This window comes from Adiantum capillus-veneris, chromosome 28, assembly GCF_014529385.1.
Source record: "Adiantum capillus-veneris isolate H3 chromosome 28, ASM1452938v2, whole genome shotgun sequence".
NCBI classification, from domain to species: domain Eukaryota; kingdom Viridiplantae; phylum Streptophyta; class Polypodiopsida; order Polypodiales; family Pteridaceae; genus Adiantum; species Adiantum capillus-veneris.
Genome location: NC_140958.1, coordinates 25,798,268 through 25,942,446, shown reverse-complemented (window position 1 = coordinate 25,942,446; position 144,179 = coordinate 25,798,268).

Sequence of the window (144,179 nt, the reverse complement as noted above, 5' to 3'; positions counted from 1 at the left end):
ATTTACTATGGTTAGTAATTTTCAGAATCAGAATCCGATAAAAATTGAAAAAGTTACGGGCCCTGAAAGGTTACACTAGGAATTCAATTAGTTAATAAAAATTGGATGGTTTCAGTAATTATTATTAACAAAGACTTTCTTATCCTGAGGTTCTAGAATTAAATGATATTCCAATTTTCATCATTAAAAATCAGTAAAATGGAAGCTGAGGGGACAGTGTGGAGCTGTGGGGAATCTGCCAGAGACAGAAATAGCAGCAATTGGTGCTACCTTGAAGCTTGGGGCCTGCTTGAGGTGTCAAAACCTACTAAGAACAGCCCGGGGCCCAAAAAAACTATAAAAAGATCCCCTTTCCTTCATAAAAATTTAGACTCGGAGCCTTGACACATTCTCTCTCATCTAGAGAGACCGCTATGCAGAAATCACTAGAGATCAAGCTCTAGTTGGTTAAACTAAACGATAATTAGCCTAATACTTTTTAATTATCAAGCTAGGTTAACCTATTTTCTTAGTAAATTAAAGATTAATCATTTGTATACTCAAAAATCCTCTCTTAGTTAAATATTCTCTACTGATTGTTGTAATTCAGCTTAGGGATATTAAGCTAATTAATTATTATATCATATTAGGGTTGAAATTATCCATATTAACCATAAATTAATGAGAAATATATTTATTAAGTTTTTATTAAGTTGGGATAATTATCAAAGCTACATTAGACTGTCATTAGACAGAGTAATTTTCATAATTAATTAAGCAAAATTACACTATTTTCTAGAGAAAAATAAAGGGGGGAAAATCAAAAATTTTCAAAATTATTTGAGTTATTTATTAGAGGTTAATCACAAGTTAAGGAACGCGTGATAGTTATGTTAACCTCAGATAATTAATTTACCTAATTATCTTAGAAGAACTACACTGTTTTTAGGATAAATTAAAAGGGGGAAATTAGCAAATTGATTCAAAATTCTTTGAGTTATTTATCAGAGGTTAATTACATGTTAATGAACCCGTGATAATTATGTCAACCTCAGATAATTAATTTACCTAATTATCCCAGCACAATTACACTGCTTTTAGGATAAATAAGAAGGGGGAAATTATCAAATTCATTCAAAATGCTTTGAATTATTTATCAGAGGTGATTTACATGCTAGAAAACCCATGATAATTATGTCAATCTCAGATAATTAATTTACCTAATTATCTTAGAAAAATTACATTGTTTTTAGGACAAATTCAAAGGGGAAAATTAACAAATTGATTCAAAATGCTTTGAGTTATTTATCAGAGGTTAATTACATGTTCCAAAACCCGTGATAATTATGTTAATCTCAGATAATTAAGTTACCTAATTATCCTAACAGAATTACACTATTTTTAGGACAAATTAAAAAGGGGAAAGTAGCAAATTGATTCAAAAATGATTTGATTTATTTATCAAAGATTAATTACATGTTAGGGAACCTAATAATTATGTTAACCTTAGATAATTAATCTACCTAGTTATCTTAGCAGAATTACATTGTTTTTAGGATAAATTAAAATGGGGAATTAGAAAATTAATTCAAAATTCTTTGAGTTGTTTATCATAGGTTAATCACATGTTAGGGGACTCATGATAATTATTTCAATGTTAGATAATTAATTTACCTAATTATCATTAGAAGAATTACTCTATTTTTAGGACAAATTAAAAGAGGGAAATTAGCAAATTGATTCAAAATGCTTTGACTGATTTATTAGAGGTTAAACACATATTAGGGAATCCGTGATAATTTTTTTAACCTCAAAAAATTAGTTTACCTAATTATCTCAGTAAAATTACATTATTTTTAGAAACAAATAAAGCAAAAAATACTAAATTCATCCAAAAACCTTTGATATAAATATCAGAGGTAGAACACACCTTGAAGAATCCATGATAAATAACCCAACCTCATATAAATAGTTTAAATACTTATGTTCATTAAAAGTAACTGATTTTTCATATAAAATAGAGAAAGGAAATTAGTAAATGAATTTATCTAATTACCAAATAAATACCTGAGGTTCAAAATCACTATTCAAGGTTGGGAAAATTACCTCAGCATAAATGGTTAGTATAACAAATTACTATCAGCAAAATTTTGCCTAAATTAAACTATAAGTATCGGAGGGAAACGTTATAAATTAAATTTATGAAAATTCCTAAAGATAGAACATATCAAATTACAATTAGAGTGAGTAATCCATAAGTAGGAGTTATAATTTACTAAGGTTAAATATAAAATATTCATGGGATATAGACTAAGGAGAAACCTAGTTAAATAGCTTCCCTAATTAAATGGTAATTATGGGAAATTTCTTATAGTATAAGGAAGATATAGGAGGATTATCTCATCCAATTAGCTATCAAGGATACCTACTTACTCCAAAAATCCTTATTTTTGGGTAAAACGGAAGAAAAGAGATTATTCAATTAAACCTCTAACCGATTAAGTCTTTTTATAAGGCTGTCGATATAGCTCCAAAGAGAACCCGGGAAAATCCTCTTACCTAGGAAAAGGATATTAGCAACAAAAGAAATAAAGCCACTAATGACCATGAGGCTGGGCCTAGCCATAGGTCGACGGAGGAAAGTTTGCAGGCTCCAACGCAGCAACACATTGACAAGTAGTCCCAGGTAGATTTCTATTTTGTTCACTTAAAATCTTTTAAAGTTCATTTTTAAGTTAGCATTGCATATGTAAAGCTAGGAAGGATAAATTGGTTGTAAATGGAAGGTAACTTCCACAAAACCAATGACTGTAAATATGAAAGAAATGATTGGGTTATGACTGATTGACCTAGGAAAAAAATGTTTGACCATCCTTAAAACAACTTATCTCAAGAAACCTCTGATTCCTTGGAAATATTTTACTCTAGGTAATGAGTAATGATGGCAATACCACCATGGATGAGTCGGTTTCCTTAGCGCACGTGGAGTCTTTACCCCGTGCTTGTTTGTGTTTGTCGATATTACTTAAGATTTCAAGTTTATCCTAGAGGAACTGCCCGATTGTATGGGCAACTGGTTGGCGTATGGGCACCCGGACTTTGGGTGATGGCTTTTTCCACCCCAGGTTTTATAAATAAGGAATGGGTGCCGTTTTTTCACCCCTGTATAGTTGGTCTTGATACAAGCCAGTACTGGTCAGAGATACTTCACAATGGCAGTACCTTGTCTTAAGTCTAAAGATGTTTGGTTGCTGAAAGAATGTCCTCAATATTGTTTTCAAAGGTTTTCTTAATAAAATTCAGTTGTGAAAGATAAAATGAATCATTGTTTTAATTGTGAAAAGAATGTGGTAGTAATTTTTCAACACAGAAATAATGTGTGAGTGTGGGGTGGTAAGTGGGGATTGACTTGTTGAGATGTCGAGCTCTACACCTTGAGCTGGCATCCACTACAGGTCTTGACCGCTTACGGCATTTACTCACTGGCGCGTTAGGTGACCGACACGGAGGATCTCTGCCAGTGATTCTACTGCTGGACTACACTTATAGTGCCAGCCTAGTACATATGTGCTACTTTTCAGCTTTAGCACTTAGTCATTTTGTACTCTCTTTTCTGTGAAGAAGAAGAAGAAGCTTTCCATCTCTGTGTGCTTTGTGCTTGTCTTGTGTAGCTCTCTTGCATCCTCATTCTTTACATGGTATCAGAGCCTGGTGCAGGCAAGAGAGGCTAAGAGAGCAAGAGCATCACCATCCCTTCGTTCGCAATCCACGACCAGATGTCGAAGGCGCCTCGCACAGCGAAAAAAATTTTAGGGGTTTTTCGCACAAGTTTCTGAACAGGTCTCCAAAGTGCAGTATACAGAGATTTACTGTACAAGTACAGTGGTTGTGAAACGCTTGATTGTGGACACTCGTTGAGTGTAGAAAGCGTTATAGGAACCACGATAGCAGGTTCAGCAGATTTGCAGGTTTTTGCAGATTGCAGCTATTTGTCTTAGTGCTTCAAGATGTCTGACGGTTTCAGTCAGATTGTTACTGAGAAGCTTGAGAAAAATAACTACCCTGCATGGAAGTTCAGAATAACAAATTTCCTAAAAGGAAAAGGTTATTGGGACTATGTAGAAGGAGACAATGAAAAGGAACCAGAGATTCCCGAGGCAAATGCTACAACAGAACAAAGGAAAGCTTTGAGGGACTGGCAACAAGGCCAGAGCAAAGTGATGTATTGGCTGTCTATGAGCATCACAGATGGCATGATGGGCTATCTACAGGATGCTGAAACCCCCGCCATTGCATGGAGAAACTTAGGCAGAGTGTTCGAGGTGAACAGCAAGGCCAGGAAGCTTCAACTAAAGTCGGAGCTAAATCAGGTTAAGAGGAACAACCTCTCAATCAATGATTATGCCTTGAAGATCAAGAGTATCATTGAGGCTCTTGGATCTATTAAAGTCTCAGTGGAAGACGATGACATTGTCCGTGCATGCTTGGATGGTCTAGGAGATGAGTATGTACATTTTAGGTCTTCCATGAATACAAGAGACGACATCCCCGTGTTCCAAGATTTGATTTCTATGCTTATTCTTGAGGAGAAGAACCTTGACACATCTTCTTCTCATGGCAGAAATAATTCTGAACAGGCCTTCTATTCTAACTCCAACAGAGGTAGAGGTAGAGGTCGTGGTCGAGGCCCAAGGGGTTGCAGGGGACAATTTCTGGAAGGTCAATCAAATCAAAACAATACAGGTGGCAGGGGAAACCAGTCTCAAGGCAGGGGGAGTCAAAGAGGTCGTGGTGCAGGATCAAGCAGGCAGCAACATACTCCAGATAGTAGAGAATGTTGGACTTGTGGTGAAAGAGGTCACATGTCACGTGACTGTCCAAAGGGAAAAGCAAGTAGAAAGAGAGAACAGGGCAACTATGCATCTACTAGCAGAGATGCAGATGACAGCAAAAACGAGCGCATGTTTGTTATGCAGCATGTAATGAATACAATGACTGCAGAGAATTCCACCCAAGATGATGTTTGGTATGTGGATTCAGGTGCCTCTAATCACATGACGTCTCATGGAGAGTGGTTTAGAGATATGCGCAAACCAGATGTGTCAGGCTATGTGCAGACAGGAGATGACACAGCTCACCCCATTGCTCATGTAGGGGACATACCTCTAAATACGAAGAGTGGGAAATCAAAGTACTTAGCAGATGTACTTCATGTCCCAAACATTACAAAGAATCTTGTTTCTATTGGACAAATGGTTGAGCAGGGTTTGCAGGTTCGCTTCAATCCAAATGGTTGTTATGTAGAAGATTTCCAGAATGGCTGTAAGATGATCACAGAGGGCAAATGTGTGGGCAGAATGTTTACGCTGAATGTACACATGCCTGAGGTAAAAGCTGCATTATTTGCACAGGGCACAGGTGTTGTGGCTGATGTTGACATTTGGCACAAACGCATTGGCCATGTCAATGAGCAGAGATTGCGCAGCATGCAATCAAAACAGATTGTAAAAGGTTTGCCCAAATTCAAGGTGGATGGTATGCATAAAGTGTGTGCAGCATGCCAGTTTGGAAAACAGTCAAAGGGCTCATTTCCACATGAGCGCAATGTATGTAAAAGGCCACTTGAGGTGGTGCACACAGATGTTTGTGGTCCAACCGATACTGCAAGTATACATGGTTGCAGGTATTATGTCTCTTTCATTGATGACCATACAAGGAAAGTATGGGTCTACTTCATGTGTAACAAAAGTGAAGTGTTTGGTCACTTTCAAGACTTCAAAGTCATGATTGAGAAGGAGACAGATATGCAAATCAAGACATTGAGGTCAGATGGAGGGGGAGAGTACTTCTCCAATGATTTTTCAGATTTTCTGCGAATGCATGGTATACACAGGCAGTTTACATGCAGATATACTCCACAGCAGAATGGGGTCGCAGAAAGGAAAAACAGGCACATTGCAGAGGTTGCACGTGCATTGATGAATGAGAAGAACATGCCTCATCATTTCTGGGCTGAAGCTGTAAATACAGCTGTGTACATTATGAACAGGACACCTACAGCTGCGGTGCATGATGTAACACCTGAGGAAAAGTTTACAGGTACAAAGCCTGATTTGGCACACTTGAAAGTGTTTGGCTGCATAGCTTACGTGCATGTACCAGATGAGTTGCGTAGGAAATTGGATCCTAAAGCAGAGAAATGTATTCTTGTGGGATATTCCCTTGAACAAAAGGGGTACAGGTGCTACAATCCTACTACACAAGAATTACGAGTGAGCAGAGATGTAGTCTTTGATGAGATGAGCAGCTGGTACAGTAATGCACATGGCACTATTGGGGCTGATGTAAAAGATGATGTGGTTGTACAAAATGTGAGGCCACAGTCACAGGTTTTGAGTGGACCACAAGAGTCCTCTTCTCGTGGCTCTGTTGAGAAACCATGGAATGGTAGACTACGTACGCAGGTTACTCCACCAACAGGTACAGGGAATGTATCACGAAAAGGAAAGGAAAAGGTTGATGAACCTCACTTTATGGTTGATGCATCATCAGGTTTTTCACATGTAGACATGGATTTAGATGGTTCTGAACAAAGTCTTGATGAGGAATTTGGAATTCCGGCTGTCAGGACACCTGGTGTAAGGAAAGTACAAGAAGATGCTAGAGGGCAAAGGAGTGACCAAGGACCGCGCAGATCTAATAGAGTCAGAAATCCAGTTCAGAAATTGACTTATGGTGGGTATCTAGCGCATCACCAAGCCTACATGGCTAAGGTGATACAGGATGTGGAGCCCACATGTTTTGAGGATGCAGTTGGAAATGTGCATTGGGATGATGCAATGAATGAAGAGATGGCTGCATTGGAAGCAAATGACACATGGGAGTTGGTGCCATTGCCAAGTGGCAAGAAAGCTATTGGCTGTAAATGGGTGTATAAAACCAAGCATAAGGCTGATGGTAACATTGAGCGTCACAAGGCAAGGCTGGTCGCAAAGGGTTATGCACAGACGTATGGCATAGACTATGAGGAGACCTTTGCTCCAGTGGCAAAAATGACGACTGTGAGAGCTGTCATAGCAGTGGCTGCATCTAGAGGATGGATTATGCATCAAATGGATGTAAAGAATGCCTTCTTGAATGGTGAGTTGCAAGAGGAAGTGTATATGGATCAGCCACCTGGTTATGTCGATCCAGGTTACCCAAATTATGTATGCAGACTTCTCAAAGCTTTGTATGGTTTGAAGCAGGGCTCTAGAGCATGGTATGACAGGATTGCCAAGTATCTTGTCAGTATTGGTTTTAGGAGAGCTCATGCTGATCATTCACTCTATGTACGTGAGAGTGATCTGGGGATTGTGGTCATTACCATATATGTAGATGACCTTATTATTGTTGGTGACAATGTTATGGAGATTGACCATGTGAAGGGTCTTCTCAAACAGGAGTTTGAAATGAAAGATTTGGGCGAGTTGCGCTACTTTCTTGGCATTGAGGTGATCAGGACTCCAGAGGGTGTATGGCTGTCACAGAGACAATATGCTTTGGACATGTTGTCAAAGTATGGTATGGCTGATTGTAAGCCGATTTCCATTCCCTTGGATGTGAATGCAAAGCTGAGTGCAGAGAAGGGTGATGTTGTTGAGGATGTCAATATGTACAGGAAGATGGTGGGTAGTCTAATCTACTTGACTATCACAAGGCCAGACTTGAGCTACACAGTAGGCTTGGAGAGTCAGTTCATGCAGCTTCCGAGGAAGCCACATTTGGATGGAGTACGACGCACACTTAGGTATGTGCAAGGGACTCTTGACTACGCATTGTTCTATGCAGCAGATGCACCATTAGCATTGTATGGGTATACAGATGCAGATTGGGCAGGTAGCATTGTTGATAGGAGACCTACGAGTGGCTTCATGTTCTCTTTTGGGAGTGCTGTTGTTACTTGGAGTAGCAAAAAGCAGCCTACGGTTGCTTTATCGAGCACAGAGGCCGAGTACAGAGGTGCAGCAGTTGCGGCGTGCGAGGTAGCTTGGCTACGCACATTACTTGAGGACTTGGGAGTGCAAGTGGACCAGCAGATTTTCATTCATTGTGACAACCTCAGCAGCATGCAGTTGGCTAGGAACCCAGTGTTCCATGCTAGGACCAAACACATAGAGGTCCATTACCACTACGTTCGAGAGCGAGTGTTGGCGGGCGACATCGACTTGGTCTACGTCAGCACAGAGGAGCAGATAGCGGATATCTTTACCAAGGCCCTCGGAGCTGAGAAGCTTCGATGTTTCCGGACTATGCTTGGACTCTACGACATGCAGAGCTCGAGGGGGAGTGTTGAGATGTCGAGCTCTACACCTTGAGCTGGCATCCACTACGGGTCTTGGCCGCTTACGGCATTTACTCACTGGCGCGTTAGGTGACCGACACGGAGGATCTCTGCCAGTGATTCTACCGCTGGACTACACTTATAGTGCCAGCCTAGTACGCTTCTAGCGAGTTCACACTTAGTGACCGCATGTACATATGTGCTACTTTTCAGCTTTAGCACTTAGTCATTTTGTACTCTCTTTTCTGTGAAGAAGAAGAAGAAGCTTTCCATCTCTGTGTGCTTTGTGCTTGTCTTGTGTAGCTCTCTTGCATCCTCATTCTTTACATGACTATGGTTGTCAATCATGGACGGGTGGACTTGATTAGTCAAGTAACTATCCATTCCCATGCACTAAACGTTTAGAAACTTCAACTTCTTCACAAGGAGGAGGAATCCACCAACGGCTGTGCCCTCACATATGTTAGGGGGAAAAAATCGTTGGCTAAGGAAACCATAATCTCAATGATGAAGTTATAGGGCCAGAAAAAAAAAAATGGTCCCGTTTTCACTGCGAGACAGGACTAGGTCTCTTTAGTAGGCCTAGAGACCTGTCAATGGTCCCATCCCGTTTTTGGTGTCGGTGGGTTTGGGGATCTTACATTGAGGATGCTTTCCTTGCTGGCATCTCACTAAGCTCTTTGGGCATCATGGGCACATCTATTGTATTGCCTTGTGGATATTTGAATGTACCTTGATAAAATTTGATTCCTTTAGGTTCCAGTGTGACTTCATCTATCCAAGCTTTGGCTGGTTTTAGTGTTTCGTCAAAGAGAGTGTAAGGTTTTGCGGCTGCAATGATGTCTTTCAAAACAGTCTCTTCTTTTTAGCTGATGGTTTGCTAGCTTTCATTGATCCTGCGGGCACTCTAAGTGAAAAAGTTAGCTTGTTTACAAAATCTAGCATTTTTTCAATTTCCAGCTATCCAAATGACTTCAAATTTGAAAGAAACGCTAATTAGGGCCTAAGGGTGCTATGTATGTGGTCAAAAATGCATTTTGGGTGCAGATTTATGATGTGAGACGTCATACGCGTATGATGTCTAGGTGCTTAGAACTGAGTAATCTCCCATATATGCATAGCGCATAGCATGTACATCATGGATATATTCTTGGATTTCAATTTGGATGTTGTTTGGGACAAGTTGTGACCATTAGAACTCCTTTCAAGCTCTGAAGTTTGATTTTGGCTTAGTTTTAAGCAAATGAGGTTCAAATGGGGTTAAACTTGGTAGATGCTCTCATAATCATGTGGTAAAGGCTTAGAAGGGGTCAATTAGCTTCCACGTTCATCTTCAGGCTAGTGAGACATCATACGCATTTGATGTCTACTTTGTTCAAAATGGCTCAAATTTGTGTACTATAGTTGGGCTTTAGCATGGAATAACCTTCTGTGATACCATACTTGGATTTGTGTTTCTTCTCGTGTGTTTGAGCCAAAATTTAGGTGTAGAGCTTAGGATTCCAAAACTTGGGTTTAGATGGGTGTAAAGAGTCAAAACTTGATGAGACTTGGGTTGTGGGCTAAGATTAATGGGACGATGGAATTGGAAGTGATAAATCCCCCAGATTGATCATTTTGGCCTATGGAGACATCATACACGTATGATGTCTCTGTTGAGGTTTTTGGCCCAGACTTCATCTATAGGATCCTTAGGTGATGCAAAATCCTTTGATCATCTCAAAATTTTGATTTGGAGATGAGTCATGTGTTTGGGGGCATAGAATGTGTCTTTTTCCAGGATTTTTTGATTTTAGGCTCAACTGGTCACAACTTATCCAAATTAAATGCATGGCCTTTATACTATGAGGTGAACATGCTCATGATGAAAGTTGTGGAGTTTGACAATTGTATGAGAGAACATACATCATACACATAGATGTCTGTTGATGCAAAACAACATGAAACTCCTTGGGTAAGTTTGTGTATAGCATGTGCATGGTGTCCATGGTCTCAGATTTGAAATTGAGCTTGTGAATGGGTGTCGAAGGACTTGAAGGGGTTTGTGCATAAGATTTCCACTTTTTGGGTAAGTGGAGGTCAAAAGATATCCAAATGTGATGTAAACTTGATGGGGAGCTCAAAATGATGTGTATAAAGTGTAAGGGTTTTCAAAATCACAACAGCATGTCAATTCAAGGGGTCTAGACATCATATGCATATGATGTCTAGGTTGGCATTTTTTTGGCTCAAACTTGGTGCAAAGGTAGCTCCTGATGTGTGTATTTCTTTGATGTGTGCAATTATGAATTTGGACTAGTGCTCATGTTCCCAATTCCATAGAATGGGTTTAGAAAACTATGATTGGAAAAATGATGAGGGTGGTGATCAAGAGATGCCCAAAGATGCTCAAATTTGGTGTAGAGGCTATATGTACCATGATTTACAAATCTAGGTGACAGAATCCCTCTGTGAGATAGGTCTAGACATCATACACGTATGATGTCTCATTTTGCAAACTGGATATTTGAGCATTGGGACATGATATATAGGCTATGTGCTTGCTTTGTGTGAAATTTCACTTGATTTGGAGAACTTTTGGTAAGTCCAAAGCCAAATTATGGGATTAGGCCTTGAGTAGCCTAATCAGCTCCAAATTTTATGAAATCTTATGTGCTTCATGTTTAGGCCGTGTATGCACAATGAGTCTATGAAGTCAGGTTAGTGATATTTGTGCAAAAGCTCACTGTGAGACATCATATGTGTATGATGTCTGCCTCAATAAAAAGTGATTTTGATGACCTGGGGTGTTTTGTGCTTGTGCCCTAAGCCCTCCTAGCTAGTTTTCAACTTAAAAAGTCAATTGTTTAGCTTAGAAACTCCCTATTTGACATTTCGGTCTCTGAAATGGATTTCTTCATTTGGAGATGACTTCTTGCAATGATTCCACTTCAGATCCATCTCCCATGCTTGTGGATACAGAAGGGCACCTTTCTATGGCTTTGGTGTATCATTTGGCCTTACATATATCCTCTTTGATGATTTGTTGTACAAATAGCATCTTTTTATGGAGAAGATGGTTGGAGACCATTTTTCTTGTTTTCTGACCATATGTGTTGGTTGTTGGTGATATGTCGATGATGGCCAGGAATTTTGGTGGCAAAAAGATTCCTCATTCAACCATAAAATCCAAATGACGCTTTGTGGGTGTGAAGCATAGCTTGATGTTTTGACCAACTCCTGTTAGTTTGACTCTGGAGGTAATTACTTAGGCTTATAGGTACCCTTGAGGAACACCTATTCCTGAATTTCGGTAGCATTTTGATGACTTTCTTTTGGGTCGGCTTTTACAGGATCCAGGAAGTTAGGGTTTGTTTGACTAGTCTAAATCAGTATAGGAGGTCATAGAAGTGTTCCTCTAGTCTAGGGTTATCCCCTATCAAGTCTCATAGCTATTGGGTTTGTGGTTGTTGTGTTATGACCCCTTTTTGGTCTCTTCCCTGTGATGCCACATTGCTGTTTCCGTCAGTTTGTCACGATAAAGTAAGCATGAAACATGTAGGGCACGTGGTAAGAAGCCTACCTCTCATATCTAATTCCGACTATTGTCTCGTGTGCAGTGTATGAATCCGAAGAAAGTATGTGCACTGTAGTTCTTCCTAGTTCTCTCTAACTTGTGAATAGTAGAAATGAGAGAATAAGTGAGGTCAAAATATCTTATATTGGGGTTCCCCATACCACTTGCCATGAGATTTGACATGTGATTTTATCTTGTTGTGAAATGCACTATAGGCTCAAAAAATTTCCCGTTTGGGCTTTGTTTGACCCAACTGTGGATAATTTGCCCTTTTATCTAAAAACTGGCCAAATTGGTCTTCCATAACTGTGCCTAGGCTTCACCATATGATGTCCTTTGTTTGCTGAACATTCTTGTATTTTCTTTTTGTTGTTGCGACTCCATCTCATCTTCTTCTTCTATTTTTTCTTTATGTTTTCCAAGAACTTAGCAAAAATAGAATGAAGATGACTATTGTAACTCAGACAATACCAATAAATAAAAAACAACACAACGGACCGTTATGTACATTTATTCGTAATGTTGTTGGTTGAATTTCTTTGTTTTTTCACTTTTATGCATGAAAATTGCTATTTTTACATATATGCACACACCTACAAGCTCATTACTGACGTTTGTTCTCATGTCTCTGTTGAATCCTATTAGATAATGGCATATATACTTGGGTTCACCAATTTTTTGCAATCAAACGCAATCGAAATCCCAAATTCATAGAAAGCAGTGCCCTTTAGTACTCTTCTTGGGTTTGCATTGAGAATGCCTCCCCCCTCCTAGTTGGAGTCCTCCAAGACGATGGTGTATCGCCCTAGGGTATGTGGTGTGCATGTAGACATGTAGTAGTGTTAGTGTGTATACGCGCTTCACCAGGGGCACTTTTCTCCCACTGGGTTTTTCCCCTTGGACATCTGGTGTGAAAGGACACCTTATCTCTTAGGGTCTCATATAAGCTTTGTAGCTCTGAGTTTGTATATACACTAGTATATTAATACAGAGAGATAGACAATAGAGATCTTGTACGCAAGCTCTGTGTCTTCTCCTTCTCCATCTTCTTCCTACTCTGAGTTGCTATCTTCCTTTTGTTTCCTGTTTCATCATCTTCAACAATTGGTATCAGAGCAAGGTGATTTCCAGAGCCTCTACTTGTGTTTTCGCGTCCGCACGCGCAATCGTAGTTTTCAGGCAGTTTTCGGAAAATTTGCTCGTGGGAGCATCCTCGACGTTCCGGGAGTATTCTGAGGAGGTGACCTGAGATTTACCCCCCTTTTGAAGCCGTTCGAGCCCTTAGAATTTTGTTCTGAGCAGTGTAGCAGAAGTTACTTTTTGGAGGCGTTTAGATCAAGAGGGTGTGCTTTTTGACAGATTTTCTTCAGGTAAACAGTTCTTTTGGGAAGCAGCTTGTCTTAGCTTTGTGCTGAGATTTTGTGTAGTGTTTTGCTTGCATTGGAGAGGAGATTTGTGAATCTCTTAGAGGTTCTTTTTCTCTCTTGTGTGCATCCACAATATGGCTCAATCTACAGAGAAAGAGATTTTTGGTGCGTTTACATCCGAAGACAAATTGGATGGTACCAACTATTCTCTTTGGTCTTTTATGGCCAAAAATGTTTTGGTTGGTAAAGGATTGTGGGATTATGTATCTGGAGATGAAGTTCGTCCAGGTAGCATTGCACTTGCCATGCCTGGTCGTGGTGCAGCTGTTGGTGCAGGACCCTCACCAGTCACTCCAGAGCAAAAGAAATGGGATACTAAAGATGCACAAGCTTAGCATTGGGATACTAAAGAGCAATTTCTTAGCATTGATGAAGTGATTCCAGAGAAGGAATTGGTTTCCAAAACACTCAATCACTACCACCATCTTATTTGACTTTTCAGACTTCTTTGACTCTATCTTTGCGAGCTAATCCTGAGCCTCTTCATTTTGAAGAGTTAGTGGCTTTGCTATTGCAGGAGGATCAATCACGTAAGAACAAGTCTTTACAGGTGGATGGTATGGATCATGCTCTTGTTGTACAGAACAAAAACAAGGGTAAAGAGAGTGCTCATCACTCCAAGTCTGGTGCAGGACAGTCTTCAGAGAAGTCTAAAGGTGATTCCGACAAGTCCAAGAAGAAAGGTAAATGTCACTACTGCAAGAAACCTGGTCACTACATTAGTGAGTGTAAAAAGCAAATTGCTAAAGAAAAGAAGAAAGAGTCAAGTTTGGTTGTTTCAGCTTCTGGTGATTCTTCTACAACTAAAGAAGAGTCTACAAACTTTGTGCAAGATTCTTATGATTTCTTAGTATATTCAGATTTTTCTTCTTACAGTGTTGACGAGACACAAATGATTTGGTACTTTGATAGTGGTGCATCCAGGCATATTACTTCAAGGAAGGATTTGTTTTGTTCATTGGATGCAACTCCAGTAGGAAAGAAGGTGACATGTGCAAATAATGCTTCTTATCCAATCAAAGGCGTTGGTAATATTTTGATTACCATTTCAGATGGTTCAGATTTATGCTTGCCAGATGTCTTATATGTTCCAGGGATCAAGAAGAATTTTTTGTCTGTATCCTCTCTTGCAAAAATGGTCTTCGGGTCATTTTTGAGGATGAAAAATGTGTTGTACGAGATCGAGAGAATGGTTATTCTCTTATCACTACAGGTACGCTGGAAAATGGACTATTTGTGCTAGATCGTTATGAAAAGCAGATTCACGTATGTATTGCAGAAACAAAGACTCAGGCCATGCAGGATGCTGAGTTGTGGCATGCTAGATTTGGGCATGTTGGTTATGGCAGTTTGATGACTTTACAACGTCATAATATGGTGCATGATTTGTCTTTATTGGAGATGCCACCAAGACATGTATGTGAAGGTTGCGTTCTTGGAAAGATGCAAAGATTTTCATTTTCGCAGGATGGTTCAGTTAGAGGGACAAAAAAGTTGCAGCTTGTACACAGTGATGTATGTGGTCCTATGAGGACGCCATCTATAGGAAACGGCCTTTATTTTGTGACCTTCATTGATGACTTTTCCAGGTTTTTTTGGGTGTATCCACTCAAAGCAAAGTCAGATGTGTTTGCAGTTTTTCAATATTATGTCGCCATGGTTGAAAATGAAACAGGTTGCAAAGTACAGACTCTTCGTACCGATCGAGGAGGTGAATACATGTCAGGTGCATTTAAGGATTTTTTGGGAAAGAAATGCATTAAACACCAATGCACTATGCCATACACACCACAACAGAATGGTGTTGCAGAAAGGAAGAACAGGTCTTTAATGGAGACGGCTAGATGTATGCTCAAGGCTAAGAGTTTGCCTCATAAGCTATGGATGGAGGCAGTTGCTTGTGCAGCACATGTTTTGAACAGGTGTCTTACTCGTGCCTTGAAGACCATTACTCCATATGAAGCTTGGTATGACAGAAAACCTTCAGTCAGTTATCTTCGTGTTTTTGGTTGTCTTGCTTATGCTCACATCCCTCAGCAGTTACGTGGGAAGATTGATGATAAGGCAATCAAATGTATATTTGTGGGGTACAGTAGTGGAAGTAAAGGTTATAGACTTTACAATCCTACTACAAACAAGATTTTTGAAAGTCGTGATGTAATTTTTGCAGAAACTACTGCTCAACCTATGGTTGCTTTTGATGTACCTCATATGCAGACACATGATGTATTTGAAGGTTTTCTTCCTTATTTTGTGGAGAACCAAGAATCACAACAGGTTGATAATCTTGATCAATATTTTGATCAGCATGTGATACCTCATGATGTAGAGGAAATTGTGCGTGAAGAGCAAGAAGTTCTCAGGGAAGAAAGAACCTTGCCTAAATGGGTTCAAAAAACTTTGCAGGATAGCAAGTTGGATGCATCGTTGCCACGAAAAACACGTGCTGGTACTACTTTTGGCAGAGAGCAAGTAGATTTGGCTTGCTTTAGCAATCTTTGTGATGCAGATGAGCATGATTCATTTGAACAAGCTTTAGAGTGTGTTTAGTGGAAAGATGCTATGCAGTAAGAAATTGATTCTATTCATAAGAATCATACATGGGATCTAGTGGACTTGCCTACAGGTAAAAAGCCTATTGGTACAAAGTGGGTTTTTAAGGTAAAAAGGAAACAAGATGGTACTGTTGATAGGTACAAAGCAAGGCTTGTGGCAAAAGGCTATGCGCAACAGAAAGGCATAGATTATGATGAAACCTTTGCTCCTACTTCTCGTGTGTCCACAGTTAGATCACTAGTTGCAATTGCTGCTCATCATGGTTGGAAAGTGCATCAGTTGGATATCAAAACTGCTTTTTTGAATGGTGATTTGCAGGAAGAAGTTTATGTAAGTCAACCAAGTGGTTTTTTTGTAAAAGGTCAAGAGCAAAAGGTATGTAGATTGCGTAAAGCTTTGTATGGTCTCAAACAGGCTCCAAGAGCATGGTATGAGAAGATACATACTTATTTGATTGGCCAGGGATTTTAGAATAGTTCAACAGAAAGTACTTTGTATGTCAAAGAGAGAGATGGAGTTCTCATTATGCTAACACTTTATGTGGATGATATGCTTCTTACAGGAAATACTGCAGATGAAATTGAAGCGTTTAAAGATGCTTTGAGAAAAACCTTTGAGATGTCTGATCTTGGTTTGCTACATTATTACTTGGGTATTCAGTTTGTGCAATCAGAGGATGGCATATACATGTTGCAGGTAAAATATTTGCATACAACTTTGGACAAGTTTGGTATGAAAAATTGTAAACCAATCTCTACACCCGTAGAAACTGGATCAAAGTTGAGCATGCATGATGCTGGAGAACCTTTGGATGTACATACTTATGCAGCAGCGGTTGATTTCTTGATATATTTGGCAGGAAACACTCGTCCAGCTAGACATTCAATTTGGGGTTTCACAAGCAAGCAGATTTATGCACAGCCCAGGTATGCATCATTGGCAGGCTGTGAAGCGCATACTTCGTTACCTTTCAGGTACCCCTAATCTTTCCATGTTCTTTCCAAGGGGGGATATGTATGGAAAGCACAGTTCTATGCAGCTTCTTGGTTACAGCGATTCAGATTGGGCTGGTGATTTTGACACACGACATTCCACAAGTGGCAATTGTTTTTTCTTGGGAAATGCATGTATATCTTGGCTAAGCAAGAAGCAACCCATAGTGGCTACATCAACTTGTGAAGCTGAGTACAGGACAGCTTTCACGACAACAGTTGATTGTTTATGGATACGCAGGTTATTGGCAGATCTTTGTGAGTGTCAACAGGCACCCACTACCATTTTCACTGACAGTCTGAGTGCTATGGCAGTTGCAAGGAATCCAGTATTTCATGCAAGAACAAAGCACATAGAGGTTCACTACCACTATGTTAGGGAAAGGCTACATGCAGGGGAGATCACACTAACTTACTGTCCTACACAGGATAACATTGCAGATCTATTTACTAAGGCATTATCACGAGAAAAGTTTGAAGCTTTCCGAAAAGCTTTGGGCTTACTCTCATACACATGATGATCTGCTACCTTGTACGGATTCACACTATCACTACAAGGGGGATTTGTAGACATGTAGTAGTGTTAGTGTGTATACACGCTTCACTAGGGGCACTTTTCTCCCACTGGGTTTTTCCCCCTAGACATCTGGTGTGAAAGGACACCTTATCTCTTAGGGTCTCATATAAGCTTTGTAGCTCTGAGTTTGTATATACTCTATTATTCTAATACAGAGAGATAGACTATAGAGATCTCGTACGCAAGCTCTGTGTCTTCTCCTTCTCCATCTTCTTCCTACTCTGAGTTGCTATCTTCCTTCTGTTTCCTGTTTCATCATCTTCAACAGTGCATAGGCTAGCAATTGGTGTTAATGTTGGCCATGTATTGCGTCCCTATATGCATACTCGGTCAATGTTGCACAGGCACATTAGTATGCCAGTTATTTGGTCAGTTGGATATACTTTGTTGGATTGTAATAGATTGGATTATGATCAGTCGTATTGTGGTAAATCTGATGTTTAACAGTTGGTTCTATTCCAAGACTGAGGTTGTTATAACCACATTCACGTGAAGGAGGCTTATAAGCTCACTGAAATGGGTTGAGGTTGTAGTTCCTTTCTTGATGAAAAGAGTGGATTTGAGTTTTGTTCTGAGCTACATTCTTGCTCTATCATATCTCTTCTGTGTATCACTTTGTTTTATTTGAATCTAATCTTGAGTTATGTGAGGGTAAGGGTAGTACTTTGGTTCAGGTTTCCCTGTGTTGATGAACCACAACACATTTGGCGATCATGCGGGCTATGTCCTCTTTTCTGAGGTTTTAAGCAGTTGTTTGGTATTCTTTTCCTCTTTTATGGATGTTTTTCTGGGATGATGCATGTCCGAGAGGGGTAGGAGAATATCTTGCATTTTTATACAAGGGCTCAAGCTAGAGCAGGAAACATAGATCCATTTCATTATGATGATGTTCTTGATGATGATGGAATTGATCCACCACCTGAAGAACCATTGTTAAATTCTGGTGCAGAGAGTTCTGATGCAGCAGAGGGAAGGGTAGTGAGGAAATGTTTTGGGGCATTACTCTTGACAGGAGGACCTGCAAGAATTAGAAGACGACTCCATTTTGACCCATTGAGGGTTTCTAACATGCAAAGACCTACAAGAATCCCAAATCCTATCCCCATGGCCCAGTCACAACCTAATCTGCAAATTAAATCAACAAAATTTTGAGGAAAGGCTGAGGAAGATGCAAACTGTCACGTGGTGCAATTTGAAACGAGATGGCAAGCTAGTGGATATCAAGTGATGTACAGCAATTTGCAGCTACACTGGAAGGTCCTTAAGGCCATGAGTTGGTTTAGCCAATATGGTATGGCTCACTTTGGTACTTACATCGCACTTAGAGTACCTTTTTTACAAAGATTCAGAAAGGAGAAAACTCCTATAGACATTTTAAGAAAGCTGTGTCCTATCAAACAAGGTACCATGCTTGTAGAGGATTTTGATCAAAAATTTATGATTTTTGTTGAAAGATTATAGGGTAATGAAACACCCACTTATGAGATGTTAGTTGGCTATTTTTTGAAAGGTTTAAGGAGTGTTATTAAGAATGTTGTGGCCAATATTGATATTGCAGGTGGTTTTTATAACTTGGTACATACTACATCCAGAGTTGAGAAAAGGCTTGGCATGACCAAGTCTATCAAAAGAGGAACCAAGGATTCTGAATCTAGTTCTAGTTTAGGTACAACTTTTTCTTTCGAATCTGATTCAAAGAATTTATCTAATGATGAGGATCAGAAGAAGAAGAAAAAGACTCCTGATAAGAAAAAGAAAGTAAGACAGGTGATGAAGTTGATTAGATTCAATAGTTAAAGAGTATCGGATATTTGGTGATTGCTCCTAAAGACAAATGGTTCTATGAAATTTGTGAGAAGGATGGTCATACAATTGCTCAGTGTTGGTATAATCCAAAGCACATGAATAAACCACCTTCTAATACTGGGCGAGGTAGTGCTTTGGCTGAGGCTAATCAAGTAGCTCCATTCAGAGGAAGACCACCTAGTCAGGGAAATTGGAGAGCACCTGGGAGAAACCAAGACAACAATCAAAGAAGACCCCAAGGGGTGATGCCTTGTGTTTACTGTAATCATCCTAATCATTGGGTTGGTGTCCATTGTGCGTTATGGGTAAAACATAGAGAAGAAAGAGGTATTCCAGTTGTTCCTTTTAATCAGGATAACCAGCAAGCAGGTCCTCCACAACCTCCCTAGAATCAACCTCAAGCACAAGCTAATTTCATCATCATTGATATTCCGATCTATTAGGGACCAAAAACTGGATCAAATTTAATAGTCCAAATTGAGGATTATGAAGAGGAGGAAATTAATTGCGATAATCTAGAGTACCTAAAGCCGGAGATTGAGATATTGTCTATAACAAGCTCTAAGGCCAAGGGTCCTATCAATTGGGAGCAGTAGAAAGAGGTACAAGATCGGGTGCATAAGCATGTTTAGAAGGAGCAGGAGCATCAGATTTTGGAGGATAATTTTGATTCTTCCAATGATCCACGGCAACACCAGCAGGGGGTTGAAGTATCTGAACCTGATTGGTTTGAGGTACTCATTAACTCTCCTTTACATTTATCTTTGGATCAAATGCTTTCTATAGTTCCAACCTATAAAGAAAGGTTGTTGCATAAACTCATGGAGCACTATGAAGTTCCAAATCAGCAAATGGCGACACCTGGTGTGAACACAATTCATCCTTTTGATGTGGATTTTGTAGTTCTTGTTATTAAAGTTACCTTACAAGACAGGATGTTTGATGAGGTATTGTTGGACGGAGGATCTCGAGTCAATATTCTACCTGAGTAAGTGTATCTTATAATGGGCTTAGGGAAGTTGAAACCGACACCTTTTCAAGTCAAAATGGAAAATCAGAGAAGGGTCTAGCCTGTGGGTATTTTGAGGAACTCTTCCATTCAGATTGCAAGCATGCAGTTTCAAGTCAATTTTGTAGTACTAAGGATGAAGGAGGAGATGCTTCTTATGAAATGTTGTTGGGAAGTCCTTAGTTCAGGTTAGCCAAGGTAAAACAAGATTGGGGTGAGAATCAGGTGGTTCTTACCAAGGGTAAACAGGAAGTCACTATTCCTATGTTGGGGAGAAACCATATTCCTGGCAAAGAAAGGCCATTGTTTGCTCAATCTAGTAATTTGGCTGCAAAAGTGGAGGATGATGAGGAGGAAGCCTTTTTGCAGGCTAATCCAATTGTGGTTCCAATTTTTGAGGTGGATATTGCAAGTATCTTGCAAAAGGAACAAGAACCTGAAGAGATTGTTGTCGAGCCTATTTTGGGTCGGGAAATTTAGGGATTGGACATACTCAAGCTAATGGATCATAGTGTATCTCCTAGTACTAAAGAGGAAGTTCAATAGGAAGAAAATGTTACCATATACATGTGGTAGTGATGTGTGTGAACACACTAGGACCGCCGGGGCATTTTTTACCTCTTTAGGAGGTTTTTCCCCTGAGCATTGTATATACGCCCATCACTCTAGGGCTATCTATCTTTCCATTTCACACTAAGTTATACACTCTCTATTGTGTGCCTTGAGCTTCCTTCGTCTTCTCCAAGCTGTGTGTGTTTCTCTGCAACCCTAATTCCAACAATTGGTATCAGAACAGGTTGCGTCCTCCCGGGCTTAGTCGCTAGCTGCTCCAATACACGCCTGCTCACTTTCTCCAATTACAGTGAGGTTTGGCGAGCGTTCACGGGTCAACAAATACTTTGGGCTCATTTTGGCCTCCGTTTCCACTATAGACAGGTCTGCACAGGCTATTTCGTCACTTTGTGCAGAATTTCTGTCAGTGTTGTTTTCTGCATAACAGGTGCCTTATAGTCTTCTACGGTTTGTGCTATATAGCACATGTTGTTCCCGCTCTGTTTCTCCTATTTTTGGGCAGTTTTCACATCAGGTGCAGCATTTACCATGGCTGACAACAACAACACAGATGTGTTCAAGATGTTTGCTCTGCTGAGGACAGGTTGGATGGGGACAACTACCCTATGTGGGCTTATATGATGCAACATGTTCTTGTGTCAAAGGGTGTCTCGAACATTGTGCAAGGCATTGATGTATGTCCTGGTTCTGAGGATGTAGGCGATGTTGAGGATGTTGCAGGTCTTGCTACAAGGATTGCAGCTGTTAGAGTTGTTTTGCCTACGGCAGAACAAGCTCGTTGGGATGTTAAGGATGCGCAGGCTCATGCATTGATTGCGTTGTCTGTGAAGCCCACTATTGTTCTTCACATCCGTTCAGCAAAATCTGCAAAACAGGCTTGGGATATTCTAGCAGGTCTTTATGCAAGCCACAATGAGGCTAAAATTGCTTTGTTGTGTAAAGCGCTGGAGTCGAAGATTATGCATGAGGAAGATGATATGGACACTTTCCTTGCTAGTGTCAAGGATATCAATAAGCAACCTATTTCTGCAGGTGAAATCATTTCAGAAAGTTCCCTTGTGCAGACTGTTCTTGATGCCTTACCAGATTCCTACCAAACTTTTTCTAGTACTTGGAGACTGATGACCCAAGGAAATCCTGAAGTTGTCAAGTTTGATGCATTATGCACATTGCTGTTGCAAGAGTTGTTTTCTAGAAAAATTAAGACTAGGTAGCGTGCAGTTGAACAGGATTTTATTGCTTCTCAAAGAAAGGGTGGTAACAGCAATGCAGCCACTTCTTATGGTTCTGCTGCGAGTGGCAAAAATTCTGTTCCTTGTATATTGTTTATCTTGGATTAAGTTCCAGGCACTACACTTTGCATCATATAGGGCTATTAGCACTGATATTTTGGGATAAGGCATTTGACTTTGATCAAGGGATGTGTGGATCCGAGTCGGATTTCTAAGAAATCCACCACCGGGACGTGCCATGTGTTGACAGGCACATCAGTATGACAATTTAGTGGTCAGTCAGATCTATTTTGCTAGTCAGTCGGATTCTGGTCAGTCAGATGTTTCTGTGTCAGATTTTGGATTACTACTGAATCAGATACTGTTGAGTCTGATATTATCTGAAGTCAGATTTATACTGAGTCGGATTTCTTCTGAGTCGGATTTCTGCTTAGTCAGATATTTGGCCAAGAACTTCTTTTGGGCAGTTACAACTGTTTCATGTTGGATAATTCATGGGCTTAGAGGACAACTTGGAGAGATGATCTCTCGAGCTGTAAGCCTTTCTTGAAGATGAATACGAGTTCTGAGTTTGCCCTAATCTATCCTCCTTGCTCTGTCTGATCTTGTCTCTGTGTTATTCTCCTGAGTCCGATTCTTGTATTAAGCCTTATGAGGACTGTTTAGCTTGTTTTTCTTCATGTGTTGTCAAACCCCAACATCTGTGAAAGGAGACTGTAATGCTGATGTTGATGCAGAATGGGATTTTAGCGCAGAGTGCACTTACAATCCTGCTGTCCATGATGCATGCTTGTTAGTTGCTGCAGATTCACATGTGTGGTATTTCGACAGTGGTGCTACAAGGCACATTACCTCACATCGTGAATTGTTTACCTCTCTCGAGTCTGTCCCTCATGGGAATTCAGTCACTTGTGCCAACAACGCCTCTTATCCAGCTCATGGAGTTGGAAAGATTGTGCTCACTGCTGCTATTGGCAGTTCCTTTACACTTGTTGATGCACTTTATGTACCTGGTGTTGGGATTAAAGCCCAAGTGGCCTCTTATGCGGATATGGCCGCCCGCCCGCCTAACTCACTTACCTCTAACTCTTTGTATATACTAACATATTCTTTGTGAATACTGAGGATTTGGGAGATAACCCTTCTAACATCTCTCTGCGTACTGTACTGTGTAAGCTCACTGTGTGTGTGTGTGAGAGAGAGAGTCGACCCACGCTCCGCTCCGTGACTTCAATTGGTATCAGAGCCTTGGTTCAGTGCGGATTTGCGCAATCGCGCGCGCGCGCACTTTTCCTGCAGATTCTGGATCCGGAGTTCGAAGATTCACACTCGGCGTTCCGGGAGCGTTTCCAGCAGGTGACCTGAGGTTTTACCCCCCTTTCGAAGCCGTTTATGCCCTCAGAATTTCGTTCTGAGCACTACAGCAGAAGATAGATTTCAGCCGCAAAGAAATCCGTCTTGTGTAGATTGGCAAGCAAGAGGTGGTCGACATCAATATCGACATCGACATACATCACTTATTCGTCTTCAGAGCATCATCTATAGACCAGGTACACATATATATCATCAGATATATATATTGCAGTCTGCATTGCTACTTCTTGTGCTTGCCAGGTTCCAGGGGAGGTGTGGCCATACGACGGCTTGACACCACTGGCATGTATTGCAGATTGATGTACTGTGATTGTGGGTCTGCTAGTTGTGAGTCACGCTAGCAGACAGACCGCCGCAGCGGTCATAGGACAGTGATTGGTCTATTATAGGATGTATGCTAGTTCTGGGCAGTTTGCTGAGCCATCTGAGAGGGTCGTGTGTGAGGTTTTTTGAAGCCAAGCACTGGGGGCTGGGTTACCCAGTGTGAGGTGGATTAGGTTGCTGGAGTTCCCCTCTACACGCATCCTCTTCGGCGACTTTTATCCCTTAGGATGTATGACTTTGTGTAGACACTGGATTGCATCTTATGCGTCAGGCCGTTGAGGCATTGTTCAGGGTTCAGTCTTGAGACAGATACAGGTTCTGTCATCGCCCAGAGAGGAGACAGTGTATGCTTACAGGACAACATATTACAGGGATTTTTTAGATTTGTCATTGGTCAGCCATTTATGATTGTTTCTTGAGCTATCTTTTGGTTCCCAGAGCTCAGTTTACAGGGGAGACTCTGTCAAAAATTTTCAAAAATACTGACAGTTCCTGAGGAGAGGTGTTCAGCTTGTTGATTATAGCTTGTTTACTGTGTACAGAGGCCAGTTTACAGGGGAAACTCTGCCGGATTTTTCTCAGGAGTAAACAGTTTGGCAGATATGGCATCTTCTCACAGTGAGACTCTTTACAACATAAAGAAGTTGGATGGCACAAACTTTCCATTCTGGAAGAAGCAGATTTGGCAGGTTTTGGTGCAGAAAAAACAAGTGAAGCCACTGAAGCTCAAAGGGGAGAGACCAGAATTTATGGCTCAAGATGAGTGGGAAGAGCTTGACGAGTTAGCTTGTTCCACAATCATGCTGACACTGGCAGAAAATGTTTACTTCAACGTAGCAGAAGAGACTACAGCGTATGGCGTATGGCAAAAGCTATGTGATATGTACGAGAAACAAAGTGCTGCTTCTCAGATTTACTGGCTCAAGAAATTGGTGGATTTGAAGATGAAGGAAGGGACAGCCATGTCAAATCATCTGAATGAATTTCACTCAATTTTCAGCCAGTTAACAGCACAAGAGATAGTCTTTCCAGATTCAGTGAAGGCTATGTTTCTCTTAATCACTTTGCCAGACAGTTGGGATACTTTTCGTACAGCGTTAAGTAATTCTGTCGCGCCAGAAGGTCTTACAAGTGCCAATGTAGAAGGCAGCTTGCTCACAGAGGAAGTGAACAGGAAGAACATTGACAAAGGCAAAGGCAATAGCGCTTTGGTTGTTCGAGGGAGACAACAGTTTAAAGAGAAGAAGGGTAAGAAGGCACAAAACCGAAGTAAGTCTCGTGATTCGAAGTCAAAGGATGACATAGAATGCTACCATTGTGGCAAGAAGGGTCACATGAAGCGAGACTGTACGAAGTGGAAACAAGAAAAAGGCAAAACAAAGAGTTTTGAGCAAGATGAAAAGAAGAGTTCAGTGAAGATTGAAGAGGTGAATGTCACAGGATCTGGTTCAGACAGTGATTCTGGTATAGCAGCTGGTGACATCTTCCTTACAAGCAATCTTGATTCTGTTTTCTTGACTGCAGAGGATGGACATGCTATGAGTGATTGGATTATCGACTCAGGGGCATCTTTACATGTTTCTCCGCACAAAGAGTGGTTTACATCATATGTGGCTACTAAAGACTATGTCAGACTTGGCAATGAGCAGGTTTGTGACATACTTGGAGTGGGAGATGTGCAGTTGAAGTTTCAGAATGGCTCTTCTTTATGGCTCAAGAATGTCAGACATGTTCCAGCAATCCGAAAGAGCTTGATTAGTACAGGGAAGTTGGATGATGCGGGTTATGTGACAGTTTTTGGGAACAGCGCTTGGAAGATCTCCAAAGGTTCGATGACTGTAGCACATGGCAGCAAGTCAGGAACTCTGTACACTTTACATGTTTCAGAGGTTAAAAACCATGTAATTAATGTGATTGAGCAGCCAAGTGTGTCACTGTGGCATCGTAGGTTGGGACATATGTCAAAAAGAGGAATGGAAATACTTTCTCATTATGGTTATTTGCCTGGCTTTTCATTTCAAGATTTCGAGTTTTGTGAGCATTGTGTTTATGGTAAGCAAACACAGGAACCGCACAGATCAAAGAGGAATCGTAGGGACGAACGGTTAGCTCTTGTACACAGTGACCTATGCGGACCAATGCCTAGTTTGTCACTAGGGGGAGCAGCGTACTTTTGTACATTCATAGATGACTATTCTCGCAAAGTATGGGTTTACTTCTTGAAGCACAAGGATGAGGTGCTCAAGGTCTTTAAGACATTCTTGCAGCTGGTGGAGAATCAGAGTGGTCAGAAGCTGAAGTGCTTGAGAACTGACAATGGTGGAGAGTACGTTTCCAAAGCTTTTCAAGACTTTTGTCAAGAAAAAGGGATTAAGCGGGAACTTACTGCACCATATAATCCTTCACAGAATGGGGTTGCAGAACGTATGAATAGGACCATACAAGAGAAGGTCAGAAGCATGTTGTCAAATGCTGAGTTGCCTGATGGATTTTGGGCGGAAGCAGTGGCTACAGCAGTCCATTTGATCAACATGTCTCCTAGTAGGGTTCTGGATAAGAGTGCAGTGGCCGAGATGCTATGGACAGGCAAGGCACCTTCGTATAAGCATCTCAGAGTCTTTGGTTGTGAAGCTTATAGCCATATTCCTAAGGAGTTCAGAAATAAGTTAGAACCAAAGAGCAAGAAGTGTATATTTCTTGGCTACGGAGAATCGGGCGAGATGGGTTACCGGCTTTGGGATCCTGAGTCCAGAAAGCTTATTCGTAGCAATGATGTGCATTTCAATGAAGCCAAGTTTCACGCTAAGCCAGAGAAGACAGAGGAGATCAGAAGAGTTGTCTTCAGGGAAGATGGACCTAGTGCTAGCACATCAAGACAGCATGGTCAGGCTCAGGAACAGCCTATAGTGGCTAGAGAGGCAGAATCAGTTGTGGTGAGACGTTCTGAGCGTGTCTCCAAACCACCTGATCGTTATGTGCCATCTCTAAATTATGTCATGCTCACAGATTGCGGAGAACCATCTTGTTACAAGGAAGCATTACAAGTGGTTGACTCGAAAAAATGGCAGTTGGCCATGCAGTCAGAGATGACAGCTCTGCATAAAAACCAGACATGGAAGTTGGTTACATTACCACAGGGCAAAAAGGCTCTACCTTGTAAATGGGTTTACAGGTATAAGATCACCGCTCATGATAGTCAGCCAAAGTACAAAGCAAGGCTTGTTGCCAAGGGCTTTAAGCAAGAACAAGGCATTGACTTTGATGAAGTCTTCTCTCCAGTGGTCAAGATGACTACATTGAGATGCTTTCTTGCATTGGTTGCTATATTGGATTTGGTGTTGCACCAAATGGATGTCAAGACAGCGTTCTTGCATGGTGATTTAGATGTGGAAATTTACATGCAGCAGCCAGAAGGGTTTGTTGAGAAAGGCATGGAACATTTGGTATGCCAGTTGTTAAAGAGTCTTTATGGCTTAAAACAATCACCGAGGGCATGGTACCATAAGTTCCATCAGTTTATGCTTTCTCAAGGCTACAAACGTAGTGAGTTCGATCACTGTCTATATACAAAGAAGGCTAAGGATGGCAGTTGGCTGATCCTTATTTTGTATGTGGATGACATGTTGATTGCTGGCAAACACTTGGAAGAAATTTCAGCTTTGAAGTCAAAGATGGCAAAATCGTTTGACATGAAAGACATGGGTGAGGCAAGTCATATACTTGGTATGCGCATTGAGAGAGACAGATCAAAGAAGTTGATTTGGTTATCTCAAACAGAGTATATTGACAAGGTTTTGCAACGTTTCAATATGGAGAAGGGAAAGGCATTGAGTGTTCCATTGCCACCATATGTGAAACTTAGCAAACAAGATTGTCCTGTGTCTGAGGAAGAAAAGGCTGAAATGGATAAGATTCCATATGCGTCTGCAGTGGGTAGTTTGATGTATGCAATGATTGCTACACGTCCGGATATTGCATTTGCAGTGGGAGTGGTTAGCAGATATATGTCAAATCCCGGCAAGAAACATTGGGAGGCAGTGAAAGGTATCATGAGATACTTAAAACATACAAAGAGTATGCGCATATGCTATGGTAGTCAGGATTTGAGTGTCAGAGGATACACTGACTCAGATTATGCAGGAGACTTGGATAAGAGGAGATCTACATCAGGCTATGTCTTTACATTGGCTGGAGGTGCCATATCATGGCGATCTCGATTACAAGATTGTGTTACGCAGTCTACTACAGAAGCTGAGTATGTTGCAGCAAATGAGGCATGCAAAGAAGCTATTTGGCTTGGTAGATTGGTTGTAGACTTGGGAATCAATGCAGATATGCCAGAGTTATATTGTGATAGTCAAAGTGCTATACAATTGGCAAAGAATCCAGTGTTCCATTCGAAGACTAAGCATATTGATGTGAAGTATCACTTCATTAGGGAAGTACTTGAAGACAAGCAGATACAACTGCTGAAGATCCACACCAAGGACAATCCTGCTGATCTACTCACAAAGGGACTTCCAGGAGAGGGCTTTGTGCATTGTCGTGAGTTATTGGGCATTGGATAGATGGCAGCCATGTAAATCTTTGTACATTTATGTTCATAGATTTACAGTTACTTAAAGTGCCACATTGGACTTTAAGTGGGAGGTTGTTGGGATTAAAGCCCAAGTGGCCTCTTATGCGGATATGGCCGGCCGCCCGCCTAACTCACTTACCTCTAACTCTTTGTATATACTAACATATTCTTTGTGAATACTGAGGATTTGGGAGATAACCCTTCTAACATCTCTCTGCGTACTGTACTGTGTAAGCTCACTGTGTGTGTGTGTGAGAGAGAGAGTCGACCCACGCTCCGCTCCGCGACTTCACCTGGGATCGAGAACAATCTCTTGTCTATATCCGCACTTGCTAGACTTGGACTTGTAGTCAAATTTGTGGATGACAGATGTACAATTCATGATCTTAGTTTTGGTGATGAAATTGTTGCATCTGGCCTTTTGTGTCGTGGGATGTATAAGCTCACTTTGTATGACAAGTGTGGACAAAATTTTGCAAATGCTGTTGCAGATTCAAGGGCTATTTCAGATGCAAAACTTTGGCATGCACGATTTGGTCATCTGAATTTTGCCAGTTTGCTGCGTTTGCAAAAATCTGATATGGTTGCTTCTTTGTCGCCTCTTGAAGCACCTGTCAAACATGTTTGTGAAGGCTGTATTTTGGGTAAGATTCATCGTTCTAAATTTACAAAGGATGGTTCAGTTTGGGCCACATGCAAGTTGCAGCTTGTGCATAGTGATTTTTGTGGGCCCAGGCAAACGCCGTCCTTGGGAAATTACCTGTACTTCGTGACTTTCATTGATGATTACTCCAGGCATGCATGGGTATTTCTGCTTAAATCAAAGCCCGAAGTTTTTATGTGCTTCAAACAATTTCTGGCTATGGCTGAAAATGTATCGAAATGAACTATGGGCACCCTTCGTTCCGATCGAGGGGGGGAGTATATGTCTCATGAATTTAATGCATTTCTGGCTAGTCGTGGGATAAAACACCAGTGTATAGTGCCTTATAAACCTCAGGAAAATGGTGTTGCTGAGAGGAAAAATAGGTCACTGATGGAAATGGCACGATGTATGGTCAAAAGTCAAGCTTTACCGCATTCTTTTCGGCTTGAGGCCATCATGTGTGCCACTTATGTACTAAACAGGTGTCCTACAAAAACTTTTCAGTCTACTACTCCATATGAAGCATGGCATGATAGAAAGCCTTCTATTGAGCACATACGTGTCTTTGGCTATTTGGCATATGCTTTGGTGCCACAAGTGCAGCGCAGAAAATTGGATGATAAGGTTGTCAAATGTATGTTTGTTGGTTATAGTGCTAAAAGAAAAGGTTACAAGTTGTATCATCCGCAAACAAAACGTATTCTCATTTCTCGGGATGTAGTGTTTGTGGAAGATTTTGTTCAGCCCTTGTTGTCATGTACTAGAGACAGTAATGTAACCTCACAGGACATTTATGACACTTTGTTGCCTCTTTTCAATGGTGGTGGAAATACGAATGTACGTTCCAATGAGGCAAATGTACAGCCTATGGGGGTTTCTGAAAATGTTCTAGATCAACCTATTACTGATGTAGATGTTCATGATGTACTTGATGAGGAAAGGGCTGAAATTGAGCAGGCTAGAGGTATGCCAAAATGGCCGGTGCACACTTTGCGTGACAGTAAATTGGATGCACCTTTGTCTAGTCATACTCGTTCAGGCTCTCGCCATGCATCTTATGCATCAGATTGTTATGATTTGGCTGTGTCTAGCTTACATGATGTTGACGAGCCTCTATCTTTTGATGAAGCACAGAATTCAGAAAATTGGATGGCTGCCATGCAATCAGAATATGATGCACTCATAGAAAATGACATATGGACTTTATGTGATTTGCCTCCTGGCAAAAAGGCCATTGGTATGAAGTGGGTTTACAAGTTGAAACGCAAGCCGGATGGTGAGATTGATCGCCATAAGTCTTGACTTGTTGCAAAGGGTTATGCACAGCAAAAAGGCATAGATTATGAAGAGACTTTTTCTCCCACTTGTCATATGACTACTACACATTTTCTATGTGCATTGGCAGCTGGTTTTGGTTGGGATGTACATCAATCAGACATTGTTACTGCTTTCTTGAATGGTGACATATTTGAGGAAGTTTATGTAATGCAGCCTCGCGGTTTTGTCATAAAAGGACAAGAGGACAAAGTGTGCAGATGTAAGAAGGCTTTGTATGGGTTGAAGCAATCTCCTCGTGCTTGGTATGAGAAATCTGACACTCATTTGGTTAAACGAGGCTTTCGTAATAGTCCAACAGAAAGCACATTGTATGTAAAGCGTGAGGGTGATGTACTTCTCATTGTGGTTCTTTATGTTGATGATTTGCTGATCACTGGACCAAATGAGAGACATATTGCTGAATTTAAGGCTGACTTGAATGCTACTTTCAAGATGAAAGATTTGGGGCTGTTGCATCATTACTTGGGTATACAATTTAAGCAGTGTGATGGTGGTATTGCCTTGTGTCAGAAAAGTTACATAGAGACATTGCTATGTAAATTTGGACTTGAGGATTGCAAACCTATTGCCACTCCCATGGAAAAAGGTTTGAAGTTGAGTCTACATGATGCTAGCGATCTTGCTGATGTCACTCTTTATCAAAGTGTTGTTGGCTGCCTCATTTATGTATGCAACAGGAGGCCGAATATGCAGTTTGTAGTCTCACAGGTCAGTAGATTTATGCATAGCCCAGGGTCTAAGCATTGGCAGGCTATCAAGAGGATTTTCCGCTACCTTAGTGGCACTTTACATCTTGGCTTCTTTATCCCAAGGGGGGATCATTGCCGCCAGACTTACATGCTTTTTCGGACTCAGATTGGGCTGGTTGTTTTGACACGCGAGTGTCCACAAGTGGTTTTTGTTTCATGCTTGGCAGTTCATGTATATCATGGTTGAGCAAGAAGAAACCTACTGTGGCCACTTCGAGTTGTGAGGCTGAGTACATGGTAGTCTTCACAGCTACGGTTGAGTGTGTATGGCTCAGACGCCTTATGGCTGATTTGGTTGTTGTACAGGACACTGCCAACACTATCTACATTGACAGTCAGAGCGCATTGGCAGTTGCGAGGAACCCAGTTTTTCATGCTCACACAAAGCACATTGAGGTGCATTACCACTATGTCAAGGAGAGGCTCTCAACAGGAGAGATCAGCTTGGCTTATGTGCCAACATAGGACAACCTTGCAGATCTTTTCACAAAGGCATTGTCTCGTGAGAAGCTTGAAGCTTTCCGCAAAGCTTTGGGCTTACTCCCCTTTGTGGATTGATCATGTCCTTAGGGCATGGCACTTCCCTTTACTCATGTGCCAGCTCTCGTTCACCGCATCACTCCAGGGGGGATTTGTTACCATATACATGTGGTAGTGATGTGTGTGAACACACTAGGACCGCCGGGGCATTTTTTCCCTCTTTAGGAGGTTTTTTCCCCTAAGCATTTTATATACGCCCATCACCCTAGGGCTATCTATCTTTCCATTGCACACTAAGCTATACACTCTCTATGGTGTGCCTTGAGCTTCCTTCGTCTTCTCCAAGATGTGTGTGTTTCTCTGCAACCCTAATTCCAACAGAAAAGGATGCCAGAGACATGGTGGAGAAGATCTATAACAAAAGGCTTGGTGGCTCTAAAAGAGTTCAGCAAGATGAATTAAAGGAATTGAATTTGGGAACTAAGGATGATCCTAAAATGGTCAATGTCAGTATTTATGTGGATGGAGAATTTCTACAGGATTTTTTGTAGTTGTTGTTGGAATATAAGGATGTATTTTCTTGGGATTACTCAGATGTTAAAGGGATTGATCCAATGTTGCATCATCATCATATTAATTTGAGAGAAGATGCAGTTTCAATTGTGCAACAAAGGATGAGTCCTAATTTTGCACAGCAGGTCAAGCAAGAGATTGACAAATTGCTAGCAGTTGGGTTTATCAAACCAATTCATGAAGTTACATGGTTATCACCAATTATTGTGGTACCCAAAAAAATGGAAAAATCAAAGTTTGTGTTGACTACAGAAAATTGAATGTATCCATTATCACTGATCCATTTCCAATGCCCTTTTGTGATGCCATTTTGGATGTAGTAGCAAGGAAAGAGATATATAGTTTCTTGGATGGTTTTTCAGGGTACAATCAAATCATAGTGGTCGAGGAGGATCAGCATAAAACAACATTTATAACAGATTCGGGAGCTTTTGCATCTACAATTATGAATTTTGGTCTCAAAAATGGATCACCATCATTTAATTTCACAACTTATAAAACATTTGAGCATTATTTGTAGGATTTTATGAGAGTTTTTGTGGATGACTTCTCAGTGTTTTGTAAAAGGGATTTTCATATTCATCATCTAAAATTGTGCTTTGAAAGATGTCAAATGTTCAGACTTTCTTTGTATCCTTACAAAATTGTAATGGCTATCCCATGTGGTATCTCAGGAGAAGATGTCCATAGATGCAAAAAAGGTTGAGGCGATTCAATTAGCTCAGGCACCTATCAATGTTATATAATTGAGCAGTTTTGGTGGTCAGGTCAAATGGCATAGCAGGTACATCAGATACTTGGCCAATGTGTGCATGCCTCTTACTCACTTCACCAAAAAGCATGTAGCTTTTGTATGGTCTGAACCTCAAGAAAAATCATTCCAAATGCTAAAGAGAATATTGTTAGTTGCTCCTATTTTGCAACCTCCTGATTAGATATTGCCATTCCATGTTTTTTTTATGCCTTGGATGTGGCTATTGGAGTTGTTTTGATGCAGGAAAAGATCAAAGGATGGTTCTGACCTGTCTATTATGCAAGCAGGGTGTTAACTCCTGCTTGGAACTAAAGTGGAAAAGCTTGACAATGTTTTAGGTTTAAAAAATTTAGGGGGAAAACCACTTGATTTAGATTGGCTTGCATCTACTGTTGTAGATAGTGCTTTTTGTGAAGTTATTGGGTTCTTGCATAATCTGATGGAGCAGGTGACCTTTTCAGAAAGTACTGGGTTTTTATTGGGGGTAATGTCTGGGTTACATGAAGTCAGAATTTTGCATAGATGTTTGATAATAGGTCTCAGAGCTTTTGAGTCTCAGGTCAATTTTTTGAAACTTATAGTTCAGAGACCTTGGGTCGGATTTTACTGGCTCGAATTTTTTTGGCTCGGATTTTTCTACATTGGATATCCTTTCATTGGATATTTTAAATCTCTGGATTTGAAATGTGGCCTTGATCTGCGTGCATATTATTCTCCACTTAGGGCTTTGATTAAAGTGAGGGAAGTGTTACTCACGTCAATTACTTGGAAATGCAAGTATGTTTGTGTGAGTTCTTGCATCAAACTATCCTGCATGTATATCCTACAGGCATTCAAAATCGCTTTGCCCTCCACACCTTCCACCATGCCAAAAGCCAAGGTAGTTTACGCCATGAAGCCTCCACCTGATGATGATCAAGGGGAGTCCTCAAAGCTGTGACCGAGAAGAAAGGGAGTCACTATGCGGGTTTACATTTCAGACCCTGAGGATGAGACCGAGCTATTTCCCGAGGAGGATGCAGCTCCATTGTCTTAAAGCAAGATGCTTCAAAGTTTGATGGAACCCTTTACAAATTTCAAGGTGGAGATAGATTGCCAATCTGCCAGGAATATGAAGTGGTTGAAGACGATCAGGTTGTATGATTTTGTTATCTTGCCTTGGGTTGAATGGAAGGCTAATATATATGCAGAAAACACAGATGGAGTTGCTGAAAAAAACAAAAGGAGTAATTTCAGAGAAGCTCACTTTATCTCTTGAGGTAATTGCTGCAGTATTTCAATTGCCTTTAACTTCTGTTATTGTAGTTCCTAAATGCTCAGATGATGCTTTGAAGAGAGAGTTTGGTCCTAGAGAAGGAGGAAGGAAGTATTATATGCTTAAGAATGTTGACTACAGCAGGACGGAGCAGCTTAAATGGCTTTTGGAAAGACTATGTTTCCTAGCAAAGTATGATTACATGTCTAAGGATAACTTTGCACCTTTATGGTTTGCTGACAATGGAGGAAAAATGAGTTGGGCCAATTGGGTCTGTGACAGAATCCATGCTGAGATTTTCAGTCCAGACAAGAGGAAGACTCAGTCTAACAGCAGGTTGTCTACATTTTTAGCTGCTTTATTTACTTTTTCCTTGAAGGTAAATACAAGTGAAGCGCCTATGCCTAACATTGCTCCAAGAATTGAGTCAAATCAAGTACTTTGATCAAGGGAAGAAATCTCAAAAATTAGAAGTATTTACAGGAAATTTAAAGAAATTGAAGACTTTTCAGGATTTGGTGTTAGCTGGATACTTTGAACAAGAGGCTCAACAGGTCTTGGCCTATCTTGAGTATACGGCAATATTGGAAGATTTGTCAGTTTTCAACCAAAAGTTAGTTGTGGATGCTCAGAACCCTTATAATCTGATCGGGAAAACTTTCACTATGCCTAAGAAAAGGAAGTTGGATGCTATTGTTCATAATGTAGCTAAATCCTTAGATTTTCTCAGGAGTTGGGCCAAGCACATCATGTAAACATGAAGCTAGTATTATTGATGCATCTATAGCTCTGAAAATGCTACAAACTTTGCAGTGCTTTGTTAGTCACCAACAACATAAAATGGAGGACCAAATGTAGAGTGTGGCTAACTCAGGAGTATCTGAAGTTTTGTTGCAGGAACAATTAGATTTAGCAAATTCTTTGAAATTGCAATTGGGGGAGGTGAAAGTGAAGCATCGAAAGATTTGAGAAACCAATTGCTACTGCATGAGAATGAACTAGCAAAGGTAAAGATGTCCTTGGGTATGTTTCAGGAGTGGAACAAGAACTTGGAAGGAAGGGTGAATTTTGAGTTAGATCAAATTGCTGTGAGAAATACAGAATTACAAGTTGACAATGAGATGTTGCAGCAGAGGCTAAATTCTTTGGAGGAATTGGAGAAACAGGTTTTATCTCATGAAGAGATTAGTTTCACTTGGGTTCTTATGGATGAAGGGGATTTGAATGTGGTATGACAACAGCTGGTGGAAGGGATGCAAGATGTCTGGAAAGCTATGCGACAGAGATTGACTTCTATAGTCAAATATCCCTATGAAGTTGTAAAAAGTGGTTTTGTAAGAACTTATGAAGCTGATATTTTACAGGAGGTAGAGTAATTGAAGAAGGAGAAGGATCTTTGTTTAAAAAAGCTTGAGAAATAAAAAATACATGGTTTGCACAGGGATGAAGCACATTTATTGAAATCAGATTCTGAGCAAAAGGAATTGATTGATGTATCTGTCCAAACTTTGGAAACAAATAATAAAGTTTAGAAGTCAAGTGTTGATGAGCATTCAGTGGAGGCTGAGCCTGAGCAGGTGTTTGAAGTTGTTGAGAATGTTGGAGTACAAGATATGACTAATGTGTTGAAAGATCATGCTATGTTGGAATCAATATTTGAAGTTCTGTCTAGAGATGTTGTTAAAGAAGATTCTACAGTCTAGGGTGGTTCAAGCTCAATTTCTTTTTGTCTATCTCTTTTTGATCAAGGGATATATGGATTCAAGTCGGATCTCTCAAAAATACACCACCAAGACGTGCCATGTGTCGACAGGCACATTAGTATGTCAGTTATTTGGTCAGTCAGATATACTTTGTTGGATTGTAATAGATTGGATTATGGTCAATCATATCAATGTGGTAAATTGGATATTTAACAGTTGGTTGTATTCCAAGACTGAGGTTGTTATAACCACAATCAAGTGAAGTAGGATTATAAGCTCACTGTGCACTTGTATGGATCCAACTAAAATGGGTTGGGGTTGTAGTTCTTTTCTTGATGAATAGAGTGGATCTAAGTTATGTTCTCAATTACATTATTGCTCTATCATATCTCTTCTGTGTATCACTTCATTGTATCTGAATGTAGTCTTGAGTTATGTGACGTTAAGGGTAGTACTTTGGTTCAATTCTCTTTGTGTTGATGAACCACAACAGTCAATTCATAGGAGAACTTAATGATGTGCAAGAGGAGGGTATAAGTGATGTGTTTATTAGCATTCACTGTGAAGGTTTCCTATGAAGTTAGTACCAAGAAGATAGCAATGAAATAACAATCGCTCTAAGTGTGCCACTCGTTGTTTGATTGACAATGGTTGCTTTGGTACTTTGGTTATGTATTTCTAGTGTTGTTAACAATCCTATTTGAGTCTGTAATCCACATGTGGGTTTTGTGTTGGTCTTTGTTTAAGTACCCAAATTTCCGTTTGGGTCTTTGGAACTTACTGTAGAAACTTAGGTACCCAAATTGGTTGCACCACTGGTTGTGGATCATATGACCTTGGACTTGGTGCACTCTGAGAGGTTGATCTTGTAGGGAGCTCCTTGTTGTGCCACTTTGGAATCTAGATTTTGTCTTGATTACCTTGTTCAACAAGAAATTTCTTCAGCATCCATACCTGATTATACCTTCGGGGTTGTTGTCGTGGTTTGTCATCTGTCTTCTTCAAGGTAGCTTGATGCTAGGTAGGCTTAACTTGTGCAACTGGTTTCTTTTTTACCCAAACTTGCTTCGGTGATGTTGGTGACTTTTGTGGTGTCTTCTATGTGGTGGTTTTGTTGAATAGATTCTTTGGACTATTCTCTTTGCTCGGCTCTGCATTAGTAATTGCCTTTGCGTTGTTCTTTGGAAGCTGTTTGGTGGATACAGCAGAATGTCACATAAAAGGCGGCAGATATACACCAAAATTTGTTGTACTCGATCATTTTTTCAAAAGAAGCTTTGTAATTCTATTGATGATGATTCGCAAATTGTAATATAGTCTATAATTCCCTCTTAGTCTCTCTGAGCCTACAAACCATGTAAATGGCCAAATGGTCGTGGGAAAGAGTCCCAAGTTTTTAAGTGAAAACCCTTAGTTTTGAAGGAGCAATTATCATTATCTTGAAAAGTAATTGGACGTCAACTAAGAGCTGCATTTCTGCTACAAGTTGTAATCAATATTTCTCCTTGTCTGATAATCAAAATTCGATTCCAAATAGCACATTGTGTTCCTTGTCTCTAGCTCTTCAATTTAAGTGTAATCATTCTCAATTCTATTGTGGTTCATGACATCTTGTCTGTGAGCTAAATGCATTGATTTGAGGTCTTAAGTGGATGTTTTTTTATGTTTTGACCTTGGAAGAGTGTTTCTACGCTTGAAGGGAGTCTTTCTGTGTAGTTTTGTGTCAGTTTTCTGTACATTTTTTGGGATAGATTGTGATATATGTACCTTCCTAGATGAGTACATATAACTTGATAGGAATATTAACTTAGGTGTTGTAATACCTCTCCTTAAGTTCCATTGCATTCTAAATTTGTTTGGATACCAAAAAGGTGTGATGACCTCGAGCGGTGAGATTAGACATAGACTGATTTTCTGACTAGGGAAGTGGTTGATTTGCTAATGTAGAAGTATGAACAGTCTTTTAGGTTCACATCGGTGAAATTAATGATATCATTGAGTTTTTGTGCCCCATCTTGAGTCACTTCCTTGCATATTGACACTATATTAGTAGCAAAAGTCTATGATGTAGACGTTCGTCACGGTGAGCCGCTAACATTGGTGCCATTGCCGACGAGGAAGTCGATCCTTAAGTGGTGAGTGACCTAGTTGTACGAAAAATACTTTCCAAAGATTTTGACATCCATTCCGTTTACACTTAGACAGTAAAGCATCTAGACATAGGTTTAGTGCTAAGTAGAGACTAGAGTCTAGGACCAGCCAGTGCTACTCTTGATGAGCAAAGAAAGTTGTGAGTAAAGTACAAAAGATTATTTTGTTCTTTGATTTTTCCATGCTTGGAAAGGACTATTTCACTATATATTTTGTTGTCATTTTTGTATTGTTAAATTCATTTATGTTTGTGCATCTACTTCAGTTTATAGGAGTAGGTTAAGTAACAAATTCCACCATCGATTGGGGCCAAAAGAACCAGGGTAAAAACTATCAAAAACCTTATTTTGGTGTCGAAGACCATAATTGTAAAAAGTTGTAAAATTGATGGTGAGAGCTTCAAAGATGAACCAAACAAAACTTGGCAAAAGGGGATATACAAGCTTGCAGGAGACAAACTGAGCATATTTCCTCTAGTTTGTCTACCCAACATGGATCGTGATCCATATACCTTTCAAGCCAAATGAGTAGAAATTTTCTCCATTGCTTAGAACTGACTCTCAAACATCATAAGCTTGAGTTTGTTCAGAAATATGGTGCTTAAAGAACATCCAAATCAAGGAATTTAGCTAAGCGGAAAAAACTATGAAAATTGAGAAAATTTGGAGAAACTAAACTTTTATTTTTCCAAATTCAAAAAGGGGTGAGAATTGGGTTCAACTAAAAGCAAGGAACTAGCAGGAAAAAAATTAATGACCAGATGCTACCAAAGATGGATCGTGATCCATGTATCTAGTTGACATTTGTAAAGGATATTTGGCCAGTGAACTCATGAGAACAAAGGGAACAACTTTTTCAAAAGGGTCCACAACAAAAAGTGTAAAACCTGATCAAAACACCAAAAAAACAGTTGTTTGCAAAAAAAACCGCAAAGCAGACACAAAATCTTTCTCTTGGCCTGCAAAAAGTGGGTCAAATCCAAAAAGATTTGGGGAAGACTATCACCACAAACTCTATCACAACCTCACAAAATATCCTTCCAAACTGATGCCAAACATGGATCGCGATCCATGTACCTTCTGGAAATTTTGAGTTGAGATTTGACAGGTAAAAAAGTGATAAGATTTGAAGTACATTTCCCTAAACCAGTATTATCAGAAAAGGTCAAAAAGTGGGCCAAAAGGGCAGAAAACAGCTCAAGGTGAAAACCACTAGAACAGACCTAAGAATTGACTTTTGGTTGACCTAAAAAAGTCCAAATACTACAAAAACCCTGAAGCTGACATTAGGGAGCCTTCCTTTTGTGTGCTATAAGGTTCAATTCAATCTGCCAACTAGGTACATGGATCACGATCCATGTTCCTCTGACACAGAGTGATACAAAACTTGCACCATATCTAGGGAACATCCAAACTTGCACCATATCTAGGGAACATCCCATGGACTCTACTGATCATTTCAAAACCGAATTAGGATCTCCAAAATCAAGCCAAAAGTCTAGAATTGTCAAGCATTCTGAGCAAGTGACAGAACTGACGTAATTCTAAAATCCCAAAATCCATTTTCAAAAATTTGAGTGTCAAGTGACCTACTAATCATGCTAATTCTGTTGGTACCAAGGAATGTCAGTTTGGCCTCACAACGTGGATCATGATCCATGTTCCTCTTAGTCAATATAAGAGCAAAATTTGACCACAAAGAGAGGTAGTCCCCAAGAACCTGGTGGCTTTTTCAAAATTGAAATTGGACCTGAATTGTTGACATTGCGAGTAAACTTGTGGAGTATTGAAGTACCTGATTAAATTTTGTCGATTGAAAGCTCAAACTAACGGGAATGGCTGTAAACTCATAGCCATCAAGCATTTTCTTTTACAGATTGCAAGTGCTAGAGAATACAACCCAAAAAGTAAGACCAAAATAGGGAATTCAAGTTAGCCAATGAGGTAACCAGGTTTGGATTTTGCAAGGTCGATTCTTCGTGTATTTGCGTTCAAGAAGATTATACTAGAATAGGAATCCCAGCATCATAGACCAAGTGAGCAATCACTCAACTAAAGGTAGCGTGAATCAAAGGCCACTGCATCCTCTAGAATCCATTACAGAGGAAATATTTTCTAATACCTCATCAGAAAGATCATACACCCTAATGACTGAGGAATCCATCAAGTTGAACCCTAAGGAAGTAACTTCCATGGGGGTAGGTCCTTCACAACCTACATTTGATCGTAAAATTGTTGTATCTAAAATTTCAATTTGAAAATGTGCTTAAGGCCAAAATCTATAAGGATGGAATGGACCGCTACTGTGTTAAGTTGGAAAACAAGCCAAGTGAGTTCAAGGACCTTGTAGATGTGTATTATGATGGAGAAAAATATTTTTACCGGGAGGGAATGATGTACGTAGTGGTTCACAACCCTTTATTATGGAAAAATGGGGAATGACTGGCACCAAGGAAAAGGTAGATGAAGAGCTGGTAGATGAACCAGCCAAAATGGACAAGCAAAACATTGTTCTCAGGCACACTAACAAGACAGAGCGGATTAATATAGACAACACTTATGTGGGGCTACATAAATTCAATAATGGAGATCAAACACTCTATTATAGATGTGATGAACCTTGAATCAAGGAGCTGAGTGACTGCAAAAAACTATACGCTTTTACATACACAGAGGGGAGAAGTATCCAAGTGGTCATAATGGATAAGCATGGCTAAAAATACTCTCCAATGGACCGTAAGGAGCTAGAGCGATATACATATTTTGGGGGACCACTCCACCAATACTATGTAAATTTAGAGGAATTTAAAACCCCGACTACTCACACGAGACCAAAAACTGGGAATGTAAGTCCAGTGAGAATCACAATGTAAGATTCTTTTGGACACCAATGATTCTTGAACACCGGACGTATGGGATCAAGTGGGTCTAGGGTTTCTATGAACACACATAGGGGCAGTGCAGCACCTGATTTGACTTACACAACTAGAATCCCTTCGACTATTACACGAGATCAAGCAGAATGACTTTATGAACATATGGAAGAAAGGATACCAATTGTAGTACCAAGGGGAGAATATGAAGCTAGAGACACCATATCAAGAGGACCAAAGATGGTGAGAATGGTTGCGGAGTCTAGATGCATGCAACTGTCTCAAGTGGCAAAGTGTGTACCCAAAAAGTATAGTGGACCGGGAGACCCGTATGCTCATGTTACAATCTTCAAACAAGTGTTGAGGGTAGAACAGGTAACCAATTTCCATACTCAACATGAAGGATTTGGGTTGACCCTAGAAGGAACGACCTTGACTTGGTTCGACCTTTAAATAGCCTAGAATTCCCAAGTATCAAGAAAATTCTCCGAGAATTCACTTAGGAATTCCCAAAGAGAGGAATTAAGCATAATATTGTCTCTCAGATCTATGCATTTAGACAAAAGGACAGGGAAAAGGTGAAGGAAGCCTCACTTTGATTTAAGCAATACATAGAAAGATGCCCTGCTAGTGAACTACCTCAAGATGAGAGACTGTCAGTCCTTTTCATAGAAGGATTGCAAAATTACACTCTCAAAAAAGACTTGCACTTAAAGGCATGTGTTCCTTTTGAGAAAGTCATGAAAGAGGTGTCGTATTTGGTAGACAATTGTAGCGCATATGGGGAGGTGATGGAGGACACATACCAAGGGATGAGTAGCACCTCTTAAACCGCTAGTGAATCCACAATGAAACTGAGTGGGCAAAATCCAACTGTGTCGGACGTTGATCAAGTGATTGAGGAAGTGATCATAAGGATGAACCAAGGAAACAAGATGAACCTAAACACACTGTTGAATCGTAAATGTGCACTATTCCCTAGGCTAGCACTAAGGTCTAGGAGAATAAAAGAGTTTCCTAGGAGTAGGCACCAAAGGGCATGGGAAAGCAATAAATAAGGCTTCTATGTTGTAATCTAAACACATCAATATGAATGAGTAAAGATTGTGGCATTTTGTATCTCTCTATCTCATCTCTCTCTCTCGTCATCTTTCTCACGCCCTTCCTCTAACCATCTTTCTAACGGATATGTGTTAGGGGACGGGAGAGAGACGGTATGAGGAAGGGTGTGAGAAAGATGACGAGAGAGAGAGAGGAGATAGAGAGATACAAAATGCTACAATCTTTACTCATTCATATTGATGTGTTTAGATTACAATATAGAAGCTTTATTTATAGCTTTCCAATGCGCTTTGGTGCCTCCTCCTAGGCAACCCTTTAATTCTCCTAGACCTTAGTGCTAGCCTAGAGAATAGTGCACATTTACGGTTCAACACCTAGCACAGTCCGGTGGTAAGGATTTTAACACAAAAATATGACTCAAATCCCACAATTCTCTTGTTCCAAAAACTCAATGTTCATAGAATACCATGGTGCAAAGTGCAGTGCCTGGAGTCTACTCCAAGGTACACATATACACCATGCTAGACCATGAAACACCACCCTTTCCCCCCCCAAGTATTTAGAAAATGTAAATCACAGTTCCTGGAACTTAATCCAAGATGCACAAATACACTTCCTAAAGCTATATATTGCATTACAATCACCAAACTGGATATAGTGTGCCTTCTCACCAAAAGTGTGAATACAAGTGCACCATTTACTGGCAACATGCGAGGACTGGGAACCCATCAAGTAAATCAACATCCATAAGAGCTCATACAAAACAAATTTGTAGAACAATAAATTAATGGGGAAATATCCACTCCATTGAGTAGATTCCATCTTTGAGCCAATCACTTCAAATAAGCTTCATTATTTTGCAAACAAGGATCAAAATTCATCAATCAAAAATTCTTTGCTTTGACACATACTTTTTCAAAAACATTGTGTGCTTTGGCTTCAATTTGTAAAAGCATGCTTACAACAAGGACATCCAAAAAAATTAGCTCCATGTTATTTATATAGAGAGAAACTTCATTCTTCTTTGAAGCAATTTGAACTTGGAACCACGAAACATGACTCCTTCTAGGCTTACAATGAGAAAAAGCCATAAGATCTTTGAATCTTTATGCACAAAAATAAGCATTAGTTTTCCCAAAATCACAACATCATCACCTTTCCTATCATGGATAAACAGAGAATCCCCATCATGCTTTACATAGGTACCAATTGTATGGATAAATACACATATCCCATCACACAACATTGCCTCAAGCAAACTATCCTTTAGCATACCATCAGGTTGTGAAATAGGTTGCTTCACACACATCACAATTTGTTTCTCATGTTTGGACATTTCATAAAAAAGAACTTCATTTTTTCTAGTTTCCATTTCAACATCATGAGCAACACAAAAATATTCTCCTAGTGTAAGAGAATTCACAAAAGCATCGCTGACATCATCTTCTATATCATTAAGAAGTGAGGGTTTACTTTCATCATGATTTTTATTCAATGTTTCATCACAAAGCTCATCAAAGTATTCATTGTCTTTAGAGTTGCATAAATTAATTTCTTGAATCATCTCATGATGTTCAAAAAACAAATCTATGTTATCATCATCATCTTTTAAGACATCCAAACTATAACATTCTCCATTAAAAACCGATGGAATTTGACCCACAATGTTTTGGTTAATGGTGGAAGATGTGAGTATGGGGCTACTCGGGGACTCTTCTTGGCTCTCTTGGCTCATAGGGTCCTCCCTCTTCACTCCAATCTCCATCGCATTCGTACCATTCCCATGTTCATTATGGTCGTCATCATCACTTGAGAAGTTATCTACCCCTCTTCAATTATGGTATTCCATGCTCTCAACACTTTTTTAAAGAAACTCATACAAATTCTTTGCATTTTTGTGCAACTCCTTTAGCAAGTTTAATTGCCTATGAGTGCGAGATGTATTTTCACCATGCTTATAGAACCACAAATATGAATTTTCCAATGCATCAATGAATCGTCTTCCCATGCTTTGGGTTTAAGCAAATTGTTGTGTACAATGTCATATTCGAGAATGTAATATTTCTCTAGTAATGTTGATGAACAATGCCGGGATTTGTGATCATCATGCCCGCATTTTGATGATGGCTTATTGTGACATTTTTTCCATATGTGGTCATATTCCCTAGAAAAAATGCAAGATTTCTTACATATTCCCCCCATGATGCTTTCATTTTACGTCAATGGTGTACTTCACATATGCAACATACACATTCAAATTTCCTCAATTGTGTCAAAGACAAGCTTTGCACCAAAACAATTTTTGGGCATTTAACTTATCGCTTCTTTTTTTGTTTAACTCATCACTTCTTTGGCGGTGTTTAACTCATCACGTCTTTTTTTAATATAAATATGATCGCTCTTATCTTTGTGTGTGAATGGACTCTTCCAAAAAATAAAAATAAAAATTTATTGTGAAATTTGTGAAACCCTACACTAGTCAATTTTGCCTTCAAGGTCGATTGCAGCCTCCCTCTTCAATCACGCAAATCCCTGCACTAACCGAGTTCTTCCTCGGCCGGTCACCAAAAAATGCAAACGATATTATATTATGATTCAACACAAGATTCACTACTAAGAAAGTTATGATTCCCCGTAGTCAGGCAACTTCGCATGTGGTGCAAACATCCATACCCGTAATGGCTGCACATTTGCATGGTAGGCTCTTGGTTGGTAGTTTGATGTTGATTGTCGAAGTCGTTTTGTTTCGTCTGCACGATAGCTGTGCAAAAGACTGCATAGCAGTGTTTCGGACTCACGCCATGCAAAAGATTGGTGTTCACATGTCAGTTGTAACCGCCTCATCACTTCTCTCATGATGCACTAGGTTTGAGCCCATCTCCATAAGGAGACGAGAAGTGGGATCTCCATGTGTTAGGGGGTGAGAGAGAGATACGGTTAGAAAGACGATTAGAAGAAGGGCGTGAGAAAGATGACAAGAGAGAGACGAGATAGAGAGATACAAAATGCCACAATATTTACTCATTCATATTGATGTCTTTAGATTACAATATAGAAGCCTTATTTATAGCTTTCCCATGCCCTTTGGTGCCTCCTCCTAGGCAACCCTTTAATTCTCCTAGACCTTAATGCTAGCCTAGGGAATAGTGCACATTTACGGTTCAACACACACGACAACAACCCACACAAAATTGTGACACTTGTGGAGAAGATCATCCAACGCATTGGTACAACACCCAACAGAGGCCAAGAATAAATGTACTGCGTGTACTGAAGTGGTGTGCTATTGAACAAAAATGGACAAACCATGAGACCCACGAATGTTTCTATAACAGATTCTATGTTAGAGAAAGACAATATGGGCCACATGGAGGCCAATAGCTATCACCCCCTCCAAGATACCAAGTAGGATAAAATAACACCGTCTAAGGGCAGGAAAAACCTCAACGTGTGTTGGGTCATCAGCCTCCTTTACCCTAGGAAACTAGGGCCATGGTAAGGATTTCACAACCTATAGAGGCACCTGCTGATTAGAGTATGCTCCAAGTAGTTTCATATCAAGAAGATTCAGGCAATACCTATGAGAGAGGGTTTGATAGAAATTCCTATGCTTCTAGGGGACAAATCACATGGATGGTTTCTGACGAGATGTAAGAATCATCATACATAGCACAACCAACAAAAGACCATTACTTGGTCGATGAAAATATGCTTATATTCATGGCAACTTGGAACTACAAACCTAGGGAATATCGTCCTGAATATCGTCTTGGAATAGGACAACTGATGGAGGCTACACAAGATTCTCCACCACAAGTAGGACCATGCTATGAATGCGGTGGTGATCATTAGGCAAATCCCTCCTGCTTATGATTGGCTAGGCCTGGAGGGGTCCAATGAGCTTCAAGCATGAACTACAAGGGGGGGGGTCGACCCAAGCAAGCTAGGGGGTTGCTTAGGGGGTATACTCACCCACACACACTCACAAACACTCTCATTGTGTGATATGCAAAGTGCAAGATCTCCCTCTCTTTCTCCAAGCAAGTAGAGGTTGAGAGCCTCCACCAACACTTTTTGATACGAAGTGCAAATCCAACCAAGATCCATGCTTCAATGCTTAAGCTTGCTATCTCCTTCTTCTTCATTACTCTGCTATTATGTATGCTAGCAACAAGAGTTATAATAAGTGAGGAACTAATTCTTTCTCCTACGAAATTTTTCTTCTTCCTCTTCCCTACCCTCATTCCCTGCTAGCTCTCTCCACCTTCGAAGGTGTTTGAGGTCTTGGGACTGAGGCTTGGGATAGTCAAAGATTTTTTCAAGTTTATGTTATGTTTGTGATGCATGGAGCTTTCCATCTTCATTGCATCACCTAGGTCACAAGGAACACAAAGATTGTATTGTAACAAGTCTCTCTTAATGGGAGAAATCATAATACAAATTCCTATTGGAGGGGGGACCGACTCCACAGAAATTTGATCCTCAACTGTTGTCATTGGGATAGGTTGAAAAATTGTTCTTTGTGCAAAGGAGACTCTGAAATTTTTTTTGTAAATTAAATACCTTGGACTATCTAATCCTAGTTGTATATGTTTTTAAACAATTAAATGTTCACATTGAAGAACCTCATGACGATGAAGAAGATAGTGATCATGAAGGGGATGATGAGAATAAGCATTCCAAACACCTAGGCAAGCAAATTACGCTTGGCTTGATGAAAGATGTTCTAAGGTAGTTTTATGTCAAGAAGAAGACATTGCCGCCGCATGTTCCACTTTGTCGTCTCATGGTGCATGAGGCTGTTAGGTTTGCTAGAGATGATGTAGAATGGCTCATTTCCTCTTTTGATTCTGTTGGGTATTTATAAACTATGGGGCATTTTATTGTGTCCGTTGGGGATTCTAGAGGAGATACCATTCCCATGACTACGGTGGATATGGAGGAATGGGGACCACTTTGACGGGAAACAATTGTTGAGTTTGAGAGAGTACTTGGTAGAGAATTGCAGGAGCTCAAAGGAAAGAAATTTTTGGTATGGGATGGCAACCACATGGTGGAAAAGAATCAAAGAAAGTGAGACCTTTTACCTTTTTCACTCTTTTGTTATAAAGCTTTGTTTTTATAAATTGTGATTATTGTTTTTGTGGTAGAGTATTCGAACAATGGTCAATACCATGTTAGTGTTTGTTTCCAATTCCTTGAGTTTCTAGAGCAAAAGAAGCAGAGTTGCTTTTTGCACTTGATACTTACAATGCGTAAGTTTGTTAGTTGCATGTTGGCTCTCTTTTTTTGCTAACAATGTTTGATTTTAACTATTTGTTTTATATTTTGCTGCAAAATTTCTAGAGCACATGTCATGCCAAACATTACTCATAAAGTGTATATGTTTCAAAGACCAAATAAAGAGTTTATTTCAAGAATGTTCCATGGGGAAGCACTTGAAGGTGTTGATGATGATCTTCCAGATTCTTACCTGTTTAATATTGAATGGTTTCAAGGTGAAGTGAAGAGGTTATCCCTCCACTCAAAATAGGATCATTACAGGTAGAAAGACAACCATCAATCATACATCGAACAAGAGATCTTCAACTTTTATCCGGATGAATTTACAAGCAAGGTAAGGATGGGATTTTGAGACTATGTGTACACCCAGATGAATATGAATACTACCTCAAACAGACTCATATACAACACACGGGTTTCACAATGGAGAAACGCAAACATACCAAAGGCTAAAGAGACTCGGGTCTACTGGCAAAACATGGAAAACAGTGTCCATAATTACATAAAATCATGTGATATAGCCACCTCCATTGGAAAATTCCACCCTATTTCGAGTAATAAAAGCACCCAAATGGAATACTTACATAATCAAATACTTGAAAAACAAGACCTTCCCCAAGGGATGGGGTAAGACACGAATGAGAACTGTCAAGGAAGAAGAAAATCACTATTTGTTGATTGCAAACCAACTGTACAAGTGCGGAGAAAAGACGATCAATTATGATTGTGTGATGCTGAAAGTGAATAATTCTCTATCCTAGAACAAGCACACTCGAGCCAGCCAGGGGGACATTCTTTTGCTGATAAAATTGCAAAGCTAGTACTTCATGTAGGAATATGGTGGCCAATGTTGTTCAGAGATGCAGAGGCATATCTCAAAAGAAGTGATGAATGTCAATGCATAAAAGCACCCCTACAAAGAGATGAAATGCCATTATGGCCGATGATGGGAGTACACACCTTTTCCAAATGGAGCGTAGATTTTATTGGCCCCATCATACCTCCTGCATATAGGACTCACGCACAATACATCATAGTAGAGACAGATTATTTGACCGAATGGGTGGAAGTAAAAGCAACAAAGAAGAACGATGCACGGACTATGGCTCAACTCTTTTTCAAACATATTTTTACCAGATACGGTCTACCCATTGAAATAGTGAGTGATAGAGGAACACACTTTGTGAACAACGTCATCAAAAGTTTACTTAACGAATTCATGGTGATCCATCACAAATCAGCACCCTACCACCCACAAGGTAACGGACAAGCCGAGAGTACCAATTAAATCTTATGCACGGTGCTCACCAAAATAGTGAGTGACTCAAGAGCTGATTGGGACCAGAAGCTACACTTTGCACTATGGGCTTATAGGGTAGTGTTTAAAACCTACATAGGGACCACTCATTTTAACCTTGTGTTTGGGATTAATGCAATTCTACCCATGGAATTCTTAATTAACACGTTGCGAGTCGCAACACAATTAGCATGGATGGGACACAAGCTATTGGAAAAACTAGACATCTTGGAGCAATTATATGAAACCAGAATGAGAGTGGCAATAGGTATATATGCTCAAAAATGAAAACTGAAAGCTTTCCACAATCGACATGTGATTAGCAAGGAGTTCCAAAAAAGGGATTACGTTTTAGTGTATACCCTAAACCAACACTCCAAAAAACTCAAAAAGCAAGGGATGGGGCCTTTTTTAATACATGATATATCACAACTGGCACCATCAAGCTTGCAACATTGGCAGGTGAGGAGATGCCTAATTGGATGAGTGGCTACAGAGGATAAAGAAATGTCTTCTTCCACTAACACCAGAAGAACTCCAAACAATACATGCAGCAGATTAGCAAAGAAGTCAAGCCCATGATATTTAGGAACAGGTTCAGCAAGAGGCCAAGATTAGAATATTACAGCCAAAGGAGCTGGCAAACCTTCAGAGAAATTGCCAACATAACAATTGTACCAATTCCCCTCCAATAGCATCCATACAAATGGAGACTACGTGACCCGGGGGATTCACTCTATATACAAAATGGGATGCCACCTGCGAGTGAACAACTTTGATCAAACCCTATACAACTCAAATTAGGGAATATGACCCCCCTATTTACGCTTATACGACAATCAATGCAAAAAACTATCATACCTCTATCTTACATATAAAAACTAGGTCTCACATGATCTAACTAAGTAAAACTAGTCAAAGAACATGTAGCATAGTGACTAGAAACATACTAAGGAACCACTTCTATTGATAACTGGATGTACCCTCAATGTGTCTTAGTTTGACTTTCAATTATGAAGTTGTGTTAGGTTCTCTGTGTAAATTTGCATCTATACAAACTCTCTATAGATTTCATTTCTCAACAAATGAACTATAATCACAAAACAAACAATTGATACAAAGCAATGTTAGTTCTTGCATGAATCTTTGTAACTCACAAGTTCGAGGGCAGACTCTTTTGGGAATCCACGATTTTGAAACACAAAAACTTCCTCTCGTTTTCCCCTTTTCTCACTTCTTCCACCCCCCCCCCCCCCCCCCCCCCCAAATATGATACCCCCAGCCTTATTTTTAAGCCTTGGAGATGAATTATTGGGGGCCTGCCCCTAACTTATAGGCTTATGTAACTTGTAAAAAAAAACCCCTCCCCTGCACTTACGTGGTGCGGTAAGTTTCCATGGTGAATCCCCTAAGCTACATGGTTATGTGCCATAGATCTATGAATTGTGTTGCAACTTGATGATGGTATCACCGAGCAAGCATTAGTGGACACTGGGGCAAGAGAAAAAATTTTCAGCTACTCTAACTTTGTGAAAATTGACAAGGGAACCTCTGACACCAAATACTATTGGGTTCAAAGTGGTGAACAAAGTAACAATGAACAGCTTGGGAAATGTTGATGGAACAATTTATCCTCATCAATTTCATGTGGTCGCGGATACAGATTTTTACTAAGGGGTTATTATGGGAGTGCCACGGATGCGCACTTATAAAGCCACACCAAATTGGCAGGATAATACCTTACAACTCATGCCAGATGAAAAGTCTTAGCCGCACCATTTGTACAATTAGACTACATATGGGAACCTCTCCAATCAATCCCTGCTCCATTACAACACTGGCCTCCAAAGGTAATCCAAAAAATATGGGTAGAAAAGTCCATTATGCAAACCCATCCGAAGATATTATGGATACCCAAATGAAATTGTACTGAAATTCAACCTACATAGCATCAATCAAACCCAAACCCCAACAAACCACCCAAAGCTCCAGCTTTTGTCAAGCAAACACGGTCTATACAATTACACCATTGACAACCAAACGAAATCATTTGGAAATGGAAACAGAAACCGACTTTCTCACTGAATGACTCGAACTTGAAGTCAACATCAAAGCAATTTCAGTGGCATCCAAAACAGAGCCCTCAATCCAAAAACAAAGCAGTGGAAAAACTTCTAGGTTCCACTATCAAAGAATGAATGCTTCTTCTACAACTTCTTTTGTACTAACCTCATCCATCAAAAACTCATGAACTTATGGTTGAGAATCCATATCTTGCACAACACTTTGTTATTCCATGCATATTTTTAATTCGCATCATAGCGCCACAATTTATGGCTAGGCATAGACACTTACTTCGTACCCATGCACTTTGACACATGTTTGTGTGGGACAACTCACTACAGCAAGGGAATAAAAATTAGCAAGACACTCATCATTTTGTATATATTATTTTTGTTTCTTTTTATTTTCCTTTATCAGTTTTTTAGAGCTTTTTAACTCTTAGCAGGCATAATCATGAGCATATTGGCATCATCTAGATGTCGGGTTAAGAATATGTATGTATGAGTGATAACAATAATTTTGGTAAAATTTTGATCAATTGATAATAATTGTGGGTAATTTTCTTTTCTTTTTTTCACTAAAAAACTAAAAAGGACAAATAATCAACAAAAATTGAAAAGTCGAGCCAAGTAAGTTGGAATTGAGTTTTGAGAGCAAACGTCAAAAATTCAAAGCAAGGGCTTCAAACATGGCAAATATGAAAAGGTTTGGCACAAGACGAATTTTGAGCCAACTTCTAAGGATCAAATCTGCACATTAAAGGCCATTAGTTGACCAAATATCAGAATGAAGAAATGTTCAAACTATAGGTGATATGAATAGCAAGATATGATCAATGGAGGTAAGTATGAATGGAGAAACATATAGTCAAAGTGGGGCAAAATAAGCTCATTTGCATTCACAGACACACACACACACATAGAGAGAGAGAGACAGAAGCATAGAGATTCTTGCTGTGTTTCTACGTGCTGCGATCACCTCAATAGATCTTACTCCACCATATTTGACAAGTATGATCATTAGCCCTACAAGAACACTTGTAATGCTCCCCACTGCACCAGCATTACCAAAATAGTAGATCGGGTCAAATCAAAGTCAGAAATTTTGCAAGTTGTCAAAGCCAATGGGGGAGTTCAAACCTTGCCCAAAACCAAAATATTTTCTTCAGTAGACACTTGATAACTAGCAGAATCACTACATGAAAAAACAATTGCAAAAGGGGTTGGAACATGGATCGCGATCCATGTTCTCCAAACCCTAAAATCAACAAAACTTGCAAAGTGAGTTCCCCATAAGCCAAGGAACAAACTCCACTAATTGAAATCCCAATATCCTTCCCAACATGGATCATGACCCATGTACCTTGATAACAAAATCAGAGCATAAGTTGATAACTCACTGGAGGATGCAAAAGGATAATTGACTAGGCAAAATAGTCACAAAAAGGGATCTTAAAATCATTAAAACCTAATGATTTTTGGTACATTCAATTTGCAAAGGGTCCATTTGAAATAATCAAGGCTAAAATGGTCATTTTCCATTATGAAATAGGGTTAGGAGAGGACCATGAAGCTAACACACTAGCTAGAGCAACAATTGGAACATCCTGAGGCTTTATTCGAAAGCAGCTTAAAACAAAAGGGAGTCCAGAAGTAGGTGAGAGACAAGGATCAGGGAGAGGCAACAATAAAGGTCTAATTAGGGGCAAAGCAAAGCAAAATAGTGCTTACAAAGTCGTGCAAATTGCCTACATCAATTTCCCTCTTCAGATAAATTCAAAAAATGATGTAATTTGGCCAGGAGATAGGAAAAATAAAGGTTTTCAGGCACAAATCATCCAGAGTCAATGCATTATCAGATGTCAATCAAAGGCAGTGCCCATAAGTGGTTCCATAAAAACAATATGGTCAAGACGGAGAAAACATGACCATAAACTAGAGAATTGAGTAAACACAAGAAAAATAGGTCCAACTTTGACTAGGAAGACCAGTAGGAACATGTGTGCAAAAGGCTAGCCCAATATCCTTTCCAACATGGATCGCGATCCATGTACCTTTTTGCCTAATCAAAGAAAAAATTACATATTTGGCTCAGAACACCAAACAAAGTCTATCCATGAAGTGTCAATTCAATTGGATCCCAAAATCCAAACCAAAATGCCCAATTTCTCTAAGTCTAAAGATAATTACCAAGAATTGACCTAAGTACCAAACCAATGATCCAACTCTCAAAATGTTTTGACCAAGGTATCACCTTGATGAGCCCTACCAGTAGCTGGTGTTACCAGATCTTCAAAATGTGTGCCAACATGGATCGCGATCCATGTACCTTTGTGCCAAATTTCATTTGTGACCTCATGCCTTTGTGACTATAGTAACCTTAGATGCACTTGTGAAATTTGGTCAAATTTGGGGTAGTTTTGACAAAGTTAGTTCCATTTTTAGTTTATGGTCAAAGTTTGCATTTTTTCAACTTTCCAATAGTTTTTTGGTTATTTGCTAAACCCTATTTCCAATCTGAAACTGGCCTTAGGATGCCTCGAAGAAAATCACAGAGGGAGTGGGAAGTGGTTCCATACAAAATCACAGACATATCCTCAAATGAGAAAGCTCACATCACAGAATAGGTGTTGGAAACAATACCAACAAACATATTAATCGGAAAGTTCCAAGCAGCAGATGGAGAGATAGTAAAGGCCACCCTTTTTCCAAGGGAATTGTGGGCATTACATCAAAGGTCCAAAGTGCTAGAAGGGGCCAGATGTCTACAACTAGACAATTCTTTATGACTACCTCCATGGGGAATAGACTTCAAAAGGGACCATGAACTTATCAGCTCTATTGAGTACAATGGATAACCCACCCTTAGAGACAAAGATGGAGCTACTGTCAAGGTTAACATCACTGTAGAGATAATCAACAACGCTCTCCAACTACAACAGGGAACACATAATATATTGCAAAAGACCAAGGCAATAGATAATGACAACGCATTTCTAAAGCAAAGAGGTCACAAGTTAACCTATCAATACTTGATCTACTCAAAGACATAACTCAGTGCTATGAGTCATATTGCAACATTTTAAGTACCAAAGCCACCGTGATACACGGAACCACTTTTGCACATGGCAGTGGTGATGGAAATGGGGTTGGCAAAAAGAAGAGTAGCCAGCTGTGATTTTGGCAACTACCTACTTGACAATATAGTGGAAGCAAATATCAAGGGTAGCCAAAAGATCAAGCCTTATATGAATGTTGGATCAATCCTGACTCAAATTGCTTACCAGGCGTTAGGAATGATTGATGCGCTACCACTTGCTGAAGCACAACTGGATTTGATCCACAAATCTAAAAGTATCAATACCATTGACGAGGCCACAACCAAAGATCAAACAAATGAGTCAAAGCTCAGAGATACAGGACACTGACAGCAAGAAGACAGAGTCAAATGCACCGATCAGTTGAGAAAGCTAAGATAAAGGACAGAGAAACTCCTTCAGAGTATCAGTCTTCAGATGAGGAGCACGGAATTGAGTTTGCACTTAGACACATAAGACTAAAGAAGAGGCCAACTTGGACGGCAAAGGAAATCCCCATCACACAGCCTGAAGGACAATGGAAGAAGCATAGGCACAAAGGGAAAGACTCCGCCAGCAAAAACACAAAGAAAAGAGAAGTTTGGGAACAAATGCATATGATGAAAGAGAAGACAAGGAAGATGTGCCTCTACAACACAAAATGTCTGAAGCTTTGGAAAGAATCAAACAACACAAAAGAAAGGAAGCAGAGGAGAATCTGAACATTGCCAGCAAAATGTGGCAATGGATTCATAATGAGCTTAAGCGTAAAATGGAGCAAAGACAAAGAGAGGATGCAAAATGCCCACATGTTGATGATCTTGAATTATTCGATGAATCTACCAATTCAAGAGGGAGAAAGCAGAATACCAAGAAGTGGAAGGTGATAAGGACAAACTTGACAATCAAGACAATAACTTTCCATCACCAAAAGAGGAAAAGTTACCTTCAGAGGCTAAAACAGAAAGAAGAGAAGACGCCATGGAACTTCCAAATCAAACGACATACAAAGTGCTCTGACCAAAGAAGGTAGTTCAAGAAAAAGAGACAGCACTACCAGAAATCACTACAGTATAGATAACAGAAGAAAAAACAACAAATGACGCTGGTATCTTTTACCAAATCCAAAGAAGTCAAAAACAACCAAGGTCACCTTGTTTGCAAGCTGTAGTAAAGGAAGGAGCACAAATGATTAGGTCTTTTGACATTGAGGCACATCTAGACCAGATCAAGCTCCAATTTCAATGCCAAAGAGCTCTCTACAACCTGTGTGAACTAGAGCTACAGAACACAAGGAAAGAGTCCATGAAAGTGGCTAAAAGCACACTGAAGCTGCAAAAAAAAATCTAGGAGTTGCAAAAAGTCGAACTACAACTCTAATCAAACTTACAAAGAGAATAGGAAAATTTTGTTGTTAGTAGCAGAAGATTGGCGGCTACACTCAACTAAAGAGTGGCGGAATACAAAAAGAAAGAAATCATATGTAGTCATTCCCTGATTAAGAAAAAAAAAACTTGTAATTTCATTTGTAAACACTTGGGGCTTGCAGAATTTTCCAATTTTGTATATTATTTTTGCCATTAGACTGAGTAAGATTTTACTTTGGAACTTAAGATATTGTAATTGGAAGGTATTTATACCAAATGTTGACCTTAATGAAGAAAACCCCTTTTGTCAATTTTTATCAAGTGTCTGTGAGAAGCGTATTCTATGTACGAGAGAGAGTGAGAGTTCATCTTGACGCTACGTGCACAGTGGTGGTCAGAATCGAGTGCGGAGAAGTGCAGCATGTTGCCCTCGGAGAGAGCTATGCGCCAACACCTACATTGCGTGTGTACGGCCCAGCTTCGCGAGATTGACCCGCGAGCTATTTCAGTTGATTCGGTGAGCATATGGTGTCTGTTTTTGCATTTCAGCATATCCATGTGTTCGCAGTGAGTAGAGCTACACATTATGCACTTTAGTTTTCAGAAATGACGACCTGCAAATACTTGTCAGACATCCTACGTGTTTTGCACCGGGTGTTTTTGGGTAGGGATTTGGGTCTCGGACCTTAGGGAGAACGGCCTGTTGGTGTTAATGGGATTTCCCTCAAGTTTCGTAGCATTTCAAGAACGTCTGATGGGTATTTGTCTCTTGGAAGCGTTGTAGGAAATCTCCTCTTGTGTACTTTGGAAGGCTATAGCTTAGACATTGGGTAGAGACCTCTGTAGGAAGTAGTCAATAGTCGGTCGAGTGTAGGTTGACACCCTATGCTTGCTTCCACGCACCTCTGGGTCAAGCTTCGTCCTTAGCTAGCAAATCTTGTTAGGTGAGTTCTCGTTGTGCTGACGTCCTTCGCGGCGTATCCGCCAACATTGGCACCGTTGCCGGGGACGAAAACCCTAGGTAGGTGACCGAGACTAGTCCTTGAGGATACGGATTCTCTGGATTTCCAGAGTCTTATTTTACATTTAGATAGGATCAGAGGGTGGGGGACTCTCTAGGTCTTAGGAGGAGTCTAGGGAGCGAGTGTTTGCCCTAGATCCTTCGGCTTAGGTAGTATTAGGTAGGAGAGTAGGAGTTGGAGTGGCAGAGGCGGTGAAAGGATAGCTTGAGAGTCCGGGGAGACCAGGAAACAACTGAGACACCAAAATCACCATCTCACATGATTAACTTAGGAGTAGGGTAAGTAGGACATCATGATTTATGATCTGGAGCAGTTCATGCATGCTATATTTGTTGTTAGGCTCATCAAAGAGCTGTAAAAGATAGTTTTTTTTTTTTGGAAGCTGAATTGAAGTCCAAAAGTTTATGTGAGTATTTTTTAGAGAGCTGTTGAGCATAGGGAAGCCCACTGACAGAGAAAAATTAAAAATTTAAGGCAGTAGACATCCTACGCGTAGTATGTCTACAAGGTGATCTAGCAGGAATTTGGAGAATCTAAGTTGGCCAGAGTGTTAAGAAGGTAGGTTTTACCCTAATTTCACCTGGAAAGTGGAAGATTGACCATATCTTGATAGGTGGTGTCCAAAAGAAAGAAATTGCCAGACATCCTACCCAATTTGTGCCAAGGCATAATTTTAAGACCAAAACCATAGGATGTCTTCATGAGCATGATCTACATGATTTATTGAGTGCATGAGAAAGGTTTCATCTCAATTGGGTGAGAAAATTGGGGTTTAAGCAGACTTTAGCATTTTTTATTGAAAAAGGCTAGAATAGCTAAATTTGGGGTCTTTTGACATTCAAACCAAAAAATAAACACACCAGGGAGCTCAGCAAACCAAGGAAAGTATGTGGGCTAAGTTTGGTCAAATTCTGTTGCAGAAGACATCCTACACGTAGTATGTCTAATGTATGAAGAAAAGTCCAAATTCCTATTTGAGACATACCAAGCTCTCATATAGCCTTAAACAAACCTCCTAGTCAAGTTTGGTCCAATTTGGAGCTGATTGGACTGGTGAAATCATCAGGAACTGACGTTAGGCTTCTGAATCAGAATTCTGATCAGCTCGCCAGTGTTACCATATACATGTGGTAGTGATGTATGTGAACACACTAGGACCACCGGGGCATTTTCTCCCTCTTTAGGAGGTTTTTTCCCCCGAGCATTTTATATACGCCCATCACTCTAGGGCTATCTAATCTTTCCATTGCACACTAAGTAATACACTCTCTATCGTGTGCCTTGAGCTTCCTTTGTCCTCTCCAAGCTATGTGTGTTTCTCTGCAACCCTAATTACAACAATTGGTATCAAAGCAGGTTGCGTCCTCCTGGGCTTAGTCGCAGCTGCTCCAGTACACGCCTGCTCACTTTCTCCGATTTCAGTGAGCTTTGGCAAGCGTTCGCAGGTCGACAAATACTTTGGGCAATCTCGTAGAGCTGGGTCTGCTCAGATTTTCGATTTGGGCTCATTTCTACCTCCATTTCCACTGCAGGCAAGTCTGCACAGCCCATTTCATCATTTTGTGCAGAATTTCTGTCAGTGCCATTTTTTGCATAACAGGTGCCTTATAGCCTTCTACGGTTTGTGACATATAGCACGTGTTGTTCCCGCTCCGTTTCTCCTATTTTTGGGCAGTTTTCACATCAGGTGTAGCATTTACCATGGCTGACAACAACAACACATATGTGTTCAAGATGTTTGCTGCTGAGGATAGGTTGGATGGGGACAATTATCCTATGTGGGCTTATATGATGCAACACGTTCTTGTGTCAAAGGGCGTCTGGAATATTGTGCAGGGCATTGATGTACGTCTTGGTTCTAAGGATGTAGGCGATGTTGAGGATGTTGCAGGTCTTGCTGCAAGGATTGCTGCTGTTAGAGTTGTTTTGCCTATGGCAGAACAAGCTTGTTGGGATGTTAAGGATGCACAGGCTCATGCATTGATTGCGTTGTCTATGAAGCGCACCATTGTTCCTCACATCCATTCAGAAAAATCTGCAAAATAGGCTTGGGATATATTGGCTGGTCTTTATGCAAGTCGCAATGAGGCTAAAATTGCTTTTCTACGTAAAGAGCTGGAGTCGAAGATTATGCATGAGGAAGATGATCTAGACACTTCCTTGCTATGTCAAGGATATCAATGAGCAACTTATTTCTGCAGAGGTGAAGTCATTTCAGACAGTTCCCTTGTGCAGACTGTTCTTGATGCCTTACCAGACTTTTGCTAGTACTTGGATACTTATGACCCAAGGAAATCCTGAAGTTGTCAAGTTTGATGCATTATGCACATTGCTGTTGCAAGAGTCATTTTCTAGAAAAAACAGCACCAGGCAGTGTGCAGTTGAACAAGCTTTTATTGCTTCTCAAAGAAAGGGTGGTAACAGCAATGCAGCCACTTCTTATGGTTCTGCTGCGAGCGGCAAAAATATTGTTCCTAATGCTTTTGCTGACAGCACTTCGTCTGGCAATTCTGGTGATAAGGGAAAAAAGAAGATGCGTTGCCATTATTGTAAAGCTAATGATCACTTGATCAAGCAGTGTCCTAAGTTGAAGGCAAAAGAGGCTAAGAAGAAAGAGGGTGGTTCCTCTGCAAATACTGGTTCCACTACAAATGCAGCCATTGTTGAGTCTTCTATAAAAGGAGACTGTAATGTTGGTGTTGATGCAGAATGGGCTTTTAGCACAGAGTGTACTTACAATCCTGCTGTCTATGATGCATGTTTGTCAATTTTGCTGTAGATTCACATGTGTGGTATTTTGACAGTGGTGCTACAAAGCAAATTACCTCACATCGTGAATTGTTCACCTCTCTTGAGTATGTCCCTCATGGGAATTATGTCACTTGTGCCAACAATGCCTCTCATCCAGTTCAGGGAGTTGGAAAGATTGTGCTTACTGCTAATGGCAGTTCTTTCACACTTATTGATGCACTTTATGTACCTGGGATCAAGAAGAATCTCTTGTCTGTATTCGCACTTGCTAGACTTGGACTTGTAGTCAAATTTGTGGATGACAGATATACAATTCATGATCTCAGTTTTGATGATGAAATTGTTGCATCTGGCCTTTTGTGCCGTGGGTTGTATAAGCTCACTTTGTATGACAAGTGTGGACCAAATTTTGCAAATGCTGTTGCAAATTCAAGGGCTATTTCAGATGCAAAACTTTGGCATGCACGTTTTGGTCATCTGAATTTTTCTAGCTTGTTGCGTTTGCAGAAATTTGATATAGTTGCTTCTTTGCCGTCTCTTGAAGCACCTGTCAAACATGTTTGTGAAGGATGTATTTTGGGTAACATGCAGCGTTCTAAGTTTCCAAAGGATGGTTCAATTCGGGCCACATGCAGGTTGCATCTTGTGCATAGTGATGTTTGTGGGCCCATGCAAACTCCGTCCTTGGGCAATTACCTGTACTTCGTGACTTTCATTGATGATTACTCGAGGCATGCATGGGTATTTCCTCTTAAAGAGAAGTCCGAAGTTTTTATGTGCTTCAAACAATTTCTGGCTATGGCTGAAAATGTCTTGAAATGTACTATGCACACCCTCTGTTCCGATCGAGGGGGGGAGTATATGTCTCATGAATTTAATGCATTTTTGGCTAGTCGTGGGATAAAACACCAGTGTACAATACCTCATACACCTCAGCAAAATGGTGTTGGTGAGAGGAAAAACAGGTCACTGACGGAAATGGCATGATGTATGGTCAAACGTCAAGCTTTGCCGCATTCTTTTTGGCTTGAGGCCATCATGTGTGCCACTTATGTACTTAACAGGTGTCCTACGAAAGCTTTGCAGTCTATTACTCCATATGAAGCATGGCATGATAGAAAACCTTCTATTGAGCACATGCGTGTTTTTGGTTGTTTGGCATATGCTTTGGTGCCACAAGTTCAACGAAAAAAATTGGATCATAAGGTTGTCAAATGTATTTTTGTTGGTTATAGTGCTCAAAGCAAAGGTTACAGGTTGTATCATCTGCAAACAAAACGTATTCTGGTTTCTCGGGATGTAGTGTTTGTGGAAGATTCTGTTCAGCCCTTGCTATCATGTACTAGAGACAGTAATGTAAGCTCACAGGACATTTATGACACTTTGTTGCCTCTTTTTGGTGGTGGAAATACAAATGTAAGTTCCAATGAGGCAAATGTACAGCCTATGGGGGTTTTTGAAAATGTTCTAGATCAGCCTATTACTAATGCAGATGTACATGATGTACTTGATGAGGAAAGGGCTGAAAATGAGCAGGCTAGAGGTATGCCAAAACAATCGGTGCACACATTGCGTGACAGTAAATTGGATGCACCTTTGTCTAGTCGTACTCGTTCAGGCTCTCGCCATGCATCTTATGCATCAGATTGTTATGCTTTGGTTGTGTCTAGCTTACATGATGTTGAGGAGCCTCTGTCTTTTGATGAAGCACATAATTCAAAAAATTGGATGGCTTCCATGCAATCAGAATATGATGCAGTTATAGAAAATGACACATGGACTTTATGTGATTTGCCTCTTGGCAAAAAGTCCATTGGTACGAAGTGGGTTTACAAGTTGAAACGCAAACCAGATGGTGAGATTGATCGCCATAAGACTCAACTTGTTGCAAAGGGTTATGCACAGCAAAAAGGCATAGATTATATGAAGAGACTTTTGCTCCCACTTGTCGTATGACTATTGTGCGTTTTCTATGTGCATTGGCATCTCATTTTGGCTGGGATGTACATCAATCAGACATTGTTACTGCTTTCTTGAATGGTGACATATTTGAGGAAGTTTATGTAACACAGCCTCGTAGTTTTGTCTGAAAAGGACAAGAGGACAAAGTGTGCAGATGTGAGAAGGCTTTGTATGGTTTGAAGCAATCTCCTCCTGCTTGGTATGAGAAAGCTGACACTCATTTGGTCAAACAAGGCTTTCGTAACAATCCAACAGAAAGCACATTGCATGTAAAGCGTGAGGGTGATGTACTTCTCATTGTGGTTCTTTATGTTGATGATTTGCTGAATTTAAGGCTGATTTGAATGCTACTTTCAAGATGAAAGATTTGGGGCTGTTGCATCATTACTTGGGTATACAATTTAAGCAGTGTGATGGTGGTATTGCCTTGTGCCATAAAAGTTACATAGAGACATTGCTATGTAAGTTTGGACTTGAGGATTGCAAACCTATTGCCACTCCCATGGAAACAGGTTTGAAGTTGAGTCTACATGATGCTGGTGATCCTGCTGATGTCACTCTGTACCAAACTGTTGTTGGCTGCCTCATTTATGTATGCAACACCAGGCCGGATATTCAGTTTGTAGTCTCACAGGTCAGCAGATTTATGCATAGCCCAGGGTCTAAGCATTGGCAGGCTTTCAAGAGGGTTTTCCGCTACCTTAGTGGCACTTTACATCTTGGCTTGTTTTATCCCAAGGGGGGATCATTGCCGCCAGACTTACATGCTTTTTCGGACTCAGGTTGGGCTGGTTGTTTTGACACGCGAGTGTCCACAAGTGGTTTTTGTTTCATGCTTCGTAGTTCATGTATATCATGGTTGAGCAAGAAGCAACCATGAGTACAGGGCAGTCTACACAGCTACGGTTGAGTGTGTATGGCTCAGATGCCTTATGGTGGCTGATTTGGGTGTTGGGACAGAACACTGCCAACACTATCTACACTGACAGTTAGAGCGCATTGGCAGTTGCGAGGAACCCAATTTTTCATGCTTGCACAAAGCACATTAAGGTGCATTACCACTATGTCAGGGAGAGGCTCTCAGCAGGAGAGATCAACTTGGCTTATCTGCCAACATAGGACAGCCTTGCAGATCTTTTCACAAAGGCATTGTCTCATGAGAATCTTGAAGCTTTCCGCAAAGATTTGGGCTTACTCCCCTTTGTGGACTGATCATGTCCTCAGGGCATGGCACTTTCCTTTACTCATGTGCCAGCTCTCGTTCACCGCATCACTCCAGGGGGGATTTGTTACCATATACATGTGGTAGTGATGTGCGTGAACACACTAAGACCGCCGAGGCATTTTTTCCCTCTTTAGGAGGTTTTCTCCCCCAAGCATTGTATATACGCCCATCACTCTAGGGCTATCTAATCTTTCCATTGCACACTAAGTAATACACTCTCTATCGTGTGCCTTGAGCTTCCTTGGTCCTCTCCAAGCTGTGTGTGTTTCTCTGCAACCCTAATTCCAACAGCCAGCATATAGGTATTCAAACCAAAAAATAAACACACCAGTGAGATCAGCACATGAAGGGAAAGCCACATTGAAAATTTTGGTTGAAATAGAGCAAAAAAGACATCCTACGCGTAGGATGTCTACAGGGTCATTTCTTGGAAAAATTAAACAGTGGACCTACCAGGAGGTTCTAATTGACTTAAGGGTTCCAAAAATTCTTCCAAAAGTGCAATTGGCCTTTGTCTAACCTTTTGACGGAGCAAAGACGGAATGAAGACTTTACCTCTAGAATGATAAACACTTGGGTGGTGTACACTTCCAGATTAGCAGACCCAATCAAGAGCATCCGAAGTGTATAGAGTACAGTAGTGGTTGAGGTTAACCCTCCACTTATACCAATCATTACTAAGACCACCTCTAGTGGTTGAATGCTTTGATTCGATTACCGAAATTAAATGCTTGTGTACAGGTATATTCAGCAGCAGCAAGGCAAGAAGTTGAGCAGAAACTGATCCCTTGCCAGGTGAGTGGTTGGATTTGTGATAAATTGCATTGCTAAGTTTGATGAATTTAAGATCAGGAAGACACATTCCTAGAGACCAAAAAGTGGCAGGTGATCAGGGTAGCTTAGTATCCACTAAAGAAAGTGTAACCCAGGCAAGGCTAGATCCATTAGCCCCAATCATTGAGGAAGGTAGTGATACTGGCACTTCATCAGATAAGTCCTTCTTCATGATGGGTAGTCAACAGCCAGAAGGTTTCTCCGGTGAAGGACTCAGTGCTAGGAGGAAGTATCTCCCAAAATCCTTTGAACGATGCCAAGTTCACTATAATCTTCTTAGAAGGAACAAACTCTAGGGGAGCCCTAGTTTATTCTGACTATCAGGGATGCAAGTGTATTTGTTTAGAGGAAAGACCTTCTGAGAGATTGGATATAATTCGAGTCTATGATAATGGAGATAGATTCCAAGACGAAAAGGGGAACCACTATCTGATAGTTAGTAGCCCTGAGGATTACAACAGATATGGAGATAATATGGCAAAAGGAAAAATGGTCTCAGAGGCTCAAGAGCCGCCTCCAAAAATTGATGGACCTGGAGCTCTTTTTATGTATGATAAAAAAACAACCAGGGTCTCTACCTATAATGAGAATGTGGGAATTTACAAGCATGAGAGCGAGGGAGTAGTCTCTTATTTTCGATGCAAAGAACCCTACCCAAATGAACTAAGAAAAGATAATGTTCTTTACTTGTTCTCTTATGAAATTGCTATGGGAAAGGATATCATTTTTGTTTGACAGGTACGGGCGATAATATAAACAAATTCTCCCAGAGGAGGTAGAAAAGGCAACAGTTCCAGAAACATCAACATATGCCCCCGAAGAAGTACCAAGGTCCACCTATACCCCTAGCAAGTCAACAAACCCATTTTTAGAGGAGTATGAGACAACATCACATTCTAACCGACAACAGACGTTCAACTACGAGAACGAACAAGCAACCCAACCATCATTGCAGGCATGGCTTCAACAAAGTGCAAAATTAGAACAAGACCAAAACAAAGATGGTTATCCAGCCACATGAGAGCTAAGATATTTACAAGAACCACCACTCTATTCATAGTATCAAGGAAAGAGTAAGCCAAAAACGCAAGAGTCGGCAGAGCACGGAAGATAACTCATAGAAAGAGTTCGAAGAGATGAACCACCTCTTGCAAGAACCATAAAAAATTATGGCTTAGGAGCACCTCTGGGAGAGGATCCCTCCCACTACCAAAGGCCAGAGGAGGTATATCGAGTAGGACAAGGAGAACCAATGATGAGATTTGTAGACCATCGTAGAATTAGACCTTCTCAGGTGCAAAAATGGGTAAACAAGAAATACACGGGAAATAGAGATCCTAGGGATCATGTAGCAGCCTTTGTGCGTGTAATTAGAGCTGAAGAAGTTTTGGACTTCCCTACTCATTTTGTAGGATTTGGACTTACCCTAGAAGAGGATGCCGCTACTTGGTTTGACTCTGTGGAGCGTAGAGATTTTGAGTCTATGGAGGAGGTTTTTGACGAGTTTATTGAGGAATTCTCACAAAGGGGGATAGCTGATAATACAGTCTCACAAATCCATAAATTAAAACAGAAAGAAGGGGAATCTGTGCAAAAGGCAACCCTACAACTAAAAAGATATGTGAAGTTCTGCCATGTGGAAGAACTGCCAACTCAGTCCAGACTTATGCTTATATTTATTCAAGAACTAAGGAACGCGGATCTCTAGAAGGACTTACATATGAAGAAGAGCACGACGTTAAATGAGTTAACTAAGGAGGCTCTTTACCTTGTAGACGATTGTGCGGTCTACAAGGAGGGTGAATTCAAGGATCTTGATGACAATTCATCCTCACAACAAAGTGGAAGCAAGTCCGCTAAGATAGCATCGAAAGGAGAAGTAGCTGTAAGCCAGGAGCAGCTTGTGGAGGAAGTGCTAAAAAAAATTAATATGTATGCCAAGCCTCAGGCTAAGCCTGAGGCTAAGCAGCCAAAGTGGTGCGCAATTGAACAAAAATGGACAAACCATGTGACGGAGGAATGTTATTATAACAAGGGATATGTGAGAGAGCGACCTTATGCTCCCCAAGCTCAGGTAGCATCTCCTCAACTTCCACCGATGCCTAGGTATAAAGCAAATAACCTACCAGGACCTGTAGGTGTTGAAAGACCACAATCAATATTGGGGCAACAACCACCCCTACCAGGATTACGAGTGGTCGGCATAAGATACACACCAATGGTAAACGAACCAGAAGAGAAGTCTTTTTTACCTATGCATGCATATTACAAAGATTCCAATGGATATGCAGCAAATCCTGTCTATTATCCACCAGAAGAACCCACAACGCCAGAACCTTGGAGCATGATTGGAAGTAAAGGACCACCAATAGCTGCACAGGTAGCAGGAGAAGGAAGATACAGCTTGGATAAACGAACATTGTTGTTCATAGCCAACGGAGGCATGGGCGCGCAGAGGCATGCGTACCAACAGAGAGGAGCTCAAGGAGCACCTCAACAGCCCAAGGGACCCTGCTACTAGTGTGGCAGAGATCATTGGCTAAGGCATTGTCCTCACTTAGAGTCAATGCGTATATCACCTAGTATGGAATTACTCACTTGATTCCTGATTTTCCTAAGAACCCGAGCAAAGGAGCAAAAACTACTTTGAACATGCTAGAAGAAGTGCATTCCAGGAGGGTCAGAAAACGAGACAGTAATACCTATTCAGGCAGTGAAACGAGAACAAGCTCAAAGAATGACAAACGAACCCATAATTGAAGAGCCAAAGACCGATGCCCCAAGTGCAGAAATGAAAAATCAGAGAATCACTTGGAAAGCTAGAAAGACGCATATGAAAGCCAGAAGAGAACGAGAGCAAAAGGCTCTATCCGAGGAGTTGAAACACACAAAGGATAGGTTGGAGCGGTTAGAGGATCTAGCTAGTTTAAGTTCACACGTTGCTACAACCAAAGGAGCCAAGGAAATAGTAGAACCCAAAAGTGCAGGATCGGGAGGATCAATGCTGGTAGAAAAAGTAAATGAGTAGCTGGACACACTTTTAAAAGCATACGAAGCCGGACTCAAAAACAACCAAAACCAAGAGCAAAGATGGATGACTTATCCATATGTAGAAATAGAAAAATAGAGGTTGGAAATGTGTCGAAAGATGATTGAAACAACAAATCCTTGATAGAAAATCCACTTGGTAAACCTACAAGTTGGCACGAGGTACCAGCTCCAACCCCTATCAAACCAACTCTAGAGAATCAAGTAGACACGAAGGACAGACTCACGACTGTCTCTGAATCTAGGAGATAACCTATCATAGTGCCAAATACAACAGATGAGACAATTGATGGTTTTCAACATAAAACATTGGTAGAAATGGGTAAGGATTGTAACAGTCTAGATGACCCGCGGAAGCAAATCCGGGAAGCAAATGAAGCTAACAAGGTGAGCCACCAAATAAATAGCACTAGAAATGAGATCTTACCTCCCATTGAATAGTTTGAGGCAAGATCACAAATGAACTATGATATGCACTCACAAGGGGGGGACCAGGGTTCAATTAGTTTGGGGCATAGCCAACCAGACTCGCTAAAAACTCTACCCTCTCACCTAGGGGAGTATGAAGCTAAGTCTGAGGTGAGAGCAATCCCATCTCAAAGACTTCTCCTAACAGAGTAATGGATTCACAAGGGTTGATTGAGTTATTGTCCACACCTATGGCATGCACAATCACGTTGGCCAAACTCCTGAGGTTACGACCAAATATGTGGACCACCATAGGCAAATGCTTAGAAACATTTGGAGTAAAAGACCCTACCTCAAAGCTTCAAGAAGGGATCAGAGAATTGGACAAGCCTCAACTAAATACTAGGCCAGTACCTTTAAACAAGGTTGGAGAATATTGCGAGGGAGAAGATGGAAATACCACACTACCAGTAGAAATCCAGGGAGTAGTATCCAAAGCTATTCTTGACAGTGGAGCAGGATTCGCTATCGCCACCAAAGAAATCTGGAAAAAATAGGGAGAACCGGCTTTGAGAGCTACCAAAATGAAATTGCAACTGGCAGATGGGTTCATGGAAAAGCCTCTAGTACTTATAGAAAAAGTAATTGTCACCTCTTGCGGGATCGAGTATGAGCATACATTTGCAATAGTTGATTATGACAAAAAGAACAATTACGAGATCATCTTGGGAAGACCATTCATGAGACAATTAAAGATGGTCCAGGATTGGGGTTATGACCACATATACCTTAGAGGGGGGGAGAATACAACCAAAATATACCTAAAAGACCATAGTTACAAGGATGTGAACCATAGTTACAAAGACCATAGCTACATTGGTAGGGTCCGAACTCCCAACATGGTTAGGGCAGAAAAAAGAGCTATGGATGTGCGGAGCTTCACATTGTAGAAGCTTAAAAAGAGAGGAATGCATCTTAGAAAGAGCTATTGAGGACAAGGATTATATCTCGGAACCTTTTCTTGAAGACGCCTTAGAACCTTTGGAATGGGAACACATACTAGCAACATTGGATGTCTGTACCATTACGGATAGCCCAACGATAAAATTTTATGATAAGGATGGCTATGATGTGCTACCCTATTACATGGTAAACCTTATACCAGCAGGAGATGAGAATGTAGACTCACCAGAACAAGAAGAGTTTTATAACTCCTCTGAGCATCTGGAATTAAGTAACGATGCAGATAACGAGTGTTCAGACAGTCGAGGCGAGCATGGGGAGACAAGAGTCAGCGTACTGTGTACGAGAGAGAGTGTGTGAGCTTCATCTTGACGCTACGTGTGCTCTGGAGGTGGGAATCGAGTGCGGAGAAGTGCAGCGTGTTGCCCCTGACTAGAGCTATGCGCCAATACCAACATTGCGCGCATACGGTCTAGCTTTGTGAGCTCCTTCTACGAGCTTCATCGGTTGTTTGGGTGAGCATACATTGTCCGATATTGCATTGCAGCAGATCCACGCGTTCACATTGAGTAGAACTACACATTAGGCACTTTAGATTTTGGAAACAAAGACCTGCAGATTTCGGCCATCCTACGTGTTTCTGCACCTGGTGTTTTGGGTCGGGATTTTGGTTCATAGACCTTAGGGAGAGTGACCTATTGGTATTAGTAGGGTCTCCTTCAAGTTCTATGGTGTTTCGAGATTGTTTGATGGGTGTTCGGCTCTAGGAAGCGTTGTAGGAAGTTTCCTCTTTTGCACTCTTGAAGGCTGTGACTTAGACACTTGGTAGAAACCTCTGTAGGAATTATTAGGAGTCGGTTGAGTGTAGGTTGACACCTTATGCTTGATTCCACGCGCCTGTGGGTCGAGCTTCATCCTTAGCTGACATTACATGTTAGGTGAGTTCTCGCTGTGCTGACGTCCGTCGCGGCGTATCCGTCCAACATTGGCGCCACTGCCGAGGACGAAAACCTTAGGTAGGTGACCAAGACTAATCCTTGAGGATTGGGATTTTTGGCTTGCCAAGAGTCTCTCTTTACATTTAGATAGGATCAGAGGGTGGAGGACTCTCTAGGTCTTAGAGGGAGTATAGGAAGCGTGTGTCTGGCCCAGATCCTTCGACTTAGGTAGATAAGGTTGACTTAGGTAGTTCTAGGTAGTAGTCAAGTTCTAGAGTAGAAGTTGGAGTGGTAGAAGCGGTGAGAGGAGGGCTTGAGAGTCCGGAGAGGCCAAAAAGCAACCAAAAACACCATTATCACTATTTCACATGATAGGTAGGAGTAGAGTAAGTAGGACATCATGATTCAGGATCTAGAGCATTTCATGAATGTACACTTGCTTGATAGAATCATTACAAGTTTGTAAAAGACGCAAAAAGACGCAAAAGTGTGTTTGAAAGCCTAATTGAAGTCCAAAAGTTACTGTGAGTGTTTCTGATAGATCTACAGAGCATCAGGAGCATTCCTGCCAGAAAAAACTTTAATTTTAAGCCAGGAGACATCCTACGCGTAGGATGTCTACAGGCCCATCTGAGAGGAATTTTGGGATTTTGAGTTGACCACGGTGTTCAGAAGGTAAGGTTTACCCTAATTTCAACTGGAAAGTGGAACTTTGGCCATATCTTGACAGGATAAGACCAGATAGACTGAAATTGCCAGACATCCTACCCAAATAGTGCCAAAACATTATTTTGACCAAAACCATAAGATGGCTGCATGAGCATGTCTTGCATGATATATTGAGTGACTGAAAGGGGTTTCACCTCATTTGGGTAAGAAAATTGGGTTGAAAGCGGACTATAGCACTTTTGACTGAAAAAGAAAAAAACAGCTGAAATTTGGGACTTTTGACATCCAAACCAAAATCTAAGCATACCACTGGGTTACTGGCATCAAGGGGAAGCTGTGGGACAAATTTGGGGTCAAACAGGGCAAAAAGACATCCTACGCGTAGGATGTCTTCTGAGTGATTTTGGACTCCAAACTGAATTCTGAGTATACCAAAGTGATCAGCAACTCAAGGGGAGCCTGGGCTTTGAGTTTGAATCCATTCTCATGAAAAAAGACATTCTACGCATAGGATGTCTAATGCAAGAAACTGAAGCCAGACTTTGACTTTGAGCATAGTAAGGTGTTATATAGCCTAAGGCAAGCCTCCTAGTCAATTTTGGTCCAATTTGGAATTGATTAGACTAATCACAACCATCAACAGGCTGTCGGAACAGATTTCTGACTCTTTGACCAACTAATAGGTGTCCAAATCAAAAAGTAAAATTAGTTGTAAGCTCAGCACAACAAGAGGAAACAACAGTGCAAAAATCTAGGTAAAAAACAGCAGGAGACATCCTACGCGTAGGATGTCTATTGGGGCATACTGCAAAGAAAATTTGACCTGGCATAGACAATCAGGTTCCATTTGGCTTAAGGGTTCTAGAACTTCTTTCAGAAGTGAATTTGGACCTTGTTTGTCCATTTGACGGAGCAAAGACTAAATTCAGACTTTTTCGCGTAAATTGACCAACATCTGAGGGAAGTACTGTTTCAGATTATCAAACCTAATCCAGAACAACAGCAGTGTATAAAATACAGTAGTGGTTGAGATTAACTCTCCAGTTATACCAATCATTACTAAGATAACCTCTAGTAGATAAATTCTTTGATTCGATTGCCAAAATTAAAACGCTTGTGTACAGGTATATTCAGCAACAAAGCAAGAAGTTGTGCAGAAACTAACCCATTGCCAGGTGAGTGGTTGAATTTGTGATAAATTGCATTGATAAGTTTGATGAATTTAAGATCAGGAAGATACATTGTTAGAGACCAGAAAGTGGTAGGTGACCAAAGTAGCTTAGTGTCCACCGAAGAGAGTGTAACTCGGGCAAGGCTAGATCCGCTAGCACCGATTATTGAGGAAGCTAGTGATACTGACACTTCGTCAGACAAATATTTCTTCATGATGGGTAGTCAACAGCCAAGAGGTTTCACCTATGATGGACCTATGCGAGAAGGAAGCACCTCCCAAAATCCTTTGAATGATTCCAGGCTCACGGTGATCTTCTTAGAGGGAACAAACTCGAGAGGAGCCCTAGTCTATTCTGACTATCGAGGCCGCAAGTGCATTTGTATCGAAGAGAGGCCAGCTCAAAGATTGGAGATAATCCGAGTGTATGATGATGGAGATAGATTTCGAGATGAAAAGGGGAACCACTATTTAATAGTTAGTAGCCCTGAAGATTACAACAGATATGGAGATAACGTGGCTAAAGGGAAAATGGTTTCAGAAACTCAAGAACCGCCACCAAACATTGATCGACCTGGAGCTATTTTTATGTATGATAAGAAAACAACCAGGGTTCCAACTTATAACGAGAATGTGGGAATCTACAAACATGAAAGCGAGGGTATAGTCTCTTACTTTCACAGCAAAGAACCATATGTAAACGAATTAAGCAAAGACTAGGTTCTTTACTTATTCTCTTTTGAAACTGCTACAGGGAAGGGCATAGTTTTTGTTGATAGATACGGGCGAGAATACCAAAGTATTCTCCCAAAGGAAGTAGAGAGAGCAACAGGTCCAGGAGCATCAGCATATGCCCCTGAGGAAGTGCCAAGAGCCGCCCACACCCCAAGCAAGTCAACGAATCCTTTTACAGATGAGTATGACACTACCTCACATTCCACCCAACCGCAAGCATTCAACGGCCAAGACCAACCAGCAAACCAGCCATCATTGTAGGCATGGCTTCGACAAAGTGCAAGAATGGAATCAGACCAAAACCGAGATGGTTATCAAGCCGCACGAGGGCTCAGGGATTTGCAAGAACCACCACACTATTCAAGGTATCAGGCAGAGAGTAAGACAAAAACACAAGGGTCAACAAAGCCTGGAGGACCACCCATAGAATGAGTTCGCAGAGAAGAACCACCTCCAGCGAGAACCGTTAGAAATTATGGCTTAGGAGCACCATTGGGAGAGGAACGAGCCTATTACAGAAGGCCTCAGGAGGTGTATCGACTGGGACGGGGTGATCCAATGATGAGGTTTGTAGACCATCGCAGAATTAGACCTTCTCAAGTGCAAAAATGGGTAAACAAGAAATACACAGGAAGCAGAGACCCAAGAGATCATGTCGCAGCCTTTGTGCGTGTAATTAGAGCCAAAGAGGTGTTAGATTTTCCCACCCAATTTGCAGGGTTTGGACTAACCCTAGAGGATGATGCAGCCACTTGGTTTGACTCTGTAGAGCATAGAGACTTTGAGTCGATGGGGAAGTGTTTGAGGAGTTTATTGAGGAATTCTCTCAAAGGGGAATAGCTCATAATACCGTCTCACAGATCCATAAATTCAAACAAAAAGATGGAGAATATGTACAAAAGGCAGCCCTAAGACTAAAAAGATATGTTAAGTTCTGTCCTGTTGAAGAACTGCCAACTCAGTCCAGACTTATGCTGATATTCATCCAAGGACTAAGGAATGCAGATCTCCAGAAAGACTTACATATGAAGAGGAGCACGACGTTGAATGAGCTGACCAAGGAGGCTCTGTACCTTGTGGACAATTGTGCGGTCTACAAAGAGGGGGAGTTCAAGGACCTTGATGACGATTCTTCTTCACAGCAAAGTGGAAGCAAGTCTTCTAAGACAGCACCGAAAGGAGAAGTAGTGGTAAACCAGGAGCAGTTTGTAGATGAAGTGCTAAAAAAGATCAACTTGTACACCAAACCCCAGGCTAAACAGCCCAAGTGGGGTGCTATTGAACAAAAATGGACAAACCATGGGATCGAGGAATGTTATTATAACAAGGGATATGTGAGAGAGAGACCTTACGCTCCCCAAGCTCTAGTAGCTTCCCCTCAAGTTCCACCGATGCCTAGATATCAAGCAACTTACCAGGACCTGTAGGTGTAGAAAGACCACAACTGGTGTTGGGGCAACAACCACCCCTACCAGGATTACGACCAGTTGGTATAAGATACACACCAACAATAATTGAATCAGAGGAAAAGGCTTTGGTGCCTATGCATGCGTATTATGAAGATCCCAATGGAGATGCGGCAAACCCTGTCTATTATTCACTGGAAGAACCCTCGACGCCAGAACCATGAAGCATGATAGGGAATCAAGGACCACCAACTGCTGCACAGGCCGCAGGAGAAGGAAGATATAGCCTAGATGAATGAACACTGATGTTCATAGCCAATGGAGGCATGGGCGGACAGAGACATGCTTACCAACAAAGAGGGGCTCAAGGAGCACCTCAACAACCCAAGGGACCCTGTTACAAGTGTGGAGGAGACCATTGGCTAAGAGATTGTCCTCATGATGAAATCATTAGAGTCAATGCGTATTGCCCAGAATGTGGAATTAATCATTTCATTCCAGATTGCCCTAAAAACCCGAGCAAAGGAGCAAAAATCACCTTGAATATGTTAGAAACAGTACCTTCCAGTGGAGGATCGGAAAATGAAACAATCATACCTATTCATGCGGTAACACGGGCCCAAGCCCAAAGGACGAATGAACCCATAGTTGAAGAGCCAAAAACCGATGCCCAAAGTTCAGAAATGAAAAATCAGAGAAGCACATGGAAAGCTAGAAAGGCGCGTAGGAAAGCCAGGAAGGAACAAGAGCAAACAACCCTATCCGATGAGTTGAAACATACCAAAGACAGATTGGAGCGGTTAGAGGATCTAGCTAACTTAAGCTCACACACCACAGCATCCATAGCACCCAAGGAAATAGCATAATTCAAAAGTGCGGGATCAGTCGGATCTGTACTGGCAGACAAGGTAAACGAGCAGTTGGATGGGCTTCTAAAAGCTTATGAAGCTCGTCTTAAAAAGAACCAAACCCAGGAGCAAATGTGGATGACTTATCCATATGCAGAAATAGAAAAACAGAGGTTGGATATGTGTAAAAAGATGATCGAGACGGCTCAATCATTGATGGAACACCCACTGGGTAAACCGGCAAATTGTCATGAAGCAACAGCTCCAACCCCTATCCAACCAACATTAGAGAAACATGAGGAAACAAAGGAAAGACTCACTAATGACTATGAGTCCAGAGGAGAGCCTATCATAGTGCCAAATACCACCGATGGGGCAAGTGACAAGTTCCAGCCTAAAATATTGGCAGAAATGGGTAAGGATTGTAAAGGTCTAGATGATCTGTGGAAGCAAATCCGTGAGGCCAACGAGGCTAATAGGATGAGTAACCACCTGAATAGCGCGAGAAAAGAAAAGAATGTGATCTTACCTCCTATTGAATAATTTGAGACAACGTCGCAAATGAACTTTGAGATACATTCACAAGGGGGAGATCAAGGATCAATTAGTTCGGGGACTCTTTGAGAACTTTACCCTCTTACCTAGGAGAGTACGAAGCTAAGTCGGAAGTGAGAGCAATCCCATCTCAAAGACTTTCTTCTAACAAGGTGATGGATTTGCAAGGATTAATTGAGTTGTTATCCACTCCGGTGGCATGCACAATCACGTTAGCAGAACTCCTAAGGTTAAGGCCAAACATGTGGACCACAATAGGAAAATGCATAGAAAATTTTGGAGTGAAAGACCCCACCTTGAAGCTACAAGAAGGGATCACAGAGTTGGACAGACCTCAACTAAACACTAGGCCAGTACCATTGAATAAGGTTGGAGAATATTGCGAGGGAGAAGATGGAAACACTACGCTACCAGTAGAATTCCAAGGAGTAGTTTCCAAAGCTATTCTTGATAGTGGAGCGGGAGTTGCTATCGCCACCAAAGGAATCTGGAAAAAATGGGGAAAACCAGATTTGAGAGCTACCAGAATGAAACTGCAATTGGCAGATGCGTTCATGGAGAAGCCGTTAGGACTCCTAGAAAAAGTGATTGTCACTTCATGCGGAATCGAGTATGAGCATACATTTGCAATAGTCGATTTCGACAAAAAGGACAATTATGAGATCATCTTGCGATGACCATTCATGCGACAACTGAAGATGGTCCAAGATTGGGGTTATGACCACATATACCTCAGACATGGCGAAACGATAACTAAAATACACCTGAAAGACCATAGTTACAAAGATGTCAACCAAACACCTGTGGAAGAGTTTGATTCGGATACAGTAGCAGGATCAGAACTACTAGCATGGTTAGGGAAACCAAAAGAGCTATGGATGTGTGGAACTTCACATTGTGGAAGCTTAAGAAGAGAGGAATGTGTCTTAGAAAGAGCAATTGAGGACAAGGAGTATATTCCGGAACCTTTCCCTAAAGATGCCTTGGAACCTCTAGAATGGGAACACATACTGGCAAAATTGGATGTCTTTACCATTACCGACAGTCCAACAACAAATTTTGCGATAAGGATGGCTATGATGTGCTACCCTATTACATGGTAAGCGTTGTACCAGAAAAGGAGACGGTAGAACCACCGGAACAAGAAGAGTTTTACAACTCCTCTGAACAATTGGAAGTAAATGATGATGCAGATAATGAGTGTTCAGACACCTCAAGTGAGCGTGGAAATGAAGTCGAGAATATCAAGTTTTATGATTTTGCTAATCAACACCCTAGACGCCAAGAACGCTATAGGAGGAAACGAGCAGGAAACAAAGCGAGAGAGAACCTGATGCCCAGGATAAAAGGTAAAACTCACTAATTGATGCTTGTAAAAGGAGAGGTTGTGTAAAAGATCTAATATCGGGAAGATTCTCAAAAAATCGAATATAATAAACGCGAGAGGAAATAAAACAGGTACGAAAAGCTAAAACCGAAACAAAATCACAAAAATCTCAAAATTCAAAAAAAGAAATAACAAAGGACCAAGAGTGGACCAAATTGAAGCGTAAACAGAAATACCAAGAGCTGAAACGGTCTTTGAGAGAGATATGGACTACAGAAGAAGATAGTGATGGTAAAGGAGAGTCAGAAAAGGGGAACATGAATGTACCATCACACTATCGGAAATTTATTATCCAGGACAGAAAAATCATCATGACACCACCAGTCAGGGAAAGAACCAACCAAGAATCCTACGATGGGCCTGAAAATGCAAAAAGAATAGACCTCGCAGAACTAGGTGAAAAGCCTTATCCGGTCTATATAGCTAACGATTTAGAGCCTGAGAAGGAAGCACAGCTAACACAACTTCTCAAGAAGTATAAAGATGTGTTCGCTTGGTCCTATAAAGACCTCAAAGGAGTTGATCCGTTGATATGTCAACACACAATTCCTTTGAAATCGGATGCAAAACCTAGCAAACAACATCCTTATACATATAATGACACATTTGCTAAACGAATCAAAGAAGAGATTGATAAACTTTTGGAAGCGGAATTCATCTATGAGATTGAACATACAGATTGGGTGCCACCCATTGTGGTAGTTCCCAAAAAAAAAGGAAAACTGCGAGTGTGTGTAAACCTCAAGAAGGTGAATGCAGCAACCATAAGGGATAATTATCCCTTGCCGATCACAGAACATGTCCTTGAGCGAGTGGCTGGGAAACGGGCTTATTCCTTTCTGGATGGGTTTTTAGGATACAACCAACTGGCAATAGCAAGGGAGAATCAACACAAAACAGCGTTTGCCACTGAATGGGGGATTTATGCGCACCAGCCACTTTCCAGAGGTTAATGACTCACGCATTCAAGGAATACCTAAGAATATTCTTAGAAATTTACATGGATGACCTGTGTGTACACTCTCTTCTGCGAGAGAAACATATGGACCATTTACAAAAGGTCTTTGAAAAGTACAGGACATATCGAATCTGTCTTAACCCGGAAAAGTGTGTATTTATGGTTAAGCAAGGACGAATCTTAGGACACATTGTCTCAAGAAATTGCATAACCACAGACCTAGACAAAGTCAAAGTCATTGTAGACCTGCCCAGGCCTACTAATGCGAAACAAGTGCAATCCTTCATGGGACAGTGCGGATATTATCGAAGATTCATATACATGTATGCGGTTATCGCACAACCTCTATATCGTTTGCTAGTCAATTTCGAGTGGACCAAGGAGTGTGAAACTTCATTCCAAAAGCTGAAGGAAAACCTTATATCAGCACCTATACTAAAGGCACCAGATTGGGAAAAGATATTCCATGTGAACATTGATGCTTTAGCATATGCCATTGGAAGTATTCTAACTCAACCTGGAGATGGAACAATGGATTTTCCAGTTTGCTATGCGAGCCGACAGTTAAACAGTGCAGAAAAGAACTACACAACCACCGAGAGGGAAGGGTTAGGAATGATTTATGCTGTAAAGAAATTTCAGTATTATTTGCTTGCAAACAAATTTGTGTTCTTCACATATCATCAAGCTCTTTTGTACCTAGTAAATAAACCTTGCAATACAGGGAGAATCGTACGCTGGTTTATTATATTGCTAGAATTTGACTTCACAGTGGTGGTCAAAAAGGGTAAAACCCATCTACGAGCGGATCATCTTTCTAGAATACACAACGGGGAAGCTCCTAAAGGAGTAGATGATGGCATACCAGATGCTTATCTTTTCAACATTGAAATGGTACCCAAATGGTCTCAAGAAATTGTTAGCATTCTTTCCTGTGGAAGTAGGTTTGATAATATGGAATGTAGATCCAAACAGCAAATAATTCGACAAACAAAAAACTTCCAGTTGATAGCAGAACGGCTGTATCATCTTGGATCTGACCTAATCCTACGATTATGTATAAATCCGGAAGAATTCCAGTGCTACCTTGAAGAGGCACATGTCCAGGGTTGTGCATTTCATTGCTCAACAATGAAGACACACCAGAGATTGAAACAGTTAGGGGTTTATTGGCCAACTATGTACGCGGACACACATTCTTATGTTACCAATTGTACTATATGTAGTGCCAAACGACCAGTGGATCACACAACTTTGTTTCAGGTAAACATAGCACCTGCATGGAGTCAATATATCATTGACTTATTAACCACCAGGACGTTCCCTATGAACATCACAAGAGCACGGGAAAAAGCTGTAGAGCTGGAAGCTCGTGACTTTCAGTTAATTGGGAACCAAATCTATAAGCGAGGTAAGGACAATCAACTTAGAATCTGTGCAAGTGAAAGCGAATACCTGTTGATTCTAGAACATGCACATAGAGGAATAAGTGGAGGCCATTTTTCAGGCGATAAGACGGCAAAAATTGTCTTAACCGCCCCACAGGAATTTGGTGGCATACATTGCACATGGATGCTGAAGAGTTTGTAAAGCGTTGTGATGCATGTCAACGCACCAAGATGCCAATAAAAAGAGATGAGATGCCATTACGGCCAATGATGGGAGCAAGAGCATTTGCAAAATGGGGCATTGATTTTGTGGGACCTATATCACCCCCTGCATATTGCACCCATACCCAATATATCATTGTAGCTACAGACTATCTCACAAAATGGGTCGAAGCCAAAGCAACACAAAAAGCTGATGCACACACCACGGCACAATTTTTGTATGAGAATGTTTTTGTACATTACGGGTTACCAATAGAAATTGTCAGTGACCGTGGAACACATTTTCTCAATGAAGTCATTGAATATCTGCTAGAGGAATTCATGGTCATACATAGGAAATCCGCACCATACCATCCACAAGCCAATGGGCAAGCTGAGGCCACAAATAAAACACTATGCATGGTTCTCACTAAAATAGTGTCAGAATCAAGAACAGATTGGGATCAGCAGCTACACTCAACACTATGGGCATACAGGGTAGCTTACAAAACATCAATAGGAACAACACCATACAACATGATGTTTGGACTAAATGCTATACTACCCATCGAGTTTTTAATCCCAACTCTACGAGTAGCAAAAAGCTTGGAATGGACAGGGCATGAGCTCTCTTCAAGGATTGATGATCTTGAAAAGCTAGATGAACTCCACTTACGAGATGTCGCTTCAATCTATGCTAAAAAGAGAAGACAAAAGGAATTTTTTGACAAACATTTGTGTACCAAAGAGTTCAAAACAAGTGATTACGTACTTGTTTATACCTTGAAGCAACATGCCAAGAAACTTAAAAAGCGAGGGATGGGACCATTTGTGACTGGTGATCTATCACAAAGTGGAGCTGTCAAGCTTGCTACATTAGCAGGTGAAGAAATGCCAAACTCGATTAGTGGATGTCGGCTGAGGAGGTATCATCTACCACTCACACAGGAGATGCTCCAACAAATTCATTAAGGAAAACAAAGAATAAAGGAAAAATAGAGAGTATGGGAGGAAGCTCAAGCCGAAGCACAAGAACGCATTGCAAAAAGACGGCTTCTACAACAACAACAACAAAGTGGACCACCATTGAGAATCAATGCCATTCGACTGACGAAGTTGGAGGAGGAAACACTGGAGCCAATAATTGCAGTCAAAGTGGGCAGCAATCAAGTTGAATCAACAGCATTGCTTGATTCAGGTGCTCAAGCAAATTTAATCTCTTACGGATTATACCAACAGCTCAAAGTCACAGATCAACTTCATGCTACTCCTCAAGTGCTGGAAAGTAGCACATCACACCCATTGAAAACATTGGGATGGACTATATTGCATGTACAGCTACATCAATATATTTACCCACACAAATTCTATGTAGTGACATGAAAGCACACAACACCCAATGATGCTGGGGCAACCTTGGCAAAAAGAGTACAATGTGCAGATAGATTGGAAAGCAAAGGCAGTTAAAATTCAGTATGAACATGAACATGAACAACAGGTGATAGCTTTTGCTCAGCAATACCAGCATGATCAACAGCAAGCCATGCAATCACTGGAAACAAAGCCCAAAGCACAAATGCCATTAAAGAACATGATACCTGCGACAAACAATCAAGTAAAAGCCAACCATGCTAATTACAGACATATGAAGTCACCGGCCGCAATGCAAAGATCTAGGCTACCAAAACAAGGTAAACAAGTATAGATGCGGAAGGATAGAAATGCCATGGCAGACAGAGAACAATGCAACTACAAAATTCCAACAAAGCAGATGGTTCAACAACAACCCAGGGTCATAAAACAGATATGGATCCCAAAGAAAATGCTTAGCCATAACCCAAATGTCACTCACATTTGGATACCAAAGCAAAAGCAAAAGGAATTACCTTCAGTACAAGCAACAATGGAAAGTAGACAGCGGCATTTCAAAAAGGAAAACCGACATATGTGGATGCTGATGAAAGACAAACCAGCGAAAAACAAGAAAGAGCCAAACCATCTACAAAAATCGGTAGCAACAAAATACCAATGGAAAGCCAAGGTCATAAGGCCCATAGCCATTACATCACAGTCAATTCTATCCTTAGAAACAACTACGACTCCATCAACAGTGTCGGCAAAGCAATTGCCTTTTGCACAAAATACAATTAAACAAAGAGCAGTAGAGTTATAGCTGTTACTTGCAAAGAAAGCAGAAAACCTCGACGGCGAATGCCAATAAGCATCTTGCTTATTCCCTTCTCTTGCACAACATTAATTTTTCCATGCATTGACAGAGTATGCATAAAGTAGGGCCACATTAATCGGCCAGGCATTGGCACAACTTTTTTAACCTATGCATGGAACATACGCCGAGGCGAAACCTTGTCGTCCGGGAGGACTCCGGCTAGGAGGGGGGGAGGCATTCTAGAGGCACTCTCAAACGTGGAACCAATGACAGAAACAACAAAAAAAGGGCATGATTTTCGACTATTTTAAGGGTTGTTGTTTGATTGCGAAATTTTCTGGAGTAACCCAAGTACATATGCCCTTATACAGCATGAATCTACAGGTATATGGGGCCAAACGCCAAATCAAGCCCTTAGGTGTGTGTATATAAGCAGAAATAGCCATTTTTCAGGCAAAATATTGGTAAAACGGAGAAATCCGGCCATAAAAATTGCATGTGAGTGCATATAATGTGTTGCGGTGATGTTTGTGATTTATTATGATTTTTGGGGATTTTCTGGGTTTTATTTTCTATTTTCCTTTTAATTTTGCTAATTTTCGGCAGAAAAACTTCAAAAATACAAAAAGCAGGTGAAAAACAGTCGTAATGAAAAACAAATATGGTGATGATCAGTGACTATAGGACAACCTATGGTACAGCGGGGGTGCAATTATGAGACTGGAGCGGAAAGCGTGTTTTGGCCAAGTTTCGACCGAAATGCCAAATTTCTGGTAAACAGAGCAAATGGAGTCCAAATCAAGAAATTTTTGAGCCTAAATCGCATCTCGCAAGAAGATAGGAGCACATGTCAAATTTCATGAAAAGTGGTTCGGGGACCTCCATTATAAGAAATTTTCACCCCATTTTTAGCTCATTCTCACTATTGACTTTGTGGAGAGAGCTTCTGCCACCTAGAGTGGATCGACCTTCTAGCAGCTTCTACGACACGCACGACTACCCGACCAGTTTCAGACATGAGAGGTAGGCTCACCACCTTGAACTTTTCGCGCATGTTTGTCATTATGTCGCGAAAACTAGCGTAGGGGTCACACACAAAGCGAGCGGTAGAGACCTACAAGTAGAGACGGCGGCCTAACGGCTAACCCGAAAGCAACAAGACTTCATTGGCAACTTACCCTAGTCTAGGAGACAAGTCCTGGATGTCCAAAGGCAGTAGGAAACCATCGGGAAAAACCCTAATTCCCAGAAACCCGCAAGAGACCACCAAATGGGAAATCGGCGAAACGGCGACCAAATGCTACCAAAATTCATGTGTAGGAGCATCTCGACATGCTCAACAAGTCTATATGACCCGCATGACCAAAAAGTGACCCGAGGCGGCACTAAACTTCAGAAACAGCATCAAACACACAAAGCGTCAAATTGCACTTGCGGCCAAACCGCAAGTCCGTTTGCCACCAAACTTCACGAGCGGCTTTCCTAGACCATCAACAACCAAGTCCTATGGTGGTAGACCACCACAAATCATCAAAGGTATGTAAACGCAACCACGAGTGCTTCTAGAGAAACAAATTGCCAAATGGAGCTCCGGTGAAGCCAAAGGCGACAAAAACCATACGGCAAGGATCCCAAAGGGATCGGGAAGCTATGGAGATCAACATCGAGAAATTTCATCACCAAAAAGCCCTCCAAAAGTCAGAAAATGGCTCGGAGGCTCTGAAGTCCACACAGGGAGTTATACTCTATCTATTTGACTTTTTTGTTGAAATTAGGCTCAAAAGGGACTTAGGGGAGCAAAGGGCAAGCACTGGGAGCACTAGCACTGAAAAAATCACCAGGAGACATCCTACACATAGGATGTCTCAAGGGCCCTTTTTGGCACAGACTCCAACATTTTTTATCATGCACATGTTCTGAATGACCTTTACAAGCCATACACCAAGTCTCATCACATTTGGACCAAGCTTGACCTCATATGCATGGAAAAACGCAAAGTTACGGCATAGAGGCAATAATGGGCCAAAGACCTACCAAATCTTGTCCAAATCCCATGAAACTTGCACAACACATCAGCAAACAATCTGTGTGGTCAGGGAGAAAAAATGATGAAATAGACATCCTATGAATAGGATGTCTAATTGACCTTTTTGGCATGCAAGGGATGTTTTATCATTCCAGATCCAATTACCTCATCATCAAGAGCCCATATGTCAAGTTTGAAGCCATTCTAATCACTTTTGACCCCCAACACCTTCAAGATACACTTTTTGAGCCCAAAAACACTTCACAGAGCCTTACAAGCATCAAATCTTGTCCAAATTCAAATCCAAGAACGTAGCCATGTTTCATAGGCCGAGGACAACCCACAGAACAAGTTTCATGTCATTTTGATAAAAAAGACATCCTACATGTAGGATGTCTCCAGCATAAATTTGGCCTTTTGTGCAAGGAATGACATCATGGGAGCCAATACCATGGTGCAATGAGCCCATATACCAATTTTCAACCCATTTGGACATCAATTGCTACCTATGATGGACATTCTACCCAAATTGTGACCTAAAGCCCGAATCAGCCCAAAAATCAACTTTTTGATATCCAAATTCAAATCCAAGCCTATAGCCATGTTCCATGAGCCTTACACTACCTGCATCTCAAGTATGAATCAATTCTGATGAAAAAGACATCCTACGCGTAGGATGTCTAGATGAAAAATTTTGGCTAGATTTGCACTATGAGCACATGCACAGCTTCACAAGTTCCTTTTAATCTTTATTTTCAATTTTCAAGTCATTTGGATAAGTAAAACTCAGTTTCGCAGCTAATATGAAAAAAACACTAACTTCGGACTACTGGGTGCAACAGGATCAATGGCAGCCTCGAAGTCACCGGCAAAGAGGAAAATAATGACCATCAAAGATTATCTGGACAAAGTGGAACCCTTTGTCATTCCTGAAGGAACATTAAAGCCCACCAGCACTTGGATACAAGAAGATCTGTTAGAGTCAAACGACCTAAAGATCTACCGGGGAGTGTTCAAGGACAATGAAGGCAATGTCATAGAGCTACCAATGCTGCCGAGAGATCTCAATGAGTTTGTACGAAGCAAAATGGCCGGCTACTTGGAGAAAATTGACCTCCACAACTACTTCGAAGCAATGCCGGCAGGGGTGGACATCAAAAGAATATGGGAATTTGTAACAAGAATCAAAGAGGATGGAGTGGCCAAGGTAACAGATTTACAAGGCAGACCAGATACAGAGATCATAATCACGGAGTGAGTTGTAGCCCATGCAGTAGACCTCTCCAATGAGGGGGATAGCGTCACAAAAAGAAGGGATGAAGTCAAAGTGTACAAAGAGAAAAAGGCAAATTACACCTTTGAAGACATTGCCAACCCAAAGGTGGCAATTATGAGCCAGTTGTACAACCAGTACTTCCACATGTGCAGTAAGAGGCCACAGAAGTACAGGATTCCACCAGGTGCAATTGCCACAACGTTTACTTGGGCAATGACAAAAGGCACCCCAAAGATAATCAACTATGCGGCATACATACATGACAGCTTAGTAAAGATGGGCAACAAAAAGCCAACCTACATAGTGCCAGGAGAGTTGATCACCAAAGTGGTTTATGGGGCAGGTGGCATGACCCCCCATCTCAGAATGAATGGCTAAGAGTAAAAGAAGACAAGGAAGATGAGCCGCAAAGGGCACCAAGGGTGGCTACGAGATTGAAGAGACGGCTGAAGCCAGTTGAAGAGGAGAAACCACAGAAGAAGAAAGGAAAGAAGGAGTTTGCTCAAGTGCCGGCCAAAGAAACCAGGTCTCAGAAAGCGGCAAGACTCGAGAGGCTGATGGAGAGTTTTCGAGCAGAAAGAGCCCTCAAGGGTGATTTAAACGAACTCTGGAAGCCATCTCTCGAGTCTATGTTAGGATCATCCAGAAGAGTGCAAAGGGACAGCTTTGAAGATTATATCAAGAATTTCGAGATTCTTGATGCTGCAGTGGAAAACATTTCCCATGTACCTTTCACTGAGGAGGAAGTAGAACAGATAAGGGAAAAACTGCTATAGATGAACAAGAAAGCCAAGAAAGAGAAAGAAAAACAAAATCAGAGAAGGAATTAAAGGGCAAAGCTGCAGCTTTTCCAGATAGCCCTAAACCCAGCCCACAGCCCTCACCACCTCCCAGCAGCCCTCCACTAGAAGATAAGGAAGCTGAGAAGCAAGAGCAAAGGCAGGAACCTGAGCCAAAAGAAGAGGCCAAGCCTGAGTCTGAGCAAAAAGGATTATATGAGGCCTACTACGCATTCTTGGACCTGCTAGCTACAGGCTATACAAAGGAAGAAGCCGCCACACTCGCATTTGACTTGGCGAGGACAGGGCATAAAGAACAGATGCAAGGCATCCGGTTAGTGGAACTAAAAGAAATTTCTATCGACACGGTAGACCTGCACCCGCCCTCCAATGACTGGGACGTGGTGATGACAAAGCTAGCCGGATTGAGGGCACAATCTATGGCTTCAGAGAAAGAGATGAGAACTCTCAAATCCACCGAAGAAAAGACCAAAATGGAAAGGGATTCTCTGCAGGCACAAAGCCAAGGGCAAAAAGAGAGAGAAGCTGACCTCTAGGCCAGCTTGACAACGGCTCTACAAAACTGCCAAGCAATGGAAGAAGCAAATGAGGCAGCAGCAAAAAGAATACAAGCAGCTGAAGAAGAGTGTCTGCAGCTCAGCAAGTCATTGCGAGATGCCAGAGAGAAAGAGATAATATCACACTACAGCTAGCCGAAGAATCAAAAGAAGTAGAGGCCATGAGAAACGCCAAGGAAAAAGCAGAGATAGAACAAGAATCAAGCCTGGATGAAGTCCTTGAGCTCAAGGACCAATTAAAAGTCAAAGATCAAACCATCCAGAGGCTGCGAGCATCACCTGCTAGAGTCAGAGCTACGAGCTCGACTCAAATCATTTCCGAGAGTCAACTATATGAAGAGCAAATGCAGGAACTTCAGAAGGAGCTGACTCTTGATAAAAAGCAGAGGTTAATGATGGCTGAAGGTTCTATCGTAATGCAAACAAGAATGGAGGAGGGCCAAAAAGCCCTGCAAGAAGAAGTGGAAAGCATAAAGAAAAAGCTCAAGGAGGCGGAAAGAGTAAACGTTGAACTTAATGACCTCCTCGTGAATATGGGTGGAGAAGCTGAAGCGAAAAAGCAAACACTCCTTAGGCAAATTGAGGAGTTGAAAGGCTAGCAAGGAGGAGAGGCAGAAAGCTCAGGGCCAGCCGCCAATGAGGGCATCGACCTCGACAATGTGGCAGATCTTGTGGACACACCCATGCAAGACGAAAGCATAGCAGGATCCTCTGAAGAGCCACAGGATCTAACACAAGAAGAAGAGGAAAAATTGTGTAAGGCAATAGAGGAAAAGCTAAGAGAAAGCACGAAGGAAGCCTTGGAATGGGAGCAGAGGGTCTTCAAATCTATGACAACTCAGAAGATCGATGCCAGCAATCTCAAGCGCGAGTGGCTTCAACCCTCTCTCCCATATCGGCTGAATTACCCAAAGCTGCCGGGCGTGAAGGCAGGTGAGAGAATAAGTGTCCAATACATGGTGAAAACCCTAACGGGCGCCATAAAGTTGTTCACTGGCTCACCTGACCTTACATGCATTATGATGAGAAAAATCTGCAGAACCATCTTAGTAGTGTTCGAGACCTTCAAGCCAGGCTAGGTGACCGACAGCATATTCTTCTTCCAGGATACATACAGATGTGCTTATGATCTGTCACGTCAGCCTTCCAAGGAGGTGATACATGCCCTGTATCAAAGAATCATGTTTCTACCATTCTATCACCTCCAGGCTTTTGAAGAAGCATTCTATACGGGGTTCTTCACCATGAATACAGATATCTTTGGCCCAACAATGCTGAACCTACATGCCAGGTACGAATCACTGCTAAAGATGAGGGAAACGATAAGATGAAGCAGCTGATGAAGGCCATATCGAGGATGACATGAGCAAGGAGGAGGGGAGTGTTAGAAGCTGGACACACTCCACGGCATCTAACTACTCGGAGGACTATTATTTTTTGTAATTATTCATTCATTGAGGAAAACCTAATTTTTCATCGTGTAATTATTGGGACTTACAGAAGTTTCCAGATTGTATCCCAGTTTTGATAGTTAGATTGAGTTCATGGTTGATTTTGGAACTTTAGGGTTTGAGAAATAGTAAGGTATATATACCACTTTTGGACCTTAATGAAAAACCTTTTGTCATTTTTAACAAGTTTGAAGTCTGTGAGTGAGCGTACTGTGTACGAGAGAGAGAGTGTGAGCTTCATCTTGACGCTACGTGTGCTCCGGAGGTCAAAATCGAGCGCGGAGAAGTGCAACGTGTTGCCCCCGACTAGAGCTACGCGCCGATACCAACATTGCGCGCGTACGGTCTGGCTTTGTGAGCTCCTTCTACGAGCTTCATCGGTTGTTTGGGTGAGCATACGTTGTCCGATTTTGCATTGCAACAGATCCACGCGTTCACATTGAGTAGAAATACACATTAGGCACTTTAGATTTCGGAAACGAAGACCTGCAGATTTCGGCCAGACATCCTACGTGTTTCTGCACCAGGTGTTTTGGGTCGGGATTTTGGTTCATAGACCTTAGGGAGAGTGACCTATTGGTATTAGTAGGGTCTCCTTCAAGTTCTATGGTGTTTCGAGATTGTTTGATGGGTGTTCGGCTCTAGGAAGCGTTGTAGGAAGTTTCCTCTTTTGCACTCTTGAAGGCTGTGACTTAGACAATTGGTAGAAACCTTTGTAGGAATTAGTTAGGAGTCGGTCGAGTGTAGGTTGACACCTTATGCTTGCTTCCACGCGTCTGCGGGTCGAGCTTTGTCCTTAGCTAACATTACATGTTAGGTGAGTTCTCGCTGTGCTGACGTCTGTCGCGACGTATCCGTCCAACACTCATGCCTAGGATAAAAGATAAAAATCACTATCTAATGCTTGTCAAGGCAGAGGATTATGTAAAAACCAAATATCAGGAAGATTCTCAAGAGATCAAAGGGAAAGGACACATGAGGGAATAAAACAAGCACCGAAGACTAAAACAGAAACAAAATCAAGAAAATCTCAACAATCAAAGAATGAAAAGACAAAAGATCCAGAGTGGACCAAAATGGAGCGTAAAAAGAAATACCAAGAACTAAAATGGTCGTTACGAGAGGTATGGACTACTGAGGGAGAAAGTGATGGTAAGGAGAATTGAGAAAAAGGAAACATGAATGTACCATCCCACTATCGAAAATTCACTATCCAAGATAGAAAAATCATAATGACACCACCAGTAAGGATAAGAATAAATCAGGAATCTTACGATGGGCCAAAAAATGCAAAACGGATAGACCTCGCTGTGCCAAAGAAGAGCCTCAGCCTGCCTATATAGCAACTGATTAAGAGCCTGAAGAAGAAGAAAGGCTAACACAACTTCTCAAGAAGTATAAACATGTGTTTGCATGGTCCTACAAAGACCTCAAAGGAGTTGATCCCTCGATATGCCAACATACAATTACTTTAAAATTAGATGCCAAACCAAGCAAACAACGTCCTTACACATATAATGACACATTCGCTAAACGAATCAAAGAAAAGATTGACAAGCTGACGGATGTTGAATTCATCTATGAAATCGAGCATACAAATTGGGTGTCACCCATTGTGGTTGTCCCCAAAAAGAACGAAAAGTTGTGTGTGTGTGTGTGTGTGTGAACCTCAAAAAAGTGAACGCAGCCACAATAAGGGATAATTATCCCTTGCCAATCACATAACATGTGCTTGAGAGGGTAGCAGGAAAACGGGCTTATTCCTTTTTAGATGCGTTTCGGGGTATAACCAATTGGAAATTGCAATAGAGGATCAACACAAAACAAAATTTGCCACAGAGTGGGGAATATATGCGTATAGAGTTATGCCCTTTGGCCTAACCAATGCCCCAGCCACCTTCTAAAGGTTAATGACTCATGCGTTGAAAGAATACCTAAGAATATTCTTAGAAATATATATGGATGATCTCTGTGTCCACTCTCTTATACGATAAGAACATATTGACCATTTACAAAAGGTATTTGAGAACTGCAGAACATATCGAATCTGTCTCAACCCGGAAAAGTGCATTTTTATGGTAAGGCAAGGCCGCATCTTAGGACATACTGCCTCAAGAAATGGAATAACCACTAAGCTAGAAAAAATTAGAGTCATAGCAGACTTGCCTAGGCCTACTAATGCCAAACAAGTACAATCTTTCATGCGACACTATGGATATTATCGAAGATTCATATATATGTATACGGTCATTGCACAACCACTATATCGCTTATTAGTCAGTTTTGACTGCACTGAGGAGTGTGAAACTTCATTCCAAAAGATTAAGGAAAACCTTGTATCAGCACCTGTACTTAAAGCACCAGATTGGGAAAAGATATTTCATGTTCACATTGATGCCTCTACATACGCAATTGGGAGTATTCTGGCTCAACCTGGAGACGGAACAATGGATTTTCCAGTTTGTTATGCGAGCTGACAGCTACATAGTGCAGAGAACTACGCCACCACTGAAAGAGAGGGATTAGGAATGATTTATGCTATAAAGAAATTTCGGCATTACTTGCTTGGAAACAAATTTGTGTTCTTCACAGATCATCAAGCTCTTTTGTATCTAGTAAATAAACCATGCAATACTGGGAGAATTGTACGGTGGTTTATTATATTGCTAGAGTTTGACTTCATAGTGGTAGTAAAAAAAGGTAAAAGTCATCTACGAGCGGATCATCTTTCAAGGCTACAAAACGGGGAAGCTCCTGAAGGAGTAGATGATGACATTCCTGATGCTTATCTTTTCAATATTGAAATGATACCCAAATGGCCTCAGGAAATAGTTAGCATTCTTTCTTTTGGAGGTAGATTTGATAACAAGGAAGACAGATCCAAACAACAAACATTTCGACAAACAAAAAGTTTTCAGTTGATCGCAGGACGACTGTACCATCTAGACTCGGACCAAATTCTACGATTATGTATAAATCCAAAGGAATTCGAGTGTTATCTTGAAGAAGCACACATCCAAGACTGTGCATTTCATTGTTCAATAATGAAAACACACCAAAGATTGAAACACTTAGGAGTTTATTGGCCAACTATCTATGTTGACACACATGCTTATGCTAACAATTGTACTATATGTAGTGCCAAACGACCGGTGAATCACGCGACATTGTTTCAAGTAACCATTGCACCTGCATGGAGTCAATATATCATTGATTTCTTAACAACAAGGAAATTTCCTGAAAACATAACAAAAGCGCGAAAAAGGGCTATAGATTTGGAGGCTTGAGACTTTATTTTAATTGGAAATCAACTCTACAAGCAAGGAAAGGACAATCAACTTAGGAATCTCTGCAAGTGAAAGTGAATACCTGCTGATTCTATAACACGCACATGGAGGAATAAGTGGAGGCCATTCTTCAGGCGATAAGACGGAAAAAATTGTTTTAACCATAGGAATATGGTGGCCTACATTGCACATGGATGCTAAGGAGTTTGTAAAGCGTTGTGAAGCATGTCAGCGCACTAAGGTGTCGATAAAGAGAGATGAGATTCCACTACGGCCAATGATGGGAGCACGGGTATTTGCAAAATGTGGAATTGATTTTGTGGGACCTATCGCACCCATACCCAATATATCATTGTGGCTACGGACTATCTCACAAAATGGGCTAAAGCCAAAGCAACACAAAAAGTAGACGCAAGAACCACTGCACAATTTTTGTATGATAATGTCTTTGTACGATACGGATTACCAATAGAAATTGTCAGTGAGATGAGGAACACATTTTCTTAATGAAGTCATTGAATACCTACTAGAGTAATTCATGGTCATACATAAGAAATCTGCTCCATACCATCCACAAGCAAATGGACAAGCTGAGGCCACAAATAAAACCCTATGCACTGTTTTGACTAAATTTGTATCAGAATCAAGAACAGATTGGGATCAACAATTACACTCAACACTATGGGCATATAGGGTAGCTTACAAGACATCAATCGGAACCACACCATACAACATGGTGTTTGGTCTAAATGCTATATTACCCATAGAGTTTTTGATTCCAACTCTACGAGTAGTGAAACGCTTAGAATGGACAGGCCATGAGCTCTCTTCAAGAATAAATGATCTTGAAAAGCTAGATGAACTTCGATTGAGATCTGTAGCTTCGATCTACATTCAGAAGAGAAGAGAAAAGGAATTCTTTGACAAGCATGTACGTACGAAAGAGTTCAAAACAGGTGATTATATACTTGTTTATACTTTGAAGCAACATGCCAAAAAACGTGAAGAACGTCAACAAAGTCAAGGGATGGCTGCAATGGAAGGAATTGACAAAGAGAATGTGTCAGATCTGGTGGACACTATCATACAAGAGGACATTCCTGAGGGGTCAGTACAAGAGCTTGGGATCTGACACAAAAAAAGGAAGACAATCTACAGAAATCCATAGAAGCATCTATAAAGGATATCACAAAAGACGCAATGCAGTGGGAGAAGAGGATATTAAAGTCGATGACAATTCAGAAATTAGATGCAAATGTCGTTCTCGACATGAATGGCTACAACCTTCTCTTCCCTATCCTCTTCTCAAATATGAGGCTGTTACAATCAACAAGAGGATCAAAGAGGAGCCCATAGTGCCACTATACAATGAAGATGTCACCAGACTAGAAGGGGTTAAACTCATTATAGAATACCAACCAAGATGGAGGAAGGCATGGCTCACTAAATACCCTCAGTATTTAGTACATTTGGTAGAGGCGCCTAAAATAATCAGAGACAACCTCAGCTTTTGCCCTCTACCAAGCTTTTGTTTCTTTTTATTTTCCTTTATCAGTTTTTTAGAGCTTTTTAACTCTTAGCAGGCATAATCATGAGCATATTGACATCATCTAGATGTCCGGTTAAGAATATGTATGTATGAGTGATTACAATAATTTTGGTAAAATTTTGATCAATTGATAATAATTGAGGGTAATTTTCTTTTATTTTTTAGCACTAAAAAACTAAAAAGGACAAATAATAAACAAAAATTGAAAAGTCGAGCCAAGTAAGTTGGAATTGAATTTTGAGAGCAAACATCAAAAATTCAAAGCAAGGGCTTCAAACATGGCAAATATGAAAAGGTTTGGCACAAGACGAATTTTGAGCCAACTTCTAAGGATCAAATTTGCACATTAAAGGCCATTTGTTGACCAAATATCACAATGAAGAAAGGTTCAAACTATAGGTGATATGAACAACAAGATATGATCAATGGAGGTAAGTATGAATGGGGCAACATATAGTCAAAGTGGGGCAAAATAAGCTCATTTGCATTCACACACACACACACACACACACACACACACACACACACACATAGAGAGAGAAAGAGAGAGATAGAAGCATAGAGATTCTTGTTGTGTTTCTATGTGCTGCGATCACCTCAATAGCTCTTACTCCACCATATTTGACAAGTATGATCATTAGCCCTACAAGAACACTTGTTAATGCTCCACACTGCACCAGCATTACCAAAACAGTAGATCGAGTCAAATCAAAGTCAGAAATTTTGCAAGTTGTCAAAGCCAATGGGGGAGTTCAAACCTTGCCCAAAACCAAAATATTTTCTTCAGTAGAGAGACACCTAATAACTGGCAGAATCACTACATGAAAAAACAATTGAAAAAGGGGTTGGAACATGGATCACGATCCATGTTCTCCAAACCCTAAAATCAATAAAACTTGCAAAGTGAGTTCCCCATAAGCCTAGGAACAAACTCCACTAATTGAAATCCCAATATCCTTCCCAACATGGATCATGACCCATGTACCTTGATAACAAAATCAGAGCATAAGTTGTTAACTCACTAGAGGATGCAAAAGGATAATTGACTAGGTAAAATAGTCACAAAAAGGGATCTTAAAATCATTAAAACCTAATGATTCTTGGTACTTTCAATCTGCAAAGGGTCGTTTTGAAATAATCAAGACTAAAATGGTCATTTTCATTATGAAATAGGGTTAGGAGAGGAACATGAAGCTAACACACTAGCCAGAGAAGCAATTGGAACATCCCGAGGCTTTATTCCAAAGCAGCATAAAACAAAAGGGAGTCCAGAAGTAGGTGAGAGCCAAGGATCAGAGAGAGGCAACACTAAAGGTCTAATTAGGGGCAAAGCAAAGCAAAATAGTGCTTACAAAGTCGTGCAAATTGCCTACATCAATTTCCCTCTTCAGATAAATTCAAACACTGATGTAATTTGGCGAGGAGATAGGCAAAACAAAGTTTTTTAGGCACAAATTATCCAGAGTCAATGCATTATCAGATATCAATCAAAGGCAGTGCCCAAAAGTGGTTCCAAAAAAACAATATGGTCAAGACGGAGAAAACATGACCATAAACTAGAGAATTGAGTAAACACAAGAAAAATAGTCCAAATTTGAAAAATATTCACCAGTGTGCTAGGAAGACCTATAAGAACATGTGTGCAAAAGGCTACCCCAATATCCTTTCCAACATGGATCGCGATCCATGTACCTTTTTGCCCAATAAAAGAAAAAATTACATCATTTGGCTCAGAACACCAAACAAAGTCTATCCATGAAGTGTCAATTCAATTGGATCCCAAAATCCAAACCAAAATGCCCAATTTCTCTAAGTCTAAAGATAATTACCAAGAATTGACCTAAGTACCAAACCAATGATCCAACTCTCAAAATGTTTTGACCAAGGTATCACCTTGATGAGCCCTACCAGTAGCTGGTGTTACCCTATTTCCAATCTGAAACTGGCCTTAGGATGCCTCGAAGAAAATCACAGAGGGAGTGGGAAGTGGTTCCATACAAAATCACAGATATATCCTCAAATGAGAAAGCTCACATCACAGAACAGGTGTTGGAAACAATACCAACAAACATATTAATCGGAAAGTTCCAAGCAGCAGATGGAGAGATAGTAAAGGCCACCCTTTTTCCAAGGGAATTGTGGGCATTACATCAAAGGTCCAAAGTGCTAGAAGGGGCCAGATGTCTACAACTAGACAGTTCTTTACGACTACCTCCATGGGGAATAGACTTCACAAGAGACCATGAACTTATCATCTCTATTGAGTACAATGGATAAGCCACCCTTAGAGACAAAGATGGAGCTACTGTCAAGGTTAAAATCACTGTAGAGATAATCAACAAAGATCTCCAACTACAACAGGGAACACATAATCTATTGCAAAAGACCAAGGCAATAGATAATGACAAAGCATTTCTAAAGCAAAGAGGTCACAAGTTAACCTATCAATACTTGATCTACTCAAAGACAGAATTACCGCTATGAGTCATATTGCAACATTTTAAGTACCAAAGCCACCATGATACACGGAACCACTTTTGTACATGGCAGTGATGATGGAAATGGGGTTGGCAAAAAGAAGAGTAGCCAGCTATGATTTTGGCAACTACCTACTTGACGATATAGTGGAAGCAAATATCAAGGGTGGCCAAAAGAGCAAACCTTATATGAATGCTGGATCAATCCTGACTCAAATTGCTTACCAGGCGTTAGGAATGATTGATGCGCTACCACTTGCTGAAGCACAACTGGATTTGATCCACAAATCTAAAAGTATCAATACCATTGACGAGGCCACAACCAAAGATCAAACAAATGAGGCAAAGCTCAGGGAGACAGGACACTGACAGCAAGAAGACAGAGTCAAATGCACCGATCAGTTGAGAAAGCTAAGATAAAAGACAGAGAAACTCCTTCAGAGTATCAGTCTTCAGATGAGGAGCACGGAAGTGAGTTTGCACTTAGACACATAAGACTAAAGAAGAGGCCAACTTGGACGGCAAAGGAAATCCCCATCACACAGCCTGAAGGACAATGGAAGAAGCATAAGCACAAAGGGAAAGACTCCGCCAACAAAAACACAAAGAAAAGAGAAGTTTGGGAACAAATGCATATGATGAAAGAGAAGACAAGGAAGATGTGCCTCTACAACACAAAACTTCTGAAGCTTTGGAAAGAATCAAACAACACAATAGAAAGGAAGCAGAGGAGAATCTAAACATTGCCAACAAAATTTGGCAATGGATTCAAAATGAGCTTAAGCGTAAAATGGAGCAAAGAAAAAGAGAGGACGCAAAATTCCCACATGTTGATGATCTTGAATTATTCGATGAATCTACCAATTCAAGAGGGAGAAAGCAGAATACCAAGAAGTGGAAGGTGATGAGGACAAACTTGACAATCAAGATGATAACTTTCCATCACCAAAAGAGGAAAAGTTACCTTCAGAGGCTAAAACAAAAAGAAGAGAAGACACCATGGACCTTCCAAAACAAACAACAGACAAAGTGTTGTGACCAAAGTAGGTAGTTCAAGAAAAAGAGACAGCACTACCAGAAATCACTACAGTTCCGACTGCTTGTGAAGTACAGATAATAGAAGAAAAAACAATTAATGACGCTGGTATCTTTTACCAGAGCCAAATAAGTCAAAAACAACCAACGACTCCGTATGTGTAGACATATAAGAGCTTGTAATACGTTATCTCTTCTAGGTATGGATCTGAGCACCTATAAAGATTGACCTCATTGTCGTCAATGTATCTATATAGTCCTTCACTCTCATGACCAATCATCCAAACTCTCTCAGCAAGATGGGTCTTTATCAATTGCAAGTTTGGAAGATCCATTGTGGGAGGATATTCCTCTATCGTCGGGATCTCCAAGCTTGTGTAAGCTGCGTTTGAATCTAGGGTAGACATGATTTCTGGGCTTAAGAGATTTTTCTTGGTTCAAGTAGACTTAGTCCACTGTGTTCAAGTTCTTTGGTTAGGGAAAAGTCAAAACTATGTCCAAAACCACAACCGTTTCGTCACAATTCTCGCAAATTGTCGCTTTTAGACACCCCTAACTTGCGGATGTATTTTGAGGCCTCAAACGATGTTTTTTTCAAAGTTGAACTAAATGGTTTTCCGATACCGTTTGTGAAAGTTATGGCCAAAACAGTGAAATGCAGTTTAGACTGGTCAAAATGAGTCCAAATTCAATTTTAAAAGAAGATTTGGGATCTCTGTGACACTGTGAACACTCCTGTATGGTCAAAAGTATAGTTGGACCCTAAAACTGGCCTAGAGACATCCTACGCGTAGGATGTCTATATGCTCAGAATTTAACAAAATTTGGTCAAGAGACTCCTCTTAAGTCCAGCAACACAATGGTATGCTCAGAATTTCATTTGGACCTAAAAATGGCCTTGATACATCCTACGCGTAGGATGTCTTTTTGCTCAGAATGACTTGAAATTTTCACCCCAGCTTCTCCTTGATGTGCTGATCACAGTGGTATGCTCATAGGTTGGTTTGGAGTCCTAAATCAAGCTGGAGACATCCGACGCGTAGGATGTCTAACTGCTCAGATTTTGTCCAAACTTGATCCCAAGATTCTCCTAGTGCTCAACAACCCAATGGTATGCTTAGATTTGAATTTGGATGCCAATAGGTCAAGATTTGGGCTGCATAAGCTTCTAGTGCACTCCAAGAGTAGGATGTCTGACAATTCTTGTATTTGCTTGGTAAATAGGCCAAAAAAGGTCCAAATTCACTTTTGAAAAAAGTTCTGGAATCCTTGAGACACTTAGAAACTCCCTATATGGCCAAAGTAGAATTTTGACCACTTTATGACCCTAGAGACATCCTACGCATAGGATGTCTTTTTGCTCTGATTCAACTCAAACTTGCACTATAGCTTCCCCTTGATGTGCTTAACTCACACTATTTTTACTTTTTGATTTTCATACCTATAGGTTGGTCAAATGATCCAGAATCTGCTCCAGAAGCCTGATGTCTGTTCTGATGAATTCCCAAGTCAAATCAACTCCAATTGGACCAAATTTGCCTAGGAGGCTTGCCTAAGGCTATACAACACCCTGTTATGTCCAGAGTTTGAATTTGGCCTCTAAATCATGCCTTAGATATCCTACGCGTAGGATGTCTAACTGCTCAAAATTGCCCCAAATTTGAACCACAGACTCTCCTTAAGGTGCTGATCACTGTGGTATGCTCATAGGTTGGTTTGGAGTCCTAAATCAAGCTGGAGACATCCTATGCGTAGGATGTCTAAGTGCTTAGAATTGCCCCAAACTTGAGCCATAGCTTCCCCTTGATGTCAGCAACCCAATGCTATGCTTAGATTTTAATTTGGATGTCAAAAGACCCCAAAACTAGCTATCCTTGCCTTTTTCAATCAAAAATGCTAAAGTCTGTTCAATCTTCCCTTTCACTGACCCAAATGAGATGAAATTTATCACATGCACTCAATACAACATGCCTATGGAGTCATCCTATGGTTTGGTCTCAAAATTAGGCCTTGGACACAATTTGGGTAGGATGTCTAGGAATTCTCATCTTTTGGCTTTGATCTGTCAAAATTTGGTCAAATTTCCATTTTCCAGGTGGAAATAGGGTAAAACCTACCTTCTAAACACACTGGTAACCTCAGATTTTCAAAATTTCCACGAGATCACCCTGTAGTAGACATCCTACGCATAGGATGTCTACTACTGATTTTTTGAGACTGAAGTGTCCCTGATGCTTCCTTATGCTCTCAGCAAGTGCAAGTATGCTTCACAATTGCAAAAACATGCAAAAATCACTCAATTAAGCCTTTGCTGAAATTTTACGTTTTTTGACTCCGCCTTTTGGCTTTTGGTCAACAAAAATAGGAAAAAACACCCAAGTCAATATGTTACTAGGGTAAAACCTACCCTGTGAACACATTGGTGCAGTCGGAATTTTCAAATTTGGTCTCCAGAACCCCCTTAAGACATCCTACGCGTAAGATGTCTATGTTTACAGAATTGCAGGTTTTCTTCACAAAACCCTTGCAAATGCTCTTTTATATGCACAACATCAGACAGTCATACAAAAATATCCACAAAAGCTTGTTTAATGCATTTTTACCCTCAAAAGCACACTTTTCCGTGATTTCAAATGCAAACAAGCACTTTAGCAAATAATTCAATGCTGAATAGCTCTAGATCAGAATCGGATCACTTACCTAAAGCTACTCCTACAAATCATATGGGATTTTGCATCTATGAGTAGAAAAACGCTTCACTGCCACACACGGACTAGTAAACGGTTTTATCACCTCACAAATCCCTCGACCACCAACAACTACTCTAATCCACAGATCCTAACTAAACCGAGGACCCTCGGCAAGACACTCGCTTCCTGGCCATCCACTTGATCGCGGAATATCCTCTTCCGGATCCACTTAAGAAAAACGATTTCTTTAGCCGAAACTAAATCAAGCAACCATCACACGAGTGTTAGTAGGAAACCTACTTAGGTCCTTGTGTCCCCGGCAGCGGCGCCAATGTTCGAGTAGCGACTCACACACCCATGAAGTGCATGCAAACACTACCTAGATCAACATAATGTCAATCGAGGACACAGATGACACGATAGGCACACGGAGGAAATCTCTTTAGCTTGTCAGGCTGAGACCATCCTACACATACAACACTTAGGAAGGCCAACTAAACCACAATCAAGAACCTCACTACTCTCAACTACACCACCTAGCCACATACACACATACGAAAGGTAACTCACCTAATCATGCCAGATTCGTACGAAACTTAAGGAACACCATCCCCTCACTAGGATACACCTGTCCCTAAGCTTCTACACTCAAAACCTTCACTCTAAACCCGTCTACGGAAAACGCGTAGGATGACAGAGCTGAATTTTGAAAGTGCTCGAAACTGAAATTTATGAGTACCTATGCGTAGCTTATGTCGCCACGATTCTATAGACTACTAGCACGTAGAAAACAGACATCGTTTGATACACTTACGGCAACAAATAGCTCGTAGATGCGTCGGCGTGTGTGCTTGGTCTCGCGTGGAATTCTTGGCATTGTTGCGTAGCTCTCCTCGATCCTACAGAAATGGTGCAGTCGGATCTCCAATGTGTTGAGCGAGCCGGGCGTAGCGAGAGGATGAAGCTCACGTTCACTCTCTTTCTCTCTCACACACAGTAGACGGCAGCGCTAAAGTTTTGATTATGATTAAAGTCTCCTCTTACAAAATGACCTAGGTACCTTATATACTAAGGCTCCCTTAGGTTTAACCAAAAATGGGGTTGAAAGGGTCAAATGGCTTTGTATTTACAATCTGGAAGTTCCATTGCACCCCGGCTTCTGAAAGCCATAATATGCAGCATTTCATAACTCGCAAAAGATAAGACTCTGGTACTAAACTTGAGTTATGTTGTGTTGTTGACCCAGCGGTCAACACTCCCCCCTTCCGCGTTCATGTCATCCCTGACATGACCTGATTGTCGATGGCGATGTGGTCTTTGCTGTCGTTTTGGCTTCATCTGTTGCACTGCTTGTAACTTTGTCGAACCACAACAAGAACTATGATCCATTAGAGCGGACATCTATCATCATAACCATTCATCTTTTGAGATCCTCTGATTACTTTTATGTCTGCTCTTCTTCATTGGGGACTTCTTTGTTCCTGTGCAATCATGTTGTCAGTGTTGTCTGCAGCTTTGTCATTGTAGGCCATTCTTCCACTCGCCATTGAGGAAAAGTATGCTATGATCTGAAATTGGTGCTCCAATTCATTTGTCAATTGATTTGAGTAGCATTTCCTTATTGTTGATGTAGAAGGAATATGTACAAGAGGATGGTGATAGGTGTCTTTAGATTAGGGTCTAAAACTTGGATGACCATAGGGAAAAAACCCGGTGGGAAAAAAATGCCTTTGGTATACGCTCTTATTGGAGCTGAGCAGTTGAACGTGAAGTACATGTTCATGAAAGGTGAGTGCTTGGGTGAAACACGGAAAGAGTGCCTGATGCAAGTGCCAATTATGGGACACTCTATATGCATATGAGAAATTTGTCACCAAAAGCATGCAATGTGAAAGAAGGAGATGATGGGTGTTTTGAGGAATAAATGTAGCACATGTGACATCAAAAGATGTCTCAATAGCTTCCACCTTTCCAAGAAGGGTTGTCGATGTAGAAGTTTCTCCACTCGTATCTCACTGTGCTCAGTACGTGAGTGTCTTTTGGACCTTCTCCTTCACTTCACCAGACTTAAGTACTTAGACTTCGACTCTTTTGCTCACCTATACCATCATGAGCGACACAACGTAAATATGCTCAACTCTTCCAGCTTGAGCAGTACCTAGAATAGCTAAGACACTTAGACCACAGAGAATATTACTTGAAGCTTTGGGACTAACACCTCACTCATTTTGTGGCTTAGCTACTCGACTCTGACTTTTATGACTTGTCGGTTGCATGTTGACACTGCTTTGTGACAAGTTCTTCGACTGTTGTAGTGACTGCTGAGACATACTTTGTGAAGTTTCATCGTTTTCCTGTACCTTCTTCTCTTTGTAGTGCTCAGGCCTCTCGTCAGTCTTTTCTTCATGTGGATTATGGATTTTTTTTTATTTTTTCTTAATAATAAACAAAGAAAATCTTAAAACAACTCAACAAAAGAAAAATCATTAAAATAGAAATCTAAATGCTATGTACACTATACACATGTCCCTAGGGGCTCTTATATGGATTTTGTCCCCATATTCCTTTGTAACACCACTATGAGGGCATATACTCTAAATTTTGTCAAAAAATTATCACAATAAAACGCAAAAATTCAATGCATCTCACAAAACATTGCCCTCTAATAGTCATAATGTTAGGTCCGCATTCAGAATGCCTCCTCCCTTCCTATTTGGAGTCATCCTTTACGACAGGGTATCGCAAAGGGTATGTGTTGTGCTTGGGCAATTAAAAGTTCTGCCTATGCAAACCTTGTAATGTAGCCCTATTATGCATACACAGTCAATGAATGGAAAAGATTTATGTTGTGCAAGATGTGGGTATAAGAAATTTTCTTATTGGCATTTGTTGGCGAGGCTAACTATTCTAAGCAATGTAATGGTATTTGAAGCTCCTGTATCGTTTCTTGATTGAAGCGACTCGCTCTCTTCTAACTGTATTGTAATCGTAGGAAAAATTGTAAGAATTCAAGCGGCGATGCACTGACAACAGTTTTGTTGTTCTTCTTTGGGACCCATTTCTTTGCGATTATTGGCTGTTTTGTTGGTGACGCTCGTTTGGGAACCCATACTTGCCCGTGCTTCGTTTGTGTTTGAAGAGACTTCTTTGAGATCCACCTTTTTGTTATGTGAGTCAATAGTGGTCTTTGCTTCAGCCCTTGTATGCTTGGTTGGGGACGGGATTTAGTCTTTGAAAGTTGATACTATGGTTGTTTTTGAATCCAAATGAATTCCTGACTTTTTTGTGCTTGAATCAACTTCTTTGGTGTACCAAAGCTGCAACAGATGTGCTCAAATATGAGCTTCACCACTTCTTGGGCTGTAATGCATGTGGTGGTTGCTGCTTTCGCCCATTGGGTCATGTAGTCTAGACCAACTAGAATGTATAGTTTACCCAATTGGGCCTTTGGTAAAGGACCAATTGCATCTATTCCCCACTTCTCAAATGGGCCATATGAGATGATAGGAGTCTGTGTCTCATAGGTTAGCGGTTGATCACTAGATACTTGACAAGCTTTGCATGTTTTACACCAATGATGCACGTCCCTGTTCAGACTAGACCAAGAAAATCTTGCCTGTAGAATCTTCCTGCTAGTAATATCTAGAGCAAAGTGGCCGCTACAAACACCATCATGGCAACTTGAGATTACCTCCGTGATTACACTGGAGATTCGCACTTTCTTGAGAATCTAGTCTTTGCCCTTGCAGTACAAGGTGTTGTTTATAAGGTGTTATCTTGTTGCCCTTCGGACAAGCCATTGTTTCTGGCCCTTGGTATACCCTGTAGGAAATGCTCTTGTATCTAAGAATCTGATGCTATCAAGCATAGAATCGCTACCCTAAAAGAGGGGCAGCTTCAGTTTGATTGGTCCTATGGGAACATCTTGTATTCTTTCCTTGGCTAGAGCATCAGCTTCTTCATTTTCTGCCTTGGGAACATGAAATAGCTGCACTGCTTCAAACTTTCTTAAAAGATCCTTAACTTGGGGCAATTGCTCAAGAAAATCCTAATTTTTACAAACCCAAGTGCCATTTATCTGCTTTATTAAGAGCATGGCATCGCCAAACACATTTAGGCGTTGAACCCCTTGTAAAACACATTGCTCTAATCCAAGAACGTTAGAAGCTGGACACATCCCACGAAAACTAACTACTCGGAATATTATCATTTTTTTGTAATTATTCATTTATTGAGGAAACCTGATTTTTCACCTTGTAAATATTGGGAATAACAGAAGTTTCTAGATTGTATCCCAGTTTTGATAGTTAGATTGAGTAGATGGTTGATTTTGGAACTTTAGGGTTTGAGAATTGTAAGGTATATATACCACTTTTTGACCTTAATGAAAAACCTTTTGTCATTTTTAAAGAGAAGTTTTGAAGTCTGTGAGTGAGCGTACTGTATACGAGAAAGAGTGTGAGCTTCATCTTGACGCTACGTGTGCACCGGTGGTCGAAATCGAGTGCGGAGAAGTGCAGCATGTTGCCCCCGATGAGAGCTACGCGTCGATGCCTACATTGCGCACGTACGGTCCGGTTTTGCGAGCTCCTTCTACGAGCTTCATCTCGTGATTCGGTGAGCATACGTTGTCCAATTTTGCATTGAAGCATATCCATGTGTTCACATTGAGTAGAGCTACACATTAGGCAATTTAGATTTCGGAAACAAAGACCTGCAAATTTCGGCCAGACATCCTACGTGATTTTGCACCGGGTGTTTTGGGTTTGGGTTTTGGTTCATAGACCTTAGGGAGAGTGACCTATTGGTATTAGTAGGGTCTCCTTAAAGTTCTATGGTGTTTCGAGATTGTTTGATGGGTGTTCGCGGCTCTAGAGAGCATTGTAAGAAGTTTCCTCTTATGCACTCTTCAAGACTATGACTTAGACAATTGGTAGAGACCTCTGTGGGAATTAGTTAGGAGTCGGTCAAGTGTAGGTTGACACCTTATGCTTGCTTCCACGCGCCTGCGGGTCGAGCTTCGTCCTTAGCTGACATTATATGTTAGGTGAGTTCTCACTGAGTTGACATCCGTCGCGGCGTATCCGTCCAACATTAGCGCCTCTACCAGGGACGAAAACCTTAGGTAGGTGATCGAGACTAATCCTTGAGGATAGGCATTTTTGGCTTTCCAAGAGTCTCATTTTACATTTAGATAGGATCAAAGGGTGGAGGACTCTCTAGGTCTTAGAGGGAGTCTAGGGAGCGTGTGTCTAGCCTAGATCCTTCGACTTAGGTAGATTTAGGTAGACTAAGATAGATTTAGGTATTAGTTGTGTTCTTGAGTAGGAGTTGGAGTGGTAGAAGTGGTGAGAGGAGAGCTTGAGAGTTCGGAGAGGCCAGAAAGCAACCAAAACACCATTATCACCATTTCACATGATGAGTAGGAGTAGAGTAAGTAGGACATCATGATTCAGGATCTAGAGCACTTCATGCATGTACACCTACTTGGTAAAGTCATCACAAGTTTGTAAAAGAAGCAAAAAGATGCAAAAGTGTGTTTGAAAGCCTAAGTGAAGTCCAAAAGTTACTGTGAGTGTTTTTGATAGAGCTACAGAGCATCAGGAGCATTTCTGTCAAGAAAAAAATTAATTTCAAGCTAGGAGACATCCTACACGTAGGATGTCTACAGTCTAATCTGGTGGGAATTTTGGGATTTTGAGTTGACCCGTGTGTTCAGAAGGTGGGGTTTACCCTATTTTCAACTGGAAAGTGGAAATTTGACCATATCTTGATAGGATAAGGCCAGGTAGACTAAAATTGCCAGACATCCTACCCAAATAATACCAAAGCATTATTTTAAGACCAAAACCATATGATGGCTGCATGAGCGTGACTTGCATGATATATTGAGTGATTGAGAGGGGTTTCATATCATTTGGGTGAGGAAATTGGGTTCAAAACAGACTTTAGCACTTTTGATTGAAAAAGGCAAGAACAGCTAAAATTGGGGACTTTTGAAATCCAAACCAAAATCTAAGCATACCACTGGGTTGCTGACATCAAGGAGAAGCTGTGGGTCAAGTCTGGGGTCAAACAGGCCAAAAGGACATCCTACGTGTAGGATCTCTTCTGTGTGATTTTGCACTCCAAACGAAATTTTGAGCATACCAAAGTGATCAGCAACTCAAGGGGAGCCTGTGTTTTGAATTTGAAGCCATTCTGAGGAAAAAGACAACCTACGTGTAGGATGTCTAAAGCAAGAAATTGAAGCCAGATACTGACAGTGGGCATAGCAAGGTGTTGTATAGCCTGAGGCAAGCCCCGTAGTCGATTTTGGTCCAAATTGGAGTTGGTTACACTGATCAAGATCAGCAAAATAGGTTGTCGGAACAGATTTTTGACTCTTTGACCAACTTATAGGTGTCCAAATCAAAAAGTAAAAACAGCTGTACACTCTGCACATCAAGGGGAATCCATAGTGCAAAAATCCAGGAAAAACAAAGCAAGAGACATCCTACGCATAGGATGTCTACTGGTGCCTACTGAAGAGAAAATTTGATTGGGCTTAGACAGTGAGATTCCATTTGGCTTAAGGGTTCCAGAACTTCTTTCAGAAGTGAATTTGGACCTTGTTTGTCCATTTGACGGAGCAAAGACTGAATTCAGACTTTTTCACGTATATTGACCAACATCCGAGGGAAGTACAGTTCCAGATTAGCAGACCTAATCCAGAACATCAGCAGTGTATAAAATATAGTAGTGGTTGAGATTAACTCTCCAGTTATACCAATCATTACTAAGATAACCTCTAGCAGATAAATGCTTTGATTCAATTGCCAAAATTAAACGCTTGTGTACAGGTATATTCAGCAACAAAGCAAGAAGTTGTGCGGAGACTGATCCTTTGCCAGGTGAGTGGTTGGATTTGTGATAAATTGCATTGATAAGTTTGATGAATTTAAGATCAAGAAGATACATTGTTAGAGACCAGAAGGTTGCAGGTGACCAAGGTAGCTTAGTGTCCACCGAGGAGAGTGTAACTCAGGCAAGGCTAGATCTGCTAGCACCGATTATTGTGGAAGGTAGTGATACTGACACTTCGTCAGAAAAATATTTCTTCATGATGGGTAGTCAACAGCCAAGAGGTTTCACCTATGACGGACCAATGCCAAAAGGAAGCACCTCCCTAACTTCTTTGAATGATTCCAAACTCACTGTGATCTTCTTAGAAGGAACAAACTCGAGGGCAACCCTAGTCTATTCTGACCATCGAGGACGCAAGTGCATTTGTATCAAAGAGAGGCCAGCACAGAGGTTGGAGATAATTCGAGTCTATGTGATGGAGATAGATTCCGAGATGAAAAGGTAACTACTATCTGATAGTTAGTAACCCTGAGGATTACAATAGATATGGAGATAATGTGGCAAAAGGGAAAATGGTTTCAAAAGCTCAAGAACTGCCACCAAACATTGATCGGCCCGGAGCTATTTTTATGTATTGAGGAAAGTTTTTCCATGCATGGGAACCCCCCCATATATTTTTTCCCTTTTATCAAAATATTTCCCATTATATAAGTTACTTTTGATTTTTTCTTCCTTTTTCACAAACGTTTTAGCCTTTATTAAATAAATAATACTTATGCTAATCAATCACGATGTAGCATAATAAGTAAGCTTTCTTTGTTGATCTCTCTTTTGACCTTAAAAAATATTTAATATATATATTCTAGTATTTTCTAATATATTTTTTCATGTATGTATATTATTCCACTCTACCAAATATTTTATTCACTAGTTTTCATTTTCAAACCTCAACCCCACTTTCAAATTTCAATAATACCTCCATCTAGATGATTGCCAATCTTTTCAACACTCTAGGTCATGTTTTCATACACATGAAGGAGCTTACACTTGAAGGCAAGAGAGAAGTCCACTCAAAGGGGACCACCAAAAGACTTTTGCAGCCACAAATAATACATTATTTGGCTGAATTTTTTAAGTAAAGAAGAACCCCGAATCTGAAGGAGCGTTCAACATGAAAGATGTAGCTCGTGATCTCAACTTTTAGCTCAATTTTTTTCAGAATTTTTGGAGTTATGAACACGGAGATATGATTTTTGTAGTGGACCCCAGTTTTCTCGTGTAATGGTGACACATGCCATCCCACTTTTCTTCCTTCTAGAATGGCTATGGTTCTACAAGTCTTCAAGCATGATTACAAGAGACAAGGCTCTTTTAATGAGGTCTTGACTACTCTAGAGTAATTCTATCACCATTTTTGGAGGATCCATCCTCATCAACAAATATCCACCTTCGACAACCTCTCTTATAATTTTCTTACCTCTCTCTTCTCTCCCTAATAAGCTTATGTCTATCCAAAGCCAGACTATTGTAAATATTTCCTATCCTCTACATCCTACCCACATTCTCTCTTTTTCTCTCTCTATTGACTCTGGTATTTTAAATAATGAGGAGACAAGATGGGAGCCACAGTCACATGCGCCCCATTTTCCTAAAGTGGGACACTCACCTCAAATAGAAATATTGATAAATCCTTCCCTCCTTCCCTATATAAGGAGGCCATGAGAGCTCACTAGGGGGAGAGAACACACACACACCTATCCATACACACTCTTGTGCTACATGCTTGTAGCATGAACCCTAATCACATAATCACAACACCATCATCATCACCATCACCATGCACAAAAAATGAGCACCACACCTCCACACCACTTGTAATTAAGGGTTGAAGGCACAATTTCAAGAAGAAGAAGGGTGGACACACTCATGATATTCCTCGCCATCAACTCCCATCTCTCCATTATGCCTCCTACGATCTTGTTCCCTTCTCATTTTCCTGCCATACACTACCTATTGTAGTCATCTTTTGCAAGCAATCAACACACTCCATCTTGGTGCCATACTTTGTGTCGCTTTGGATACATCTCATTGTGAGTATGGTATATTCTTGTTCCTTGCAATTTTTTTTCGGCTTATGTTAAGGTGTGCGGATTCGCCACCACACACACACACTCTCTCTCCCTCTCATATTCCTATCATCTTGCTACTTCCATCTTAAGGTGTGCGGATTCGCCACCTTTTGTATGAGAAGTGAGCATACTTGCATGTATCCCTGACCTCGTTATCTTCCTTACTACATGCACACGTAACGAGCCCATTCTCACTCACTCACCACTCCTCTCACCTTATTCTCCGACCACCCCATTCCACATTTGGGTGTGGATCTTGAAATTGTTTTCCATGCATGCTTCATTGTGTATATGTATGCGTCCTAGCCGCATATCTTGCTAGGTGGTGCCCCTATTTTGTATTCCCCATGATGAGGCCATTGTGCATAGTCTTTGTGTAGAGGCCACCGGGTCTATTTTTTTCACTTCCGCCTCATCAGTATGATAAGAAAACAACCAGGGTTCCAACTTATAATGAGAACGTGGGAATCTACAAGCATGAGAGTGAGGCATAATCGCTTACTTTCGCAGCAAAGAACCATACGTAAACGAATTAAGCAAAGACAAGGTTCTTTACTTATTCTCTTATGAAACTGCTATGGGAAAGGATATAGTTTTTGTTGATAGATACGGGCGAGAATACCAACGTATTCTCCCAGAGGAGGTAGAAAGGGCAACAGGTCCAGGAGCATCAGCATATGCCCCTGAGGAAGTGCTAAGAGCCACCTACACCCCAAGCAAGTCAACAAATCCCTTTTCTGAAGAGTATGACGCTACCTCACATTCCACCCAACCGCAGATATTCAACAACCAAAACCGACCAGCAAACCAGCCATCATTGCAGGCATGGCTTCGACAGAGTGCAAGATTGGATCAGGACCGAAGCCGAGATGGTTATCAAGCCGCACGAGGGCTCAGGGATTTGCAAGAACCACCACTCAATTCAAGGTATCAAGGAGAGAGTAATCCAAAGACTCAAGGATCAACAGATCCTGGAGGGCCACCCTTAGAATGAGTTCGAAGAGATGAACCATCTCTGGCGAGAACTGTTAGAAATTATGGCTTAGGAGTACCGCTGGGAGAGAAACCAGCCTACTACAGAAGACGTGAGGAGGTATATCGATTAGGACGTGGAGATCCAATGATGAGTTGTAGATCATTGTAGAATTAGACCTTCTCAAGTGCAAAAATGGGTAAACAAGAAATACACAGGAAGCAGAGACCCAAGAGATCATGTAGCAGCCTTTGTGCGTGTAATCAGAGCCGAAGACTTCCGTACCCAATTTGCAGGGTTTGGACTAACCCTAGAGGATGACACAGCCACTTGGTTTGATTCTTTAGAGCGTAGAGACTTTGAGTCTATGGAGGAAGTGTTTGACGAATTTATAGAGGAATTCTCACAAAGGGGGATAGCTCATAATACCGTCTCACAAATCCATAAATTCAAACAGAAAGATGGGGAATTTGTACGAAAGGCATCCCTAAGACTAAAAAGATATGTTAAGTTATGTCCTGTGGAAGAACTGCCAACTTAGTCCAGACTTATGCTTATATTCATCCAAAGACTAAGGAATGCGGATCTCTAGAAAGACATACATATAAAGAGGAGCACGACGTTGAATGAATTGACCAAAGAGGCTCTTTACCTTGTGGACAATTGTGCGGTCTACAAAGAGGGGGAGTTCAAGGACCTTGACGACGATTCATCTTCACAACAAAGTGTAAGTAAGTCTTCTAAGACAGCACCGAAAGGAGAAGTAGCTGTAAACCAAGAGCAGCTTGTAGATGAAGTGCTAAAAAAGATCAACTTGTACGCCAAACCCCATGCTGAACAGCCCAAGTGGTGTGATATTGAACAAAAATGGACAAACCATGGGACCGAGGAATGTTATTATAACAAGGGATATGTGAGAGAGAGACCTTACGCTCCTCAATCTCCGGTAGCTTCTCCTCAAGTTCCACCGATGCCTAGGTATCAAGCAGGCAACCTACCAGGACCTGTAGGTGTAGAAAGACCACAATCGGTGCTGAGGAAACAACCATCCCTACCAGGATTATGACCAGTCGGTATAAGATACACACCAACCGTAACCGAATCAGAGGATAAGGCTTTGGTGCCTATGCATGCATATTATGAAGATCCCAATGGATATGCGTCAAACCCTGTCTATTATTCATCGGATGAACCCTCGACACCAGAACCATGGAGCATGATAGGAAGTACAAGACCACCAACAGCTGCACAGGCAACAGGAGAAGGAAGATATAGCTTAGATGAACGAACATTGTTGTTCATAGCCAACGGAGGCATGGGCAGACAGATACATGCATACCAACAAAGAGGAGCTCAAGGAGCACCTCAACAACCCAAGGGACCCTGCTACAAGTGTGGTGGAGACCACTGGCTAAGAGACTGTCCTCATGATGAAATCATTAGAGTCAACACGTATTGCACCGAGTTTGGAGTTACTCATTTGATTCCCGATTGCCCTAAAAACCCAAGCAAGGGAGCAAAAACCACCTTGAACATGCTACAAACCGTACCTTCCAGTGGAGGGTCGGGAAATGAAACAATCATACCTATTCAGCGGTAACACCAGCCCAAGCTCAAAGAATGACGAACGAACCCATAGTTGAAGAGACAAAAATCGATGCCCAAAGTTCAAAAACGAAAAATCAGCGAAGCACTTGGAAAGCTAGAAAAGCGCGTATGAAAGCTAGGAAAGAACGAGAGCAAACAGCTCTATCCGAGGAGTTGAAACATACAAAGGATAGATTAGAGCGGTTAGAGGATCTAGCTAGCTTAAGCTCATACACCACGGCAACCATAGCACCCAAGGGATTAGCAGAGCCCAAAAGTGCAGGATCAGGAGGATCTGTACTGGTAGACAAGGTAAATGAGCAGTTGGATGTGCTTCTAAAAGCTTATGAAGCCAGACTCAAAAAGAACAAAACCCAGGAATAAAGGTGGATGACTTATCCATATGAGGAAATAGAAAAACAGAGGTTGGAAATGTGTAAAAGGATGATTGAAACATCTCAATCATTGATGGAGGACGCGCTGGGTAAACCTGCCAATTGGCATGAGGCACCAGCTCCAACCCCTATCCAATCAACTTTGGAGGAACAAGTAGAAACAAAGGAAAGACTCACTAATGCCTATGAGTCTAGAGGAGATCCTATCATAGTGCCAAATACAACAGATGAATCAAGTGACGGATTCCAGCCTAAAACATTAACAGAAATGGGTAAGGACTGTAACGGTCTAGACGATCTGTGAAAGCAAATCCATGAGGCCAACAAGGCTAATAGGATGAGTAACCACATGAATAGCATGAGAAAAGAAAAGAATGTAATCTTACCTCCTATTGAAGAATTTGAGGCAAGGTCACAAATGAACTTTGAGATAGATTCACAAGGGGGAGACCAAGGATCAATTAGTTCGGGGCACAGCCAACCAGACTCGCTGAAAACTGTACCCTCTTACCTAGGAGAGTATGAAGCCAAGTCAGAAGTGAGAGCAATCCCATCTCAAAGACTTTCTTCTAACAAAGTGATGGATTCGCAAGGATTGATTGAGTTATTGTCCACCCCGGTGGCATGCACAATCACATTATCAAAACTCCTCAGGTTACGGCCAAACATGTGGAACACAGTAGGTAAATGCCTAGAAAAATTTGGAGTAAGAGACCCCACCTTGAGGGTACAGCAAGGGATCAGAGAGTTGGACAGGCCTCAACTAAACACTAGGCCAGTACCATTAAACAAGGTTGGAGAGTATTGCGAGGGAGAAGATGGAAACACCACGCTACTAGTAGAATTCCAAGGAGTAGTTTCCAAAGCTATTCTTGATAGTGGAGCGGGAGTTGCTATCGCCACCAAGGAAATCTGGAAAAAACGGGGAAAACCAGCTTTAAGAGCTACCAGAATGAAATTGCAACTGGCAGACGGGTTCATGGAGAAGCCTCTAGGACTCTTATAAAAAGTGATTGTCACTTCGTGCGGGATCGAGTATGAGCATACATTTGCGATAGTCGATTTCGACAAAAAGAACAATTATGAGATCATCTTTGGTCCAAGATTGGGGTTATGACCACATATACCTCAGACATGGCGAGACAACAACTAAAATACATCTGAAAGACCATAGTTACAAAGATGTGAACCAAACACCTGTGGAAGAGTTTGATTCAGCTACAGTAGCAGGATAAGAACTCCCAGCATGGTTAGGGCAACCAAAAGAGCAATGGATGTACGGAGCTTCACATTGTGGAATCTTAAGAAGAGAGGAATGTGTCTTAGAAAGAGCGATAGAGGACAAGGAGTATATTATGGAACCTTTCCCTGAAGATGCCTTGGAACCTCTAGAATGGGAACACATACTAGCAACATTGGATGTATGTACCATTACAGATAGTCCAACAACAAAATTTTACGATAAGGACGGCTATGATGTGCTACCCTATTACATGGTAAGCATTATACCAGGAGAAGATGAGACGATAGAACCACCAGGACAAGAAGTGTTTTATAACTCTGATGGGGGCTTTTCACAAGCCAAGCTCCCATACCCATCTTCTCTCGTCCCCACTCCATGAAAACCCCCTCTTAGGGAGGGAGTGATAAAAGGCATTGGAAAAAGTAAGAAAAAAAATAAAGTATGATTATGTAAATATATAAGAAAGGTAAAATAGGCCACCTCATGCCTGCGGGGTAGCCCATCCCCACCTTGCCTCCTTTTTCTTCACTGTTGCCCCGTCGTGTGTCCCTTTTCCTCTCCTCCACTCAAAAGGTCAACCCCCTCTCTCTTCCCCTTGTCCTTTCTCCTTTCTCTCTCCCCTCAAGCTACCCCACCTCTCACCAATAATGCATTATAACTCACCAATAATGCACCCTAACTCACATGCAACTTATGCTATCTTCCAAAACAGTATACCCCACCCCCCTTTTTCTCTCTCCTACACTCTCCCATGATCCAAATACCCCTCCTCTCTCTCTAAAATTCAAAATCTCTCTTGTCTTGTAGCCAGATGGCCTCCCCCACACTCACACACACTCATTTTCACTGAAAAAGGTGCCCACAGACCCATCCCCACCCAGTGGTTACCTGATTTTCTTGTGTTCATACACATCTGCCCACAGATTCACCTCTTAACACACTCCCCTCTCTCCCCTCTTGTAATTACTTTATTCTCCATGTCACCTCTCACTTTTTTTCATCAACCCATCTCTCTCTCTTAGTCTCTCTCTCATGAGACTGCTGTTCTAGCGCATATACACACAGCCAGACAAGTGGGGCCCACAGTCACATGGTTTGTGTAGATAATGATTTCTTCATTTCTAAATTCTAGAATTTCTCTCCCCTCCTACCCTATATAAAGAGGGGTCACCATCACACTAAGGACACACAACATCACCAAAGAACACACTATGCACTGTGTGTGCCTAGTGCACACACACACACACCCACACCATCACCATCACCGCAATCACCATGCTTGTCTTGAGCATGACCTCTACACCCTTGGCTATGGAAGATGAAGGGCAACTAAATGAAGGATGATGGCCATGATCCTCGTGCGAGTCTTCGCCATCAGCTCCCGCCTATCATCCATGTGCTCTACCACTCTCTCCCTTCTCTTTCCCCTACCCTATACCCCCCATTTCATCGCCTTATTCTCTAAATAAAGCTTGAGGTTTTGTGAGTATGTTTTCTGGCAATGTTTTGCCCATGTGAGGTGTGTGGAATCGCCACCTAGTCTTGTGTTTGGAGTGAGCTTGTGTATGTGTGAAGGGTGTGTGGATTCGCCATCCTTCTGTGGTGCCTAAGTACTAAGCCGCTATACACTCTCTCTCTCTCTCTCTCTCTCTCTCTCTCTCTCTCTCTCTCTCTCTCTCTCACTTGATCTCATTCCCCTTGCTCTTTATCATTACTCCCAAAGCATCCATCTCTCTTGGATGAAAACTTTGTTATGGTGGTGTGTTGTTTGTGTCCTAGCCGCTGAAGCTAGGTGGTGCCCCCTGTTTGCTTTACCATGACAGACTCGAGGCGCGCCATTCGGTCCCCGGTGTTTTAGAGGCCGTCGGGGGTTCGGAGTTCGCTTTGCTCCCGTCATTTGGTGCCCCCACTGAGGATCTTTTCATGAAACCCTTCAGTTCACAAGACTGAAACCCTTAAACTATTGTGAATGGATGAATGGCTAGCAGGATTTGCTAATTGGACGACAGAAGAAGAAGAGCTCCAAGCACAACTAGACGAACTCCGCATCTCCATCGAAGCTCGAGTGCCAGGCGTAACGGTAATCGATTTGCAGTGGGAGAGTCAACCAACACGCCAAACCCAGTGGATATACATAGGCCAAGTGCCAAGAAGAAGAAGGACAAGGTCGAAACCATGTCCGCAACCTACAACCAACCCACAACAACAAAATGGAAGGAGCTCTACACAATAGAGAATCAACACTATTCTACTTTGAGAATCGGGTAACTCAAGTCACCGAGGTGATTATCACAGTCAGTTTTCAAGTCGCACCTGATGCTGCAGCACAGATAACGGAATCATTGGCTCACACTCTCACTAGAGAAACTAGGGATCTACTGAGTTTGTTTCAGGAAAGAACACCACCCTCTCCCACAAGCTTGGACAGTGACTAAGCACCTCTAAGCTTCACATGAATCAGTACAACCTACCTCAAGACAGATCACACATACCAACACGTGTACGCTCAATCAAGGTAATACTATACTTGAAGGCTCACTACCAGCACGTCATTGACACCATGCTGGGTGGGGAGCGATTTTTTGAGGTTCTGGCATCAGATCAACCATTTGTCCTACCTTTGGTACAAGGCAATGTACCGTTTGAAGTTTTAATCTATGTCCTAGTATAAGAGGGTATATACGCCTCCTTGTAAAGAAGAAAAAAACTTTTGCAAGCTAAGCAGTGTGTCTTTCTAGCTCTCTCTCAGTAATCATGGCAAGTGTAGCATTTCCAACATTTAAAGGAAAGAAGGGGGAGGATTTGGTAAGAGACTTCCTAGATGACTTTGAAGTAGCATGTGTAGTGAGCAACAAAGATACGGATGAATCCCGGGTTAGAATCTTTAAGCATCTCATGAAGCTAGAAGCTAGATCATGGTACAATGCACTTCCACAAGCAACCAAGGATGACTGGGAACCCTTAAAAACCACTTTTAAGAGGTGCTTTGGGGGAGGTACCACTTCAGAAAAGTTGTGGGACAAGTTGAAAGACTTGAAGCAGGAGGGTCTTTTAGAATATGCCACCTATGAGTCCAAATTTGTGGATTTGTGGGAACGGTGGGTTGAGTCACTGGCTAGGGGGGAAGCTGCACCCGATTTCCTAAAAAAAGATCGGTTCATGCATGGCTTATGGCCGCTTCTCAAGGAGAAGGTGAAAGGTAGATTCCCGGCTACGTACGAGTTAGCCATTGAGATTGCTCGCCTTAAAGACAAGAAGCTGCGAATGAAAGCCAAAGAAACCGAGTCAACATAATTCGGAACATCACGTCGACCAGCAACTATGACAACCACCATTCCACCACCACCACCGGCTCTTGGGGTAAGAGATGACCAACAAGATATGTTGGCCCATATTACTGACCAACTGCAGAGTTTGTCTGTCCACTTAATACAGCAAGGGAGGAGTCAAGAAAGAGATCAAGACCCTGGAAGAGCACGACGACAAAATAGAGAGTATCACTGCTACAACTGCGGAGAAGACGGTCACGGTATGTACTACTGTCCCAAACCACGACAAAACTATAATAGAGGAGGTAGGAGGAACCAATTGTCAGCCCCTAGCGAAACAACACCCCCACCCCCACCCCGAGCACCAGCCCCACCAACACAAATTCTACTCCCGCCACAATCACCACTTACAATCATCCTACGCCCACCATCAATTGGTACCCCCACACCAAGTATCATTGGTCTTGCAGAAGAGGTCAAGATGAAGGTAACCGAAGAAGGATCAAGCGAGAAGTTTATTCAAAGAACTGAAGTAGTGGAACAAGAGGTTAAAGAATCAAAAGATGCTACCCAGGTGGGGGAGGTAAGTCAAGAAAATTGTGTTACAAATGTGAGTACATCTTTAACCTTGAATGAAATAGGCACCAAAGCGATCAATCGACAGCATTGGGCAGTAAGGGTAAGAAGGTGTGAAGTGTTGATTAGGCCTTGTCAGAGTAAGAGGAATGCAAATGGCATGAAAGATACAAGAGAAGAGGAAGACCAGCCTGCTAGCAAGGCTTTGCAGAAGGTGGGCAACATATCAAGCAAAGGGGAGGGCTTTGAAAACGGAAGCCTGTGCACCAGCATGGACCCAGGACAGTGTAGCAAGCTAAAGGAATCTTGCATCAAGGCAGTTTCACTTAAGGACCATAACGAAGAGGTAAGTATGACTGAAGGTTTGGAGTTGGATATTTCTCCAGAGGCTTGGCAGCCGAGCAAGACTTTATTGTGTAGTGTTATAGACTTAGAGATGGGTAATGCCTCTAGTCTACTGAAGGGTGTTATAAACATGGAGATGGGTAATGCCTCCAGTTTATGTGAGGGTGTTCAGAGTAAGTTTGATGATCAATATGCTGCCAACCTTTTAAGGATGTTCCAAACTCCTCCACAACACAGCATTGTGTTTGCATGGGATGCATCAGACCTATGGCTATGGCTAGCTGCTCTAACATATAGAGAGAAGATCAGCATGGAGATAAGAGCAAAGGAGCCATGGATAGACAAAAGCCTAATAGAATGCAAGAAGGAAGACCTCATTCGCAATTTGGTACAATTTTTTACAAATAGTGCATCCTCTCTTTGGAGAAAGGTAAGTGGATTACTCTTGTATTTAAGCCGCAAGGTAGGTGGCTTGCTATTAGCATCAGTAAAGGAAGCTGACATGTTTCAGCACACCCAAAAGAAGCATGATATGCTTGCAATTTTTTCTAATGGCAGTAAGCAGGACTCTGAAGACAACTTGATCTCACCACACCAACAAGGCGGCCATATATGGTGGACTCTTGGTACACTCTTGGGAATCATAATTTTCGGTTCTGTCTTTACAGGAGCCAAGATGCTCATTTCTCCTCTCGCTACTGGTGGTTACAAATTTGGTCCAATTTGGCATGCAAATTTTATTGTTCGGACACTGCAGACAATGATCCTATTTTTCACTTGGGATCCAAGAGGACACTGGCACAAAGTTCTGGAAGCCATGGGCTTCCCCTTTAATCAACCGACACTATTCCAAGAAACAAGCTATCACCCGGACCTGTTACAGATCAACGAATATCCCAGAAATCTCACCAATGGCCAAATGGAATGGCTAATTCAAAAGGCAACTCGATATCGCATACTACAGCTAAGTGGAAGAAGAAACAGCGCTAGAGACATGAATGCCTCTAGCCAAAAGGGGAGGGCTAATGATGGGGGCTTTTCACAAGCCAAGCTCCCATACCCCTCTTCTCTCATCCCCACCCCATGAAAACCCCCTCTTAGGGAGGGAGTGATAAAAGGCATTGGAAAAAGTAAGAAAAAAAATAAAGTATGATTATGTAAATATATAAGAAAGGTAAAATAGGCCACCTCATGCCTGCGGGGTAGCCCATCCCCACCTTGCCTCCTTTTTCTTCATTGTTGCCCCGCCGTGTGTCCCTTTTCCTCTCCTCCACTCAAAAGATCAACCCCCTCTCTCTTCCCCTTGTCCTTTCTCCTTTCTCTCTCCCCTCAAGCTACCCCACCTCTCACCAATAATGCATTATAACTCACCAATAATGCACCCTAACTCACATGCAACTTATGCTATCTTCCAAAACAGTATACCCCACCCCCCTTTTTCTCTCTCCTACACTCTCCCATGATCCAAATACCCCCCCTCTCTCTCTAAAATTCAAAATCTCTCTTGTCTTGTAGCCAGATGGCCTCCCCCACACTCACACACACTCAGTTTCGCTGAAAAAGGTGCCCACAGACCCATCCCCACCCAGTGGTTACCTGATTTTCTTGTGTTCACACACATCTACACACAGATTCACCTCTTAACACACTCCCCTTTTGTAATTACTTTATTCTCCATGTCACCTCTCACTTTTTTTCATCAACCCATCTCTCTCTCTCTTAGTCTCTCTCTCATGAGACTGCTGTTCTAGCACATATACACACAGCCAGACAAGTGGGGCCCACAATCACATGGTTTGTGTAGATAATGATTTCTTCATTTCTAAATTCTAGAATTTCTCCCCTCTCCTACCCTATATAAAGAGGGGTCACCATCACACTCAGGACACACAACATCACCAAAGAACACACTATGCACTGTGTGTGCCTAGTGCAAACACACACACACCCACACCATCACCATCACCGCAATCACCATGCTTGTCTTGAGCATGACCTCTACACCCTTGGCTATGGAAGATGAAGGGCAACTAAATGAAGGATGATGGCCATAATCCTCGTGCGAGTCTTCGCCATCAGCTCCCACCTATCATCCATGTGCTCTACCACTCTCTCCCTTCTCTTTCCCCTACCCTATACCCCCCATTTCATCGCCTTGTTCTCTAAATAAAGCTTGAGGTTTTGTGAGTATGTTTTCTGGCAATGTTTTGCCCATGTGAGGTGTGCGGAATCGCCACCTAGTCTTGTGTTTGGAGTGAGCTTGTGTATGTGTGAAGGGTGTGCGGATTCGTCATCCTTCTGTGGTGCCTAAGTACTAAGCCGCTATACTCTCTCTCTCTCTCTCTCTCTCTCTCTCTCTCTCTCACTCACTCTCTCTCTCTCTCTCTCTCTCTCTCTCTCTCTCACTCACTTGATCTCATTCCCCTTCCTCTTCATCATTACTCCCAAAGCATCCATCTCTCTTGGATGAAAACTTTGTTATGGTGGTGTGTTGTTTGCGTCCTAGCCGCTGAAGCTAGGTGGTGCCCCCTGTTTGCTTTACCATGACAGGCTCAAGGCGCGCCGTTCGGTCCCCGGTGTTTTAGAGGCCGTCGGGTGTTCGGGGTTCGCTTTGCTCCCGTCAACTCCTTTCAACATCTGGAAGTAAATGATGATGCAGATAATGAGTGCTCATACACCTCAAGTGAGTGTGAGAGGAAAACTGAGAATATCAAGTTTCATGATTTTGCTAATCAGCGCCCTAGACGCCAATTACGCTATAGGAGGAAACAAGCAGGAAACAAAGCAAGAAAGAACTTGATGCCCAGGATAAAAGGTAAAACTCACTATTTGATGCTTGTAAAAGCAGAGGATTGTCTAAAAGATCACATATCATGAAGATTCTCTAAAGATCGCAAGGAAAGAATGCAAGAGGAAATAAAACAGGAACGAAAAGCTAAAACAGAAACAAAATAACAAAAATCTCAAAAAGCAAAAAAAGAAACAACAAGAGACCGAAGGTGGACCAAACTGGAGCGTAAACAGAAATACCAAGAACTGAAACGGTCTTTACGTGAGATATGAACTACTGAAGAAGATAGTGATGGTAAAGGGGAGTCAGAAAAGGGAAACATGAATGTACCATCTAACTATCGCAAATTTACCATCCAGGACAGAAAAATCATCATGACGCCACCAGTCAAGGAAAGAACCAACCAAGAATCTTACGATGGGCCAGAAAATGCAAAAAGGATAGACCTCGTGGAACCAGGTGAAAAGCCTTAGTCGGTCTATATAGCAAACGATTTACAGCCTGAAGAAGAAGAACGGCTACCACAACTTCTCAAGAAGTATAAAGATGTGTTTGCATGGTCCTATAAAGACCTCAAAGGAGTTGATCCATTGATATGCCAACATACAATTCCTTTGAAATTAGATGCAAAACCTAGCAAACAACGTCCTTATACATATAATGACACATTTGCTAAACGAATCAAAGAGGAGATTGATAAGTTGATGGAAGCTGAATTCATCTATGAAATTGAACATACAGATTGGGTGTCACCCATTGTGGTGGTTCCCAAAAAGAACGGAAAACTGAGAGTGCGTGTAAACCTCAAAAAGGTAAATGCAGCCACCATAAGGGATAATTATCCCTTGCCAATCACACAACATGTACTTGAGCGGGTGGCCAGAAAACGGGCTTATTCCTTTCTGGATGGGTTTTTAGGATATAACCAACTGGCAATAGCAAGGAAGGATCAACACAAAACAGCGTTTGCCACAGAATGGGAAATTTTTGCGTATCGAGTTATGCCATTTGGCTTAACTAATGCCCCAACCACCTTCCAAAGGTTAATGACGCACGCGTTCAAAGAATACCTGAGAATATTCTTAGAAATATACATGGATGATCTTTGTGTACACTCTCTTCTACGAGAGGAACATATTGACCATCTGCAAAAGGTCTTTGAAAAATGTAGGACATATCGAATCTGTCTTAACCTGGAAAAGTGTATCTTTATGGTTAAGCAAGGTCGCATCTTAGGACACATTGTCTCAAGAAATGGCATAACCACTGACCTAGACAAAGTCAAAGTCATCGTAGACCTACCCAGGCCTACTAATGCGAAACAAGTGCAATCCTTCATGGGACACTGCGTATATTATCGAAGATTCATATACATGTATGCGGTTATCGTGCAACCTCTGTATCGTTTGCTAGTCAATTTTGATTGGACCGAGGAGTGTGAAACTTCATTCCAAAAGCTGAAGGAAAACCTTATATCAGCACCCGTGCTTAAAGCAACAGATTGGGAAAAGATATTCCATGTTCAAATTGATGCTTCTGCATATGCAATCGGAAGTACTTTGGCTCAAGCTGGAGACGGAACAATGGATTTTCCAGTTTGTTATGCAAGGCGGTAGTTAAACAGTGCGGAAAAGAACTACACAACCACCGAACGAGAAGGGTTAGGAATGATTTATGCTGTAAAGAAATTCCGGAATTATTTGCTCGCAACCAAATTTGTGTTCTTTACATATCATCAAGATCTTTTGTATCTGGTAAATAAACCATGCAATACAGGGAGAATTGTACGCTGGTTTATTATATTGCTAGAGTTTGATTTCATAGTGGTGGTCAAAAAGGGTAAAACCCATCTACGAGTGGATCATCTTTCAAGGATACACAACAGGGAAGCTCCTGAAGGAGTAGATGATGACATACAAGATGCTTATCTTTTCAATGTTGAAATGATACCCAAATGGTCACAGGAAATTGTTAGCATTCTTTCCTTTGGAAGTAGGTTTGATAATACGGAGTACAGATCCAAACAACAAACAACTCAACAAACAAAAAACTTCCAGTTGATAGCAGGACGACTGTATCATCTAGGATTGGACCAAATCCTACGATTATGTATAAATCGGGAAGAATTCGAGTGCTAACTTGAAGAAGCACATATCCAGGATTGTGAATTTCATTGTTCAACAGTGAAAACACACCAGATACTGAAACAGTTAGGATCTTATTGGCCAACTATTTATGCGGACACACATTCTTATGTTACCAATTGTACTATATGTAGTGCCAAACGACCAGTGGATCACGCAACATTGTTTCAGGTAAACATTGCACCTGCATGGAGTCAATATATCATTTATTTCTTAACCACTAGGACGTTTCCTGATAACATCACAAGAGCACGGAAAAGGGCTATAGAGCTGGAAGCTCGTGACTTTCAGTTAATTGGGAACCAACTCTATAAGCGGGGAAAGGACAATCAACTTAGAACATGCACATAGCGGAATAAGTGAAGGACATTTTTCGGGCGATAAGACGGCAAAAATTGTCTTAACCGTAGGTATATGGTGTCCCACATTTCACATGGATGCTGAAGAGTTTGTAAAGCGTTGTGACGCATGTCAGCGCACCAAGGTGCCGATAAAGAGAGATGAGATGCCACTACGGCCAATGATGGGAGCACGAGCATTTGCAAAATGGGGCATTAATTTTGTGGGACCTATCTCACCCCCTGCATATCGCACCCATACCCAATATATCATTGTGGCTACGGACTATCTCACAAAATGGGCGGAAGCCAAGGCAATGCAATGCAAAAAGCAGATGCACGAACTACTGCACAATTTTTGTATGAGAATGTTTTTGTACGATACGGTTTACCAATAGAAATTGTCAGTGATCGTGGACACATTTTCTTAATGAAGTCATTGAATATCTGCTAGAGGAATTCATGGTCCTACATAGGAAATCTGCTCCATACTATCCACAGGCAAATGGACAAGCTGAGGCCACAAATAAAACACTATGCACGGTTCTCACTAAAATAGTTTCAGAGTCAAGAACATATTGGGATCAGGAGTTACACTCAGCACTGTGGGCATACAGGGTAGCTTACAAAACATCGATAAGAAAAACACTGTACAACATGGTGTTTGGCCTAAATTCTATACTACCCATAGAGTTTTTGATTCCAACTCTACGAGTAGTGAAATGCTTAGAATGGACAGGGCATGAGCTCTCTTCAAGAATAAATGATCTTGAAAAGCTAGATGAACTCCGCTTGAGAGCTGTAGCTTCAATCTATGCTAAAAAGAGAAGACAAAAAGAGTTTTTTGACAAGCATGTGTGCACAAAAGAGTTCAAAATAGATGATTATGTACTTGTTTATACTTTGAAGCAACATGCCAAGAAAATTAAAAAGCGAGGGATGGGACCATTTGTGATTAGTGATCTATCAAAAAGCGGAGCTATCAAGCTTGCTACATTAGCAGGTGAAGAAATGCCGAACTGGATTAGTGGATGTCGACTGAAGAAATATCATTTACCACTCACATAGGAGATGCTCCAACAAATCCATCAAGGAAAACAACGAATGAAGGAAAAAAAGAGTACGAGAGGAAGCTCAACCAGAAGCACAAGAACGCATTGCAAAACAAAGACTTCTGCGACAACAACAACAAAGTGGAGCACCATTGCAAATCAATGCTATTCGATTTACGAAGTTGGATGAGGACACAGTGGAGCCAATAATTGCAGTCAAAGTGGGTAGCAATCAAGTTGAATCGAAGGCGTTGCTTGATTCTGGAGCTCAAGCAAATTTGATCTCTTACGGATTATACCAGCACCTTAAATCTGCAGGCCAACTTCATCCTAGTCCTCAAGTGCTGGAAAGTAGTACATCACACTCGTTGACAACATTGGGCTAGACTTTATTGCATGTACAACTACATCAATAAAATTCTATGTGGTAGAGGATGAAAGCACACAACACCCAATGATGTTGGGACAACCTTGGCAAAAACAGTACAATGTGCAGATAGATTGGAATGCGAATGCAGTCAAAATTCAGCATGCACAAGAACAAAATTCAGCATTAATCAATTAATTGATGATTGCGATGATTTCCAGAGTTATCAGTTGTTCTTGTTCTCTCTCTTTCACACCTCCCACAGCCAGAGGCTCGGCGCCTGCCCGGCTCACGTAGCGAACACATATCCCCCGACATCTTTGGTGAACCCGACGCGAAACGAGCCGGGGTGGGAGGTAAAGATGGAGATGCCAGAAGAGTTAAAGCAGCTTATTGAAGGTTTCAGTGCCAATGGATTTGATACAAATCTAGCAGTTGCAGATTTGCCAAAAATGATGGAATTGGTTCAGGGGTATCTACAGGAAGCAAAAGCCATGCAGATAAAAAAATAGATTGATGATGCTGTAGAGCTAGCACTTGATGCTGTTTGGGAGCAGTATTATAATTTTCAGGGATATGATCCAGAAGGTTTTATTGCATGTTATGAAGCTGAGATGAAGAGCCGAAATGTTCCAGAAGATCAGATGATTGCAGCTTTTGAGCAGGTTGTAAACTTGGACTTTAAAAAGCAGGTTCAAGAACTGGCAGAAGAATATCCCACACGGTGGGAGTATTTTGCAGAAGAATTTATTTACGAAAGCTCAAAGATTCTAGATCGGGACATAAAGGAGGTTACTGAATGAAATAAGGTTGTCTTCTGTAAAGGTGAAGGGGATCAGATGAAGATCCTCAACTATGATGAATTCTGGGCGCATATTTTTGCAAGAAATAAAGCCAAAGAGTGCTAAGCTAGAAGTAGCAGATTCAGTTTTAGGGGAGCTTAATTTGAGCAAAGAAGAAAAGGTTAACATTGAATTTAAAGCTGGAACAGGCTTATATGAATTCTTTTCAAAGATTGCTTGCATGGACGCTACCTCTAATAATGGTTCCAGTGAAGACATAGACTGTACAATAAGTGGTTCGCAAGTTGTTGACATTGACATGGGTTATTCTAAAAGAGTTTATCGAACAGATGAACCTCTACAGGATGTTACTGAATCTATTTGCACTATAGCTGCCGAGTAGGATAACATGTCTACTGCAGATGATTGCATAAACAAAGCTATTATATACACAGTAGCTGATGAAGTGACTAAGATTGTGGACCCAACACAGGATGAGCCTGAGGATGTCAATGAACCTATGATTGCTACTAACAATATGCTTGCAGATGTTGCTATCACAGAAGAGGATGCTATAATTGGTGAATTCTTGTCTAGATCTGAAGGAGATGTTTATGGTAGTATAGAAGAGCTTTCTGATGCATATACCTCTTCAGAGGGGGTGCCAGATGAGCCTTTACAGCTCTATAATGTATTGCTAAGTAACATGGATGCAAATGAGGAAGCAGAGGATGATATCGAGGAGTATGAAGATTGCTTGGATCATATTGATTGTGAACAGGTTATCACGACAAGGATTTTACATCTATGCTTGTAGATGGACTGCATGAGGAGATAACTCCTACAATTTTGATGGACGTTGAGACTTCCAAGGGTGATTTTCCTGAGGATGTTATGGATGAAGATCTACATGATAAAGCTATTTTTCATGATCAAGCTGAAATCCCAACTGGTGAAAATTCGTTTGATGATACAGGTCGAGAAACTCCCAAGGTTTTTCGTGATGGCTATGAAGCTAGAGGGGGTGATGCTACTAAATCATCCATGATACTGCATAAATTGCACAGGTTTTTTCATTTGCTTGGACAATGTGCCAGATTTGGCTGGATTTGGATGCTATTCCTATTGATGCTTATGTCAGTGATGTCTTGGCTGCCAGTAAAAGGGAGTCAGACTTCTTTAATTCTTTCTGGTAACGAGCTTAAGTTGCCAACAGTTTACGGGATGTGGGTGCTGCACTATGCTTCAGGTGAAGCTCTAGTATATTGCGGAGCCCATCAATGCTATGTGATCTCGATGGTGTTTGATCCAGGAGATTATATGGACCTTCATAAGCAGATTCAATATGGATGGATACTGGTCAGTATGCATGGTAATTGCATGCTATTTGAACCAAGGGTAGCATATTTGCACTAGAAATGCTTGATGATGATTGAAACAGGAAATGTATGCTCATGTGGAGATTATGATGCTTCAGTGTGTGGGAAATTTTTTATTATTCCATTTGATCCTGGGGGTTACTAAAGTGCAAGTTGCAGATGCAGAGGATACCAGATGCCTGATGTAGCAGGCTACATCATACAAGGTTTTGTTTTCTAGATTATGCTGAGTTAGAAGAGTGTGTGGCTATGCATTCAATAAGATTACATGGTTGGCTTCCAGCTGACTTCTTTCGACAATTACTGAAGTATCTTTACATCTTTTGAGTTGGTTCTGCTAACAGAACTTGAAGTAAAGGACTTGACGGCCATTCCGTGTGCAGACAGAGTAAGGCATACTTGAGCTTGACAGGTTTTCTTAAGAGAGAACTTAATGGTCAAGCCGTGTGCATCATTAACTGGAGCACTTGAGTCTGGCGGGGTTCACTAAGCAAGTTATCCATGATTGAATGCTTTGAAGATACGACAGATGTGGTTCAGAGATTTTTGATGGACAGCTACCTAATGATTAAGCTAGAACATTGATGATAGGGTATAAGCCTTATTTCATTTTTCATATGTCTACAAGTAATGTAAGTCTGATGATGGAAAGAGCTTAAGCTACCTAAAGCAGATGCATATTGAAGTGCTATTGGCACAGAGCGGAGGCTGTGCAGGTTCAGAGGGGGTGGATGTCGTGCAGCTCCGCTTCCATGATAAGAAAAAGAGCAGAGAAATGAAAGCTAAGCTTCCTTGAAGCCTACTTGATTAATGGTCAGTCAGATGAGGGCTTGATAACAGGCAAAGCTTAATGATTAATGTATACCACATGTGGCTTAAAAGGGCCAACAGATGCCTCAATGATGCCAAGAATGATTATGCTTGAAGTGAGCACAGAAGGAAGATTATGATCTAGAACTGCAGTGCTTGAAGTGCTCTACCGGCTTGTCTTTATGGCTCGTCGATTGGAGCTACGGTGAAGAAGTTATGGCAGTTTAAAGTTTAAGTTGATTGCAGATCCGTACCGGATTAGGCAACTGCACAGCTGAGGTGACAAAAATGGAATGAATGCACGGGATTGAAGTGCTCACTTTGTGGAGCGCGTTGGTCTTTTCAGATCAGCCAATCGGAGTTCCGGGCGCCAAGTTATTGGCCGTTAAAGATTCACCGGGGGCCGGTTTCCTGCGTCGGCTCGGCCGGAGTGCCATCTGGGAATTTTTGAGCTTTATTCAGGTTTTGAGATGCGGGAGCATTTTTATCATATGCCTAGCTTTGAAGGACACATACACTTGCATCTTGGGAGCCACGGTGCCATTCAACACACTAGAGTGGGCAGTAGAATTCACGGTGATATTGCTAATCACTGGATGTGGAAAATGATGTCAAGGACGTAATGCCTTAACCGATATTTATGCCAAATGTGACTATGGCCGCCCACTGGAGATGCTTGGCGGTGCCTTGGCCGAAATGTATACCAAATGTGGTACCTAAAGATTGCCAATGGAGAAGCTTAGCATTGCCTTGGCCGACATTTATGCCGAGTGTGGTGCCCAAAGCCCATGGCTAGGCCGCCCGCTTATGGCTAGGCCGCCCATTCATTAAAAGCCGAATGGCCGCCCATGGGGTGGCCACCCAAAAACAAACAAAAAAGGGTTTAATGAGTGTGTAAACAAGAAGAAAAGAGGAGGCCATGGAGTGGAGAAAGCGAGCAGCGAGCTGGGCAGGGCGAGAACTACTCGCGCGGGCCAGGGAAGGCATTGGATGACGCTGGCAAAGAAACGGACTTTTCTCAGGAGATCAAGGCGCCCCATTAGAGCCATACCCCGTCAGGATTGGCGCAGTTCGGCGAACAGGCTGCCACGTGAGCAAGGGAGTGTTTTTACGCCTCCCTAGCAATGACGGCGCCGTCGTTGCTAATGACGGCGCCGTCGTTGCTAAGGGAGGGGACGCTCTATATATAGAAATTTTTTTATGGCATGCAAGGGGATTTTATGGAGGCAAGAGAAGAAAAGCTTGGCAAGGGAGGTTGGAAAAGGATTCGAGGAGGGAAGTGCGAGATAGGTTGGAGAGCTCAGGGGGGCAAGAGAGCTGGAGAATCGAGAAGGAAAGGAAGCAAAGCTCCCTCTCTCTCGCTCTCATCCTTGGCTACTAGCAAACAAGAAAAGCTGCTCTCTCTCTCGGCCATGATCACAAGAGGGCATGCAGGATCTTGAGAAGCGAGGAAGGCGAGCTTGAACATAGCAAGCAAAAGAGAAAGAAGGGAGAAAAACCAAGGGAGATAACAGGGAGATTCGAGGGAAGCTTGAACGGGTAAGCAAGGCGAGCTTTCTCTCTCTCGATCTCCAATCAAAGCAAGGAGTTCTCTTTCTCTCTCGACCTTGGCTATCGAAGCAAGGAACGAAGGCTAAAGCCACTCTCTCTCTTTCTCTCGTTCTCGAGCTAAGGACGAGGCCGAAGGAGCTTGGACAAGGAATCTTGTTGAAGCAAGCAAAGCAAAGAAGAAAGAGCGTGAAATTTGGTCGAAGGAGCAAAAAGCCCGTAGGAACTTAAGCAAGAGAGCTTGAGCAAAGCTTAAGCCTACTAGAGCAAGCCAAAGAGGAGAAGGCAAATCAATGTCCAGGCTTGAGCAGGCAAAGGCGAGAAGGAGATTTACAAGCAAACGGGGAAATTACCAAGGGCATACAGAGTCTGATGGCAATCAAAATCAAGTTGATTGGAGAAGGAAGTTGAAGCTTGTGAGTGGCAATTAAGACATGATAGATCTCAGCAAAGCAGGAAGTTACAGGATAATTGACAATAACTGGTGCTTAATGATTAAGGCAGTGAGTAGAGTCGAAGCTTGCAGAATCCGCGAGGTATTTGAAGCAGATAAAGAGACAAAGGAAAAATTCCATCACCGTCATCCGTTAGAGATTGAATTAGCGTTTTATTAAGTCCGGTGTCGCTAACGGCCCGGCTAATCCTGTAAACGAGAGCGTACACTCCTAGTAAGCAGCTGATCCAAGTAACGGTGCTGTTAACAGCCCGCCTTGGCATAAGGACTAAAGTTGTATTCAATCGTTAATCAATTAATTGATGATTGCGATGATTGCCAGAGTTATCAGTTGTTCTTGTTCTCTCTCTTTCACACCTCCCACAGCTAGAGACCTTGCGCCTGCCCGGCTCACGTAGCGAACACATATCCCCCGACACCGCATCCCCATTTGCCACCAAACTTCACGAGCGGCTTTCCTAGACCATCAACAACCAAGTCCTATGGTGGTAGACCACCACAAATCATCGAAGACATGTAAACGCAACCACGGGTGCTTGTAGAGCGACAAATTGCCAAATGAAGCTCCGGTGAAGCCAAAGTCGACAAAAACCATACGGCAAGGATCCCCAAGGGATCAGGAAGCTATGGAGACCAACATCAAGAAATTTCATCGCCAAAAAGCACTCCAAAAGTCAGAAAACGGCTTGAAGGCTCTGAAGTCCACATAGGGAGTTACTTTCTATCCATTTTACTTTTTTGTGAAATTAGGCTTAAAAGGGACTCAGGGGGACCAAGGGCAGGCACTAGGGGCACAATCCATGAAAAAATCATCAAGAGACATCCTACGCGTAGGATGTCTCAAGGGCATTTCTGGGCACAGATCCCAACATTTTTCATCACACACATTTTTTGAATGACCTTTACATGCTATCCACCAAGTCTCATCACATTTGGACCAAAATTGACCTCATATGCATGAAAAAACGCAAAGTTAGGGCATGGATGCAAAAATGGGCCATGGACCTACCAAATCTTGTCCAAATCACATGAAACTTGCACAACACATTCACCAACACATCAACAACCAATCTGTGTGGTCAGAAGAAAAAATGGTGAAGTAGACATCCTACGCGTAGGATGTCTATTTGACATTTTTGGCCTACAGAGGATGTTTGTCCATTCCAGATCCAATCACCTCATCATGAAGAGCTCATATATCACTTTTGAAGCCATTCTAATCATTTTTGACCCCCAACACCTTCAAGATACACTTTTTGAGCCCAAAAACACTACACAAGCTCTTACAAGCATCAATCCTTGTCCAAATCCAAATCCAAGAGCATAGCCATGTTTCATAGGCCAAGGACTACCCACAGAACAAATCTCATGTCATTTTGATGAAATAGACATCCTACGCGTAGGATGTCTCCAGCATAATTTGGACCTTCTGTGCAAGGAGTTACATCATGGGAGCCAATACCATGGTGCAATGAGCCCATATACCAATTTTCAATCCATTTGGACATCAATTGCTACTTGTTATGGACTTTCTACCCAATTTGTGACCTAAAGCCAGAATCAGCCAAAAAATCCACTTTTTGATGTCCAAATCCATATCCAAGCACATAGCCATGTTCCATAAGCCATGCACTACCAGCATGTCAAGTATCAACTAATCTGATGAAAAAGACATCCTACGCATAGGATGTCTAAATGGAAAATTTTGGCCAAATTGCACTGTGAGCACATGCACAACTTCACAAGTTCCTTTTAAGCTTTATTTTCAATTTTCAAGTCATTTGGATAGTTAAAACTCAGTTTCTCAGCTAATATGGAAAAAAGCTAAATTCGGACTACTAAGTGCAACAGGATCTATGGCAGTCGCGAAGTCACCGGCAAAGAAGAAAAGAATGACCATTAAGGATTACTTGGAAGAAGTGGAGCCCTTCATCATACCAAAAGGAACACTAAAGCCCACCATCACATGGATCCAAGAAGATCTGCTAGAGTCGAACAACCTAAAGATCTACCAAGGAGTTTTCAAATACATTGAAGGGAATGTGATCGAGCTACCGATGCTACCGCGAGAACTCAATGAGTTTGTAAGAAGCAAGATGTCCGGGTACTTGGAGAAGATTGATCTCCACAACTATATTGAAGCAGTGCCGGTAGGGGTTGACATAAAGAGAGTCTGGGAGTTTGTGACAACAATAAAGGAAGATGGAGTGGCCAGAGTAACCGATTTGCAAGGCAGGCCAGAAACAGAAATAGTCATCACCGAGAAGGTTGTAGCAGATGCACTAGACCTCTCCAACAAAGGGGATAGTGTAACTAAAAGAAGGAATGACGTCAAGGTGTATAATGAGAAGAAAGGAAACTACACTTTTGAAGATATTGCCAACCCAAGAGTGGCAATCATGAGTCAGTTGTACAACCAATACTTCCATATGTGTACAAAGAGGCCACAAAAGTACAGAATGCCGCCAGGTGCAATTGCCACGACATTCACTTGGGCAATGATGAAGAGCACTCCAAAGATAATCAATTATGCAGCATATATACGTGACAACCTAGTGAAGATGGGTAACAAGAAGCCAACGTGTATTGTGCCAGGAGAACTAATCACTAAGGTGATTTATGGGGCATTACACGCAAAAGGAAGATGGATTGACCCCCCGTCTCAGAACGACTAGCTGAGGCTCAAAGAAGACAAAGAAGACGAGCCACAAAGAGCACCAAGGGTTGCTACAAGATTGAAAAGACGGCTAGAGCCTGTTCAAGAGGAGCAACCAAAGCAAAAGAAAGGAAAGAAAGAGTTTTCCCAAGTGCCGGAGAAAGAGACAAAGTCACAAAAAGCAGCAAGATTAGAGCGGCTGATGGAGAGCTTCAGAGTCGAAAGAGCCCTTAAAGGTGATTTGAGTGAACTCTGGAAGCCGTCTCTAGCAGCAATGTCTGGATCATCCCGAAGGGTGCAAAGGGATAGATTCAAAGATTACATTAAAACTTTTGAGATTCTTGATTCCACATCAGAAAATATCCCGCATGTACCTTTCACAGAGGAGGAACTGGAGCAAATACAACAGAAACTGCTAGACGAGCAAGAGAGCCAAGAGAGAGAAAGAAAAACAAAGGCAGACCGAGATCTAAAGAAAAAGCCTACATCTCTGCCGGCCAGCCCACAACCCTCACCACCACCCTCACCACCTCCTAGCAGCCCTCCACAAGAAGATAAAGAGGCTGAAGACAAACCAGAAGAACGAGAAGAGGCCAAGCAAGAGCAGAGCCAGGAGCCGGAACCAAAGGAAGAGGCTAAGCCTTGAAGTGAGCAACAAGATCCAAATGATTCATATAACACATTTTTGGACCTGCTAGCAACAAGATACACAAAAGAAGAGGCTGCCACAGTCGCATTCGACTTGGCAAGCACAGGGCCTAAGCAACAAATCCAAAGCATCAAGTTAGTAGAACTAAAAGAAATGGCCATAGATACAGTAGATCTGCACCCGCCCTCCAACGACTGGGATGTGGTGATGACAAAGTTAACTGGGTTAAGAGCGCAGTCCATGGCCTCAAAAAGTGAGATGGCAGCTCTCAAGGCCACTGAAGTAAAGATAAAGCTAGAAGTAGACTCTCTACAAGGGCAAAGTCAAAGGCATAAAGAAAGAGAAGCGGAGCTACAGGCTAGTCCAGCAAGGGCATTGCAAAGATGCTAGGAAATGGAAAAGGAAAATCAGGCAGCAGCCCAAAGAATGCAAGGAGTTGAAGAGGAATGTTAGCAACTCAGCAAATCACTGATAGATGCCAAGAGGGAAAGGGATAACCTGACCCTACAGCTGGCTGAGGAATCTAAAGAATTTGAAGCCATGCAAAACGCCAAAGAAAAGGCGGAGATAGATCAAGAAGCTAGCCAGGATGAGGTCCTTGAACTCAAGGACTAGCTCAAAGTGAAAGATCGAACCATCCAGAGGCTGCGGGCATCTCCTGGCAGAGTCAGAGCTACTAGCTCGACTCACATCACTACGGAAAGTCAAATGTATGAAGAACAGATGCAAGAACTTCAGAAAGAGCTAACTCTAGAGAAAAATCAAAGATTGATGATGGCAGAAGGGTCTATTGTCATGCAAACACGAATGGAAGAAGAACAAAAAGCCATGCAGGAGGAGTTAGAAACTATCAAAAGAAAGCTCGAGGAGGCGGAGAAGATAAACGCCAAGTTGAACGACCTCGTTGTGAATATGGGCAAAGAAGCTGAAACAGAAAAACAGAAACTCCTAAGGCAGATTGAGGAGCTAAGAGGACAGCAAGCCAGAGAGCAAGAGGGCACAGGGCCAGCGGCGGCCAATGAAGGCATTGATTTAAAAAATGTGGCAAATCCGGACATACCTATGCAAGAGGAAATACGGACATACCTCTCAAGAGCCACAAGATCTGACACAGGAGGAGGAAGAAAAGCTGCGTAAGGCAATAGAGGTGGAGATCAGAGAGACAACAAAGGAAGCTGAGAGCAGAGGGTTGTCAAGTCCATGACCATCGAGAAGATTGATGCCAGCAACCTCAGGCGCAAATGGCTTCAACCCTCTCTCCCATATCCATTGTTGAAATATGAAGCCTCCACCATCAATAAGAGGATTAGAGAAGAGCCGACCGTGCCACTCTACAACGCAGATATCTCCCAACCAGAAGGGGTCAGGCTAATAGTTGACTTTCAGCCCAAATGGAGGAAGGCTTTGCTCACAAAGTACCCACAATACCTAATACACTTGGTAGAGACACCGAAAAACATCAGAGACAACCTCAGCTTTTGTCCTCTACCAAGGATCAGGACGTGGAAAGCCCAAGAGATATTACAAAGGAGCCAACCCACTTGGCCGAATTATCCTAAGCTGCCGAGCTTGAAGGCAGGTGAGATAATAAGTGTCCAATACATGGTGAAAACCCTAACGGGCGCCATCAAATTGTTCACTGGCTCACCTGACCTTACGTGCATCATGATGAAGAAAATCTGCAAAACTCTTCTAGCAGTATTTGAGACATTCAAGGTAGGCCAGATGACAGACAGTATCTTCTTCTTCCAAGATACTTACAGATGTGCCTATGATCTGTCTGGTCAGCCTTCCAAGAAGGTGATACATGCGTTGTATCAACGGATAATGTTTCTACCATCCTATCACCTCCAAGCCTTTGAAGAAGCGTTCTACACCAGCTTCTTCACAATAAACACTGATATTTTCGGCCCAACAATGATGAATCTACATGCAAGATACGAATCATTGATCAAGATGCGCGAAACCATACAATGAAGAAGCAGATCAGCGGCCATGTCGAGGACGACATGAGTAAGGAGGGGGGGAGTGTTAGAAGCTGGACACACCCCGTAGAAACTAACTACTCGGAAGATTATCATTTTTTGTAATTATTCATTTATTGAGGAAACTAACTACTCGAAAGATTATCATTTTTTGTAATTATTCATTTATTGAGGAAACCTGATTTTTCACCTTGTAAATATTGGGAATAACAGAAGTTTCCAGATTGTATCCCAGTTTTGATAGTTAAATTGAGTAGATGATTGATTTTGGAACTTTAGGGTTTGAGAATTGTAAGGTATATATACCACTTTTTGACCTTAATGAAAAACCTTTTGTCATTTTTAAAGAGAATTTTTGAAGTTTCTCAGTGAGCGTACTGTGTACGAGAGAGAGTGTGAGCTTCATCTTGACGCTACGTGTGCACCGGTGGTCGGAAATGAGTGCGGAGAAGTGCAGCATGTTGCCCCCGACGAGAGCTACGCGCGGATACCTACATTGCGCGCGTACGGTCCGGTTTTGCGACCTCCTTCTATGAGCTTTATCTGGTGATTCGGTGAGCATATGTTGTCCGATTTTGCATTGCAGCATATCCACACGTTCACATTGAGTAGAGCTACACATTAGGTACTTTAGATTTTGGAAACGAAGACCTGCAAATTTTGGCTAGACATCCTACGTGATTTTGCACCGGGTGTTTTGGGTTGGGGTTTTGATTCATAGACCTTAGGGAGAGTGACCTATTGGTATTAGTAGAGTCTCCTTCAAGTTCTATGGTGTTTCGAGATTGTTTGATGGGTGTTCGGCTCTAGACAGCGTTGTAAGAAGTTTCCTCTTATGCACTCTTAAAGACTGTGACTTATACAATTGGTAGAGACCTCTGTGGGAATTAGTTAGGAGTCGGTCGAGTGTAGGTTGACACCTTATGCTTGCTTCCACGCGCCTGGGGGTCGAGCTTCGTCCTTAGCTGACATTATATGTTTGGTGAGTTTTCGATGTGCTGACGTCCGTCGCGGCGTATCCGTCCAACAAAGAATTAGGGCCGCATACTCTACTTCATTGTTGGAATGGGAGTGTAGTAGTTGCCCAATAGAGAAGAACTTTTCCTTTTGCTCATTGAAAATGACGATGCCAGCGGCAGCCTAGTCCAGTGTCCTTTTGTAAGCTCCATCAAAGAAAAGAGAGTGAGCTCCTTCTAGCTTAGTAACTTCCACCATTGGTGTCACTCGTTTGTCTTCTGTGTTGACGTTTGTCTTCTTCTCATAGTGACGATGAGTAAAAATACTTGCTAGACTAGCTGTGGTGGAGTTCTCCACTTGCATAGTGTAATCAAACTCTTGTAATCTAACGAGCCACTTAGATACTCTAGATGAGACATCCATGTGCTGCATTACATACGAAAAGACTTCTTCCATTGTTATAATTACAAAGGGTATAGTCAATAGATAAGAGCGGAATTTTGTAGTGGAAAACATCAATGCAAGCACCATGTGCTCTACCGTGGTGTATCCTTTTTTTGATGGGATCATGACACGACTAGAGAAGGAAATAGATTGCATGAAAGAGGTTTGGGGATCCTTCTACATTAGTATGGCCCCAAGTGTATCACTTCCTACAATGGGTTAACATAAAATGGCTCGTCCCATCTAGGGGGTGCAATGGTGGGAAGTGAAGCCAGAATCTATTTTACTTTGCTAAATTGTTGCTCATTTTCTTCACTCCATAGGAAGACGTCTCTATGGGTGACTTGTTGTAAAGGGATAACCACTTGAGAGAGCAAGTGAATGAACCTACTCAAATACCTTACCTTCCGAAGGAAAGAGATCAATTTCTTAATTGTTGTGGGTGATGACAAAGATACTAAAGCTTGAACCTTGTTTGGGTCAGCCTCAATTCCTTTGGCTGAAATTACATGGCCAAGAAGAGTGACCTTGCTTTCACCAATGTGACACTTATCTACGTTAAGCTGGCTACCCAAGGCCTATATCCTAGCCAGACCATCATAGACCTTGTTCAAATGGAGGGAGCGAGAGATGTAGATGCAGAAATCATCTATGAAAACTCGCATTTACTTAGCAAAGTATGGTTGGAAGACAAAAGTTACATAGTTTTGGAATGTGGCCAGAGAGTTGTTGAGTCCAAAAGGCATCACTCTGTAAGCAAAACATCCCCATGGAAGTACCAGAGTAGCCATCTGTTAGAAGCTGGACACACCGTACGGAAACTGACTACTCGGTAGATTATCATTTTTTGTAATTATTCATTTATTGAGAAAACTTGACATTTCACCTTGTAAATATTGGGGCTTACAGAAGTTTCCAGATTGTATCCCAGTTTTGACAGTTAGATTGAGTAGATGGTTGAGTTTGAACTTTAGGGTTTGAGAATTGTAAGGTATTTATACCACTTTTTGACCTTAATGAAGGACCTTTTGTCATTTTTAAAAAAAAGTTTTGAAGTCTGTGAGTGAGCGTACTGTGTACGAGAGAGAGTGTGAGCTTCATCTTGACACTACATGTGCACCGGTGGTCAGAATCAAGTGCAGAGAAGTGCAGCGTGTTTCCCTCAACGAGAGTTATGCGCCGATACCTACATTGCGTGCGTACGGTCCGGTTTTGCGAGCTCCATCTAGGAGCTTCATCTGGTGATTCGGTGAGCATACGTTGTCCAATTTTGCGTTGCAACATATCCACGCATTCACATTGAGTGGATCTACACATTAGGCACTTCTAATTTCAGAAACAAAGACCTGGAAATTTTGGCCAGACATCCTCATGATTTTTCACCGGGTGTTTTGGGTTGGGTTTTGGTTCATGGACCTTAGGGAGAGCGACTTATTGGTGTTAGTAGGGTCTCCTTCAAGTTCTGTGGTGTTTCGAGATTGTTTGATGGGTGTTCGGCTCTAGAAAGCATTGTAGGAAGTTTCCTCTTATGCACTCTTGAAGGCTATGACTTAGACATTGGGTAGAGACCTCTGTAGGAATTAGTTAGGAGTCTTTCGAGTGTAGGTTGACACCTTATGCTTTCTTCCACGCGCCTGCGGGTCGAGCTTCGTCCTTAGCGGACAAATCTTGTTAGGTGAGTTCTCGTTGTGCTGACGTCCGTCGCGGCGTATCCGTCCAACATTGGCGCCACTGCCGGGGACGAAAACCTTAGGTAGGTGACCGAGAATAGTCCTTGAGGATAGGTATTTTTGGCTTGCCAAGAGTCTCGTTTTACATCTAGATAGGACCAGAGGGTGGAGGACTCTCTAGGTCTTAGAGGGAGTCTAGGAAGCGTGTGTCTGGCCTAGATCCTTTGACTTAGGTAGATTTAGGTAGACTGAGATAGTTTTAGATATGAGTTGAGTTCGAGAGCAGGAGTTGGAGTGGTAGAAGCAATGAGAGGAGAGCTTGAGAGTCCAGAGAGGCCAAAAATCAACCAAAACACCATGATCACCAATTCAGAGGATGAGTAGGAGTAGAGTAAGTAGGACATCATGATTCAGGATCTTGAGCACTTCATGCATGTATACTTGCTTGGTAAATTCATCACAAGGTTATAAAAGACGCAAAAAGATGCAAAAGTGTGTTTGAAAGCTGAAGTGAAGTCCAAAAGTTACTGTGAGTGTTTTTGATAGAGCTGCAGAGCATCAGGAGCATTTCTGTCAGGAAAAAATTTAATTTTAAGCAAGGAGACATCCTACGCGTAGGATGTCGACATGCTAATCTACTGGGAATTTTGGGATTTTGAGTTGATCAGTGTGTTCAGAAGGTGGGGTTTACCCTATTTTCAACTGGAAAGTGGAAATTTGACCATATCTTGACAGGATAAGGCCAGATAGACTGAAATTGCCAGACATTCTATCCAAATTGTGCCAAAGCATTATTTTAAGACCAAAACCATAGGATGGCTACATGAGCATGATCTGCATGATATATTGAGTGACTAAGAGGGGTTTCATCTCATTTGGGTGAGAAAATTGGGTTCAAAGCAGACTTTAGCACTTTTGATTGAAAAAGACAAGAAAAACTAAAATTGGGGACTTTTGAAATCCAAACCAAAATCTAAGCATACCACTGGGTTGCTGACATCAAGGGGAAGCTGTGGGTCAAGTCTGGGGTCAAACAAGCCAAAAAGAAATCCTACGCGTAGTATGTCTTCTGTGTGATTTTGCACTCCAAACCTAATTTTGAGCATACCAAAGTGATCAGCACCTCAAGGGGAGCCTGCGCTTTGAAATTGAAGCCATTCTTATGAAAAAGACATCCTACGCGTAGGATGTCTAAAGCAAGAAATTGAAGCCAGATACTGACTGTGGGTATAGCAAGGCGTTGTATAGCCTGAGGCAAGCCTCCTAGTCAGTTTTGGTCCAAATTGGAGTTGGTTAGACTAATCAAGATCAACAACAGGCTGTCAAAACAGATTTTTGACTCATTGACCAGCTTATAGGTGTCCAAATCAAAAAGTAAAAACAGCTGTAGACTCTGCACATCAAGGGGAATCCATAGTGCAAAAATCCATGCAAAACAAAGCAGTAGACATCCTACACGTAGGATATCTACTGGTGCCTACTGAAGAGAAAATTTGACTGGGCTTAGACAATGAGATTCCATTTGGCTTAAGGCTTCCAAAAATTCTTTCAGAAGTGAATTTGGACCTTGTTTGTCCATTTGACGGAGCAAAGACTGAATTCAGACTTTTTCACGTAAATTGACCAACATCCGAGGGAAGTACAGTTCCAGATTAGTAGACCTAATCCAGAACATCAACAGTGTATAAAATCCAGTACTGGTTGGGATTAACTCTACAGTTATACCAATCATTACTAAGATAACCTCTAGCAGATAAATGCTTTGATTCGATTGCCGAAATTAAACGCTTGTGTACAGGTATATTCAGCACAGCAGCAAAGCAAGGAGTTGTGCGGAGACTGATCCTTTGCCAGGTGAGTGATTGGATTTGTGATAAATTGCATTGATAAGTTTGATGAATTTAAGATCAAGAAGCTACATTTTTAGAGACCAAAAGGTGGCAGGTGACTAAGGTAGCTTAGTGTCCACAGAGGAGAGTGTAACTCAGGCAAGGCTAGATCCGCTAGCACCGATTATTGAGGAAGGTAGTGATACTGACACTTCATCAGAAAAATCTTTCTTCATGATGGGTAGTCAACAGTCAGGAGGTTTCACCTATGACAAACCAATGCCAGGAGGAAGCACCTCCCTAAATCTTTTGAATGATTCCAAGATCACTGTGATCTTCTTAGAAGGAACAAACTTGAGGGGAGCCCTACTCTATTCTGATTATCGAGGACGCAAGTGCATTTGTATTGAAGAAAGGCCGGCTCAGAGATTGGAGATAATTAGAGTCTATGATGATGGAGATAGATTCCGAGACGAAAAGGGGAACCACTATCTGATAGTTAGTAACCCTGAGGATTACAACAGATATGGAGATAACGTGGCAAAAGGGAAAATGGTTTCAGAAGCTCAAGAACCACCACCAAACATTGATCGACCTGGAGCAATTTTTATGTATGATAAGAAAAGAACCAGGGTTTCAACTTATAATGAGAACGTGGGAATCTACAAGCATGAGAGTGAGGGAATAGTCGCTTACTTTCGCTGCAAGGAACCATACTTAAATGAATTAAGCAAAGACAAGATTCTTTACTTATTCTCTTATGAAACTGCTATGGGGAAGGATATAGTTTTTGTTGATAGATACGGGCGAGAATACCAACGTATTCTCCTAGAGGAGGTAGAAAAGGCAACAGTTCCGGGAGCATCAACATATGCCCCAGACGAAGTGCCAAGAGCCACCTACACCCCTAGCAAGTCGACAAATCCCTTTTCAGAGGAGTATGATGTGACCTCACATTCTACCCGACCACAGACATTCAACAATCAAAACCAACCAGCAACTCAGCCATCATTGTAGGCATGGCTTTGACAGAGTGCAACATTGGAACAAGACCGAAACCGAGATGGTTATAAATCCGCACAAGGGCTAAGAGATTTGCAAGAACCTCCACTATGTTCAAGGTATCCAAGAGAGAGTAAGCCAAAGACTCAAGGGTCAATAGAGCCTGGAAGACCACCCATAGAACGAGTTCGAACAGATGAACCATCTCTGGCAAGAACTGCTAGAAATTATGGCTTAGGAGCACCATTGGGAGAGGACACCAGCCTACTACAGAAGACCAGAGGAGGTATATCGATTAGGACGTGGAGATCCAATGATGAGGTTTGTAGACCATCGTAGAATTAGAGCTTCTCAAGTGCAAAAATGGGTAAACAAGAAATACACAGGAAACAGAGATCCAAGAGATCATGTAGCAGCCTTCGTGCATGTAATTAGAGCTGAAGAGGTGTTAGACTTCCCTACCCAATTTGCAGGTTTTGGACTAACCCTAGAGGATGACGCTGCTACTTGGTTTCTCTCTATAGAGCATAGAGACTTTGAGTCTATGGAGGAAGTGTTTGACGAGTTTATCGAGGAATTCTCACAAAAAGGGATAGCTCATAATACCGTCTCACAAATCCATACATTCAAATAGAAAGATGGAGAATCTGTACGAAAGGCAGCCCTAAGACTAGAAAGATATGTTAAGTTCTGCCCTATGGAAGAACTGCCCACTCAGTCCAGACTTATGCTTATATTCATCCAAGGACTAAGGAATGCAGATCTCCAGAAGGACTTACATATGAAGAGGAGCACGACGTTGAATAAGTTGACCAAGGAGGCTTTTTACCTTGTGGACAATTGTGGTCTACAAAGAGGGGGAGTTCAAGGACCTTGACGACGATTCATCTTCACAACAAAGTGGAAGCAAGTCTTCTAAGACACCACCGAAAGGAGAAGTAGTTGTAAACCAAGAGTAGCTTGTAGAGGAAGTGCTAAAAAAGATTAACTTGTACACCAAACCCCAAGCTAAACAGCCCAAGTGGTGTGCTATTGAACAAAAATGGACAAACCATGGGACAAAGGAATGTTATTATAACGAGGGATATGTGAGAGAGAGAGACCTTACGCTCCCCAAGCTCATGTAGCTTCTCCTCAAGTTCCACCGATGCCTAGGTATCAAGCAAGCAACCTACCAGGACCTGTAGGTGTAGAAAGACCACAACCAGTGTTGGGGCAACAACGACCTCTACCAAGATTACGACCAGTCGGTATAAGATACACACCAACCATAACCGAATCAGAGGAGAAGGCTTTGGTGCCTATGCATGCATATTATGAAGATCCCAATGGATATGCGGCAAACTCTGTCTATTATCCACCGAAAGAACCCTCGACGCTAGAACCATGGAGGATGATAGGAAGTACAGGACCACCAACAACTGCAGAGACAGCAGGAGAAGGAAGATATAGCTTAGATGAATGAACATTGTTGTTCATAGCCAACGGAGGCATGGGCGGACAGAGACATGCATACCAACAAAGAGGAGCTCAAGGAGCACCTCAACAACCCAAGGGCCTATGCTACAAGTGTGGTGGAGACCATTGTCTAAGAGACTGCCCTCATGGTGAAATCATTAGAGTCAATGCATATTGCACCTAGTGTGGAGTTACTCATTTGATTCCTGATTTCCCTAAAAACCCGAGCAAAGGAACAAAAACTACCTTGAACATGCTAGAAACAGTACCTTCCAGTGGAGGGTCAGAAAATGAAACAATCATACCTAGTCATGCGGTGACACGAGCCCAAGCTCAAAGAATGACGAACGAACCCATAATTGAAGAGCCAAAAACCGATGCCCCAAGTTCAGAAATGAAAAATCAGAGAAGCACTTGGAAAGCTAGAAAGGCACGTATGAAAGCCAGAAAAGAACAAGAGCAAACAACTCTATCCGAGGAGTTAAAACATACAAAGGATGGATTAGAGCGGTTAGAGGATTTAGCTAGCTTAAGCTCACACACTACGGCAACCATAACACCCTAAGAAATAGCAAAGCCCAAAAGTGCAGGATCAGGAGGATCAGTACCGGCAGACAAGGTAAATGAGCAGTTGGATGCCCTTCTAAAAGTTTATGAAGCCAGACTCAAAAAGAACCAAACCCAGGAGCAAAGATGGATGACTTATCCATATGCTGAAATAGAAAAACAAAGGTTGGAAATATGTAGAAAGATGATTGAAACATCTCAATCATTGATGGAAGACCCGCTTGGTAAACTTGCAAACTGGCATGAAGTACCAGATCCAACCCCTATCCAACCAACTTTAGAGGAACAAGTAGATAAGAAGGAAAGACTCACGAATGCCTATGAGTCCAGAGGAGAGCATATCATAGTGCCAAATACAACAGATGAGACAAGTGACGGGTTCCAGCCTAAAACTATGACAGAAATGGGTAAGGACTGTAACGGTCTAGATGATCTGTGGAAGCAAATCCGTGAGTCCAATGAGGCTAACAGGGTGAGTAACCACATGAATAGCACGATAAAAAAGAAGAATGGGACCTTACCTCCTATTGAAGAATTTGAGGCAAGGTCGCAAATGAACTTTGATATACATTCACAAGGGGGAGCCCAAGGATCAATTAGTTCGAGGCACAGCCAACCAGACTCGCTGAAAATTGTACCCTCTTACCTAGGAGAGTATGAATCCAAGTCTGAAGTGAGAGCAATCTCATCTCAAAGACTCTCTTCTAACAAAGTGCTGGATTCACAAGGATTGATTAAGTTATTGACCACCCTGGTGGCATGCACAACACATTAGCCGAACTCCTAAGGTTACGACCAAACATGTGGACCATAGTAGGTAAATGCCTAGAAAAATTTGGAGTGAAAGACCCCACCTCGAAGCTTCACGAAGGGATCAGAGAATTGGACAGGCCTCAACTAAACACTAGGCTAGTACCATTAAACAAGGTTGGAGAGTATTGCGAGGGAGAAGATGGAAACACCACGCTACCGGTAGAATTCCAAGGAGTAGTTTCCAAAGCTATTCTTGACAGTGGAGCGGGAGTTGCTATCCCCACCAAAGAAATCTGGAAAAAATGGGGAAAACCATCTTTAAGAGCTACCAGAATGAAATTGCAATTGGTAGATGGGTTCATGGAGAAGCCTCTAGGACTCTTAAAAAAAGTGATTGTCACTTCGTGCGGAATCGAGTATGAGCATACATTTGCAATAGTCGATTTCGACAAAAAGAACAATTATGAGATCATCTTGGGAAGACCATTCATGTGACAATTGAAGATGGTCCAAGATTTGGGTTACGACTACATATACCTCAGACATGGCGAGACAACAACTAAAATACACCTGAAAGACCATAGTTACAAGGATGTGAACTAGACACCAGTGGAAGAATTTGATTCAGGTACATTAGCAGGATCGAAACTCCCTGCATGGTTCAGGCAACAAAAAGATATATGGATGTGCGGAGCTTCACATTGTGGAAGCTTAAAAAGAGAGGAATGCGTCTTAGAAAGAGCAATTGAGGACAAGGAGTGTATTCCAGAACCTTTCCCTGAAGATGCCTTGGAACCTCTAGAATGGGAACACATACTAGCAACATTGGATGCCTGTACCATTACAGATAGTCCAACAACAAAATTTTGTGACAAGGATGGATATGATGTGCTACCCTACTACATGGTAAGCATGTTACTAGGAGGAGATGAGACAATAGAACCACCAGAACAAGAAGAGTTTTATAACTCCTCTGAGAATCTGGAAGTAAATAATGATGCAGATAATGAGTGTTCAGACAACTCAAGTGAGCATGGGGGGAAAACAGAGAACATCAAGTTTTATGATTTTGCTAATCAGCACCCTAGACGCAAGGAACGCTATAGGAGGAAACGAACAGAAAACAAAGCGAGAGAGAACCTGATGCCCAGGATAAAAGATAAAACTCACTATCTAATGCTTGTAAAAGCAGAGGATTGTGTAAAACAACAAATATCAAGAAGATTCTCAAAAGTTCGAAGAGAAAGAACGCGAGAGGAAATAAGACAAGTACGAAAAGCTAAAACAGAAACAAAATCACAAAAATCTCGAAAATAAAAAAAACAAACAACAAAAGACCAAGAATGGAACAAACTGGAGCATAAACAGAAATACCAAGAACTGAAACGGTTTTTACGAGAGATATGGACTACTGAAGAAGATAGTGATGGTAAAGGGGAGTGAGAGAAGGGAAATATGAATGTACCATCACACTATCGGAAATTTACCATCCATGACAGAAAAATCATCATGACACCATCAGTCAAGGGAAAGAACCAACCAGGAATCTTACGATGGCCCAAAAAATGCAAAAAGGATAGACCTCGCAGAACCAGGTGAAAAGCCTCAGCCAGTCTATATAGCAACCGATTTAGAGCCTGAAGAAGAAGAACGCCTAACACAACTTCTCAAGAAGTATAAAGATGTGTTTGCATGGTCCTATAAAGACCTCAAACGAGTTGATCCATCGATATGCCAACATACAATTCCTTTGAAATCGGATGCAAAACATCAAACAAAGTCCTTATACATACAATGACACATTTGCTAAATGAATCAAAGAGGAGATTGACAAGCTGATGGAAGCTAAATTCATCTATGAAATCGAACAAATAGATTGGGTGTCACCCATTGTGGTAGTCCCCAAAAAGAATGGAAAACTAAGAGTGTGTGTAAACCTCAAAAAGGTAAATGCAGCCACCATAAGGGATAATTATCCCTTGCCAATCACAGAACATATACTTGAGCGGGTGGCCGGAAAAAGGGCTTATTCCTTTCTGGATGGGTTTTCAGGATATAACCAACTGGCAATTGCAATGGAGGATCGACACAAAACAGCGTTTGCCACACAATGGGGAATATATGCGTATCGAGTTATGCTGTTTGGCTTAACTAATGCCCCGGCTACCTTCCAAAGGTTAATGACGCACGCATTCAAATAATACCTGAGAATATTCTTAGAAATATACATGGATGATCTTTGTGTACACTCTCTTCTACGAGGGGAACATATTGACCATTTGTAAAAGGTATTTGAAAAATGCAGGACATATCGAATTTGTCTTAACCCAGAAAAGTGTAATTTTATGGTTAGGCAAGGCCGCATCTTAGGACACATTGTCTCAAGAAATGGCATAGCCACTGACCTAGACAAAGTCAAAGTCATAGTAGACTTACCCAGGACTACTAATGCGAAACAAGTGCAATCATTCATGGGACACTATGGGTATTATCGAAGGTTCATATATATGTATACGGTCATCGCACAACCTCTGTATTGTTTGCTAGTCAACTTCGATTAGACTGAGGAGTGTGAAACTTCATTCCAAAAGCTGAAGGAAAACCTTGTATAATAGCACCTGTACTTAAAGCACCAGATTGGGAAAAGATATTCCATGTTCACATTGATGCTTCTGCATATGCAATCGGGAGTATTCTGGCTCAACCTGGAGACGGAACAATGGATTTTCTAGTTTGTTATTCAAGCCGACAGCAGTTAAACAGTGTGGAAAAGAACTACACAACCACCGAAAGAGAGGGGTTAGGAATGATTTATGCTGTAAAGAAATTTCGGCATTATTTTCTCGCAAACAAATTTGTGTTCTTCACAAATCATCAAGCTCTTTTGTATCTGGTTCAACCATGCAATATAGGGAGAATTGTACGTTGGTTTATTATATTGCTAGAGTTTGATTTCACAGTGGTGATCAAAAAGGGTAAAACCCATCTACGAGCGGATCACCTTTCAAGGATACACAACGGGGAAGCTCCTGAAGGAGTAGATGATGACATACCAGATGCTTATCTTTTCAATATTGCAATGATGCCCAAATGGTCTCAGGAAATTGTTAGCATTATTTTCTATGGAGGTAGTTTTGATAGCATGAAAGACAGATCCAAACAACAAACAATTCGACAAACAAAAAACTTACAGTTGATTGCAAGACGGCTATATCATCTAGGATCGGACCAAATTCTACGATTATATTTAAATCTGGAAGAATACGAGTGTTACCTTGAAGAAGCACATATCCAGGATTGTGCATTTCATTGTTCAACAATGAAAACACACCAGAGACTAAAACAGTTAGGGGTTTATTGGCCAACTATGTACACGGACACACATGCTTATGTTAACAATTGTACTATATGTAGTGCCAAACGACCAGTGGATCACGCGACATTGTTTCAGGTAAACATTGCACCTACATGGAGTCAATATATCATTGATTTCTTAACCACCAGGTCGTTTCCTAAAAACATAACAAGAGCACGGAAAAGGGCTATAGAGCTGGAGGCTCACGACTTTCAGTTAATTGGGAACCAACTCTATAAGCGAGGAAAGGACAATCAACTTAGAATCTGTGCAAGTGAAAGTGATTACCTGCTGATTCTAGAACATGCACATAGCGGAATAAGTGGAGGAAATTTTTTGGGCGATAAGGCGAAAAAAATTGTCTTTACCGCAGGAATATGGTGGCCTACATTGCATATGGATGCTGAAGAGTTTGTAAAGCGTTCTGATGCATGTCAGCGCACCAAGGTGTCGATAAAGAGAGATGAGATGCCACTACGGCCAATGATGGGAGCAAGGGCATTTGCAAATTGGGACATTGATTTTGTGGGACCTATTTCACCCCCTGCATATCGCACCCATACCCAATATATCATTATGGCTACGGACTATCTCACAAAATGGGCGGAAGCCAAGGCAATGCAATGCAAAAAGCAGATGCACGGACCACTGCACAATTTTGTATGAGAATGTTTTTGTACGATACGATTTACCAATAGAAATTGTCAGTGATCATGGAACACATTTTCTTAATGAAGTCATTGAACATCTGCTAGAGGAATTCATGGTCATACATAGGAAATCTTCTCCATACCATCCACAGGCAAATGGACAAGCTGAGGCTACAAATAAACATTATGCACGGTTCTCACTAAAATTGTGTCAAAATCAAGAAGAGATTGGGATCAGCAACTACACTCAACACTAAGGGCATGCTTACAAAACATCAATTGGAACAACACTGTACAACATGGTGTTTGGCCTAAATGCTATATTACCCATAGAGTTTTTAATTCCAACTCTACAAGTAGCAAACCGCTTAGAATGGACAGGGCATGAGCTCTCTTCAAGAATAGATGATCATGA